General features: G+C 42.4%; 4 protein-coding genes and 1 long non-coding RNA gene across 6 annotated transcripts; 2 read left to right on the top strand and 3 right to left on the bottom strand.

Moving 5' to 3' along the window:
* Nucleotides 1-15,120: 15,120 nt before the first annotated feature.
* LOC142965500 (uncharacterized) lies at nucleotides 15,121-38,367 on the bottom strand. Its single transcript, XR_012957681.1, has 3 exons — nucleotides 38,246-38,367; nucleotides 30,805-30,937; nucleotides 15,121-15,450 (listed from the first exon to the last, which is right to left on the bottom strand). It is a non-coding gene; the product is annotated as an uncharacterized LOC142965500 (long non-coding RNA).
* Nucleotides 38,368-38,431: 64 nt separating this feature from the next.
* cmss1 (cms1 ribosomal small subunit homolog) lies at nucleotides 38,432-66,835 on the top strand. Its single transcript, XM_076106453.1, has 10 exons — nucleotides 38,432-38,543; nucleotides 63,937-64,073; nucleotides 64,440-64,511; nucleotides 64,620-64,752; nucleotides 64,853-64,912; nucleotides 65,002-65,104; nucleotides 65,195-65,255; nucleotides 65,356-65,443; nucleotides 65,529-65,617; nucleotides 66,505-66,835. Exons 1-10 carry the CDS (start codon nucleotides 38,495-38,497, stop codon nucleotides 66,586-66,588), a joined length of 876 nt encoding a protein of 291 aa, XP_075962568.1. The 5' UTR covers nucleotides 38,432-38,494; the 3' UTR covers nucleotides 66,589-66,835.
* On the bottom strand, nucleotides 42,626-47,050 carry LOC142962486 (filamin A-interacting protein 1-like). Its single transcript, XM_076103009.1, has 2 exons — nucleotides 46,908-47,050; nucleotides 42,626-45,500 (listed from the first exon to the last, which is right to left on the bottom strand). The coding sequence occupies exon 2, from the start codon at nucleotides 45,194-45,196 to the stop codon at nucleotides 42,974-42,976; it is 2,223 nt and encodes a 740-aa protein (XP_075959124.1). The 5' UTR covers nucleotides 45,197-45,500; nucleotides 46,908-47,050; the 3' UTR covers nucleotides 42,626-42,973.
* Nucleotides 66,836-67,239: 404 nt separating the features above from the next.
* tmem30c (transmembrane protein 30C) lies at nucleotides 67,240-70,616 on the top strand. The gene is made up of 7 exons (XM_076106441.1): nucleotides 67,240-67,629; nucleotides 67,892-68,008; nucleotides 68,259-68,366; nucleotides 69,020-69,110; nucleotides 69,185-69,331; nucleotides 69,411-69,623; nucleotides 69,813-70,616. The coding sequence occupies exons 1-7, from the start codon at nucleotides 67,432-67,434 to the stop codon at nucleotides 69,998-70,000; spliced, it is 1,062 nt and encodes a 353-aa protein (XP_075962556.1). The 5' UTR covers nucleotides 67,240-67,431; the 3' UTR covers nucleotides 70,001-70,616.
* dcbld2 (discoidin, CUB and LCCL domain containing 2) lies at nucleotides 70,609-85,576 on the bottom strand. Of its 2 annotated transcripts, XM_076106429.1 has the most exons (15): nucleotides 85,224-85,574; nucleotides 82,688-82,912; nucleotides 81,900-82,037; nucleotides 78,311-78,362; nucleotides 78,130-78,202; nucleotides 75,782-75,915; nucleotides 75,538-75,578; nucleotides 75,178-75,393; nucleotides 74,560-74,684; nucleotides 73,380-73,530; nucleotides 73,158-73,295; nucleotides 72,981-73,074; nucleotides 72,839-72,888; nucleotides 72,637-72,771; nucleotides 70,609-72,515 (listed from the first exon to the last, which is right to left on the bottom strand). In XM_076106429.1, exons 1-15 carry the CDS (start codon nucleotides 85,324-85,326, stop codon nucleotides 72,118-72,120), a joined length of 2,073 nt encoding a protein of 690 aa, XP_075962544.1. In that variant the 5' UTR covers nucleotides 85,327-85,574; the 3' UTR covers nucleotides 70,609-72,117. The 2 variants fall into 2 exon arrangements, with proteins under 2 accessions (XP_075962544.1, XP_075962536.1); XM_076106421.1 differs by having other exon boundaries at nucleotides 73,158-73,530; nucleotides 85,224-85,576.
* Nucleotides 85,577-103,666: the final 18,090 nt, after the last annotated feature.

A 103,666-nucleotide genomic window follows, 5' to 3' on the forward strand; every position in this document is an offset into this window, starting at 1 on the left:
TCTTTACTGAAGTAAAAGTAGCGCTACAACAATGTAAAAATACTGCATTCAAAATCCTTCCTCAGTCAAGTACTCGTTATCTGGTTTATGGTCTCTGTCAGTGATGCATTATTACACATTTTACATTATACACAACAGTACAACTACTTATTTTATGGGTGGTTTCATCTATAACTATGCATCATTTTTCACAAGCTATAATAATGTGTTTTGTATGTATTATCTTAATAGGTAAAGTATAGGGCTAAACCTAAAATGTGTGCTATTATTCCTTTTAATTTTGCTTTTATTTTTATTAATTATTTGCTACAAAGAGAAGCACATCCTCACGTCTGAGAAGCTGGATATGTATCTTGTACGCCAACTCTGTGATCTAAAATGAATAAACATGAAAAAATAAAAAACATTTTAAGACGATCGACACGAGGCACACCAAAAGAGAAAACTCCTGTGCTGATTATAAGATAAAGGATAAACAGTTATCAATAGATTTTGCTTTGGTGAAGGAGCACCAGAGTGTGTTTTGTTTTTTGATTAACGCAGTTTGTGCATGGAGGGAGACTGATAATTAAAACTGCTTCTGCATGAGCCTGAGTGATGGAGGTTGGGAAACAGAGAGACAAGGACAGGACATGACACTGCACGTCGGCCCTGGTTAACCCCACAGCCACACAGGTTGTGACGAGAGCGAACATAAAAGGGCCAATAGGAGCCTCCGGTGCATTGTTGTCCAGGTTTCCCGTTCTTCTGTCAGATACTGTATGCTGCACCCGGACTGTTAACTGTTATGTGCTTTGAGGTCTTTGATAAATAACTTCTACAGTACAGAAAGTACAATAAACAGTTTTTAAAGCACATAAAAACGGAATAGAATGGCTTAAGTGGAATAGTTGAATTATTGATAAAGAGAAGAAAAGATAAAGAGGTTTTAAGATGAACAATGTCAGTGCAGATCTGTTTTTCCACGACAGCTCTAAATAACCACACTTATAATATCCACATGAAGTGGTGGAAAATAACTACACACACACGCACACACACACACACAAAAAGGCAAATATTGTACTTTTCACTTCAATACATTTAATTCGACTGCTTAAATTGCTCGTAACTTTGCAGATTCCGATTATTAAGACAAACTATAAGTAGTAAGAAGTAATTTATTAATACTATTATGTGTTATTATTATACTTCAAGTCACCCATCAGTACCTAAAATTAGCCTCACTTTTACCCTCTGCATCATCTTTAAACACTGATGCATCAATATGTGATGTGCAATCAAAACTTTTGGTACTTTCAGTATATTTTGATGATAATACTTATGCACAACTTTCGCTTAAAACATTTGACATTATTCAAAGACATATCTATGGCCGATATCTCCAAAACTCTCACCGAAACAATCTAGATTGATAGTAGCACAACAGGTAAGAGGAAAAAATATGTATATTTGATTTTAGGGTGAACTGTCACTTTAAGTAAAAGGTCTAAGTACTTTATCCACAAGTGGCCAAAGGCAGAAATAAATGGTGTCCTGACCAGGGATAGACAATGCTGTCAATACACTATTGTAATATATTTAATACAAATTTGAGTTTGACTGTGTGAGAACTATACTTTAGTCTTGTATGATTAAGCATTTTCAGAATAATGTAATAAAATTCTAAATAACACTATGAGAGCAGTGAGAACCACAACAGTGAAGTTGCAGCCCAGATAGCAAAACTACGAGCTTAAACGCACTAAAAAGCAATTTAAAACCGATGGCACCTTTCCACATTGTCATTTGATACATTGTTATTATAAAAAATATTGGTCATAGCCGATTTAAGTTCCTGACAAAGACAGAGGGAATCCAGAACTCTCGATGTCAACAACTTGGAAATAGAAACTAGGAGGAAGGGAGAACACAAGTTGAAATATCCTTCAGCAGACCCCTGCACCAGTATTACATCTTACATCTTTCTTTCTCCAAATCCTTTCTTCTTAACGCATCCTTCTTCTTCATTCGACATTCCTCCCTCAGTGTCGCTGCGTCCCTCGCGTTGCAGTCATTTGTTTCTGGCTGTCTTTGATCATGAGCTGAGGAGGGCAGTAATCTACTGGAAGCCAAGTGTTTATATCTAGGACAGCTGAGAATTAGGTCACACGTGATTTCTGCCGCCCCAGGCCCACATGGGCGCTACCTCAAAGTTTCTTCATGATTGTCTCTCTCTACCGCGCCCAAGTTTGTCAACAATGACTCGGCAGAATGGATGCAAAATCCCCGGCCAAGTGTCAAGGTGAGACCATGATAAAAGACAGATGTCCTGCATAATGCTCTTTGCTTTCACGGTATTTAAATCAATAGCGTTGCAGCGAGCCAACTTCAAAGGAGATTACGGTGATTTATAGAGTAACTACACCATCAAATTCTGCAAGAACCCTCTCGCCCAGCATGCTCAAAGATGCAACAGAGTGATGGGGCATGACATTTAGGAGGCACAGCCTTGTGGCTATGTAGTGTGTGATGCTAGAGGTCAGGGGACACGGGGGACACTGACTGAACTTTGGTTCGGACTGAAATATCTTAATAAATATCCGATGGAATGCCATGAAATTCTGCAAAGACATTCACGGTGCCCAGAGGATACATCCTAATGATGTTGCTGGACTCTCTTGCAGGCTCCTTTAGCGGCACAATGAGGTTAGCATTTGTTAGATGGATTGCAGTGATACTTGGTGCCGACAGTCATGTCCCCCTCAGAATTAATTGCAATAACTTTAACCAACTCTTTATGTAGTGCCACCATCAGGTACAAATATGAATTTTTCTCATAGCCTACTTCAGGTCATTTGCATCAGCCTCAATTGTACTTTGTGTTTCGAGCTAATTCGCAAATGTTAGCATGCTAACGCACTCAACTACAATGTTGAACTTGGTAAACATTACTCCTGCTAAACATCAGCATGTTAGCATTGTCACTACAAGCATGGTAGAATGTCACTGTTAGCATTTAGCTCAAAGCACTGCTGTGCCTAAATGTAACCTCACAGAGCTAGCATGGCTGTAGATTTCACTGTCAAACTTAGCATGAAGCAAACTAAATGATGTCTCAACTGGCAAAGACACTAAATAAAGGGCATGAAGTGATGTGTGAGTAACATTTTATTTCATTCATTTATTTTATTATATCATGGGGATGACTTGATGAAAAGTAAGGAGAGCACAAAGCGATTGGCATCTTCAGCGAGCGATTACATTAGGCTCTGCTGTGTCTAGGGAGAAGATGCCAGTGACTATTAGAGGTAGAAACGTTGTCCTAACTTATGTTTTGTTTATCAAATCGCAGAGACTGAAAAAAATCATTGGTCCAATAATTCAGTTGAAATTGAATACCAACCGCTGTTATCAAAACACTCAACTTTGGCAGAAAATAAATCATATTTTCGATGATGGATTATCCAGTGAAGGCCTTTGTTACAAGACTGAAAGCACTTATTTAAAAACTGTACATAAAATTAATGAGTTAATTAGCCAGGAATTATGGAAAGGAAAGGAGCAAACTATGCAACTGGTACAAACTTAATAAAGCGAAGGACTATGAGTGTGATTGTACCCTTCAGACTCGCCATTTTGTTGCTAGATACTTTCCTTGCTCGAGTGGCTGAGGAAGATTTGACAAAGCATATGAAAAGTTGCCTTAAAAAGAGAAATAAACTATTTATTTGAAACCTGGAGGAACTCTTCTGTGCCTTGCTCTAGTGGCTAACAATTTGCCTTTTGAAAGTAACCACCGACTACTCCTAAACATATTAAAATAAAACTACTGCTGAGTCTCATCAAAGAACGCACTGCCATTGCCATTTCTACATGTTTTGTCACATTTATGTATGAAACAGTACGTTAAAATTTGCCTGCAGACACAAACCAGCAGGATGCCTGGTTGACTTTTTTGAAAAGGTAAGACAGGAGACACGGGGAGGCTTAGAAGGAGTGAAATTTAGGGCTTTTTTAAAGCAAAGTTATAATGTCATAATAAAATGTTTCTGCACAGTTACAGATAATGCTGCTGTATCTCCACTCCATCAGGCGGCACACCAATACACTGGCCAGGCAGACTGATGTCAGAGAGGATGGAGGCACGTGCGCTGCCGCAGATGTGCCGGTAATTATGGGGGAATGAATAGTGATGTTTTAAGAGGAGATTAGGGGCAATTAAAGTGATTCAAAGCAATGGAGCCAGGCCCTGAACGCGCACCAACATAATTACCAGGCAAAATCTCACATCTCACAGTGAGCGCGACAGATTTGGCATGTTTGCATATTCAAACAATGGCTTCTGTGTGATGTTTATCTTTCAATATTTAAAGATCTTGATTCTGCTCGTGCTCGATTGTGCATTTGGTCTGTGATGTGTTTGCTTCTGCTGCCGCTGTTGTCGCTGTTAATGACTTTGAAGGAGCTCGGTGATATATTTAGCTGCTAATCAGACAAAATTAATCTACAGTCGTCTGGAAATTTTGTAGCAGTCCAATAACTTGTGGGAATGTGTTGGATAGGAGTGCGTGTGAGGGGGTATCCACAAGAGGCCAAAACAGGGATATCATTTCATTTGATTGCCACACTCATCAAGTCCAAATGAAGATTAATGAACACATGATGGAGGATTGAAAATAATAATATTCCCGTTGTCTTAAAGGCTCTAATTTGTCTGAGAACATGCTGTCATGCTACAGAGAGCTTATTGGCATCTGCTAATGGACTGCTCATTGCAATGGAGACGAGGTGGGGGGGCATCTGTATACACCCGTCAAGCCACAAGCTATAAGTGTGGCAATGTATGGTTTTATAAGTGCTATTTGAGGTGACTGTGATGAAGAGAAACATTGGAGTGTGTGTGAGCAGGAAGGAGTTGGTGTATGAGGAGGGAGCACCAATTCCCTAAATAACTTGTTCATTGATCGCAGCAAGTAGATGCAGTATTGATAGTGTTGTTCGCCCACAGGACTTAGAACCACTAATAATTAATTGCGATAGAATAAGGAGGCAGGGCGTCTATACTGCATTGCAGCTCTATACAGTACACTGGAGATACAGTATATAACAATCCATGTTCAACCAGGTCTCATATATCACACTTCCAGCAACTACATTTTGAGAGAGCAATGCTGCCACAATTTTTATTCTTTTTTTTTTTTTATATCAACAGATTGTTGATAAATTAACTCTATTGGCCAAGTTGAAAAAATATCTTACAAATCATATCTGCAAAACGTTTGACAACATATATGTTTTTTTTGTTTTTTTTTAATGTTTTCTTACAACAGACGCTTGTATCCACATGTAAAGCATGAAAGAACTCTTTATCTCGATATCTAGGCACTCACAACACTTGGTTAAGGTTTCTGGTAATAAGCCATTTAAGTTGTGTAAGTTTAGTTTAGCTTATTCTTTCTTTTTGACACTTTTTATTTGTTAAAATAAAATACAATAACTGTTTTTAAACCCACTCATAGCAGTGACCCAGGCAGCTTGGTGGAAATCCAATCAAATAACTGGAAACCCAACATCTTCACATACAAGAAAATTGTATGTGGCATTGGCAGAGAAGATTTGGCAAATTGTTCATGGGCGCAACCCACATACTCAGCTGTGCTGCTCATCCCAGAAATGCATGATCCTTACTAATGGGGCACCGTTTGAAAGGTAAATAAACAGGCTTTCCAACGGTATAACATTTATTGCCAAGAAGAATTGTTACAACAGAGAAATAATCTACCAAACTTTTTGTTCGATGTTTATTTATGATATGAAGATTCAGTTTCCATAGACTCAAACCTCCCTCCAGACCAGCTCAACAACATTGTGCACAGCTTTGCTTGTTCTCCACCCACACAGAGTGATCTTTATTGTAGATAGAGAGCACACAGGAATAGACCAATCACTTCACCATGACACTCACAAACTGCCCTTTATGTGTATGTGTGTGTGGGGGTTGGTGTGGGGGGGGGGGGGGGGGGGGCACAACACGCACAGACTGAATAAACTTATCAGTAAATGATACTAGAGCAAGTACCTCACAATATTCTATCAACAATGCATGTGTATTCATTAGATGAAAATCTCCATGTGTAATCCCTCATTACACACAAAGTAATGCCCTATTGGAGAGGATCAAACTGAGCCTTACTCAGGGTCATTCACAAAGATACAGTTCTGTATAATGGACCACTATTATTGTCTCTCTCCTCTTATCTGTTAAGAGCAAGTGACATTCAGTGTTTTTAGGCGGCACAGCTCAATAACACCATGCTTGTGCACATGGTAAATGGTGAATGCACTTGTATAGCTCCTTTCTAGTCTTCCGACCACCCAAAGCACTTTACACTACACGCATTCATACCCATTCATACACCGATGCCATAACCTTCGGGAGCAATTTGGGGTTAAGTATCTTGCCCAAGGACACATCAGACATGGACTAGTCGATGTGTCTAGTAGAGGAGCCGGGGAATCAAAACCGCCAATCTTCTGATTGATGGACGAACCGCTCTATCTGATGAATACACGTGCATTGTTGATAGAGTATAGTGAGGTACTTGCTCTAGCTCTACCTTCTGAGCCACATGACTTATTAATAACAGACTGCTCTCGATGCTCAGGCTCTTAGCTTGGCTGACACCGCAGCTGCACGATGTCGTACTCCTTTGCAACATTGTCCAAATTGAAAGCCCGACAATACATGAGGTTTATGAGTTCTGTCGCAGTCAGGGCCAGGAAATCACATGCAACACGCTGCCTAGATGAAATGTGTGATTCGAAAGGAAGGAGATGGCATCCCTATTATTTCCTGAGTCATCAAGCATCTACTCTAATACCTTCCGCCTGCCCTTCATCACATTTCTCCTTTCACTGTCACTGTGCGTTAGAAAATTGTAAGCCTAACATGATTTTATTAACTACTCAGTGTAAAATAAGTTTAGAAATGGAGCGACGGATCGTACTGTGCCAGCATGGACCACACAGAGAGGTTTGCGGTGATGAGAGCGCACAGGAGCTCGAGATAGACGCCAACTAAGTCTTCGCTTCAGCCGGCAGCATTCGCCAGGAGCCATCTTTGCTGACACCGGCTCTTTTTTGCAGTTGATAATGACGACAAAATGTTACTGACAACTTTGCGCCCGTGACTTCCTGCCAGTGATAAGCATTGCGTTCATGTGGACACAGCACTTTGGTGGCTGCACGATCAAGGCATGAGGACCTTCTTTTATCTCGTGGACCTCATCAACATGGCTAGGTTCAGTGAATGGGCTACGTTCCACACAGCCCGGTTGATCTTACAACTAACCAAGTTGGGGGTTCACAATCAACTAGAAGGGGAGCAGCCGCCTGCCACACTGGGGTGTGGCACACAGGTGGAGTTTCTGGGGGTTATGCTCGACACGTGCAGGCTGTGGACCACTCTGTCGGAGAACAGACCGACGGCCCTGCTGCAGGCATTCTGCAACTTCAGCGGGCTGCGACGATTACGGCGTTGACTGTAATGACGTGTTGGTGAGGAACGACTACTACTGCATAATGGTGGGCTACATCAACGGGCAGGGCAGAGTTCAATCCGTTGCCCTCTTGAGGATGGCGAAGAGCCTGTGGTTGTGGGCCTCAGAGCACCAGTTGTCTTTGAAGGCTCTACACATTCCGAGGTTCGGGGAAGCAGAAGTGGATCTGTTCTTTTCGTGTGGGCAATTCCTGATTGGCAGACAACACTTATTAAAAACTTTCAGTGGACAAACCATTGCTTGTAAGTAGAGGAAAGTAATACCCCTAGAGTCCAGTAAAGGGTTTTCAACTGTGCTTATAGAAATAGGGTTACAATATCGTGACCTTCTTTCTGAATCGAGCGTTTAGCACTGTTATTTTCATCCTACATTAAAGCAAAAGTTCGCAGAGGTAGACTTACCCATAAGGTCATTTGCATTAATGCAGCAAATTCTGCTGCTTCCTTACTCATCGCTGGGGGGGGGGGGGGGGGGGGGGTGATAATGTGTGGGTGGACCCTTTGGGCAATTTCTGATTCCTCACACCACCCGAGACAGAAACAGAAGGTAAGAGAAAAAGAAACGAGAGCGTGACAATGAGAAAGATGTGTGTTTGTGTGTGTGTGGAGGAGAAGAAGGATACGTAAGGGATGCAAAAGCAATGTCAGCTGTTGACATCTTGCATGATCTTTTGGAAATGCAGCTCTGTTGTAAAGTAGACTCATTGCCTAGAGAGCAGAATAACAACCGTGTAGAAGTCTATTTTTGAGTTTGAGAATCTAGAGGAGATGGAGAAAGAGTTATCTTAAAGTTGACAGTAAGCATGCCAGCAAACCAGGCATTATGTTTAGCCATGAATTTACAACAGGATTTTAGCAAATTAGATGTGTGTCAAACAAAATTAGTTATTGTTTTAAAAACTGACAGGCAGGTCTAACGTGGTGTTCTAAACATGTTGGCATCACAATAATGCATTAAAGTGTAGGTTGCCGATTCCTCACACACTGCTTAGCACGGCAAAAGACGGGCGTCTTATTTCAGTTGTATCAATCAGCCAACTCACATGAAAACACTTATTATACGAGTAAAAAGTGTGGGCCGGACACAAACTGCTTTATGGCCTCAACAGACAACTAAACAATTGCATTGAATATACTTCCGTTTGCATTCATTTAAAATACAATCCATCTAATATGCAGCAACAAAATGAAACACGACAGCTACTAAATGTTATGGCTTAGAGCAGCCACTCAGGCTAGCACTGATGAGCATTAGTACATGGATTCAAGCTTAATTGTGCAATGAGTGCAGCTGAAATTGCTGAAATGATGAGGAAATTGTAAACCAAAGAATAGCAAAGTTGCTGTCAGTTATTGCTTTGTGTTGAAATACATCAAAGCTCAATATGATGTGTATGTAGAAAATCTAAAGGCAACTACCTGTCCTATGTGTAAAGCCACGCTGATCTCCTGATCAGGCCAAGATGACAGGGGATTAATTATGTGAATGACTTTGTCATTCGACAACAGTCGTGTTTATATCAATGTAATCTCGATAAACAGATTCTGAATTCATATGTAGCCAAAACTTTCAGAAAGAGAAGGTTTCTGTTCTGTAGTATTGACCAATCACGTTTGAGCAGGCTTGGATGAATTCAGGCAAACAGTCTGTGTGGAGAGCAATTGGCCAAAAATGCAATCTCGGAACCCAGCGGCTGTCGTCTAACGACGATTTCACTTTTTAGTGGTTTAACATTGGCTTGTAAACTGGCTACTTGTGAAATAATCCAGTTGTACATATTGTCTTTCAACTCCAACTCCAGTCTGGAATCTTAAATTGCTAATCGGACCGTAAACTTGCAGCTGTAATACTACTAATTTTCCGACTGTGGGAGAGTAATAAAAGGATTATCTTACCTTAAACAATGAGCAGCGTAAGAAAGAAGAAGTCTTGGCCCGGATATCCACTTGCTACACCCGAACCACAGAAATATAGCCCCGGAGGCTTATTGGTCGTTGGACCGATTGCATATGGGTTCCGAGATTGACATCAATCATTTTATTACATTATTTTACAAATTACTCAACAGGAGAAGTTATTAGTTACATTACTTCACGTCATCATACATAACTCAGCCAGGCTCTGTACAGTATCCAACATTTGAAGAAATAGAAAGATATTGTGATTTAACATTGCAGCAGTGGTGACATCACTTCAAAAGCCCTGTCCTTCTCATTGAAGCTGCCAAGTTCACACACCCTACAACTCTGAACAAAAGGCATTCCTGAATGAATTCTTGCCTGTGACTAGCCAGTTAAGAACAAACAACATGTGAACAAGACACCCTTGGAGGAGATAATTGTGATGGGCTTAGAGCGAGAGCTGTGCGGTACAGTAAACTGACGCTGTACTGCTCCGACCGACGTCCATAAGAGCGAACTCTCTTCAGTAACGGGTGGGTGCGGGTTATGATAACCATGTTGTGCTGTTGGTGTAGTGCCGTGGACACTTGCATTGTATGGTTGATGTTAACCGATGTACAATAAATAACAAGGTGTCGTCTGTTGGCTCTAGACATCCTGGGGTATATCTACATGCATGCATGTGGTGTAGCGGTCAGGGTTCCTGGTTTTCACCCAGGCAAGAAAAAAGTTAATTTAATTTAATTAGTAAATCTAATCTAATGCTGTCAGCTGCCTTCCCCAGCCATCTTACAATTGGGGCGAAAAACAGTGTACGACTTGAGTTGTCTTCCCAAAGTAGCTCCCAGGTTTCACTTAGAAAATACATAACATCATCTCCGTTAGATGGAATTTATTTTAATTGCGTAACCTCTGCTTTTATGAGCACTTTCTTTCACACTTCATTACTATATCCTCCTATGCCCTTGGTACTTCTGACACTTATCTGATTACAACTTTGGGTTTTGCATACTTTTAGTGCGGCCCTTGTCATCTCTCGATTGTCTTCACATCTTGCTCCGTTGTGTGGGGAGACTATTTGTACTCCCTGTGAATATCCTCACATCTTTAACACAAGCTGCCCTGTTTTGAACCCAGAGAGGAAATCATGCATGTGTCCTGATTTATAGTCAAAACGCCTTTCAACTATGAGGGGACAGATATGAAAACGTGTGATGAGCCACCGTCAGTGAACCAACACGCTTTCCTAACCACGAGCTACTGCCTCACACCATCACAACTAATGTTTCTGGAGACGCTCACACCTCAGGAGTGATGATGTGTGTGATCAACCTGAGGCAGAACAGCAGCATACATCAAACCTACTAGCTTTGTCAGTAACAAGATATTGATTTGGATCCGTGCCAAATAGAATGATGATATGTGTCTGCTTGGTTTGGCCAGCTGACAAAAGCGATTTCTTTTATTTTTTTTTTTTACTCCTCTCTTGCACTCCCTCTTCAGTCTCAACCATGCCAGATCTCCCGTCTGTCTCGTCTCATCCATTTCAGAGTGCCTCTCCCGGTGTAGAAGGAGACCCGAGAGAGTGGCAGGGGCAACTGGGACGTGACATGGAGATAAGGGTTATAGTGCTCAACAGACAGTGTCTGTCTCCAAACCCCAAGGCCAGATGGCCACTGTCTGCCAGGGAGATGGCCAATCCCCCTGGTTCACAAATCCAAATCCACACTCACATCAACACACATCAACTAAATATACCACTGCAATTTATCATTATCTTGCACAGCAAGTGGATTCTCGCAATGTCGCGAGATCGTGTGAGAACCGCGTGATCAAATATCACCCGAACATCTATCTTGTCAAGCTTGAAGTAATGTGTTCGGCAAACCTACACAGACCAATCAGTGTCCTGTGAGGAGCTACTGGCGGGGCTTAGGTGTGCGCGAGTTGACACGGAGAAATGTCTTTATGTTCTAAATGGCGGCTCCCGAAGAGGTTAGCGTAGATGCTGCAAGAGCATCAGTTGTATCAGAACTGGAGGATATTTCTTCTTTGAAAGAAGAGCAAAAAAAAAAAAAACAGCACTGAAGGATTTTCTCGATGGAAAAAATATTTTCGCTCTTCTCCCGACTGGCTTTGGCAAGAGTTTGAGTGACGGATGGTTAATCCAATCACCTGCCGAGTGTTTTTTGAAAGTGCCTGGCCTTTTTCTAAACAGTTTTCCAATGATGACTTCTCAGATCGTTCTGAGTAACAAACCATCTGGCGGATCAGATTAGCAATATAATGCTACTGTATGTTAACGTAGTCAGACAGAGGTATGCATAATGCATTGTTTCATTATCTGCAGATTAGTGTCTGATACAATACCTTGAAAAATGTAGATACTTGAAACCATTTTCGATACCACAGATAAAAACTGACACGAGGGCATCAAATTTTGGATTTTTAATAAAAGATGAAAAGTGGTGCGTATGAACCTGTTTAAAATATTCAGTATCGATATGTATCAATAGTTCGATAGTTTTGACAGCCCTACTGCAGATTGGAGCTTCCTAAGCTAAAAGTAATGAAAGCTCTACATCAGCAAAAAGCATAAAGATGTTTAAGCCGTACGTGTGTTCTGTGGCACATATACGCGGTTTAGTTGTCCATTCCATCACTTGGAAAACACTGAGTCTAAGTCTGCGTTCGAGGATATCTGCCCAAGACTCCCTAACCTTCTGTAAGCCCCCCAGATCCACACACAGATGGAGAGACTCATCTTTCCTCCTCCCCCTCCTCTCTATTCTCCCAGGCGGAGCCGTTCATCCTGCCCCGGGAACATATGTGCTGCTTCTAGGAGGAAGTGCAGAATCTCATATACGGGCCAAATTTGAGATCTGGCATATTTCCCGAGGGGCTTTTTATTGTTGTGTTGGACCTTCTGTTTTGATGGACAGGGTTGGATTCGGCGCCCCATAACACAGAGCACACTGCGACCTCTTCTGGGGTGCCAGATTTCAAGGGAAAGTATTTGTGAGTACAGTCTTGCGCCGCAAACTGGAGGATTAGTGCGACACAGAGAAAAGGTGGCTATAGGTGCCGTCTGTCAGCATATGAGACAATATTGTTAAACCCGGGTGAGCATCATGCAAGTTGTTGGCCCTTTCGGATTGCTGTTGAAGGCCAATTACCTCATCCAATATTCTTTTCACTTTTAGAATGGCTGAGGATGATTAAATGCAATTTCCATCCAGGTAGTGGGCTATTAAATGGCTCTACCTCTGCCACTCTACAATCAGCTCTTCATTTAACTTTTCCACAGAAGAATAAAGGACTGAACGTGTAAGCTCAATATGTTGTACTTCCGAATGCAATAATGAAGTTAACCTAGCATTGACATTTGGGTATTACAGTTGTCACTGCCTTCTTCTTTCTTTTGGAAATTCCCTAAAATAGATGGCCTTGTGTCATAGAGGCAGCTTTCACATCAGTAAACTATGATGGACTTTTTTTTACCCTTCTCTCTAGCATCAGCAGTGATACTATATTTAATTCACAGTTTGCAAACTTTCTGAAGTCTGCCGTTGCATAGCTTCCTGTTCCAACCAATCAGGGAAACCTGGGAAATTTGAGACATGCGAGTACAACTACAGCTGAACCTTGCTTTCACTTATTTCCTGTAAAGTGCACTGTAGAGCTGCTTGATATGAGCCAACGCATCGAAGTAGCATTTAAGAGGTCTACTGTGGTGTAGGGGGAAAAAAGCAACAACCCAAAACCAAGATTTTTTTTTGTTGCATTTTAACTGCAATGAATTCCACTGTGATGAAGTGCATTAATGTCTTTCAATAGGGCCAATGCAACAGTAATTGTACTGGTCTTCACAAATGTGACATTGAAAAGCATTTTATACAGAACTTCCAGCCACACAAACGTCAATTGTTAACATTTTCATTAAATGTCACGGTAAGACGGTTCCTTGACGTTAATGCATTTGAATGCACTTGCATCAGATAGATAGTTACAGATTATCAAGGTAATATTAAGCATCAGGATGTTAAGAATCCTTTGTGTCCATGCTTCTGATAAATATGGTGGTGCTTTTCATAATTAACATTAACACATACTCTAAATAAATCTACATAAGTGATACCAGAAGAGACTGATACATGAGGCTTATTCAACAATTACAATGCAATATAAAATGCAATTTGCTGGAACACAACATAATGTGATTGCAAATGCAATTCTCATGTATCATATATTTTAAGACATATGTGGATTGTATCTCTATATGTATATGCCACATAACTGTTGATATATAACTATGTTACAAAATTGCCTGCATATTAAGATATATATGCAGTGAGTCATATACAGCAAGTGTGAATGTGAATCTCTAAAGTGTGTGAATCAACAGTGATTTAAAAATCAAACGGAACTAAAGCTGTTCAGAGTAAAGAGAGGCGCCTCTATGTAAATGATGGTTTGAAATATGTGCGAGCAAATAAATACAAATATGTACCCGGTAAACACCTTAATGTGGTGGATGCATCTTCGTCAGGAAAACACATATTCTGAAATGAAGTTGTTTGTACAAAAGCATGATTGAAATGAATGTAATGTAACAAGAGAAGCCCAACATTTGAACTCAGGTGACTGTTGCCAGAATAAAAAATTACCGGAAACCAAGGTAAATAATTAGCTTTCTTTGGCCTACAGTGTTGCTCAAGGGACTGCTTTCTATTGTGTTTATGAAGCAGGTAGAGGATGGGTAGATCAATAACCAGAGAAACATTGAGTCTGATCCAGGGGCTGGCCTGGGGTGAGCACAGATCATACAAGCCATCGTGGTTCATGACTAAGTGTGATACTAAGAGGCAGCATGGAAAATTACCACACAGCAAATTAACTCGGCAGAGTGTGATTAAAAATAATTTTTGTGAAACTAATTTGCACTTGCTGTAGCATAAAATTGAGGTTGCGTTTGAACAGTTGGTTCAATTTTCAGAGGACCATCAGGACTTTTGAAAATTTAATGAGGATCCAAATTGCCTCTTTCTCTCCCGTTCACATCATGTATTTGTGACAACCCAATGCTGTCTCTGTCTGTTAAAGACCAAAAAGCCATACAGCAGAAACATATTAATACTCGCACTCAAACACAGGTGGATCCCGACGGCAGAATTTAGGAAAAACTTTAGGTTTATGGTTGCTTGCTTCATTGGCCCGTATTCTGCACATAAAATCAGGTTTTTATTTGACTGCAGTTGAAGATATGCAGAGATGCTTAGGAGTGCATCTGTTGGAAATAATAATAATTAAAAGAAAGGTGATTGAAAATGCCGCAATGTTACTGTGATCATCAGTCTCGTGATGGCGGCAGAGGTTACAGGTCAGCGAAGGGTTAAATGGATGACCTTTCAACTCTTGACTCCATTTAAAACCACTGAGGACAGCGATAATTTTTATCCTAATAGCAGTTTGTTTAGAAATGAAATCACTGCATCATCCATCCCACTCACTTAATCTTTCCAAATGCTCAGATGGCTTTTCAGGAGAGAAGAGGAGAAATCCATATCAAATAAAAGAATATGATATAATGTTGGCGAATATGCGTGCAAGAGGCCATGAAAAATGGTCCTTGGCAGCACCATTTTCAGCCATCACATTTGAAGTATTTTGGGGCTGAAACACTCTGTAACTTCAGTTTTGGTGATCCACCAGTGAGGCTGGCACTTAGTGTGTGTGTGTGTGCTGTACCTTTCCCTCATGTGGCTGACACAGAGATTGGCCTACTTGAAGGGAAGAGAGTGGATCTTTATGAGCTCTTCACGATAAGGCAGGGAGACATTAGGGTGACGGGTGTTCTAACTGTCCTCCTCGTGGTCATTGTGTGGAAGAGAAATGTTAGAAGATGACAGCAGAGAGAGCAAGCAGATTATAATCATCCTTTACCTCAGCGTGGCCTCCATCCAGCGGAGCGGCTCTCTTGCAGTCCTCTGCAGACATCCATGGTCCGTCTGAAATGACAGAATAAGAGGCCATGACTGACTACCATTTGTTAGAGGTTGACATGTTTGCTAGCCAGAGTACTGTCTCAGTCCATGTATAAACAGAAGAGCAGATAATTCACCAGTGATTATGCCCCATGGTGTTATTAATATAGCCTTGTTCGGACCTCTAAACTACCACCCACATTTCACTTTTGAGCAGCGATTCAAATGGGTCTTGTGTCTGCAGCTGATTGATGCCTGTTCTCGTTGGTTATGATACAATCAGAGCTTAGTTGATGGCAGTAAAAATTGGGACTTCATCTTCCTAATAGTGACATAAACTGGCGACAAACTTGGATGACATTGTAAATCCATATCAGCAACACTTAAAGCAACATATTTCTTTTGTAAATATTAAAAGGTTGTCAAATCTGCAATTACAAACAACTCACATCATATGATATCCTGTTATAATAAAATAAATATATATCATGGCCGCTTGAATTACTCCTAGTAATCGCAACCACAGCAACTGTGTCAATTCAAAATGAAGTGGCGGGACGGATACGTCCCTTGTTACTTATTGGTTAGGGGGAAAAACAAAGTAACATCCTCCCAACGTGAAATCTGCTAACTTGAACACATGCTGACTGAATGAAGTGAAACAAAGTTGCAATTCAGTCTAATCATCCGGCTAGTGTCAATAAAGAATCACTCAGCTAAACAACAAAAGTCAATGCATTAAGATCAAAATGTATGCCACACAAGAACTGATGCAGCTTCTTCATCGATTTAAATTTGTATTTTATTTTTTAAAGCTTTCCAGAATATGTAACGTGCACAGTCGCCCTCTTAGGTGACAGACGTCAAATAGTTCAAGGTTTTGACGAGTGAGTAATGTCTTACCCAGAGCTGAAAATCTTGCAGGTGTATCGGAAAGAGCAGATTCCAGATCTGAGGTTGCGGTTAACCTTGTACCTACAGTGAGTGAGCCACAGGAGGGCATGTTTCTGCCTCGGGCTGGGCACCTGAAGTTGAAAGGGCTGTCATACAGCGATGGATATGAAAGGCCTGAGCTCCGAGGAGAAAGTGTAAAAGCAACTGTGTCAGAAGGAGCAGACTGCAAGCAGGCGAAGTGGCTTCAAAAATAATTTGTGAAGTCGGTGTAGTTCAACTGATACCAGATCAGTTTTGTTAATGCTCTACCATACTTTGGAAATGTTCACGCTCCAACTGGCCTTATTTCTTTAATTTGTCTGATTTTGAAAGATACGCAACCTTTTTCTGACACTTTAAAGTAATATCAAAATATATATACGGCAAATGGTTGTGCATGTACTTTCACGTTTATCGCCTCACATTTCTGCATATTTATGTGAGTGGTACCCTTGTTTCTGACCTCACAAGAGACTTACATCTAGAGGATAATTTTCATCTTCTAATAATGTTTTTTGTCTCTCTTGTCTTGATCCGCTTTGCTTTGGATTCACACATTTCCATAACAGAATCCTTTGTGATGTGTTCAATGGTAATGAGTCTAATTAGTCAGTGCATAGAACGGAACAGAAGGCCACTGGTCACAATAAAAAAAGAATTGTCTAAATGAACGCTGAACAACTGTACTCAGATATACTTTTCTCCAAGGCCGTGAATGTCTTCTCAAGGTACAAAAATAGAAGCTTTTCAGCTTTTGCCGCAACACACTGCAACATAACCCTTCAGTAATATACTGTGTTGGCCAGTCAAATATGTGCAAGTTGTATTCCTTGTAGAATTCTGATTAATTTAAATGAAATTGATTCAATTTCAGGTTCATTTGTAATGTGAACGGACTAAATCTACTCTTTACCTTGTGATTGTGAAGATGTAGTACTAAATGATGGCTGCCAGCAACACATTCTCACTCGCAACTTGTCTAATGCCGCCGCTTGGTCAGTGGCCCGACGCTTCAAACTACGACGCTATATTTACCCCTCTAGCGTCGGTTTTGTACGTGACTGGGAGTTTCCGCACGTTACATGCATTGTGTCTTTTCAAAATAAACCTTCGTGTTCACTGGAAACACAGGTTCCGCTCGTTAAATGCATTCACTTTACTTTTTCTAAAAAAATACTTCCAGTGTAGGTTTAGGATTTCGGTTTACCAACGCAACAAAACAACTTGGGTATAGGTAGTAAGACAAAGGCAGTTAAAATAATTATATTTGTTAGGTAACTGGCGTTAGTCAAGTACAGAAGTTGGGTAACAAAACTACGGTAAAATAAATAAACATTGCCTTGGTTTCACATAGGACACAAACAGTGGTCTCCTGAGTGAATGTCCTGTGTTTGTTTGGCCCATCTACTAGATTGGCCCGCCCTTAGTGGACTTCCTTGTTCTTTATACTATTTCAGTTGCTCTTACAGTCTAATAACGAGTCAGTTAAAAGCCTCATACAGACATCAAAGGGTGCCTCGGTGCGTTGATATCAGCCACCAATGGGCACTGACCACGTGACGGTATTAGACGAGTTGCTGCCAGTTGTAAAATCTTGATAAACCTCAAAACTCATGAATGCATCACTTAAAAGTAGATTTTTTTAAGTTGAAGCTGCTTGAGGTGGAGCTTGTTTTCTACTTTACATTTAGCTGGTTTAGTCCAGTGGTTCCCAACCTAGGGGTCGGGCGCCTCCAAAGGTTCACAAGATAAATCTAAAGGGTCGTTAGATGGTTAACGGAAGAATAAAGAGGAAAGTAATTCTACTACCCAAATTCGATTCGATCATTTATCAAAATAAAACCATGTGAGATGTTGTGGGGTGAATTTCTTTTTGTTGTAACTAACAACAACTTATTAATATCAAAAACTTGACAAGAACACAACTTGACACTGTTATTATAGCCAAAAAGTTTAAATCTTTCTTCATTGTATGTTATTTTTTAATGTAAAATCTTGTGAAGTACAGAGTAACTTAAGCTGACAAATGAATGTAGTGGTGTAAAACATACAATATTTCCCGCTGAGATGTTGTGGAGTAGAAGTAAAACTAGCCTAAAATGGAAATACTAGTAAATGTAGTTTGTTACTTTCCACCACTGTGTGTGTGTGTGTGTGTGTGTGTGTGTGTGTGTGTGTGTGTGTGTGTGTGTGTGTGTGTGTGTGTGTTTCCCTGTTGTTATGCTCTGGCAACATGCACTGTTCATTAAGGTGCATCTCCAGGGTCTGCATGCTGATACCACTACTGATTATTGAGAATGAACTGTTTCAGTAACTAAAATCTAGTACAGTATAATCAAAATATGTCACACAAATGTTTGGTTTATTATTGAACCCCAGAGTAGATAGTATAGTCCATTAAATTGGTTTAGAAAGCCACCACCTTTTGTTCACTGCATCCAGGGTCATCGTGGCCACGAAAGGTCCTGAGAGAGCGCGGGCTTACGGTGTGCCATGAACCCAGAGTTTTGCTCATGCCACAATGTGGTCACTCCCCAGGCCTCAGAGCTACAGGCCTGGCTGATCTCAACTTGTGCTACTTCTCTCCTCTGTGACTAAGACTCTTCCACCCAAAGTTAATTTTTAATGACACACTTTGTTATGTGGGTCCATAGGGAGCCCTTAGTGGCTGTGCTTTAATAAAGAGAGTCTCACTGCTTGCTCCCTTCTGAGAAGGCTTCATTAAATCCGGCGAAGAAAAAAAAAAAAAGGTCTTTGATGTTCCAGATTTGAGCCTATCTAAACTTTATATTTTTCTTTCCATCTGTCTGTCTGGTGCTGTACGAGCTGATTTGAATTTTTACATCAATAGTTGCAATAAACAAATACAATATATATTGAAGGACAGATGATGTGACCCCTGAAGGCTACTTCATAACTGGAGTGGAGCGAGTGTGTGTGTTATGTGGGTCCATGGGGGACGGCGGTTGGGGTAGAGAGAGAAGGTACACAGACACCTTGTGTCTGTGGGGTGACTAGCTCACTGGGCTAAGAGGGTTGTCTGGTAACCGGAAGGTTGACGGTTCAATCCTTCTGTGTCGAAGTGTCTGTCATGGGAAGTGTCTGTCACTGCTCCCTGATACAGGGATGGGTCAAATTGATGACAAATTTCCCCCTTACCGGGATGAATATAGTATAGAAAAAAAGAACATCGATCTTCATCAATAATCCTTCATTGTCATTTTATGTCTCATCAGCACCACTAGTTATATCTCTCAGAGATAAAGCCAGTAGACACATGGCAATGGTTTTGAAGGTGAACTATAAATGGTTTATCATACTGTACTATAATACAAATTCCCCATAATGAACACTTTTGTTATCCGGTGCAGTCAGAGCTGTTTGACCCTTAAACCTTGGTTATACTTTCTGCAGGGACATTCGTTGACCTGGGATCGTGACGAGGAAACATTTTGGTCTTTTTTACTCTGTGCGGGTTTCTCCTCGCGGTAAAACGACATTCTCAAAGCTCCTCAAAGTTCTTCATTTCCTCCGCCCGTCTGCATAGTAAGAAAATATTGGATGTGCACGGACAGGGAAAAAAGCCTAGACCCTCGCGGATGTGGCAAGCATAAATCACGCTTTAGTCTATAAGGAAAGGCCAGATTAAGTTTTGTTAGAGATTCAGATTATTTGCAATGCATGATTTGCTGGAATTTAGTGAGTTAACTCCACGCATGCTCCTTTTCATATTGTTGTGTGAGGTTATTTGATTCCACCATATAGAGGGTATGATAATTGTCTCTAGAGAATTTGACGACTCTATGAAATAGACACTCTACATAGCACATTGTTGGAAAGGTGAATTATTTCAGATGCAGGCTAAGTGAACCCTCCAGAACCTGCAGGAAGTTCATTGTGTGCTGCTATGGAAACAAGTGGGCTTCCGTCTCAGTTAGAGGGGGTGAGGCACCCTCGCTGTGTTACATGAAGTGAATGGGCAGAGTGCCAATTGAAAGACAAACTATAGCCTCAGCATCACGGAGGTGGCCAATCAATCTGAAAGAGCTACAGCACCAAACCTCGTCTGGCATCCTGTACCTCCAAGTCAGTGTAATGTACTATTAAAGTACCAGTACTGAATGTAGCTGGGTCACGTAGACTGTAGATAAAATGAGGTTCAACTCCGGCTGTGTAGCTAACAGTATTAGATACAGGTTGCAGTACCTGTTTTTAATGATGTAGAGAGAACTTTGAAGTTGAGTGGAGCTGCTAGTAATTGTTTTGTATTGCTGTGAAGACTTCTACTTCAGTTCCCTGCCAGAATGAACACCTGCCTCCTGGCTTGTTGCTATAATAATCAAGGAGGAAAAAAAGACTGCAGCTGTGCTATAGTTGTATTTAGCCCGTAAATTAATAAATATTTCTACAGGCCACAACTACCTTTAATTGCTGAAATTGATGAAACGTTTGATCAGATGTGTCTCCTTCCTCCTCTCCCATCTGCGAGAAGATGTAATTGTCTTTTCATACACTTCTCCATCGAGAAAATAATTACAGAACAGAGCGATGAGAAAACAAAATGAATGCTAGCTGTAAACTGGGGGAGAATATGGACAAATTAGTGGTCTAAGTGAACTACAGCACATGGTACTAGTTCATGGTGGTAAGAAGGTGACACTAACAGCACATTGGAGCAAAGTTAGCGTATGACTCTTCATTATAACCTGCCCTTTGAGAGAGTCTTTATAATCTCATCTAAATCTCCTGCATGATATTCAATTACATCATGATTAAGGAAGCAGCAGAAGTTATTTTAGGTGGCAATTACAACCATGTCACATTTCTACGGCGGTTTGGAGACGTAGTGGATAACATTCGAAGGACAATTAGAAAACAAAATATGAATACAAACGAGATACAATGAACTGTATTTGTATGTAAATTACATTTTGTGTGTTTTGTATACATACGTTTGGGCCAGCAGGAAATGAAAACATCCAGCCCATGCTAATGGTGACTGTTATAAAATTATCACAGACAGAAAGATAGAATTTTACCGGTTGAATATTTAATTAACTTCAGAGAGAACAATAAATCCAGTAAACCATGTTCTAGGATTAAAAATGGCAGAAACATTGGCACATTTATGTAAACTATGCTAAAGAATTTCAATTACACTGCAGAACACTTTCATTCTTAATTCTTGATCTTTTATCATCACCCTTCTTCTGCTGCTCTTTGATTAGTAGAAATGAGTATTTTGTAGTAGATAAGACCAGTAGTAGGTAATGATTTAACAGGGGAACATCTAAATGATGCTTCAGGCGTCACGTGTCTCACATGCGGAGGCAGCGTTCTGTGTACTCTCCCTTTATTCCATGTGATTTTGCACTCCTTCCTCACAGGAGGAGAAGAGCTGATTGCAGTGTTCTCCCTGTCTTTATCAATAAGCCTGGCACTGTCGGCCCCTCTTCGACTCAAACTCCTGTGTGGAGTGACTGTCAACCCGCCAAGGCCCATTCACTCCGGCGCACACCCCATCCAAACTCCCTGTGCTCTGTCTGCATCGCAGCTCCTCCCCAGCTCACTCTCGGCTCGCCGTCACGTTCTGTGGCTTTGAACTTGAATTTAGCTCACCTGCAAGTCTCTACCCCACAGCCCCTCTATCCACTTTCCCATCCCCACTCTACTCCCAATCTTATACCCCCTCTTCCCCTCCTCCCCTCCTCCTCCTCCTCTCCTTCCCTCCAGCTCCTCTCTGGGCTACATGATAACACACTTTGGAGGGAACCGCTTTCCCCAGAGCAGCCCAAACTGTGAGCATATTCACTCCATCATAACAGCACTGTAGCAAAACTGCTGTCACGCCGAGTTTGCCATGCTAATGTGGCTCCGGGCGCCACTATAGCCTGCCCTTAAAATACTGTGATGGAGGTGTGTGGAGTGTTTTGTGGGTGATGGAGGGAAGGAGGGGTTGTTTTGGAGAGGCTAAATAGCACAATGCACGCAGGACTTCTGGGCCGAGGCAGTGAATGTAAGGAGGGAGGTTCGGAGGCTGTGAAGATAGTTCACGTCAAGGGAGCAGTTTCTCTTATAGATGAGACTAGTTTAACTCCCAGCAAGGTAAACACTGCTCGATGCACGGCAAAAATGTGAAAACACTCGAGCTAGCTCCTCCTATTCTCCTTCATCTACCCTTTGAGAAGAGTGAGAGAGGAGGCTTCAAAGGGCTCCATTGACACCTGGCAAAGCTTTGAACTATGTCCTTGGACTGTCATGTGGAAAGACAGACACTCCCTTTAATCACCCACTTACAAATGTCATGTAACAGGACAGATGTACTACGATAGTACAGACATCTCAACATTGCCTCATTCTTAGCCTGTCACACATACACCCCCCCCCCCCCCCCCCCCGAGTATTCTCTTCTTCAGCTAAAGTGAGGGACTGATGGCAGTAACACAGATCTTACCTTCCTCCACATGAGCAATTACTTCCCACTGGCAACATATTGCAGATGTCAACAGAATCATTGAGGTACAAAGGAGGGCAATCAGCCAATTACCATTACCACATTTTTCCAGGCTTTATTTTAAGGCACATGTGGGATGCATGGAACTGTTTACCCCCTGTGTCTCTTTGCTTCACCTTTGATGCCTCACACACCTGAGATGGCTCTGTATGTGTCAAATGAAATGGTAGCCGCTCTGCTTCTCATGGAGTTCAGTGATTGTCACCCCTTAATCTGCACTGTGGCCTTAGACAGAGTTTATTCAATCTTTTTTTTTTTTAGAGAGAGGAATAGTATAATACGCTCATTCGCTTACAGCCAATGAGCTTAGCTTAGCAGAAAGACTGGAAATAGGGGGAAACAGCTTGCCTGACTCTGTCCAAAGCTAACAAAATCTGCCAACCAGTACCTTTATGTGTATTTCTTATTATTGTAAATATCAAAAACATTAAACCTTTCAGTCAGTTTTTGTCTACTGAAGCAGCACTAAACCCAATCACATAATTTCATTCAAAAGAGGAGATACTAACTGAAAAAAAAATGTCTTGAAGGGAAATTAAATGCACATATTTAACATGTGCACAGCAGGACAAACTTAACAAATATGTGAGGAGTCTTTGTCAATTTGACTTCATTGTGACATCCTCATTTCACAGGGGTAGCCACGCCATGAAAGATATAGGAATGTCCCCGAATGGAGTCCAGACACGTGTGGTGGGGTGGAGAACGAAAATTTGGATGGATTTCTGATGAGCTCACTGGATGGACCCACCGGACAGCTGGTTCTTATCAAACCTGGAGTTGGGCCGCATAAATGTGGCAGTGAAATGACAGCTGACAGCAGCGGCACAATGACCAGTTTTGAAGTTTGACAGCAACACGGTGACTGGCTGTGGCTCAGCATCAGAGGCCTCAAACTATCTTCAATTTAGTTTGGTAACCTTCATCAACTCTTTGACCCCATTTGACTAACTTTTAGCTAGTGCCAGTGTTCATGCCAATAATTCAATTGTAATCCTTGGTTGGTGTCCTCATGTTGAGTTGTAGATGTAGGTGTAGTGCAAGAGTATTAACGATGCTCAATACAAAATTCAGAGCATATCTAGCGCCTCCACACGGCTCTCAACATGGCGATGGTGGCTAGAAGCTAACGGTGCTAACAGCGCTGGCAGTGCAAACAATGGAAACAGTGCTGACAGAGCTAACAGTGTTGTGAGGGAATCGGAGGGTGGGCGCTGCGCTTTTGCGACAACGCCGCCGGTCAGAGCAGCATTATCAGCTGTAACCTCCATACCAGGGCAATGCAGAGCAGCGGCCATCAGCTAGCCAGCTTGCTCACATGCACATACATGCATTAAAGGCATGCACGGCCGGCCTTTTGTAATGTAAACAGAGCACGCAGAAGCTCAGATAATAACACACACAGGGAGTTCTCCGCTCAGGTAGTCTATATTAATGCTCAGGATATCGTAACATGTTGGCCGCCCAGCTCATTGTGGTGCCTGTTGATAACTTCTTTCTCTGTCTGCATGTTGACATGTTGAGGTTCCAACTTCCCATGGGCCATCTGTGTGTTTGCGTGATGTACAAGTACAACCGGAAGCAGGTCAGCAGTGAAATCAACCATCAGGTTGTTGGCGTGATGGAAAATAGACAATTGTTAATTCATGTTGCTGATGAATAAGTGATTGGCTCCGCCGTTGGGGGCCAGGCTTAAAGGCACGGGGCATATGGGGAATGAGGAGGGGCACAGATGCTCCTCGGGGCCAGAGGGCCGATAGGCAAACTTAAGAGGGACACGGAGAGGGGGAGAGGAGACGCTGGGACGAGAGAGGGAGATGGAATATGATGCAAAGGCAGAGAGAAAAGGCATGCTTAGCCTGCGTCAAAAGCCAACCCTGGTCCCACTGTGCAGAACTAACCCCCTAACTCAGCCCCCGAACCCAGTGTCTGAAGTGCCAGTTCACCACAGGCGCCTGTGGAGACACTGCTTCAAGAAGATTGCCTCTGAGCATTAGGTCCTGTCCTACTCTGACCTTCAACAAAAGTAAACACTCAAAGAGGGAAAACTTCTGCACCCAGGCATGTGAGGCAAGTCTGACCTCATGGGAGTGGACTAGAGCAACTCTACAAAAACATACAGACAGCACACATCCTGTTATCAAAATTTCCATCTACCCTTATAAAACGGCTTCAAATAACATCAATGTTCATAATCACACGCATGCGGCCGACATGCAAACACCCACACAAATGCACACATGATGCAGAGCTACCCCTGGAGCATTGAGAGGATCTCAGCTCCATCTACTGGTGGCATCGTGAATAAGCCGCTCCACTGTGGCTGAGGGGAAATAAACACTCAGTTCCCTCAAATCATTTTCTCCACCGTCTTTGCCAAGCTTCCCTCTTTCCATTTACACCTCCTTCGAGCCAAGAAACTAATCTGACATGATTAGTTACACTTTGCCAGTGCAGCAGTGTGGTATCTTTTATCATCCATAAAGACCTTCTTTTATATCAAAGGAGGAGGAAGATAGTCCAAATTAAATTTGATCCAAAATTTGATATCAGCACAAAATGCCCCCCCAAAACTGAGTCATAATTTATGTGTAAAAGGGTAGAAAACCTAAACCTGCAATAACAGATTTTGTCGGCCACATGTGGGCAGCAGAAGCAAGTTGTGGACACCGTATCGTATCATCACCTGATGGCAAAAAGACATTCTTACACCAAAGCGTCAAATAAGGCGGCTTGGTTAGCGGCAATTAGCCTCAAACTATGACGCTCTTCGTGGCCCTCTAGCATCAGTTTTGCACGTCACAGTCGCGGGGTGTCAATATACCCTTGACAAAATATCAAGGTTTACTTTTAGTTTCACACAATAAACGAACAGCTAGACAGCGGTTGACGAAATGCCTCCTCTCCCTCACACCCTGTTTCAACTATCTCGCTGTTTAAACCACTGTCATTTACTCTGCCCAATGCCGCGGGTAGGTACGTCGCGTATATGTGTGTGTCGGTGTCTAATGCAGAGGAGCACTAACCAAGCTGCATTACTTGATGCCTTCCTTTGAAATGCGAATGGTTTGTTCTGGCTATACCTGGTGAATGTAAGTTCAATATTCACTCTCCTTTAGCTCTGTGTTTGGTCTCCTCCAACTCCTTTAGGAAATATCTTTAGCTGTTAAATGCTCCACTATGTTCACCAGTTAGTCGCTAGTCTGCAGTGTGGTCCTGGGCAGGTAAGTACAGTGGGATATGGGAGTCACAGTAGCACTCTCTGTGACAGAGTAAACAGAATTTGATATTTGAAATTGGCGCATAGCCCCTTTAATACAAATAAACATGCAATCATAAATAAGTAAAAATCACAGTGTTTGCTGTGGGATGAATTCACTCACATCTGCCTTTAGGGAAATTTCGTCATGTTTGCTAACATGACAAATTGACATCATTAGCTTGATCCTGATGGTGGTAGTCTTGAGTTATTAACAGAGATCTTTAAATGCTATCCGAGGACATATGAAGAAATGATTGACTTGTGGGAGATACGTGCTGTAAATGCACATCAGACAAAACAATGCTACAGTCACTGGGGAAAGCTTGAAGCTGGTATTTCTATTGTTTTGGTAACACAATGTAGATGTAGTACTATTCTAGTGAATTCTATTGGCAGTGTGCTTCTCTATTCTTATCACAGTCGACAGCAGAACAGCAAAAATAATAAAATCTATTGTGTAGCTACTTGTAAAATGCTCCTCCCAACAGCAAGAGCTTCTGGGACATTTCCTGAGATTAAGTTTTTAGTTGACGTAGAAAAATATTACATGGCACTCAACGTTTCAATGCCGGGGTTTCAGATAACATTCGCAGAATATATCCACAGGTAAAGTGGGGACTAGATAACTGTCTCTCTGAATCAGCATACAGCATTTATGAGTCTGTGTATGTCTGCATGAGTTAAGGTCCTCCCATCGTCCTACTATTACAGACAAATACATCAATTTGTTATCAATGGAAACAGCTGCTCTAAACTGAGTGTAAAATGGTAATAAGCAACGAGGGGCCTGCAGAGAACAGTGACAAGACAAATCTTCTTCTTAGGAACATCTTTTTAGAAACCCCAGCGTGGTCCCTCACAGTCAATATCTCCACCTAGATCAGAAAATGAATTGCCGCTGTATGCGTAAAGGATTCCCTCCTTTCTCCAACAGTCCTTCAGCAACACACTGGGCTACTTTATCAGAGCAATAACACAACAAGCTCTGTTAAAGTTATTCATGCCAGCATTTTGTTTCAGTCAAGAAAGTTAGTTCATTTGTGAGCATATGAGAGTCAGTCTTTTTCTCTTCTTTTTTTTATGAAGAGAACATGATGTACTGGAGGAGCAGAGATTTCCTTGATATCACACACACACACACCCACACACACACACACACACACACACAGTCACAGAGGGTGGTAGTGAAGGGCTAATAGCTTCTCCAAGGATGAGATCCAACCTAATTTGCACCATGCAAATTCCCCGTGGTGACTGCACCTACAAGATAACCACATTAACGTTCAGCGCGCGTCTGTGGTGTCATGGGAAAATGAATAGTATATGTATGTTGCTTTCAGGGACGGAAAGAGAAGAGAGCGAGAAATAAAAACAATGTTAAGAAAAAGGAGAACAAAGGGAGAGAGATGTGATTCAATGGTACTAATCTCTTTGATATCCACACTGTGACATTCTGTACCAGGCTGAGAATCGCCCAAATTATTCTTTTCGTCTTTTATTCATGACCTGCGGGACATCCTGACTTACCCTCTTACTGCTTTGCTCCGAGTTAAACTCAACCTCCATCCTCTCTTTATCTCTCTCTGCTTCTCTCTTGCATTCTCCTCATTCTTTCATTTCCCATCTTATCATCCCCATGTGCGATATCTCACTAAGCTCATGCATTCATGAGTGATTTACATAAAGTATATAGTGCAGAATTGGGAGTGGGGTACAGAGGAAACCCTAAGAGCATTAGCATCTATGTGTTTCTATGATTATGATTACCGCTTATTATACATTTATGTAAGTAATGTCCCTTGGAGAAATTAAATATGCAGATATTTCAAGTAAATGGGTTGCTTACATTACATAAGGGCATTTTGATCAAACTGTATTATATATTAAGGTTACTGATGAAACATAACACTTTTTAATGTATTCTGTGCATGCTCAATCAGTCAATTAGGCTTTAAAATAGTTTTTATAAAATCATGACATTCTTTACAAACTGATTATCCAAACATGAATTTCCATTTTTTTCAAACGAGTTCTCTATTTCATGTCTGTAGCGTATTGCATAAGTTCTATTCAGGTTATCATGGCTTGGTTAGAGAGAAATAGCTGTCTTCATATCAGATAGAAGAAAAGTATTTGTTTCCTCGTCATAATCTTGCACTACTGAAAGCCTAATGTGATCCTGCTGTTCTCAGTCCAGACTCTGACGTGAAAGAAGGCTTTTAACCACAGCCCAGATCCAGCTTCTGATGAAATTAATGACTTTGAACCACAGCAGCTTTACCACTGTGCACCATGCTACAGATCAGCTTAAGCTCCATCTAGTGGGCTGCGGAGGTACTGTCAAATGTTTTGATTGAAAGGTGCAATATAATATATTCGGAGCAGTAATAAACCATCAAACAACAATTTGCTATGTAAAGATATAGTGGAGCAATGTCTACCTGAGCGAGAGAATTAAGTCACTCTCCCTCCGTGTGTATTGTTATCCGAGCTTCTCCTTGCTTTGTTGACATAGCCGGGCCGGACACGCATGCTTTTAATGTTAGTTCACAGCCGCCGTTCAACAATGCTCTCATACGGTGATTACAAATGACAACGCCGCCCCTACCGAAAGTTGTGAAATTGAGCACCCACTCTCCGGTTCCCCCTCAGGTAAACACTGTTAGCTCTGTCAGCACTTTCGCAGTTGTTGGCGTTGTTTGCGCTGTTAGGGCTGTTAGCGCTGTTATCACCGTTAGTTGAGAGCCGTTGGGAGGGAATAGAAAGGCTGCCAATCTCGTATTAAAAATAACATAAATTACCACAAATTGTAATTTATGAAGCTAGTTATTTTCATATCTAAATGGGCTCAATAACTCGCATAAATAAAAAACAGCTAGCGAGCCAACATACCTTATGATGCAGCAACACAAAATGTATTGTTTTTTTAAACAAAAAAGTGACGTGGGGGACAACCCTGCGCCAGTAAAAAGCATTAACAGTGGCAAAATCCACAGTTCTTTTATTCTGTGTTTTGTTTTATTTATTTGGGAATCATTTATTTTAACATTCAAGTGGTCATTAAGATACAGAAGGTTGAGAAACCCTGCTATAAATGGCTATAAATCTCTTGGCTACGTTCCTTTTGACTAGAAAAAGATGTCAAGTAAAAATGTTCAGCGAGAACATTAATTTAAATGCTAATTATTTCATTTCGCTGCTATAAAATAAATTACTTGTAAGGTGTTCTATTGGGAAATTCAACGTTATTTAAATGTCATGTTGCATCTTATATGTAATTTTCAGCACACACAAAACTAAGGACATTCACATTATAGGTACCCCTCTCGCATCACTTTTGTCCGTGTCAGGGACGGCGTGTAACTTTCCACTGGATACATGCAGAGTGTCTTTTCTAAATAAACTTTCACGGGAAACGTACAGTATCTGCTCGTTATGAAAGTCTCTTTTCAAAGCAAACTTCCGACACAAGTTTACGTATTGTTTTAGGTTTACTCACAATACAAAACTACTTGATTTAGGCAACAAGAGCACTTGGTTAAGCTGAGGAAAAGATTATAGTTTAGCTTAAAATAAGTATGTTATGTTTGTTACGTAAAATAAGTGTACTTGTTCCGTTACCAGCATTAAGTAGGCTACGTGAGTTACAAACAAAACTCCGGTAAAATAAGTCAACCCTGACTTGGTTGCACACAGGACACAAAAGCGTATTCATTGTGATCATTTAACATGAAGGAATTAATTAACTCTGTTGCAATAGCATCAGCCTGCCATTAACAGATACAATCCATCCTGCTACAATTCTGAGCAGTTTCACAACAGAGAACATGAATTCAGAGGTAGACTGTAACCATGGAGTGAATCAGATTTGGGTAAATGTCAACTCTCCATCGTAGACTAGCAATCGATAAAGGCAGACATTTGACCTAACATTTGACATCAAATTCAATAATCTTCACACCAAGTTCCCGAGCAATTGGTACCGATGGCTAGTGATAGCCTGATAACGAGCTCGAACAGTATGTTCTGTAGATTTGCCGCTTATGAAATTTTCAATTTCTATACAGTGTATGATTTGAATGTGGAGGTGATTGTGTGCGTATCAAGTTCCCTCAACTTTTACATAATTTTCACAACAGAAAGAACACACAAAAGCATACTTCTCAAAGAAATAATGAATTGTGATTGATGTTTAATTAATTTGAATCTTTATGAAGGTTATATTGATCAAAGACTCACAAGAGCCAAATAATATTGTGTTTTCAGATTTGAGGGTGAGAGAGTATACACTTGATGTCATGAAATGAGATCCAAATAACGTTACTTTAACCTTTTCTGCAGATACAGAAAATAGCCAATTCATACTCCGCCTGAATGCTAGAAGTCACATCTCATTTAGCCAACAACACAGGTATTTTTTTTCATTCTCCAACTGTGCTGGCCTTGCTCTGCTGGGTCACATAACAGCGCACAGGCAGCAAGGTCCTATCTGACAGGCGCATTACGCAGAAATCCCCTCTCACCTTGTTTTGTGCCACCGTGTCCCTTCGGTGACGTGCGTGTTGAGGCAAAATATGTATGTGTCGCTGAGCTCCCAGCTGTGTGGGTGGACCTCCGCCCTTTAACGCTGTCACTTCTGCAGCTAACAACAATCACTTTCATCACTTACCATAATTAGAGAGGGGGCAAGATGTCATGTCACTCGACCCACACTGCAGAGTCTCTGCTGTCTGCAGCATCAACAAGCTGTGTCCATACATTCAGAGGTCTCACACAGGGGAACTTCTATTCTCTTCCATCTGCTGGAAACAAAAAGGTAGGAGTAAGAACACGAATTTGGCATTCAAATGTGAGATCTCTTGAGGACTAACTCATTTTGATGGCAACAATTGTGCTGAACTGTTGGAAGTTTTAGCAGCACCATTCATTCTCTGAAAAGCTTTTGGGATTACAATTCGGCCCTTTGCTATCACTCACATCAACTGGCACATGTTGGGCCTTTTAAGGCTGACTGATATTATTCTGCATAAATGACAGAGGCAGCGGAGGCTTTGAAATTACTTTACAACACAATTCAGGAAGATACCGTTTACAGAAAATATAAATGAGCTGTTCAATTAATACGTCAATGTAAAATTTGGTGATTTCTTTCAAATACTCAAAAAAGAAAAACTGAATTTTATTGGTGGCTCGTCACAATTTCTTAAAAAAGGTTCTTCTGGGTTACATTGTATAACATGTATTTGTAAAGTACATTAAAATACTTCCCCACTGTCTCAACATGGACAGTTAAAAAAAATAAAATCTGATTTAGTTCCATGGATTATTTTTCATTGCCACCTAGATTACCAACAATGCCGCCAACAATTTGATCAGAGATACAGCTCTCATTCTAAGGTAACAAAAACACAACAACTCTTATCTTCAGGTGATCATACACTAATAAAAACATAGTTATAAATATTATATGACATTTCTGCCAATACATCCCCTTAAATCCTATACTCAGTATTCCTTTCATCAAGATGCAAGAGATCAAGAGAAGATGCTCTGTAGCAGGTTTAGCTAACTACTTAGCATGTGTGGTCCCTGGGCAGTTAAACATGACCTCAGTGTTTCTAAAGTGCTGGCTATAGCTCTGCTTTCGCTAGGTCCCATCAGCAACACCTCCGCTACAGAACCACGAGACAACATTGCATCAGCGGTGGCTTTATACGTTTGAAAAGGAGTAGAACTCAAATAATACCGACCCTATTGTGTTTTGAAAAGCCGGCGCGTAGCTAGAAGATTCGACCGGACAGCGTGTCACGATGTAACTTCCGAGCTGTCGTTTCTTGTCCGGCACACTTGGCAGTGTGTGGCCTTAAAACTTCCATCAGGTGCGGCCAGAGCCATGTGGTTAGACAGTTGGTGAGGTTGACAGTAACTGGGACCTTCGCCATAACGGTGCCCGCTCCGAGATACCGTCTGTCTTACCTATAACCCCCCCCGACACATCTACAGGAAGGCATGTTAATCTCATCTGAGGGCACAGACACATTTTGCCTGCAGTGTACATGTGACAACAAACTGATGCTTGCAGACAAAAGTCTACTATTGTATAGAAATACATCATACTGATGTATATAATGTATGTTCCGATATATCCAGCATATCAAATTTGTGTCAATATGCGTTTATAGCCTTTAAAACAAAACACAAAGAAATAAATGACAGAGAGCAACTGCAACAAATAGATGTTCGTGTTTAGAATGCAGCACATCTCCATGCAGGTCAGGCTCGGCCAGATGCTCATGAATACAGTTGTAAGTTGGAGACCTGCATGGGAAGCTTGTATGTGTGGAGAAGTTTTTGGAAAGCTCAAGGTCACTTCCTGTTTATTTGCACCTGGTCGCATACTTGCTGTCAGCCAGCTGACTACCCTGCTGACCCCCCGTTCTAGCTGTGGCATATCAACATGACAGATACTGTATTTCATTCGATATTCATTTGAATCATCATTTTTGTTTTTCCAACCCTCATTAAAAATGTGAGGGCTATTTCGGTGAATGTAGACACTTTATTCTCCTTGGATGGTTGTCTCCTAATTAGACAAGGTTATACCACGCTTAGGCAGGTAATAAAATAATCTATTGTCATCCAACTCATCATTTGGCCCTTTTAGACTAGAAAAAGCAATATCACGTTGCCCCCGCCCCCTCAAAGATACAAACAAACAAAACTGAATTATATGTTCTTCAATGAGTCAGACAAAGGAGAAGCAATCAAAAGAGTCACTGTAGATAAAGAAGAGAAGGTGTACGTTTGTCCCAGTGGAAATCCATGGCATGAGAATAGGTGGGAAACGGATGCCTTTTTGAGATGTGTGGTAATCAGCACTGAACTTTTTCAAAGCCGTAATTAAACTGTGTCCGTTCTCTCTTACTTTATCGCCCCCTCTCTTTCTCCACATTCAGCAGGAAAAGAAAACACCAAAAAAAAGGAGAATGGAAACCAAAAATAAACATCTTCTTGTGATCGTTAAAAGAAGAAGAAAAAAAAACGAGTGGAAGAACAGCTGCTTACAACAAAACAAACACATTAACACCAATGCTCCACAGTGTGCAATCACAGAGGCCAGAGGAGACAGCTGTCCGCCTGTAATTACAGTGATGCTCATCTTCTCTTTCACTCTTTTTATGCATTCTCACAACTTTCTTCTTTGTCTCACTTTAGATCTCTTTGCATCTTGATTTTTTTTTTTTTTTATTACCCTGTGTTGCTACAGTACTCACACTGTGAAGATCAATACCACTTTTAAAAGCTGTCTGTTGCATTTGAAGCTACAGAGAGCAGCTGGTTGACAGGGGAAATAACTAGCCTATGTCTTAGTCCAAACTATAAAAAAAGAAAGAAAAATTCTTCTACTGGTGCTTTGAAAAGTTACAAATTTACACGTGTTATCCTGTTACTTTAATCCAGCTATTTCCAACCACTGGTGCGGGGCCCACCGGTGGGCCTCAGAGCGCCAACTAGTAGTCCGCAGTAGTCACTGTCAAATGGTTAGATTAAATCAAAAAATATATTTTGGGGTAATTTACAAAGACAGTTGTTAATATACCTCAATGTGCCAAAGAATTCACACAAATAAAAAAAGACAGTATTCCAAACAAAGCATAATCTCAGTGATCAGTTAGTCTGCGTTTGAATACCTCGACACATCATCAGGGAGAGACGAACGTGTTTTGCTACTGTTGGCTAACGGATGTTCCCTCAGATGCAGTGACACAAACAGGCTTCTGTTTGGATTCAAACAGGCAGGCAATGATGGGTGAGGGTAAGCAGAATATGTATTCTGGTCATTACAGCTGACAGAGTAATAACATTTATTTACAACCCAATTTTTACTCAGATATCTGTGGTCTTCTGATCGTATTAAGCAAACATAAGTGGGCCATTAAGTTACAAAAGGTTCAGAACCCCTGAAAAAAACTGATGGGTCAAAGTAACAAGTTGTGGTTTTATGGTGGAATACGTCAGTCAAAGAGTGATACGGATCCTCTCATCTAACTTTTGCAAATGCAAAACTAAAATTTGAAAACATTGATATTTTCCATATCCTATCATTAAATGCTTACCATCACAATCTTTGCCTCCACCTCTTCTGCTACAAGCGCAATTTCCCATTGGATAAATATAAAGTTTGATCTTATCTTATCCAAAGAATAAGGGTCAGTTCCATCTTTATCTTAACATTCACAAATGCTCCTCCGAGATTACTTTACGCGTATTTTATAAGATAGTGAACCTCCTTGTGCAGTTCACCCTTTTTTAAAGTGCTCTTTCTCTTGTTGGCTGATGAACGCAGGGTATGCTGATTTTAAAGTTGCACAAGTTTCCCCTGGGGTCTAGAGAAAAAGGAATGTGCTTTTGCACAGCATATTGTTCCGAGTGAAAATGCAGCCAAACGATGAACAGAGAGAATGGCAAATGAGGAAGAGGCCTGTGTTTTACAGGAATGATGCTTAATTACATACAAAGCTGCCATTTACAATCCATTGTCCTCCCTGAGCGTTGGCAGACCTCGGCACAATGTGTTGACTGCATCCTTCCTTTCTCTCTTTCTTGATTTGTTTTCTTCCCCCGGTTTGAGGGTCATACACCATAACCGTTCTGAACCCTTTATAATTTCCCCAGTAATCAGTCTGTTCTTTTTTTGTGTGGCAAAGCTTTAATCAAACATCTCACAGCCTCCACCAGCCAGAAATGTGATGTTCCGACAGAAACACAAAAAATCATGCAATTACTCCCGGAGGACCTGTCCCTCCTCTCCGCCACAGCTGCAGAGAAGAGGGCACTATTCCAAACACGTCCTCCTCCTCTTTTCTCTTCTCCTTCCTTTCTTCTGTGTGTTGGAAAATAAGACCACCCTGGCCAAGCCATAATGACAGAAGATGTAAAGATGTGTTTTGTAATGTACTCTATGGAGAAACACTCAGTACTCAACACTCTCCTCCTCTATGGAAACGTCTCATGATAAATAATGAGGATTTTATCCTATAATTGCATAATGTCATTTGTGAAAAGGTTAACGTTTGAGTTTTATAGGCTAAATATAATTATAGAGAGCCTATATTTGACATCTAATTAAGTGTCAAGAGACAACAAAAGTAACTGAAACAAAAGGATCTGCCTTTATTCCTCTTTCTTTTGCAGATAATGTTTTATGGTATGGCACTATGTGGTTGAGAGGGGGGCGTTGTATATATGCAAAACTAAAATGATTACCTGGACCTAACGGCAATGATTATGACTCAGCCATCTTAAGACAACTGCTGTAATATATATCTGCCAATTCAAGTATATTTGGCAAAAAGAAAAATCATAGAATGTGTCAAATTGGATGGCACTGAAATAGTCTCTCCATAGAAAGCGCCCTCTCTGAAAATATGTCCTCATTACTTACAACGCCAATACAGTGAGGCTTCCAACTGATCAGGACGGGAAAACAACAAAGAAGTGGAAATTTTGTTTCGGCACAAACACAAATAAAAAAAGCACGCATAGAGCAGACAAACTTATAGAGGCAGGCACGGCATGGCTTAGTGCTCTCAGCCCCTGAGAGGGAACACTGGGCTTAGACATGTCCGACCATCTGTTGGTTATTTTACAGTCACTATACGTTTGTTTATCTTTTGCTTTGTGTAAACTATTGTTGGATTATGCTCTTAAGCCTCAGTAAATCTTTTGAGTTCACATTCAATCACATTCAAATTCATTCTTTATTGTCCGTCTATATGGGGAGTTTGTTTTCATGGTCCGTACACAGAAATAACAGTCAAAAAAAGGTATAAACAAAACCACAACTAAAGTGTGCCCAGGATATTTAAAGCAGACATGGTCGATTGGCACAAAACTCCCCCTAAAGTGTGGTTTTTTTTTTTAGCAGATTGGTTGTCTGTATCTGAGGAGGGTGAAGCATGCAGGGTGGCGGGGGCCATGTGGTGTGGCCTGTGCTCTGCTAGAAAAAAATGACCGTGTCAATGAGCGTTGGCTTGGGATTGGGGAGACCACATATTTTAGAAGATGTGTTTGTGATTTTCAGGAGTTCGGTTGGTGAGGGTGAGCATGGTGACATAGCAGGTGTCAGAGTACAGGATGGGCTCAATAATATTTCAGTATATAGAAGAAGCAGGAGGTGGGGTTTGACTGAGAGAGCCCTGAGTTTGCCGATGACAGTGTTTATGGATGCCTGTGCTATGCTGATCAAAGCTCAGTTTGTTGTCCAGGATGATGCCGAGGTACTTAAAGCTCTCCACCGTCTCCACTGGCTGGCTGTTGATGGAAGTGTGGCACTGAGGGGTGGTGAATTTATTGCTGGTGTCAAAGATTGAGCTCCTTTCGTCTTGGTGACGTTGAGGAGGAGGTGACTGTCGCTGCACCACTGGGTGAAATGGGCAACGCACACATTGTTTGTAGTTTGTGACCGAGTCCCAGTCTGTGAGGAGGGCGAGTATGGCTGTGTCATCACAATATATATATATATATATATATATATATATATATATATATATATATATATATATATATATATATATATATATATATATATATATATTGCCAACCATCCCGATTTTTCCTGGAGAATCTTATTTTCATTGCCCACTCCCGGTTTCCTCCCGAGGGTCACAATTATACCGTATTTCTCCTGATTTTTAATACATTTTAAAACTTTTTCAAACTGTTTCTGGCACCGTACAGCGTGTAAAGAGTGCTACCATCAGATTAACCCAAACCATGTACGGCATACCTAACAGCTAATAGTGCAGTTTAAATTGATGAAAGTACTACTGCCCTAATTTGCCCTGCTTTTTCCTGTTCAGATCATGGTTACTATGGTTGATAAAGTCATAAAGCTCTGGGTATCCAGCAGACGCTGTTTAGGGCGGCCCTGCAAAAATGCAACAGAGCGGAATAACGTGAGACATTCGGCAAGGGAAAAGCAGAACTCAAAATGCTTCACTCTCATTGACAGCAATAACAGAAGGCCTCCACCGGCTGCCATAAGACACGCTCCGTTTTTGGCCGCGATCACACCAAGGCGCGTCTCTCCAGGCACAGCCACTTCAGAACTACATTGGCAAAGCGTGTCTGGCAGTGTGGTGCTCCTGTGGAGCGGGGCTGCTCGTGCAAATAAGAGATCAAATGGGAAAAAAGGAAACAAATGTAAAATTAAATGTATTCTAGCGGTTGTCGAGCTCTTGTCGTTGCTGTGCTATTGAATTATGAAGTTTGTCATTTAAATACCTCTAATATCAACCCTAAATTGTTCCACTGTTTCTGCCACATCTGTTAGCATCAAAACAGGAGGGAAATGGTAAAGTAGTAAAGCCCGCCTCTTGCTTGACGACATTGAGACATTGACGAGATGCGCGATAAGTTAAAACTATTTTAACTTTTATGCATTTCTAAAAAAAAAAAACGCTAGTAAAACATGACACGTGGCGCAATAGACGTGAATAGGGAACATGAGTTTTGCTGGCAATGCATTTCTAACAATGTGTCTCGGTGCGTCTCGAGGCCTTTGCCTGAAGCAGTGAAATGCCGCAGTGGCGCAGTGCAAGCCATTGGAAATAATGAGTTTCACGTTTCAGAGTGCAGTGGTGCCATTGTTGAGTTGTGGTGAGTGTGGTGGTTGGCAAATATAGTCATTGGTGTCATCAATCATGTGTCTGTACCGCAAACAGATAACAGACAGACTATCTTCATTAACCAGACAACATGTTCTATTTTTGCTAAATTGACACGTTTTGTCACAGCAAAGAAGCTAGGAGCCCAATTTGAATTTATTTTGCTTGTTCATCTCATGATGAAGTAAAAAAGAAACTTGCAGTAGCAGCATTTAATATGTGTGGGTCAAAGCCATGTTCTGGTTTTATTTGAACAGTTGTTTTTGGTCAAATGGTTGATAAAGTTCACATTAGATTGATGCCTTCAATGTCATTAGTGCAAAAGTCCAAACTTTCAAAAAAGGACAAGTTAAAAGGAGAGCAAAATAGCACTCACTAGACTCTTGAATTTGGAAATGGAAAACGTTACAGTATAGTGCCATGAAGGTGCAGTGTACTTACCAGACAGTTTGAGTATATTCCTAAAATCTCTGCCAAACCCAACATATGTCTATCTTTTATAATGTAAATTATGTTGTGGGAGAACTTTAGTTTTCATGGTGTCCCGTTGACGCCACTCGCTCCATGTTTTAAACGTGCTGCTTTTGAACACACCCCCAGTGTGCTCTAAAACGTGCTGCTTTTGAACACACCCCCAGCGTGCTCTCTCAGCGGTAGATTCGGATTGGACAGACGACTAGCTGGAGGAAAATGGGAGACGACTTGGGTGACGAGTGGTGGGCACACGAGGGCAACTCAGGTAATCTTGCTTGACTTTAGCATCTTTATTTTGTAGCGTTTCTGAAACGTGTGGTCCGGGAGGTGTTTGGTTTATCCCGATAAGCGAACTCTTAACATTAACTTGTAGCTCTCGCGATAAACGTCGCCTGCTAACGGTAAGCTAACGTTAGCTAGCCAGCAGGTACTGTTAACACGAGCTACACTCTGTGAAAGTTAACGCGTTACCAAAGCCGGCACGTGTTTTTGTACAGCCTACCTGTGATTTGTTCGGACGGGGAAAGTTAGCGTGGGCAGCAGGAGTTGTCGCGAGCAGAAGATGTGTAAACACGTGTGTTAGTGAGGATGTGTAAACACGTGTGTTGGTGAGAGTAAATGATCACGTTGTCTGTCGTACCCTTAAACCTTACAGTTAGCGCTCATCTGTATACATAGCGTTCTTCTATTTATTCTGCTATGCCCATCATCCTCATCCCCATGCAGTAACAGAGGCAGTTCCCTGCGGCTGTTCCTTCCACAGCTTCATGCACTCTGCATACCAACAGAGGGCAGCCCTGTTATATGTGCCCTGGTCTCATTGTTTTGGACAAAGTGTGTACGTTATTGAAATGAAACGTTTATATTTAACAGACTTGCAGATATATATCACTTGCATAAGTTACACAAACCTGTGGTGGATATTTACTAGCATTTACTAAAGCACTGTGGCCTACTTAAGTATAATCTTGATGTACTTTAACTTTACTTGAGTATTTCCATTTTAAACTACTTAACTTTATACTTCACTACATTTCACAGGTTAATGTTGTGTTTCTGGCTGCACTTGATTTTTGGCATGTTTAGTTACACGAGTTTCTAAATCTTGTTAAGGATTTAACTACCAAATAGTAATGTACATAATATATATCTATAAGTAAAAGATTTAAATACTTCTACCACTGCTCTGATAGAAGCACATACAATGACGATACTCACCAAGCATATTACTTTGTTTATTTACATTTATTCAGAGGAGGAAAGCGATTCTGGGAAATACAATATGATTAATAGAATATGTTACAGGTTCTTTATAACAGGGATTCAGAGCGTTTATATAGCAGCTCCGCCATCGCCCTGTTGAGAGCTGTGTGGAGGCAGTGGAAATGATCAGAATTTTGAATTTGGCACATTTGAGTACTCATGGGCATGTATCCTTACGTTCTTCAGTCAAACTGCTCAGAAGAATGTTAGATTATGCCTTAGAAGTGCTCTATTGTAATGATGGTAAGATAAGCTACCGTTTGCCCTATTACCTCGAAAACAAACGGTCTACTAGCTGTTTACCTACACAGGTGAGCAGCAGCATGAAATGAACATTCGGGGCAGTCCTAATTGAACCAGTTGTTTGACTCTGTGTGGCAAATGCTTATGGTGGCTGTATATATTATTCAACTAATCATTTATAGTGCTTGTTTTTGTTTTAATATCCTCCTGATACTCCCTGGCGTGGTTACAATCACAATTCTTGAATTTACTCTGCACATTTTAACATGCAACCTATTATTCTTTTACACGAGACCGCAGTGCTAAACGTGTCTTTCTCAGATCTGTGTTTCCCCTGTATGCACGGAGGGAGTTTTCCCATGTTTCTGTCCTGTATTGAGAGCTCTGTTGCATCTTCTATGAGTTGATCCTTTTAGTCTTGGGAATCCTTGTTGGACCAGGCTTCTTTAGTGACCCACGAAGACATCTGATTAGAGAAAGGAGGCATACGTATCTGTTAGTTGTTCACCTGATATTAGATCTTACACTTTTTTTGTGAAGCATTTGTCTTTGTTTTGTGCAAAGATGTCGTCGTGTTGTACTTTTGAAAGTTGAATATATGACCTTTTATTGCCAGGTTATACACTTTACCCGCACTACAGTGTAATGAGCCGGAATCACATGCATTTACATCATTACCATATAAATCTATGGACTCTATTGAGAGATGTCTAGAGCTCTTTGTCTTTCTAGGTTGGCCCCTTTTTGACTGACTGGCATCCCATCAGTGCGTACATTTGTCTCACAGGACGGCTTGACAGAAAGGCCCGACTGACAATTGACAGGACGGAAAAGGAGAATTGAAGTCTTTTAGTGCGTGGGACTGAGTTTAAAGTCACAAGAGTGAAGAGGAGAATCGTAAGAAGCGGTATGACTTTTATGGTGATGCTTCTTGTGGCTTAATGCTCAGAGTAATGACACCGTTTCTCATGAGGCCTCTTGTCGCGCTCCAGTCTGCCCCTAAACTCTCATCAACTGCCTCATCTGGCTTCTTACCTTGCCAACCGGTGATGTCAGCGCGGTTAATGTTTCTCCCTGTTTGTCGTCATATTCCGGCTCTTCCAGCCTCTCCCACCACAGTAAGCCCCATTGTGTCCCCCAATACTGTCAGCTAGTTTCTTATTTAGACGACACAGCTCATCACAGCTTTTATTAAAGCTCAATAACAGCCCATTTATTTCTGACACTCTACGTAACCATATAGTTAGTGGTTTTGACTTATTTTCAAAAGTTGAACCGTGAATGTTGTGATTTAGGTTTTAGGGTATGAGGTATTCTGGAAGTTGGATACTGTGATAATGTATTTCACAAAAATAAATGCTGCTCCTCATTAGTGTGCTACATATTTTTGCCAAATCCGTCTTACCTCTTTTAATATTCTGGACAGGTCTCCTTCGCCTGCATGCCTTAGTGTGCAGTTTGAGCAATTGAAGCTTTTTTTTTGTGACTCTGGTACTTTCATGTTTCACATGTTTCTTGTTTGTACAATACAAACAGGAAAATCTGATAAAGGACATATTTATAACGTACGCAAATCAACACAAGCATGAAATGAGCTGTATCACTGGTCTGCAGTGGAAGGTTTAGCTGGCAGGAGATGACCAACTGTTGGCAACTTACGTGGCTAACAAAACAACACTGACCAGTATTGGCATGTCAATGGCTGCTCTTGGCTGCTTTATATTTGTTACCGTAAATGAGGAAAAGCTGAGAAAATGTTTTACGGGGTTGTGCAAAAGTTGAAAAAGTATTTAAAAGTATGTTGTTTGTCCGTTGTAAACGTGTTAAGACGTTGGTAATTACAATTGACCATTTATCATTTTTTGCTACAAATAGAAAAAGGCCTTTAATAGTCCGTCCACCATAAAACGTTAACAGACCCTCCACCGCTAGGTGTTCCAAGTTTAATTGTTTCAGAGAAACATGAGCTGAGTTTTCCAGTGCACATTTGAAGGAGGTTTCACACTTACGCACACAGTTGTGAGGAATTTTGCTGTGGTTGAAATAGCTGGTGACTCAACTGTTGAAACAAACACAGCAAACACATAAAAAGTCTTTTAGGGCCGTACAGAATGTAATTTATTTACATTCAAAGCTTGTATTGATTTAGAAACTAGCCTAAAATGACTGTTTTATGACATTATCACCCTAAAAAAAATGGAAAATAAAGATTCTTTGTTAAATAATTTACAGTGCTGGTGCTGTTGATTCCCTTTGTGAGAGCAAACTGGTTTCTGACTGGTTTCACAGTGAAAATGTTTTGAAAGGCTAAACGCCAACAAATATGACAAGCAGAATATTATGTCGGATGAAAAAAATCTATATTTTTTCCAATAAATTTAGTTTTTCTGACTTTACAATGATCTGGAGTTATTGGAAATGTTTCAGTCACATCAGTCGAAAACAATCCTACACAACCTCCACTGAAATCTTATCCTACAAATGATATATTATAATATTAGTGGCATAATCTTAATCTGCAACTGTGCAAAGAGACAGGGTTTAAACAAAATGAACAGACAGTAGATGTCTATGTGATGAATGAAGCTTTAAACCAGTTGGTAGCAGGTACAACCCTACCTGTTCTCCAGTGACTCTTAGTTTTCTCCAGTCACTTCATTTGAAACGTGTCACGTAAACGGGTATGTGCTTGGTGTGTTGTGCTTCGCAGTGTGTAGTTGGCATCAAACCAGGTTTTTGGTCTTTTCTGATTCCATCTGTTTTGCATTTAAATTGTCCGGCAGCCTGATAGCTGCGTTGATGCCAACACACTCAAAAGTATTCAAGGTGAAGAAATAAAGTCAACACAAACACTTTTAATAAACAGAAAATAAACATTGATGATACAATTTTTTTTGAAAAAAGCACATCACACATTTGCTTGCGATGCTGTCTCGCTTAGCTCTCATACAGGTACTAGACACTCATGTCATACAGTCAAGGGTTGTTGAAGTCAGCCAGTCTAAGGACACACTAACTACACCAAATAGGACATACAAAGGCTCTTATAGGACAAATACCACAAAGCATTTATTTCATGAATGTTACAAAATCCTCTGGGTTCTCGTTAGACAAAGTGAATTGTTTGAGTTGTCTGGTCCGGGAACGTGACTGAAAACATAGTACAGTATGCTGAGAATATATTTTCACCTAATCAAAAAGGCCACTTACTGTAATGTTTGAGGAATGTGAAGCTGAAGAGGCAGCGGGGGATATAGTGATGCTGCTCGTAATCGTGCCAACACCTTTGACATGACAGCCATTGGCGAGCACTTGAGTCCTTTGCTCATGTCGGAGATAGTACGGCCCAACGGGCTGTGGCATGCTGTGGGTCATACCATTCAGAGACTGGCTGTAGGGGCTCCCCAGATGGATATGGATTTTGTTCTCCTCCGTGGCGACGATACTGGGACCCGTGTCGGTGCTGCCGGACCTCTGGTTTTGCCAGCCGCTCTGCCGCTCCGGCGTCTTGCAGTAGACCGCCTGATTCGCAGCATCCGGCGGCTCTGGAGAACAGGTCCTGACTGTTACGATCTGAACGGGGGAGCCGCCGTGGTCGGGTGTCACAGAGCGCGACACCCGAGAGATGGGCGTGCCGTCGAGCGGGGACACGGTACGGTCGGGGCTGGAGGGTGGGGTTTTAGTGTTAACCGCAGACAGAGCTGAGTTCTGGATGATCGTAATTCTCTGTTTCGGCGAGGCGCCGCTCGTTGGAATGACGGCCGTGCTGGTGTAGGACGTAGCCGTGTCTCCATTGGGGCTGCTTATCTCGAGCGTGGCCGTGTTGAGTATGTGATGCGGTGTTACTTTGATCTGCAAGGGCTGCCCCGGTGTGTGCGTTAACATCATCACCTCTCCGTTAACCGGTTGGTGCGCATCCGTGCCATTGGCCGAACGGCCGCCGTATTTGCTCACATTGTTATTTGTGCTGTTCAAGCTGTTCAGGTTGTTGACCAGAGAGCTTCTTCTGTTCATGACTTCCGCATCGCGGCTTGGTTCCTCATCCTCGTTTTCTTCGTCTAGTCTCTCGCTGTAGTCGGGCGGCAGGCTCTCTGGGGGCTCGGTCTGAACCTCCTTGGCGGTCTGATGGAGGTCTGTAAAGCGTCGTTTGTTCGCACCGGGTGTAAGATTCTGGATTTGTCCGTGCCTGTCGAGCTCACCGCACAGCTCCTTCATCTCTCTGGCCAGCTCTCTGTTGCTGGCCTCCTGCTGGGTCAGCTTCCTCCGCAGCGTGGAGTGATCCGTCTGAACCCGGCAGATGGACTCCTCGGTGCCCATCAGCTTGTGGAGCTTATGCTTCAGGGTGTCGACCTCTCTGCCCAGCAGCCTGGACTTGACCTGCTCCTTCTGAAGGCGGCAGAGGAGAAGGTGCTCCTGGTTGACCTCCTGCTTCTCTGCCTGCTCGTACCTGGATAGCTCCCTCTTCGCCTCCTCCAGCTCCTCTGTTAGAGCCCGGGACCTCCTCTGTTCCTCCTTGAACCTCTTTTGCAGGGACTCAAAGTCACTTTCCATCTTCATCAGCTCCTCCTCCAACACCTCCTTGTCCCGTAGTCTCCTTTGCAACCTTTCTAACTCCAGGGTCAATTCTTTGACTTTGTTGTCCTCTGTGTGGCAGTGGTGGTCAGCGTTGTTTGGAATAGAGCCGTGTGCGTACTTCTCTTTCTCTTTCCTGTTTTCCAAGATCTGCAACCTTTTCTTCATCATAGTGATTTTACTCTGTAGCTCTCCATTCTTCTCCCCTTCACTTTTTAGTCTGTCTTGGAGCTCATATTTTTCCTTTGCTATGCCCTTAATCCTTTCCTCTAAATCAACCTTAGACCTCAGCGTCTGCTGCCTCTCCTCTCTCAGTCTCTCTGTCGTTGTTGCCAAAGTGCTTTGTTCATTTCTTTTGCCCTCCTTCCTGTTGAGCTTTTCCTCGGCCTGCCGGAGCCTCTCGGCCATGGTCTTCCTGTCCTCCACCAAAGCGACCGTTAGTGACCTGAGCTTGGCCAGGTCCTGTCTAATCACCGCCTCACTCTTCTCCAGGTGGCCTTCGACGGCCTCCAGCTCTCTCACCCTACCTCTCAGAGCGTCGAGCTCGCCCGACAGCACCTCGCTAACCTCCGTCTCTCGCTCCAGGCTGCCCTTCAGAACGCTACAGTCCTGCCTGCTCTTACCTAAAGCCTCCTCTATCCTGTCCAATTCGCTGATCCTGCCGTTGAGTTTATCCACCTCAACCCTCAAGCTACGGCAGCGGCTGGTCTCCCTCGCCAGGCTGCGGTCCAGGTCTCGACACTGGTCCCACATGCGTACCAGCTCCTCGTCCTTTCCCTCCATTTCCACGACCCTTCTCCTCAGCAGCTCGACCTCCGACAGCAGGCTTGGGGCCGTCATGGCGTCTTGGCTTTGGTGGAAGATGGAGGCTTTATTACGGTGCGGGGATTTGAGCTCGTCCCTCTTTGCGCCGGGGTAAGCGGCGCCAACCTCCCGCTCGATGCAGTCAGTGACGGCGGTCAGTTCTTTGCCGTGGCGCCTCTGCTCCTCCAGCAGCTCGCTCAGACACCGTTGCTCCCTCACAACCAGCAGTGCAAAGGCTTTCAGCTTGGTGAGCTCATCCTTTAGAGCCGATAATTCTTTTTCCCTTTTCTTCTCCTTAATCTCCTGGTATTCTCTCTCCTTTACGATGAGGAGCTTGAGTCTGTAGAGAGAGAAACAAACGATGTTGATGTCAAACTGTTTTGGCATGCTTTTATTGTGTAATTGTCTGTGTTTATACTTAACCTCTTGGCCACAAGCAATTTTGTAAATTGTGTATTTCCAACACAAACATTTATTTATAATTTTCAGAAGAATTTGAATCACAGGTTCCTCCTTACTCAAACTTCTACAGAAGCCAGTGATGCTTTCTTTTTTTGTCCCTACTTGTAAACCCTAAAACATGAAGATACGTCCATGTAATTCCACGTCGCTCTGCACTCAGCATGCATTCTGTAGGATGTTTAGACTATTACGGCAGATGGTCCCTTGGCAGGGAGTGTTTGTTAATTAAGAAGTTCCTCTACCCTTGAGTACCCTCGACACTGCACCCAAATCACCCTCCTCCTGTGCCCCTCCAACGCTACCCCATTCCCAGCGAGGAGCGGCAGGAATTCCCCCCCGTTCCATAAGTAATTACAGACCGGCTGCATTTACAAGTGCTGTCACTCTCCACATTTCCCCAGATGCATGCCAGCAAATGTACAAATGCGTTTGATACACACTGTGCATTTTTTTGTCAAGTGTTATTGCAAGTGAGGCGCACTTCAAAGTGATCTCTCGCCAGTCAATTTGAACTATTTTGGAATCAATCTCATGTGAGTGTGTGGACGTTGAGTACTGGAGGCATCCAGAGGGCTGAGAGGTCTGCTCGGCATGCTTCGATGCATGTTTTCCTCTGTGTCCATGTTAGAGAATGTCCTCTCTTAACATTTGATGAGAAGCGTGTGGAGAGCTTTGTGTGTAAGTAATGGTGTGTGGATAAGATCTTTAGAGCAACTAATGTGTAAAAGATGAGTCTGCACATTGTGTTTTAAGGATTTACTGTTACATTTAGAGCATCTGTACTTTTGCTATTAAGATTCATACCATATGTGTGTGGGTGAAAGGGTTAAATATATATTTATCTTATTCCGAATTGGATTTATCGCTGGTCTGAAAGTTGGCGCTCTATCGCTCTAATACATCGATTAATAGGTTACACTACCTAACAAGATTAGTTTTTATTGGTCCCACTTGTAGTTGTGAGTCTTGTCAATAATGCTTCTTTAAATAGCAAAGAGTTGCAAACAGAAATGTAAACTGTAAAAATTGGATTTTCAGTGAAAAGATTTCAGTGATTCTTAATGTATTGTTTTAAATATACAGTTCAGACACCTCTTTGAATTGTTCTCTTGTTATTTGATACCAACATGACATCAAAAGATGTTCTATCGGAACTCTGCGGGACTGGAGAGAACTTCATTTGCCCGTAACTCATCTTGCAGTTAATTCATTTTGTGGGTTAATACATTTTTTAAAGACGCATTCTAACTTTTCCGCTGGTCACAAGTCTCTGGACTGTTCCTACCTGTGCTGTGCCGTTGGCCTCTGTCCTTTTTTAAAAATCCTTAGAGAATAAATCGCCTCCACTCTTCTACCTCTCCCTTTCCCGGAGATCCCAGTGATGTGGACATTCCATCCGGAAAACCAAACATTATGAGAAGTGCGCTGCACACTGAGTCTCACTCGCAGTCCTTGGCGCCCATTACATCATCAGCAAGTCCTTATATGGGACTGTACAGGCTCTACTGATGTGTGTGCGTTCTTGTGTGTGTGTTTTTACTGGAGTTCAGCCCATTCCAGATGAGGTCATTGTGTAGCAATGCCAAAGAGGCTAATGGGAAGGACAGAATGTGTGTGTGTGTATATGTGTGTGTGCGTAGCAAGCTAAAGCTTTAATCACAATTCAAACTAGAACGGCTAACGGTCTGTGTGCAGGGTTAGCCTGAGCAAACATGTTAACTATGCTGCATAAGTGCTGCTAGGCCTGTAGCTCATACACACTGTATTGTGTGTGTGGTGTTCCCATGTGGTTTAAGAAGAGAGACATGTTTTGTTAGTTTTGCTTTGCCTGGGGCCTGATAACCTGACTGAGATGACATCAGCTCATAGGCCCTCAATTACAAACATATGTCTGCCTCTCTCTCCGTCTATTCAAATTTTTCAATTCAATATGCTTCATTGGCATAAATGTAACAAGGACAACATTGCCAAAGCATCAAGTAAATGAGATTCTAAAGAAAAAAGAACACGGTGCCATTAATAAAATCCGTCTCTTTTTCAGTTCAAAAAGGATTCATTGGCATGAACGTTTCAAGAGAATATTGTGATGCCAAAGCATATACAATAACTAATCATCTGTCTCTCGCTCGCGCGCTCATTTTCTTCTCCACCATACCTTCTTGCTTTTAGTTATTAATTGTAACTGCAATTTATGTTGTTCTCTTGCCAGCCTCAGCTTCTAATGAATCCCTCTCTGATGGTATCTGTCAAGTCGAATGCATGAGCTCAGTGGAGTAGGGAGGGATGACAGATTATACTCTCATTATTCCCACTGCTAGTCTTGTCTGTCACAACATGAATACCCAAAACGATAATGGGAAAATAAAGGATATATTATCTCACTGGATGATACTACCGCCAGCGCTGCAGGAGGGAGCACTTACTTGGCTCCCAGTTCTAGCTCTCTGTGGGAAATAAACCTCCGATGGTATTTCTTTCTGTCGAGCAAAAACCCATCTAGTGTCCAATAATTAAAGGAGCGCCATGTTGTCATCACACAAGAATGTACAAAACAGCCTAAAAGATGCACTTCAACTTCAGTTTTCTTTAACATTTTATGTTTTTCAAGCATTTTCACACCAGGCGTGGGACTCTAGATTGCTCGTTTGTTCAGAGAAAACAAGGAAAGCTTGCACAGCAGTGACCAACATTTATGCCGGTCACAGTTCATAAATACGCAAGCGATGTCTTCACGGTTATTGGAGGTTTTTAGCAGCTCTGTGCTAATGTGACACATTTCACAGAATAGTTTCTAAGCATTTGACACATTATGTGTGTGTTTGATTGATTACAACTGTGGCGGCCTGTTTCAAAGCCAGAGATCACTGAGGTTGATCAACCCCGCTGGACTAATTGCTTTGACGCTGAAGTCGTCTCTTGTAAGGAAAGGTCTCGGTAAGATGAGATATCTCTGGTTGTGGAATGTGAGGGAGAAATCCTCCTCATTCCTCACAACTCCGATCCGCTCAGACCAACTCCCAAACCAGAGTTCATGAGGTCCTGTTTTCGCTGAGAGGAGGGGTTGGCAATCTACAGCGCTTTTCCTCAATTACAAGTACGATCCCTCAAAGGCACTTCCAGGAAAAGCCTCAAACATCGCCCCCTTACATGAGAGCAGCACTCTCCGAGCCGTTGTCATAGCTATCCAGGGGGGTGTAATTTGGGAATATTGAGTTTTTGTAGCTGCTGCCTTCTTCTGTATAAGATCACAGAAAAGGCACATTGAAGATAAAAAAAACAGAAGGAAAAGCAGCTGCTTAGGCAGTCTGCTCCGGATTACTTCTCTTCATTTTCCAGCACGCTTAATAACATTGAAGCAGTGACTAAACTGACCTCATATGCTTTGTGTAGCTAATAAAGAGGCCCAACAGCTTGTGATCAGAACAGCGGTTCTGCTCTGAAGTGATGCTCTGCCAGACTATTACGGTGATTTAAGCACTTCTTCTTCTTCTGACATATTATTGGCTGGGCGGATTTTGGATGTGTGTCGAGTGTAAGGGATGGACTGTCTGTTTCCGCTACGACACGGCCAAGTTTACTTTGTCCTTTTTCTTTTTAAGCAATTTTTCTAAAATGTTTCCTCCACCATGTTTAATGTTGAAGCAAGCCAGAGAGCTTTTCCCTTTTCATTGATTGCTTGTTCGCCGTGTTAGTGGCGCGGCTGTAGGGCTCGCAATGCTCGTCTGTCGGCCCACTAGCGCCACCAGCAGGTTGACATTTTAGTGAAACGTCACAACCATTGTTGTATCATTCGCCATGAAGTTATGTAGGCTATTTATTCATGGTCCGAGGATAAATTTGAATGATTTTGGTGGTCCTCTAGCCACACCATGAGGTCGCCATTTGTGGATTTTACGGGAAATATCCATCCAACAACTGGATGGATTGCCATGAAATTTGGCACGGACATTCATGCTCCCCTCAGGATGAACTGTGATAACTTTGTTGATCCACTGGCCTTTCATGCAACATTTTTAATTTGTCCAATACTTTTGTTTATGACTAAATACCATAATTTTCATCAGTCCCAGCTGTACTTTTTGTTTTAAAGCAAATGATCAAGTGTTGGCTTGCTAACACACTAAACCAGTGGTTCTCAAACTGTGGGGCGCGCCCCTCTAGTGGGGCGCGGTGGTATTACAGGTGGGGCGCAGGGGGAAATGCAGAATCTTTTTTTTTTAAGTAATTAATAAATACATGGCAAAATGTATGGAAACCCGTTTCCGCCACTGTGAGGAAAAATTACAGATCCTGTAAGTCATTATAATGAGATACTATCTCAAAATAATGACTTAGCATCTCATAATTATGACTTATCATCTCATATCAGCCAATTGCAATAAGCTATGTTTTGCCAAATTGTAGTTCTTTTTTGCACAGATATAACTTTATTTGCATTGTTCTAACAAAGTGATTGCACATTTTATTTGTTTTTGTCTGATGGAGCAATCTGGTTTACTTAAAAGTGATTGCAATTTTCTTTATTCTATTATTTGAAAAAGCACGGACGGAGGAGTCACAAAATGTTATTTCAATAAAAATGCAACATCGACCATTTTGTTACAATTTTGTTGGGGCGGTGGGGCATGAACATTTTTCTTCCTCCAAAGTGGGGCGCGACAGAAAAAGTTTGAGAACCACTGCACTAAACTAAGAAGGTGAACAGGCTAAACCTTCTACCTATGGGTTAGCATTGTCACTGTGAACATGTCAGCATGCTGACTTTAGCATTCAGCCCAAAGAACTGCCTCAGTACAGCCTCATCGAGCCTCCAGCACGGCCGTAGACTCTTTCTAAGTCATATTTCGAGATCATTCCGTTGTTGCATCTGTAGCACTTACTGGTGATGATGTATTGCTGAGCCGGCCACATCACTTAGGGAGGGAAACTAGTCTAAAAGTAGTTTGTGGCTTCAGGGTAGAGCCTGTAAAAAGTTTTTTAGTTTTTTGATTCAGAACCGGGGTGAACAGATGAGAGCACGGATGTCTTTGGTGTGTTGAACATGTGTGTACGGTTAATGCTGAGATGCTGTCAGCCCATTGACAGCCCATAGGAAACACACACACACAGAGCTTGTTCTGATAGCTGAGGTCGGAACAACCCGATCGCTGCATTGTGATGTGCGCTATGTAATCATCCTCTGACACGCAACGGGGATCATGCTATGGCATAAAGTGATTATATGCCGTGACTGGAGTTTGCCTTATAGTTGACTGCTGAAACGGGTCATCTGCTGAGCACATGGCACCTTGTGGAACTGCTTTTGTAGGGAAATGAAAAAGAGAGGGGGGGCTGATTTTAAGCCCGGCTGAGTGGCTCTCTTAGCTCAGAGCGTATGCTTTGAAAAAGAAACAGGGAGGGAGATTGAAAGATAGTTCAAGTGGATTTGGAGTAGGAGTGGAAATTCTTTCAGTTAAATATTTAGGCTACTGCTGAGCGAAATGTAAGAAAGACAGGATGGAGAGGAGAGATGAAAGGGACCGGCTGTATCGCCATGTGCCGTGTGTTGTTTACCCTGTGGATGAATGCAAGCATTGACTCAGCTCAAATCTTTTTTCTGTGCCAAGCTCAAAGAAGCAGAAAATCAGTTGGGAACACAAAGAAAGGGAATGTAAAGTGTGCCTTAGAACACAAATAAATGTATAACGGCAAAAGAGCTGTGGATTGATTGGGAATTTGCAATGAGGAGTAGCTAATTTATTCTGTTTTCAGGGATGCAACAATTACTTTTATTATCAATTCATCTGCAGGTGATTTACCCAATTAAAATCAAGTAATTGATTGGTCTATACAATGTCAGGAAATGGTGAAAAACGGCCATCAGAGGTGACATCCTCTGATTGTTTTTGGTCTGAGACAAACAAAAATATATAAAGTTCCCACACAGCCCAACCTAACATTGCAACTTCAGATTCTGTGATAAATTCAAGTTTTAGACGATTGTCCTGAAAGGAATCAATAAAGGAGATGAAAAACTCTTGTGTTCAAAGAGCCAGGAATGTTTGAGCCACACAGGGTTCACACTGCACCACAGACATGCTGTCTACTCATGTATTAATCATCATTAGGACGAAATTAACCACAAAGCCTTTATGTGTGCATGTTTTAGGGTTTCCACATTGTATTTGAATAGACAGAATTCTCGTAAACTTAATCACTCTACTGGCATGGCTATTTCTGCTCTTTAAGTGTGTGTGTGTGTGTGTGTGTGTATCAGTAAACCTTTTTCACTTTGGCACTCATATGCAGACAACTAGTCTCCTCCCAAGGCTGCGGGTCCAGTCTAGATTACAGAGTGAACTCTGGCGGTACGTGAGCCGAGACGACCCGAGACTTCAACACAGCGGCCCCCGTCGCGAGGCCTCAAATTGCATAGGAGAGCCAGTGACCTCCTTCATGTCAGACCTAGCTGTACCCATAGCCACATCTGAATGTGCTCTCTATTTCTGAAGGGAACGTTTCTACCCGCAAGCAAACCGTCGGCCCATTTACTCGGTTTAGAAGCGGGCCTTATCCTGTGTTGTGTGGTGTTGTTGAATTAGGGCAGGAGGGTGGCAATTTAGACGGTACACGTAATTGCATGTGAGTGTATGTTTACGTGTTTACAAGGGAGAGTGAACCGAGCCGGGCTGGCCGCAAGGTCCAAAGCAAGTCCAGAACCTAAGGGAACTGTGTCCGAGTGGAGTAGCTCCTAAGTACAGTCTTGAGGTCGCATACACTGGGGGTGGTAGGATCGCAGCAGCCAAGAGAGCCTTTGCTCTCCCACTCAGCCATGAAGAGCATTAGAGACCAACATAGACTAAAAGAGTTTAAGCCTGCACAAGTGTACATCACAGAGCTCAGATCTGGCTTGTTCCAGTGTGCCGAAATACTTTAATCCCTTAGCCTCTTTCTACGCTAGCTGTAAATCCTCATCTCTTTTACATCAGGAGGGATTCGGAAAGGCACGGGGTGTTTTACTACAAGTGTAGCTTCAAGGCGGGCTACCGATACGGCGGGAATATCAATGTTTTGTCTTTTGCTCCGGCGTTCATCTGAACCTCTAGGGTTTCGGTGCACCGACCTCTCTCTGTCCTCCTCCAGTAGCGTGGTGAGGCGGTTGCTCTTATGGATGAAGGCCCCGTGGCTCCTCTCTCGCTCCTCCAGCCTGTGTAGGGCTCCGCTGTGAGAGCGGGACACCTCCTGGAGCTGCTCCCGCATCCGCTCGGATGAGCGCTTCTGGGCCTCCACGAAGTTGTTGAGCTGATGGGGGAGAAAAGGGAAAACAACTCAGAGATCTGCAGAAGTGCCCCACTGTTAACATGCTTTTTTCCACTTATCCTTAGAGGGTGGTGTAGCAATCCAGAAAGATTTTTAGATTTCAGATAAGATTCTTTCTGCGCAGTAATTGAATGTTATTGGAACAATGTACAGGTTACTTTGGATAACCCAAGACTTAACTTTCAAAAGTTTTTATCGGAAACTTGTTCTCCTGTCCTAAAGAATAAAACTGCACAAATCAGAGGAAGACATTTTCTAATTATTGCGGACAAATAGCTCCGACGCCTGTAACACCTGTAGTGCAAAATAACAAATGTGTGCAATTGTGCAACGATGCGGGCGTAATAGATGCTCTTATGTCGGACAGTAATGTATTCTCCTCATTAAATTTGATTAGCCGCTCCATATGGTGTCTGGTTTCTCACTATCGGGCTGTTGGTACCTCAGCAACGGGTTCTTTGTACACATCCTGCAGGTGGTCCTGCTGGGCCCGTAGGGAGTCTCCCCGCAGGGCCCGGAGCACCTTCTCCGGTCCGCTGGAACCATATCGGGCCACCAGTAGAGCCGAATCAGTCTCCTCCATTTTCAACACAGCGATTACTTCGTCTCTGGCCTGGAGTGACAAACATCCCAGTAGAACGCTGACTTTAATCAGTGTCAGTGTCTTACAATGGCTGCAGTCACTCAAACAGTTAATGTGAAGTATGTATGCGGGATGTGAAGAAAAGATCCCACCTGTAGTTCTCCCTCCAGAATACTGAGCAGGAACAACAAGTCATCACGGGACAGGTCTTCTCTTGTGTGTCGGCCCTCCCTCCTCTCCCTCGTTGGCCCTTCGAATAGTGTTTTTTGGGGGCAGCATGGCGTGGAAGGGAGGCTTCTTTTCATCATCTTGATTCCGAGAAACACTTTTGACACTTTTACCAAGTGGGTGCATGGCTTTGAGTCCACCTAGGAGGAACTGGAGAATGATACATTATTGGAGGTGACAGCTGAACATGGACACAAATGGGCGTGTGCTTCAGATCAAAGACTTATTTGATCATCTACTGTCTCTTTATTATACTATTATTGTCTATTTGCCCTTGTTTAAATGGGTTGCATATTTATTTTTTCATTATAAAGCAGTGCGACATTACATCTCGTCTATGAAAAGTCCTGTGGTGTCTTCACAGTACAAGTGGTTATTTTGAAGCTTCCATAAGTGAACGTCTGATGCAGATTACATAAGGCCTTTGTGGATTAAACCAAAATCAGAAGGCGTCTTATCATCACTGTTGGTGTTACTGAACTGGATAGGCCTGCGCCTGGCATTACTTTGTTTGAGGCTTATGTCATCTCATAGTCTTACTCTTAGCACATTTACAACAATCACGGTCCGCTTGGCTGACGTAACGGACTGAAGGTTGCCAGAAGGTCGTGTGTGTGTGTGTGTGTTATATGAAGCAAATCACATGAGCTTAACAGTGTTGGCTAGCCAACTCTCTCTGACTTGGTGTTCTCATCCCATATTTCGAGGCAGAAAGCAAGCAGGTTCTTATTAGTGAAGGATGATGTCATCTCTCTGCTTCTCTGGTCCGAGCTCTCTCTGTGTCCGGGAACACCTCTGACTCCTCAGTTGTTTTGTCTGTTTAGATAAGTTAGCCCCTTGTGTTTCCCACCTTTTTGGACATTGCGGAAAAAGCAATTAGGGGAAGTATATAAAATAACAATGCCTGGAGGCCTGTCATGTCACTGCAGTTGTTTTAAGACCTCCTCGGAGAAATTCTGTTGCTGAACAGGAAAGCACTGAGACTATTTCCTCCTCCTCCCCCCCCCCCCCCTCTCTATTTGTCATTCTCTCTTTTACACCAGGACACGTACGCACAGACAGGCAGCATCTGCTTGTTGTCAACATGGTTCGAGAGCAACCTTGAGCCTCTCTAAACAAGACGGACAGCACTAGTGCATAAGGGAAAAACCCCGAGCAGAGAGCAACCCTTTGAGCCGGTTCAAACTGTAGCCAACACTGTGCCTCAGCCGTTGAATCCCTGCGAGAGTGTTGGCTTACTTAATAGATTGTGTTTGCATAGAAGTATTTTTCTCCTGGCTCTCTTGTGCGGAAGGAGAGCGACGATCTCCGCCTCCCTCCCCTTCCTCTCACCCTCTCGGTATCAATCAGGGAGACGGATGAAGCTGTCTTAGCTGTCCCTGCGTTGCTTTTACTCTACTTGTTTTCAGTGACAGGAAGGGATGATGAAAGCTCTCAACACAATCGCTGAGGAGTTTTCATGAGGTCACTTTTAAACTGTCAAAACTTGCTGCACTAAGGACTTATATTCCCCACACAGCACAGGACCACTCCCTAATACAATCTTTTTATTTGTTGTCGGTACAGATAAAGATGGCGACGTGTGGTGGAGCTGATGTGGGTTGGTGATCTTTGGCGTGTACTCTATTGTCTTTGGTGGCCCCGGGGCCACTTCTGATTATTTTCTCTGCCCATCTGATGGTGCCGTTAATGTGAGCAGTCAAGCCAAGTCGGCTGCCCACGTGTCCTTGCTCTTGGCCTTCAATTGACTAATGGTGATGGTGTCTGAACACCTCACTATGCTCTCTCTCACACACACACACACACACAGATGGCATTAGTCAGACTGTGTTCGTCTTTAGTGTGCTCACAGTGTCTAGACAAGCACGTGCACACACACACACACACACTCGCTCCCACATGATGCCAGGCATGTGTAAATACCTCTAAACCCGAGATCTGGCTCAGAGCCAGAGTCTGCCTCAATAATGGTTGCAAGGGGTCGCCGGCCGGCAGTCGCACATGTGGCCGGCCACCTCTGTTTATTTATCCCAACACCGCCCAAAACTGGTCTACACATGCTACACAGTTTGGTATCTTAACAGAGAAGTGAGCAACACGAGCAAACAACCTGGCCCCACGGCCCCCAGGTAGTTTAGGTTTGAACCCCTCCCCCCTGCTCCAGCAATTCATTCTCCACGAGCAGCTCATATCCACTTTATATCCACCTGTCATGGGATGCTGGCTCGGTCTATGCCCCGGAGTCCTCTTCGGCTTCCCGTTTCCAGGGTCAAGTTGGCGCAGCACTTTGCAATACGCACTCCGTATGGCTGATGTATGCTTTGGCACGAGCACAGGACCGCAGGCATGGCCGGTAAGAGTGTTGTAACAACAATGATGCAGCTAGAGAGAGCGGGAGATGAACTTATTTTGTCACCAGGATTCCTGCTGTTGTACTTTATGATTATGAGTGTGGTTAGGCTGCACGTATTGCTAAACGCTTCATACGCTGATGACTTTAGCATGAAGATGACAATCAACCACCATTCACTGCAACTGTTTTAAGTGTTGCACTAATGGACTTTCATGGTCAGGGAATTTACCATAGTTTTCAGCCAATTAGTTTTGACTCGCGTGTCTTGACTGTTAACGTGCATATTCATCATTGCTACCAGAGAAGGGTTAAGGAACTAAAGAATGCTCTTGGAAATCTGTCAGCTTTTGCAGCAACCGTGCATGTCTTACAAAGCACAAGGATGAGTTATAAACCCAGTTATTTTCTGCCTTAAACATCATTCCCTTTCATTATTTGGGTGTGTTTGTGTTTGATGCGCATGACAGAAGATGTTAAATATTTGAGTATGGCTCCAACTCCCCTTTTATTGCCATCGATAAGTTTAAAGTGCCAGATGTGGCAGTGTTCCTGCCGCCTGTGCTGTTTTAAAGCGCTCGAGGTTTACACGACCACTGAATGTTGATGAAAGAGTACAAACATTTTATAATGATATAGATTCCTGTGATCTGAACGCTTGGAATCAATATGTTCCTACTCACCGTCTGCAAGTGATCTTTGAAGTCTACATAGTGGTGGTGTTGGTTGTTGAACTAAAATAAAAGCAGTTTTAACAGTATAAGGTTAATGCAGTACTGTGCTTTGCACTTTTCTGAAAACAAAGTATAATATTTAAGTTTTATTTATAGTAACTAGACAGTTGAAATTAGATCTCCCGTCTCAATAAATGTAGTTTCTCTTGTTGTCTTCTTTCCAAATTGATGCCTTTGGTCATGTATTTTGAATGATTTGTATGGTGTGTAGGTGGTCTCTCCTAAATTATAGTGACTTAAATCAAATGGTAAGCATAGCTGTGGAAAGCAAAACAGCCTTTTGTACATCAGTGATGCACTGAGATAGGGTCAACACTGTTTTGTAATGCTGTAATGTTTGTCCACTAGAAGCTGTTGAGCAAGAACTTCTTGACAGAAGCTCGCTGAATAATGAAGACGTGAAATTCTACCATTTAAGGTTGATTTTTGTCTGCGCTGGTTTCTGTGCTTTGGGACACAATTATTCACCCCATCCTCACGCCGACGCCAGATGTTAGAAACCACATTTCGGAGGAATGGATGCAAAGATTAGGACAACATTTGACCAACAGCAGTATCCCCGGTACATAAGTTGCAATATGCTGGCAGAGCAACGGGAGAGACGGGTTTCCTCAATTGGTTCTCGGGAAAGCTTAAGAGCTTTGGGTTATTTACATAACCTCATGTCTCTGATTAGCACCTCCTGTGCGACATCATCAGGAGCCCCTATCACACTCCGCCACCTAGGATCGGCTCGAACATGTGAATGTCACCGACCCAATTTATGTTCTTATATTCTTACCATATAAGAACGTTTGTTATGCATAGAACATGAAGGCTCATGCTGAAACAAGTCAATTTAGCATAATTCTTTTTGTGAGGTACCACTCCTCTGAGAGGCAGAGGTCAGATCATAGATCATGTGATCAGACGTGTGCTTCAACTGTAACAGAGAAGAGGACCAGCTGATGTGTGACAACACCCACACGCGTGCAAAGACATCGGATAGATATGCACAAACTCACGGTCTCACTTTACTGTGTACTTTATATTCATGCGAAACAATTGATGGGGAAATTGAGGTGTGTGTGTGTGTGTGTGTGTGTGTGTGTGTGTGTGTGTGTGTGTGTGTGTGTGTGTGTGTGTGTGTGTGTGTGTGTGTGTGTGTGTGTGTGTGTGTGTGTGTGTGTGTGTGTGTGTGTGTGTGTGTGTGTGTGTGTGTGTGTGTGTGTGTGAGAGTGACCACCACCATGCCTGTCACGAGAGTTGTACAGGACGTCCCGCTTTGCACATCCAAAATATGGTTGCAAGAATCCTAAATAGTTAATCACTGTGCATCCAATACTCTCCCTGATGGTGATGCTACCTTCCTGCACTGTGTCATGTTCAAGCTCTGGTTACATGTCCTGACAAACCCTAACAAGGACAGCCAAATAACAATTACTCCCATCTCTCATTGGGCAAGCTTGTAAATTTGGCAAGGCCGTGTGAATTCTCCGCTGAATTATCTTTATTTCAACTTCCCTTATCCGTTATCCCAGGATTAGCAACAATCAACAGGGAAATAAGTCATTTAGTACAAACTCGAAACGACATTGGGCTGAATGGGTCGGACACGTTGGAAGCCGATGAATCTGTAACCAGAACGGGCTTCCAGTCGGCCTCGCTGCCATTCCGCCATAGCCTGCTTTCTCATTTTGTGCATGCCGCCTTAAAGTCCCCATTGATTTAAGAATAACGCATGCTCACGTTGTGGCTTTAGAGAGGAAACTGCAGGCCTGCAAAACCAATAACTGCTACAGCCACTCGCACACACGCACCACTCCCCAAATCAGTCAATACTACATGTCCTGAGATGAGTTTATTGATTGTTTGAACAAGCGCTGAATTGATTTCATGGGAAAGTATCATATTGTTATTATGGAAGCACACAACAGAAACATTGCACAGTGTCTTTGGGGGGCGGTGGGCGTCTCCAATTCCTATAACGTGACGTGTTTTGGCCTGTGTAGAGGGATCAGTGGCCTTTTATCCTCCCGCGACCCAAAGTGGTATCTTTACTCCGACTAATAGTTAACTGTGTCGATGATTAAGAGGTCAGTTGTGTAGGCACAGTGCCAGTTGACACGAGTGAGCACATCACCCTTTAAAAATGTAATAACCAAATCCGAGTGCCGTTTGTCTGAAACTGAAACAATCAACCGTTTCCTGGCACCAGTCGATTGATCCTCCTTTACAATCCAGTCAGTGCCGTTGGACCAGTCGCCTCTATTGATCAACCATTAAAAGATGGCCGAGCCGCCCCATTTCCCTACATCTGAGCTCTCTCCACAGCCGTTTGGCTTTCATTGATCTACGGTTAGCTGAGCTGTAAGCCCCGTCGCCTCGTACGCGACTGAGAGCGCACTCGTCTCTTCCTACTGGCTCCACCAACTGGAGCGAGTCGAGTGTGGCATGGAGGATACCGGGGAGGGGATACGCCTGAGGTTGAAGATATTGACCTCATAGATTATCACTTGAAATGGCCGCCTTTCCCCAGAATTCCGCCGAATCAGTTGCTTTTCACTTCGAGGACAGCAAACTTCCGAGGGAAAATGGGGACCGGAGCACACGGATTGATTTGCAGCTTCTAATAGTGGAGTCGACACATTAGTCTGTTCGTACTGCGTCTTCATCAGAGTCAAAGTGGACAAAGACATAAGTGCAATCAGTGTTCTCTAGTTCTTTTTTTTTTTTTTTTCTTCTACTGCTTTATTTATCAAGTCTGCATTTAGTCAACCGCTGTCATTGTTGCTACAGACTCCATTCATTCACCGTCCTTTTTATTCTTGGCAAATGCGTTCATTTGTTGGTTCTTTTCATACGTCCTAGGTGTAAGGGTTCTTTAAGCCCTTCAATCATCATGTTGTATTGCAATTTAAATGTAGTCTATTGATTTGTATATTGCCCTGGTTATTGCATTGGCATCAGTCTGAATGCAAAATTATGCAGCAAGGATTACAAAGCACAGAAGTTTTTCTCTTCCCTTCTCACTTTACTACTACAATCCTGCACAGTCCAGTGCTATCATCAATATAAAGAGGGAAACATAATAAATATCCTATGCTTTTTCATGCTGAATGACTTATTTCCAAGAAACATATGAGCACATATCTGGTCAACCCCAATATTTAAAGTCAGATGCCCGTGGCAGCCCAACACCTTACTTTTTATTTAGTGTTTCCCTTTAATTTGTTACCCAGTGTGTGTTTTACTCCAGCAGTGATGAATAGAACCTCATTCACTAAGCCCTGTGGGTCTCATTGCAAACCCTTATTATTGATCAGGTAGGCCCACCTTCCTCAGCCCGGTTTGGTTGTCATAAAAAACGTGCACTTTGCGTGTGATTAATCAGTGATATGTGCCTCTCACCATCCATTCTAAGGCTTTATTATCTCAAGTGCTAATTAAACACAGATTGGATGTACAGATTGGATGACTTTAAATGAATTGGGGCCCCCAGGCCCTCATAAATTCAGAATTCTCCAGATAAATGTTGTTTGACAGCATCTAAAAAGATAGAGGAACCCAAAGCTATTTTTCTATCACCCGTAACTTCTTAATGACCTGTAGTGTTCTCTTATCTTGCATACTATAATACAGGAAACTGTCTGGTTTTGGTCAAACTGCAATATCTAATCAGATACTTAATGTGTGTCTGGTTGATTGCATTGTTGGTGAGCATTAGAGATATTTCAGTACTGTCTTACAGGGTGAAAATAATGGCCCCCGTGACGCCTTACAGCCTCTGTGATGTTACATTGTTGACATGTATTGGTACAAAAATATGTGCGTTGTGTCTGTGGTGCTAAATGAGTAGAAGAACCCTATAATTGATGAGTCATCCCCTACACACCAAATTTAATACATGCTGAAACGGCTCATCACCTCTAGAGTGTTGCTGAATGGCTCCTTGACCGGTGTGTTAAGTTTGTCGTAGTGTTAACGGTGAAATTAAAAGTGTGTGTCGGGGCTTAACCTCAGCTTCCACTCATCTGAGGGTTAGGGTTATCTTCTGAACCCCACAGGCTTATTGTATTGATGTGTGCTTCACAGCTCATCGAGTACAAAACAGCCATGCAACCGTGTAGCCCAAAGCCCGATCCTACCCGTAAATACCAGCAGGGAAATATACACTTACCTGCTGCAGGACAGGTGAACCGCTTACTGGTCATATATACTGGACCTTGCTTTGATTGTAATCCATTTAAATATCTAGTATCTTGAAGTCCTCCTGTGTGATTAGTCTTCCTTCTTCCCTTCGTCCTCCGTTTCCTGGTCTTTGGCACCTGTGTGTCCTCACTTTCCTTCAGCATGAGAGGGAGAAGGGGATGAGTTCTAGCACAGCACGCGAGTGGGAAATGATTGCTTTCACCCATCAATAGTGGGAGTGGTCTTTCAGCCGAAGGGAGTGTATGGCTGGACAGATGACAAATGAGGATGAAGGTCTAAGAGTGAGGCTTGATGTGGAGAAGGGGTGTGGTTATTGGATAATGGAATGAAAACGAGTGGAAGAGTGGACTAACATCCCGTATCCATCCTTCACATTGTCCTTTTCTTTTTTATGGTCCTCAACTATAATGCCCCCAAGGAAAAAAAACATCACCAACAACAAAGTGGTGTAAGGATGAAGATTGGATGAATCAATTGTGAGATGGGAAATTATAGGACAAGGCAGAACATCTGGCGTCAGGTGAAAAACACCAAATCAGTATAACACATGCAATAAAAGGTGTTTTGATAAAACGTCAGTCACCACAACCATGAAAGGTCCTTGAGCATGCGGCCATAACTGGACGCCCACAATATCATGCAGTTTGTTGCAGGAGAATGCTAGATTAGTCATGGACAGACACGGAGGTGCACACTCACTCACGGACACACGCGACCGCGTGATCCTCCAGGCGAAGATACATAATTAAATAAAATCATAAAAGATAAGACAGATAGACAACTGCTAGTTATTGGCAATATAGTAGGCAGAGTGTTCCATATTTTTGGGGCGCTGTGAGCAGTTAAGAGCAGCTGTTTTTAAGGTTCTTAGGATCATAAAACGGTAGGGAGATATAAAAAGGTGGCGAGGCCATTTAGTGCCTTAAAAACTAAGAGAAGGACTTTGACATGAATTCTGAAATATAAAGGAGGGAAAGTGTAGTTGACGTAAAACAGGAGTTGTATGATATATTAACCTATTTCAGGTTTTATTTAAACCCTGGCAGCAGCATTGTGAATGGTCTGTAGTTTTGCAATAGCTGCTTTTGGTAGGCCAGTGTACAAAGCTTTACAGCAGTCAAAACAACTAGGAACAAAAGCGTGAACAGGCTTTTCTGCATCGTGATGGCTCAGTAGAGGTTTCACTATCGCTATATTGTGCAAATGATAAAAGGAAGTTTGGGTCAACAATTAAAATGCTGTTTTGTGCTCGTAATTAGAGGTGTACAAATGTATTCATTTCAGAAAACGCTTATCCTGTTTCATCTGTAAGCTATATAGGCATTGAAAAGGTTTATCTTAAATAGTTTATCTTTTGTAATGGCTAAATTAATACAGCCATGTGTGTCCATTTCTTTGCAGCCCTTACTTTTAGATTGTACTCAATCAATGAACGTAGAAAACTCTTGTTGCATCTCTGGCCACGCCCCTATGGCTCAAGATCTTATTACTTCTCTGGCCACGCCTCAATGGGTCAAGCTCTTGTTGCATCTCTGGCCACGCCCCAATGGGTCAAGATCTTGTTGCATCTCTGGCCACGCCCCAATGGGTCAAGATCTTGTTGCATCTCTGGCCACGCCCCAATGGGTCAAGATCTTGTTGCATCTCTGGCTACGCCCCAATGGGTCAAGCTCTTGTTGCATCTCTGGCCACGCCCCAATGGGTCAAGATCTTATTACTTCTCTGGCCACGCCCCAATGGGTCAAGATATTGTTGCATCTCTGGCCACGCCCCAATGGGTCAAGATCTTGTTGCATCTCTGGCCACGCCCCTATGGTTCAAGATCTTGTTGCATCTCTGGCCATGCCCCAATGGGTCAAGATCTTATTACTTCTCTGGCCACGCCCCAATGGGTCAAGATATTGTTGCATCTCTGGCCACGCCCCAATGGGTCAAGATCTTGTTGCATCTCTGGCCACGCCCCAATGGGTCAAGATCTTGTTGCATCTCTGGCTACGCCCCAATGGGTCAAGCTCTTGTTGCATCTCTGGCCACGCCCCTATGGTTCAAGATCTTGTTGCATGTCTGGCCACGCCCCTGTGGTTCAAGTTCTTGTTGCATCTCTGGCCACGCCCCTATCAGTGAGTCCCAGCAGGTGTTTTCCATCAGTAGTTAGTGATATAATACCTTTTTTGGTGCTTCTGATGAGGTTTTGGCTAGCAGTACTACATGCTTTGCTTGAACCATCAACCCATTGCAGACACACATCAGCAGATTCCTCTGAAAATCTCATAGAAGTAGTCCGACATCACCACCACAACTCAAACTTTGGCTCTTACGGTCCACTTAGAGAAGATGGAGGCGATATATTAGACTGGAGGAACTACAAAGAAAAAGTAGGAATTTAAAAAATGCACTCTAAGGAAGTGCACTGCAGCGAAATCCACGCATTTATTGCACAGCTCGCTCTGGCATCTGTTTTTAAGGTATTTTGAGCAAGCCTGAATATACGCCAGAGGGGCTGAGCGTGACCTCATGGCATGAGACGAGAGGTGTGCATAGAGAAGTGGTAGCAACAGAGAAGCTAAATATAACCACATGCTGCGTGATTGTTATCTCGGGGAACGTTTGTTTTCTGTAGTGACTGAAATGTACTGCCTGGAGAACACTTGCACCTGATGAGGAAACCAAACAGCCTAAAAACATGATGTGCAAATGCCAAATCTCTGGTCCACGAGCAAAACTATGGAAACGGATTCTATAACTCCATAAGCCTATAACCATGGGTTATGTCTAACAGCAAAACCTGTAGTGTGTTCTCATCCTAAAAACTTTGCCAATAAAGCTGATTCTGATCTTAATAGTTCATTCATCTTGCACTGCAGTTGCAAGTTAACCCATATATCCAGAAGTGTAATGAGGAAAATTTCTCCCTCTTTTTTTCTTCCAGATGCGTCTGAGGCGGAGGCGGAGACACGACAAGAGAAACTGCCAACAGAAAAAACAAACAAAACGAAAAAACCAGAGAAGAGGAAGAGTGTAACGGAGGAAACGGTGAAGGCCAAGAAGAAGAAAAAGACTCAACAGGTATTCTAGTGTTTTGCACCTTCCTGTGTAAAAGCTGCTAGTTAAAAGTTTTTATTTTTCCAGCACACCTAGCGCGTAAAACAGTTTTCTTCTAAACCACTATGTGAAATTATTCTGTTAGATTGAATAGATATCAGGTAGTGTATCAAATGAATGGCACATAACTTGTATTGGACTGTGATTTAGAGCTGGAACAATTAGGCAATAAATAAGTAAATATGAAGAATATCTTTGAGGTTTGGACTGTTGGGTGGATGGATAATTTAACATATTTGTGTTTTTCTTTGTGTTATAATGAACTCGGATCTTTATTCATGAGCATTATGCAGGATTATCCTCATGAATCTGCGTGTATTGTTTTCACAGAAAGAGTGTATTATTCCGAAAAAGAAAGACTCCGAGGATGAAAAGTCAACAAAACCCAAAAGAAAGAGGAAGGTGAGTGTGGTGACACCTGCTTTTTTTTCTTTTCTTTTTTAATAAAGAGGGACAACAGTCACTGGCCTTTGTGAATATTTCTGTACAATGCTGTGTTTCGTTTACCAGAAGAAGACAATTACGGATGTCTTGTCGTCTTCGGAGCCCAAACCAGGCTCTCCGGCAGACCTGCAGACCCTGGTCACGCAGTATTTCGCAGACAAGCTCTCTGTGATCGAGCAGGAGGAGCTCAAATTGCTCGGTGAGTCGGGGCAAGTCCCCTTTTAAACTGTGAAATTCGGCCAATACCTGCTGATCTGTTGATTCACTGAGGTCACCGTCTGCTCTCCCGCCATCCTCAGACTCCAGCTTCCTGTCCAGCAACGACTTGACGCACACCCTCTCCTCGTATCTGAAACAGGGTGAGTGTTGTTCTAAACTACAAACCTATCAGCTGTTGACTTTTGACACACGCGTCTCACATTTATTTCCCCTTTTTTTTTCCTGTTAGTTTGCCCCAAGTGGTCGAAGATTCAAAAGCAGCACAAGGAGAAGAGTTCTGTGGTTCTGCTAATCGTCTGTAGCTCCGCCCTCCGAGCCATTGAGCTCATCAAGTGAGTGACGCACCAGAGACGCTTGTTCAATTCCTTCTTTTACAACTTTTTAAAATTGTATTCACACGATTTGTTCTGTGTTACTTCCAGGCAGATGACCGCCTTCAAGGGTGAAGCCAAAGCACTAAAACTTTTCGCAAAACACATCAAGGTAGTAGAGACCGACGGGTCATCGCGACGCATGCGCTTTGTGTTCAACGGCGGGTTTTTGTCGGAACAAACTCAACGGGTTCTCTTTATGTCCGTAACAGATGGAGGAGCAGGTGAAGCTGCTGCAAAAGGGCGTCACCCACATAGGAGTAGGGACGCCCGGCAGGATCAGCGCTCTGATTGAGAAAGGTAGGTGTGGCCACAACGGTCCTCCTGTTAAAGACTTCCAGGCGCTTTGAAGTTGATCTGTGCAAACTCTTTGTTTTTGGTCCAGAGGGTTTGAGCTTGCAGGCGCTGAAGTACGTGGTTCTGGACTGGAACTGGAGGGACCAGAAGCTCAGAAGGATGATGGACGTTCCCGAGGTGAGCTACTGCCCCCTGCTGGACTGAGCAGACAATCAGCTTGTTTTGTCTTATCACACAGCACGGCTTTATGAAGTATGAAAAGTAATATGTTTTTCTTAGTTACTTCACTCGGGTGTTAGACCTTCACTCTGCCTGTGCAGAGACACTAGAAGGCTGTTCTTCTATTCATTTGCTGAGGGGAAGAAGTTGTTTTTATCCGTTGTTTTATCAGTTGAATCCGTGGTGGAATGTAACTAAATACATTTACTCAATCACTGAAGTACAATTTTCAGGAACCTGTACTTTACCAATTTACATGTTCAAACATTGTACTTTTTACCTCACTACATTTATTTGACTGCTTAAATGACTAATTAATCTGCAGATTCAGATTGTCAATAACAAATTATAAATCAACTAATAGATCACAATGTGTTATTATAGGTTAAGCCAGCTTTTACCAGCTGCAACATTAATGTGATCTACAAGAAAATAATCCATCACTAATTAAAATCCTGTAGTAGAATTTAAAAATATCTGAAAATTATTTGCATAATGAGGACTTTTTGGTACGTTGATGACATCTTGAGGCTCTGAAGTTATACTTAAGTAAGATTATAAATCAGGACTTTTACTTGTAACTGAGTATTCTCACACACTGTGTGTCATGGTCCAATATGCATGTTGTGTGCGTGATGTGAGAAGTAGGAGACGTCTTCTGTCCAGCTGTGACATTTTTTGATATGAACAATATTTGCATATTTATATAATCTGGATTTGTCAATTAGGGAGGAGCTAAAATGTAATTTACAACTTTTTTTGTCAAACACCTTATTAGACACAAGTCATTGTTCTTTTTTCTGTACATGTCTGTGTTATACATCGTGCGCATGTGTCTATTTCAGGTCAAACTGGACTTCATGAAGCTGCTGCAGGGTGGTATCCTGACCGGTTGCAAAGAAAATAAAGTCAAGATTGGACTATTTTAGCAGCACATTGTTGATGTGCTGATGATCCAAAGGACGCCTTGATGTTTGAAGCTACGGATCGATGTTCCTCCCTCCACGCTGAGGGGCCTCATCCTGTTTGTTCTCCCTTTTGTGTCGGCGTGAAACCTGCGCTGTGCTTTTACTGTTTTCGGAGCCCGTGTCAAATGCAAGGTGGTGTTTGTTTCGCTGCTGTTGTCCAACGCAACGTCCCACTGTGATGGATTGAATAAACAGACTCTGAACGAAACCAGCATCCTCTGTTGTTTGTTTAGTCTGACCGTGGGACGTCCCTCCTACGGAGAGTGTGAGCTCATCAGTTTACTTACCCAGGAGGAAGTCCCATTTCTCATAACATCCTTTGATAAAGCATTTTAAAGCAGCGCGAAGGGGGGGGGCAACAGATTATCTGTGACAGCGAATTAGAATAAAGATATATTGCACAATAAATCCACGCCTGTGGCATTTTGATGTGAACAAACAGGAACCTGTGTTTGTCTTGTCAGAAGGAAGCACAGAGCATCACATCACAAGAGAAAAAAACAGAAGTAAGCGAAAACGGAAAGAGGTAGTTAAGTAAAGGTTTGTGGTTAATAAGTAACAGGCCACAACAGTCACCCCCGCCCTGCAAAGCCTTCTGGGAAATTTTCTTGGCAAGCAGAGTGAGTGAGTGAGTGAGTGTGTGTGTGTGTGTGTGTGTGTGTGTGTGTATATATATGTGCAGGAAGATAACGCTAGAATAAAGAACAGGAAGAGAAGATAGAGCAGCGCCATCTCTGACACACTCTTTCTGGATCTCCAGCTTGTCTCGAGTTCCTCTTCTGTCCATAACCGCCGGCCCCTCTCATGGGCAAAGTGAAGGGCAAGTCTGGGCCCCTGGCTCGGAGGCCGGACAACTCTGCTTTCAAACAGCAGAGGCTGCCTGCCTGGTCCCCCATGCTAACTGCGAACACTGTGCTGCCCTTCTTCTACTTTATGGCTCTGCTGTGCATGCTGCTGGGAGTATGGCTGCTGCTTACGGTGCAGAGCACACAGGAAAGAAAGGTGAGTGTGGGAGTTTCTAAAAAAAAAAAAAAAAAATTCACTTTCTTATTTAGTCGTTCTTTAATATGTAAAAATATGTGTGTTGTAAAATGCATAAAGTAATATGCCTGTGAGAGATACTGAGGGAGACTGAACACCCTCGTGGGCAATAAAACAGGGAGTGACAGAGGAAAGACCCACGGTTATGTTTTGAGTTTCGTGAACAGAAAACAGTTCATTCGCAATTCATTCTACTTTGTAATGAACTCTCTTGTCTTTCCAGCTGGACTACACAAAGGCCGGGACATGTAATACATGTTTTGAACTGCGTAAAAATGTGAGCAACGCAGCACAAACCTGCAGCTGCAAGGTGGAGTTTGAAATTAAAAAGGCATTCAAGGTAAACAATCTCTTTAAGTTTGACAACATGGTGTGACAAAGCAATCTGAACTTTGAGGTTCACTTACAAGCTTTTTTTTTTTTCTAGACACCCAAGTTATTCAACGTGTGGTTGAAAGCTCGTAAGAGAGCCGCAGTTAAGATCGTTCTGTCAAACTGCTATATTCCAATGTCAAGTATATTGCTTTCATTTCTTTTGCGTGCTTTTAATCTGAAAGAAACTATGCTGATGTGTCCTGCTGCTGTTCCAGGGAGACGTCTTTTTCTACTATGGCCTCCAGAACTTCCATCAGAACCTCCGCAGATACATGGACTCCAGAGATGATGGACAGATGGTTGGAAGGAAGACGAACTTAAAGGTGCTCCACAATAACATCGTTAGGACACTTTCTGTACTGTCGGTGTATTATGTTGACATAAAATACTCTCAGATAGCTGGAAGGATGAGGTATGTCACTTTAAACACGATGTATTAACATTTAAGATCGTACTCGAGTAAAAGTATATAAGTACTAACAGTTGAGTGTGGAGGTGACGCTAATCTTAACAACTTTATGTACGAATGGATATTTTTATGAATGAACAAATATTTTGCAAGTAAAACCTGAATCTGGAAAGTCTAGTTTAGTTTATTTATTTTAAACATTTTAAACAAACACAAGAGAGATAAATAATATCACAGAGCAGGAAGAGGCAAAAAGCCAACTGGGTGTATTTGAAGCCTCCACCTCTATCATATTAAAATTGTAGAATATTACAGAGAACATAAAATGAATATGCATGAGATATGACTACGTACAATACTGTTGACAAGATATGAAATATGAAAATATCAATAAATTACAAATGACAATGAAAAGTAATGTTCAGAAAGTAGTAAAAAGTTGTATAAAATGATATGCAAGTATAAAAAATACCCCAAATTGCGCTGCAGTACAGTACTCGATTAAATGTACATAGCACACCACTGCTTTCATACTTCTTTTCACCACTAACGTTGTTTCCTGACTAGAAGCCAAGTACATACTGCATGCCGTTCATAAACGGCCTAAACAGACTCCCCATTGCCCCCTGTGGTGCTGTGGCCAACAGCATCTTCAACGGTAAGCACCCCTCATAACGCACATCACTTATCACATCCACCCTCTGACCTCTGACCTCACATGTGCTCTCCTAGACTCCTTTACTCTGAGCTACCGAGGCTCCAGGGGTGCTGTGGTTCCGGTCCCTCTGATACGGAGAGGCCTCACCTGGTACACGGACAAAAACATCAAGTACCGCAACCCCAAGGACGGCAACATGACACTCGCTCAAGTGTTCGAAGGTAAATAGGGACGAAACACACAGAAAGCGTCCGATTCGTTGGCGTCATTCATCGTGTCTGATTTGTGATTACCACACAGGCACAGCGCAGCCTCTGTACTGGCAGAAGCCTGTGTACGAGCTCGACAAACATGACTCGATCAACAACGGCTTCATCAATGACGACCTGATCGTGTGGATGAGGGAGGCGGCCTTCCCCAACTTCAAGAAGCTCTACGGGATTTTATGCCGAGCCGAAAATCCCTTTACCAAGGGTCTGCCTGCAGGGAATTACAGCATCAACATATCCTACAGTATCCTTTCACTGCTAACTGTAGCGTGGGTTAAAGTATGTCACACATGTCCGATAGTTTCCTTTGTCTTATCTCCTGTTAAACGCAAGCATGTGGACAGGGACTATTTTAGGACTCCAGGGCGGCTGTTCTCCGTTTAGCTTCTCTTCGTGTTCACCTATTTTCAGCCTTGACCTCTCGGCTTTCCAGACTTCCCCGTGCAGTACTTCCGGGGAAGAAAGGAAGTGGTGCTGACCACGCTGACCTGGTTCGGAGGTCAGAACCATTTCCTGCCGGTCGCTTACCTCATAACCAGCTGCCTGATCCTACTGATAGCTGTCGTCCTCACGGTGGCGTGGTGCAAGTTTGGGAAGAACGGGAGGAACATGGAGGAATGAAGGGCAAGGGGTGCACTGGGATGCCGAGTGGAAGAACTCACGAGTGGCTGAAAAGTGTCGTGCTGTAGGAGACGTTTTTAGAGACAACAAATCGGAAATGACAAGAACTTTGATGCATGTGATGGTTTGACAAAACAATGAGGAATTAAGTTTGACATCTGGAAAACTACTTTCCCAGCTATACGAACATATCAGGGCTTTTATTGTGATGTTTCCTTATGTATTGATTTTACTTGAACTTTTGATTCTTTTATTTTTTTAAATACACCGTTTTGTTCATGTACTGTCAATATTTAACAATGTATTTTTTATAATTACATTAACAGTTTACTATCCATTCACTAAGGTGTTAAAAGTTCTAATTTGTCTCAGAAAATGAAGAAACCTACACTGTGATAACATAATACACCTGTCAGAAACCATGTAATGCTCATTTGTAATTTTGTGGATGTTTTTGTAATTACAGCACAATGAAGGTTAGCCGGAGCAAATGCTAAAAATGAACCTTGCTATAAGGTCTGGCTGCTCAACATTCTGATGTTTACCACCAACCATTTGTACGGTCTCTGCTAAGGCCTATGAGAACAGCTGAAGATTGTAATAAAGCATTTCTTTTAAAACTCTTTATTATGTACAGTCAGTGAGAGCCACATAAACACAATCCCTCTGTGACCAGGGAGCACCAAACCATATGTAGATGGCCCTGCTTATTGAGCATAATCAAAGCATGATTGGTGGCACAGCTGTGTGAATATCACCTCCCACCCCTCCGCCTGGTGAGGTTGCTATTCTGTAAAGTTATAAAGCAGCTCGTTCCATTTTTTTTCCTCCATCTGCACTCCTGCCACAGAGTGTTTGGTCAGATTAGTACCACAGGTGGAGAGGAATGCAGTCCAACTGGTGCTACAGACGACGACTCAACACATCCTACAATACAACTATCAGCCGCATCGAAACCGGCTGACCACACATACAGATGATGCACATAGATACAAGGAAAGAACACTCAAATTAAAGGACACCCACTTCAACACAAGACGATCACCACGATGCACAAATAAAATCTAAAAGTTCAGGACAAACACACAGGAAACGATCAGCTGTAACAGATTAACCTAACTCTTCTCTGTACCTTTTCTTTCATCTAACTAGGCCTTTAAAAACGTTTTTCACACATTAAGACTGCTTTATCGTTGGTTTGGCTAAACTTGCGCTTATTGGCACAATCGTAACAGGTGGTTCTGTTGAGAATAACATTGCATATACACAGAAAAAGGCAACATTTGGTCTTTCATATGACAGAGTAGCTTCACTTTGTGAACCTCATTGGATTAATCTTCCCGATTAGCCTTTTCAAGTTAACATACAACATCTCTGACGAGGTTAATTTAATAAAAACCTACTCGGTAACCACAATTCTTGGACGTCTAATCAGTGACGGGCTATTTTTAACAAAGTTTCTCATCAGCAGGATGTGAAATAAAAAATAAATAATCAGTAAATCATCTGAGAGTTTAAACAGGTTTTGCAGTAATGGGATTACTAGAACTATACACAATTTCAAGTCATGCTTTCTAAACAAAAGACGTACCGTGGAAAACTAGGAGGAATTCTTTCACCGTGGATGTGGGACACTTAATGCAACATGCAGTTCATTCACTAAGAGGACCCTTTAGATTTGATGAATGTTACTCATCAGGTACATTCAGTTCAGCATGTAACAGAAGAACAATGGAAATCACAGTTTCACAGAACGCAAGAACTACTACGGATCACAGAACAGGGACAAAGTCTTTAACAGTAGTCGGCTTTCTCCTTTTCATCCACGCCCCTCCCCCATCGACGCCGCTCACACCTGGCACAAACACATTCATCTTTGTGGTTTCAGTGATAGGACTGTAATGGCACCACACGAGCAGATTGTGGCCATGCAGAAACATTTAGGCAATACAGACATCTCCAGATGAATCTGAAGCTAAGGTAGTGTTCATTCAAGACTCGAGCCCAGGCTCCAGGGCTCACTCCTCCGCTAACAACCCTCTATCTCTGTCTGTTGGGTTGGCAGTGAGGTCGGGGGGGGGGGGGGGGCGGATTAAGGCCATGTGCATCCAGACTCTTCAGCTCTTTCCCGTTGGCTTCTGAGTGCTACTCTGAGGTACCTGATAGGTCAGATCCTCGGTGGGCGTGACCTGTCCAGTGGCATTTTTGGGCGTGTCGTAAGCCGACCGTCCCGAGTGGCCGCCGTCTGTCCGTGCACCCATGAAACCACACACTGCGGGGGGCTGGTTGAGAGAGGAGCCCCCCGACGGGTGGCAGCCCATGTCGACCACAATGGGCGTGGCGTATTCGGATCCCGAGGCTGGCAAGGGCTCTGCGTAGGCGTGGTACACGTCTGGCGAGATGGGAGCGTCGTACAGGTCGGGATCGGAGTATCCCGGGTCGGGCCCCTCGTCTGGTTTAAAGGTCGACCGGGCACCTAACGTCGTAACGCCGCTCACCAGGGGCTGAGCATATTCTGAAAATACAGCATGTCATCAGAGTTGTGTTTAAACTGGAGTTTGGTTGTGTTGTCAAAGCCACCATCTCTAAAGACTCAACTTGTCTGCATGCCGGGAATCAGTAAGAACAGCGTTTACCTGCGGGTTCAGCATGCAGTCTGGGTACAGCGCCTCTCCCCGAAAGCCGGCCCACCTCACTGCTGCTGTACCGAACCGAATCCTCCGTCTCCACCATCTTAGAGGGCAGCAGCTGCTTCATGCTCTTCCACCAGTCTGCAGCAAGAAGCACAATGAGATGCACGGCACACTCTCACCAAACACATGCAGCCGGATTACATACCTGTGCGGTCCCAGTGAGGGAGGTCATACGCTCCTTCAGAACTCTTTTTCCTACCAAGAGAGGAAAAATACAGTCAAACTAAAGCTTTCAGAGAGTTATTCTTCTTCTTTGCATGATGATGAGAACACACACACACACACACCTGCTCCTCCAGTGCCAAGCACAAACCACTATTAAGATGAGGGCGGTCAGAACCATGACCAACACGGGCACCAGAACTGCTGCCAGTGCCGCATCTAAAGAGCAAGAACACGACAATAAACATCACCATGTCAAACCAGCTTCTGTCTTTATTTTTAAATCAAAAAATCTGACGCACCTTTGCCAGTGTGCGGAGGCATAGTGGTGTTTCTAATGTCTGGGGTGTGTGTGGTTCCGCCAAGGTGGGGGGGTCGTTTTGTACCGGCTGGAGGTGGAGTACGACGAGAGGGGGGAAACATCCTTGGCCCCGGCCTCACTGTCAAAAACAAGAGAATTTGGAGTTGAGCAGGAGCTTCTAATTCTATTTTCACTGGATCATTTGTTGAGCCACAAAACCAACCTGTATTTGTATTTTGGCAGCCAAGCAGCTCCAACTTGAGCGCGATTCTTTGGTGCCACAGGGTTGGATTTATCCTCACAAACCGGGCCTCAATTGGGGGGATGAAGTTATTCCTCACCTCGTGCAGGTAGTTGGTGTTGCCTTGGAAAATCTACCGTAAAATGAGAACAAACTGTTATTTATGCCAGAGATGTAAACCAAACTGTAGCCCAGTATGAGTAGAACAAATGAACTATAAACCATAAGCTGATTATTTTCCAACTTGGCAAGCTAATAATAACAACTTTCCTCTACACAATGACTTTGATTACATGCGCAGAATATTCAAATTTTGCCCTTATTACAAAAAACACAATATTCCTTCTAAGCTGTTTACATTGCTAATGGAATTCCACTAATATTCCCATTTACATGCAGCCATGCACACGCCTAATAATGCACAATAGCCCCGTGCATGACGTCCTACGGCTGCATATCCAAACAGCTGTTTATCAGTGACGTGGCAGCAGGCAGCCCGCTATCCAAGTCCTTCAGAATGTCTTTCTCCTTCAGCACAGAACTGGGGGCTTTTCTTTTGGGCATGCAACACTTCCCCAGCCTTGGAGCAAGGCAGGCAAGAGACCAAATGTTGCAAACTGTAGTAAAAAAACCCAGTTGAGATGCGTATACTGAATGCACTGTATACATATCCAAAGAATGCTCCTAAAACGTTCATGATTTCGGTATTTCACGCACGTCCTAATCAGAAAACGCAACATGTGGAGGCCTCATTAGGAACATCCATGCAGAATTATGCTGTTTTAACGACCCATATCCAATTCTCACTATTGCTCCGCCCTGAACAATAGTGAGTATTGGTGCATCAGTCACTGAGAGCCTGTGAGAATCCCAGCAGAGAGCAGCTCAGCCACTAAATCCATATCCATTCATTATTAATGCCCAAGTGTCCCGGCTTGTCTATCACAGCACTTAACTCAAACCACCGACCGTCATCATTTCCTGCCATAAACAGCTCTTGGTCAATACCGGTTGCTGTGGAAACGGTGCAAGTGTGTGCCCCTGCAGCCGTCTGAAGGGACATTTTTGTCCATTTGCACTAATTTGAAGGAGAAGGAAAACTAAAAGCCCCATGACGTAATAGTGGAGCACATGGGGTTTATTGATTTGGTGATTGGATTACCTTGTCTTGTGAAGAATCAGCTTCCCCGTAGATGAACCACTGCTGGCCGTCGTTACTGTACAGGAGCCGGTATGCTGAGACGTAGTACTGGTATTCTCTTAGGGTGGAGCCAGTGGTGGTGATACCTAAATGAGACGACGGTAAGAACAACAAGATTGTGGTTGTGTATTGGAGAAATTAGCATGTTTTGACCAGATCATGGTGATGAGAAGTCAGGGGAGTGATTACTATTCATCCTGATCTAATAACCTGCTGGTGCTGGTAGAGGAACAAGTCAGGGGATCACCAAAGTCATAGGGATTTTTCCTCTGGGGACCATGAATGTCTGTACAGAATTCATTGGCAATACGCATGACTACAATTGACCACAGGCACGGTAAAACACTGAGGGATGGTTTTGCTGGGAAGCCTCATTCAAGGCATACAGTCAAATTAACAGATAATGGTTTTAGTGTTTAGTCATTTCAGCACGCGTGTCTGTTTTTATATATATATAGATATATATATATATATATATATATATATATATATATATATATATATATATATAGATATATATATATATATATATATATATATAGATATATATATATATATATAATGTATGTGGTCGTGTACCTGTGATCCTCTTCTCCCTCTTGAGGTCGACCTGCAGCCACTGCTGCTGGTCCATCTGAGAAGATGCCCAGGGCAGCCCCGCCCTTTTAAGCCGCGCCCCCGATGGCGCCCACACGCTGTCCTGACCGAGGATGTTGTTCCACTCCCACACAGACGAGGCAGACAGCTGAGTGTCCGCCACACCGCTGGACTCTAAACCGAGCGTTCCATAGCAGCCTGCGAGCACAGACAGATGTTGTGCAGACTCGTAAAAAAAAAAATGTACGGACATTACAGCAACATTCACACTTTAATAATTTCATTTACAGGACAAAAATACTACAGCTCCTACTGGTGCTTATGAACATAAAGAAAACTCACCGTTGGTCCTGAAGGTGAAGAGGCTGTTGGACAACGTTCCTCTGAGGAGAGAAGTGTACGATTAGAGAATAATCACTGAAAACTGTCTGGATTTTGACTCCTTTAAAGTAATAAAATAAACAAAAAGCAGTTAAAACACCACCTCAAAGTATTTTTTTATTTTTACAATCTGATTTTCATCTGTCTTGCGTTGTTGGTTTTTAAAGCCATTATTAAAAAGTACCCAGGATCCCCCCCGTCTTACCCAGTAGAAGTGACATTGTTAGCCAGTGTGGCCTCGTAGTGAGGGATGCCTTTGCTGCTGACCACGTTGATCCTCCCCCCCGCGGCGTTGGACACCACGCCTGCATGGACGGCTGCCACGCACACAGGAGAGGACTGCGGAGTGAGAGGACAAGACCAGATGAGATTACGGGATGCTGGTTACGCACTATTCCATTTCCGTTACGACAAACGGTAACGAAAGCCAATTTCCAGCACATCTCATTATGTCGTCGAGCTGCTCGTGTTGCTTCCAGCTTGTCCGGCCTCGTGGTTGTGTAGGACGTGCTAGCTTAGACTAGTGAACGTGATGCGTCACTTATTACGGTGTTATTCACCTTCCGGCTCAAGCGTGCCTGGATACTTTGACTCCAAAGACTTCACAAATCCGGGTGAGTCCACCTCTCCACCCCCGTAGTCAAATAACTCCATTAGCTTCACCGTCGTCTCTAAAACATGCAGCGTTGTCTGGTTCCGACTGTGACGGCAATATTTAAACATCACTCGTGCAACAAGTATACATTTTGGGTGGTCAAGCGGATTTTAAAACAGTTATTTGCTAATAGATTATTATTCGACTTTTTAAAACCCCCCAAAAAAGGGCTATATAAAATTTGGGACAGCTTTTAAATCGAGTTTCCTGAAAAAGTATCATATTACACGATATTTAGACTGATTTATATTGCCTATAAAATGACGTACGTCGTGCTGGACGGGTTTTATCTGCAATCTTTCACCACGAAGAAATACCTCTGGACTTTTTTTTTGAGTTAAAATATTTGGCACAAAGAATTTTTTTTGTGGAAGGAATCAAAATTGGTGCCGAGTGTCTGTGGTTCACATGCAGGCAAAGTTCCAGAATTCCTATAAAAAAAAAAAAAAAAAAAAAAAACAGCAGTACTGTCTCACAGTGTGTGAGCTCGGAGAACGAGCTCTTAACCTTCAGACCGGTGCAGATAAAAAGGCTGATGAGTCAGCATGATGTCACTTCTCTGTAGAGAAGATACTGAGGGTCACTGACGGTAATGATTCACTGCTGGCTGCATTCCTGTCCGGACCTGCTGCCACATCACTGAGGACCGGACAGAAACACAGATTCCACTCTGGCCATGAGCTCCTTCTACCGCGAACAACTGCTCGAGTGAGGTGGAATTTTATTCCTGGAAACGACCCACTCTGGAATTCACAGCTGACACAAGATTGTGGGAAAAAATGCTGGTGACCCACTAAGCACATGTAATCTCACTCACTCTCACACGCACACACACGCACAGCAGTCAAATGCTGCCACAAGCAATCAACACTTGCCCTGTGACTCTTAAACTTCCCAAAAGCACACGGCACAACCTAAAGAGCTCCAAACCAAACCACTAACACAAACACAAACACAAAGCTTTGCTCTGAACCGCCGCACCCTGCCTCCAACAGAGGAAACCACACACACACACACACACACACACACACACACACAGACATATGATATGTGGGATGTGGAAATATAAAAACCAGTACATGGATCACAGTAAGACGAAAAAAAAAAGTGAGCTGCAGGGTCTGGTCTGGGTGGGGCAGAATGAAGTATGCCTCCACAGTCTCTATCATATTACACACACACACACACACACTCACACACACCTGAAACACAAGCATGAATGAATCACTTCACCCAGAAAACACACGCATGCAAACACAGAGGTCGTCTCCGGCTTCTCACTCACACCGACTCAACTCTGCAGCTTTCTGTCTCACACACTCAGCACACAGCCGAGCTCAGCGCCCTCTTGCAGCTGGACTGGATTAGAGGCTTATTATATTCAGCCAAACTATTATCTCACCTCCCTTTCACCCGCTGACCCTGCCCCTCCTCTGTTCCTGTGGGGCACCTCACTCCCTGAAGCACCCCCCACCCCCCTCCCTCCCATCAGCCAGCAACACTCCCTTCCTTCTACTAAACCCCCCCAAAGCTCCGAGCATGAAGTCATCAGCCAGAGACTCGGCGCCCATGACCTCACGCGCAGCAGGGGTGCTGTGAGGTCATCAGAACAGGATTCGCATACCGCAGAGCAGAGGCCCGTTTACACAAGAAAGAGAGAGAGGACTCTCACGGAAAGATGTGCAGACTCGCTCAATGGCAATGGGCGTCGTCGGAGAGACAAAAACAATGGGGGCAGAGCCACGAAACCATGAGTAAGCAGATGCTGACGGTCTGGTGGACCCTGTGGGGGTAACGGTGACCAAACGGCACGAGACCACAGGCCACCGTGACTCACCTGGAAATGTGACGCCGAGGACGCCACAAAAAGAAAAGGCATGCCTACTGCAAGTCCTCACCTCTCTGTATCCATTAGGTATCGTTCCAGAAATCTCCTCGGTGGATGTCAAGCAGCCGGCCGGACAGTATTTACTAAGAAGAAGAAGAAGAAGAAGAAGAAGAAGAAAGAGACACACACACAATGAATATTGAACAGCGTGATCACTGCACACATATCCACACAAAGCGAATGTTATTTACCTGAACTCCGCCTCGGGGAAATCAGTCCCTTTGTCCAGGCAGGTGATTAGATCTGCAAAAGGCAAAACAAACAGAAGTGTCATAACTGGTTTCTCTGCGTGCTCTCCGGCTAACCCATCACCCCCTTTTTTCACTTCCTGTTTCTCTCTGAAAAAACAATATTCAAGAGGCCACGCATTCACACTGACCAACAGATCAACGCTCACTGATATCCTTCAGGGCTTTTCATGGCAGAAACGGTTCATTTTAACCCAAAACATGAGCCTAATGATTCCACTCAACCAAGTCGGGTTGTTGCCCTAAACCTCTGGAGATTTCTGGAAAATGTCACCCGGGACTGAGAACAGCAACAAAATATTCACAATCGTCCCGTCGATTTCAGCGCAACTCAACGAACACGTCAAAGTGATGCAGCACAAACATGTCTGAGCATCGTAGCGACGAGGCACACCACATATGCCCGACAGGATGCTGTGGGCTGCTGGGAACTCGATGTAAACCCTCCTCTGTGGTGGTCAGTCAGTCTCGCTGAGTCTCCACCAGATTGTCAAAAAAAAAAAAAAAAAAAAAAAAAAAGAAAAAAAAAAAAAAAAAAAAAAAAAAAAAAAAACTTATCTGGGAAACCAACCAGTGACTCAGACTGACAAATACCCCCCCCAAACCACCGCAAGCCGCCATGATGACTGATTTACTTAGCTGTGCAAACTGTCCTCCCACGCCCGCCCACACAACACGAAAAAACACACACATCGGTTCTTTGAAGGGGAAGTCTAGTCGGGGGTCCATTTGGCGGCCGTGTTTGCCTTTTCAGTGTGATTCGGTTGTACCGGGGCGACCACTCGCAACGATGACGTCACGGCCCTCCCCCCTCTGCTTGTGGCTTCAATTATCCGTTTTATCTGAAGATTTTCCACATGACAGAGCGCGCCCGGCTGGAGTCATGATTACACAGCAACAACATTCTTATTGAGGAGAAAATGCATTTCAGAGTCGGTTTCTGTGTCTCATGGACTTCAGCATTGAGTAGCTACAGTAGTCATTTATCAATTGGATTATGTCCGTTGCATCAATTATCATCAACTATTTTGTTTTTAGCATTTAAACTCACAGGCAGCAAAGAAGTCTTAGGATGCGAATGATGCTCATAGTTCTAAAACTATTAGTGGATTGACAGAAAATGTACCTCCAACTACTTTGATGAGTGATTATCCATTGTTGAATCATTCCAGCTTCTCAAACATCAGTTTGTATATTTATTGTCTTTGGGTTTTGTACAAAATAAGGACTCTGAATAATTAGCAGCAGACCTAGAAAATAGAAAGATCTTTCACCCGATTTGCTGAATCTAACCGACTTCTTGATCCTGAAGCGGTTGGCAGACTGAAATATCCTGAATAGCATATTGTCAGTGCTATTTGTATACTTCAATGGACGTTAAGTTGGGACCCTCATTTAATCCGTGTTAACTCCAATGCTGCATGTCAAGCTAAATATTCATTTCTTAAAAAGTGCTGGTTGCTGCCACGGACGCATAATATGACTTTCTGTATAAAGGATGATAAGTTGAGATAATAAATGCACTGCAGTGATCATAGTAAATGGTGTAAATCTGACGGCATTCAATTGAGACTTGTGTAGCCGTGTTGAAAGAGATACGGAAACGTTACTAGGTTCCGACCTGGAAATGTTGCCATCGTGACTTGACAGCCATGAGACCAGCATGTTAAATTGCCATCAGGTCAACTTAAAAATGACACCACATTAGAGGAAGGTTAAACAGCTTCTAACAGGCAGGCAGTCTTAATATAAAACCACAACATAGTATTCCTCTCAATCACTCTCACCCCTGTTCTCCTAAATGTCCTGCTGTCCACAGTCTCCTCTATGCCTCTTAGCTGTCTTATACCAGCAGCACGCCATTGAATTAAGTCACAACTTAAAAACCACAGATACAGCGATAATAAAACGCTTTATCTTTTGCGCTTAGAGATGGAGGGCTGTAAAACTGCAAAGTGACCAAACGGCTGAGCAGAGGTATTACACACACACACACACACATCTGCTGGAGCCACTCCTCTGTATTCAATACCGTCTGTTCTCACACTAAAGGGGGGAACAAAACACATTGATTTGAGGCGATGCCCACTGGCATGATGACCCTGCCCACATATGTGGCTGATCGGACCAAACGACTCACAGCAGAGCAGCTCTTTATCTGCGTGTGTTTGAATAAACTCTTCAGTGGCGAGCAAACACCACGTCGTAAACGCTCCTCTCATTTAGCCTCGAGCAACGAGACACAGTTCCCCATTCAACCAGAGTCCTCTTTGACTGTTACTGTCTTTTTTTTTTTCTTCCATTCATGAGCTGCACACACTGTTTGCCAACGGGATGATTGGAAATGTTTATCATCTCCAGTAATACAGGTTGACCCTGGCACCACTGGACACAACACATTAAATAGAAAAACAGCATTTTTTAAAACACGTCATGTTGCGTTTCCTGAAATGTGGTCTAGAGATCCTCAGGAGTCTGATCCAAAACAAACCAGGGAACCTATTTTTACCCAAAAATAAATCAGACCTGAACACTAACGCAGGAACAGAACAGTTTACAGTGAACGCTCTCCATAACACCTCAAAAACACTGTTTGTCAGCCACAGCCAACAGCAGCACGGCCCACCAGACTGAATTATTAAAGTCTGCGCAGACATTCATGGTCCCCAGAGGATTACTCCTACTCATTTTGGTGATGATGAACTCTTCCTCTCCACCAGCAGGATTCAAATGTGACTTTAACAAGATGCCTGCAAAAACTAATTACATACCCTTCAACCTCAGCTGTGCTCTGTGCTAATTGGAAAACGTTAGCCCGCTAACAAGTTAAATAAAGACTGTAAACAATACCTGCTCTGTGTCAGCATGTTAGCGTCGTCATTGTGAGCACGTTGGCATGCCTAAATACAGCCTCGCGACCTACAGCCCAGCCTGGTTAAGCGTAGTTCATAGTCGCCGTAGTGAAGCCGACGCGAGGCGCGCACGACCGATAATGACGTAATCACGGCTGGGGCGTGGTGCGCAGTGGTGGAGGCACTTGGTTGTGCACCTCTGAGTATTTGTAACTTGGCGCGCGCGGCGTGATCCCGTGACTGTTGCAAAACGTTCACAGATGAAAAGCACTATTTACATGTCGGGGATTACACAAAGAAGGCCAATTATTTTGCAGATGCTTTATAAAATATGATTATATAATAAAAAGGAGGTCTCAAAAATCTACACTTGAGTAAATACTTTGCCAGCCAAATGAAATGGTTTACACGACAGTCAACCTTCTTTCTTTAGAATGCTTTTAATACTGGACTTCTTTCTTTACAGGGCCTGTAGGGGCCGTAAAGTATTCCATGAATATAAGATACGAGTTTACAGATAATTACAATCCTTCCTCGGCATTGTGGAGGTCGGTTTATGGATTGTGGCCGGTGACACGTACAGTGTACGGGCATATCTCCGGGTTTCACTCGTTCATTTTGTTTGTACGTCCGCTGGCGTTTCGGAGGATAACGCCACAAACACAGCATAAACGCTTTACCTGTTTGTTCGGTGGTGGAGTAGGACAGGTAGAATCCACGGCCGGTGTGATGGGTCCCACTCATGAACTGGACAGTGACCTGGTTTCCAGTGGACTCAATCAGCTCTTTGACCTTCACACGTAACCCGCAGTACTTGACTGTGAAACAGGCGCAGGAGAGAGAAGAGAGTCTGGTCGGTTAAACAGGCTTGTTCAGTTTAACACACAAAACAACAAACATTACGGTAGATATTAGTGCTAATAGAATCCTTGTTTAGTGGTGGGTGTAACTAGCTATATTTATAAATATATAAAATCTATCGATCTACTATTTAGCTTAAATTTCATTACCAGCAACTCTCTTTGGAAGACCTGCAGCACTCTGTTACGAGAACAACCGTTACCGTAGGCTGAATCACGTGGCCGATGTCTTTCACTGAGATTACATGCACTTCAGTAACCGGGCATTGTCGGCGCTCTGCAGCCGCTTGATTTCTTGGTAATTGTGCAAACAAATACTTTTATAGTTGCAGGATCACAGGGTCAACAGTGCAAAGATTCGTCTGTAAGTTCGACTGTGCACGCAAACATAGACAGAGAAGAGGCTAATGAGATGCATACAGGCTATGGGCTAGCTTGTGGCTCCTTTCTTTATTTGACCATCCCATAAGCACATGGCGCCTGAATTTGTGACTAGAAGGACTTCCTCACTGTGTGTTTAACGTCTGATGTATTTCATATGGTAGGAACTAGGGCTCCAATTGTGGTTGCTCCCCCGAATCAGTCGAGTACCCGCATGTCACTCTCACCAATCCCGCTCCTCTCGGTTCCGATGCCGTTGTAGAGGCGGAGGTAGTTGACCTGGCAGTTGCTGTCTTCGATGTCCAGCTCGGCGAAGCGAAAGTGGACCCTGTTGCCGCGGGGCACGCTGATCTCCCACTCGCAGACCGTGTTGTTGGGATATGTCCCCGGGTAACCCAGAGAGGACAGAGTCCCGCTGCTGGGGCCAAGTACACTGGGGCCACAGCCATCACCTGCAGGACAACACAAACACAGGGGTTCAGAGGAGGGGCCAAAGGACGCCACTGAGACAGCACACAAAACAAATGTGGTTGGTCAAGTCTTGCCTTCTGTCGACTGATTGTTGAATCATGTTTTGTTTTTTTTGCTGATCGATTTCCTTTTGTTTGGGATTCTCGATTCTATAGAAAAATGGCAAATCAACTAAATGATTGGCTGAGAGACGCGTGGCTATCGCTTAGCTGCTGTTTCAGGACAGTGACGAACACGGTTATCCTGCTCGCTTGACGTGACCGTAAAGGGAACGTTCAGCCCTCACTCCATTTCCCTCACTGTGGCGATCCACAGACGGTCGACGGGAAACGACAGTCAACGAGAGAGGAAGACAGAGACAGAGTCACATCGAGGGTGCTGCAAGCGGCAAACAGCTGTTTCTGTGCTCCTCCCCCTGCTGACTTTGATGGAGAATCGTTCATAAATTCAAAATACATTTTGCGCTCTTTAAATTAATAATTGCGTTCTTTGATTTTGAAACAAAGGCCTCATGTTGTTATTTAGCCTTTCTGAGGCGATCGCCACGATGCTGCTGATGAGTTGTTCAGCCTGAGAGGATTGATTTAAAGCAGAGGAGTTATTTTAAAATGTGTATTAACAGTTTTATTGATAGACTGATATTTATGCCCAACTGCAACGATTTGACAGTGAGCTTTTTTTACGTTTGGGGATTTGTTTGTGTTTCTTTACACAGGTTAATACAGTACAGTCTAAATGTAGTTGGCCTCCGTCTGTTAAATGTTAAATGTAAGTGATATCTGGAGCGCCTGTAGATGAGGCGATAACAGCGATGCATCTATAAATCATAAGGTTGGTGGATCAACTTCCGTCTACAATTCACAGAGTCCTTAAGCGAGATATAGATTGTGAGTCTGACGTGAGACAACTATAAACTGCTCTGGATCAGAGCTGAAACGATTATAGACGATCCTTCAGTTAGTCGACCGCAACTATTTTGACAATTGATAAATCCTTTGAGTCATCGCTTGAACAAAAATGCAAAAATATTTTCTAAAGGAACTGCCGGTTTACTTTGGCTTGTGAGTAAACTGAATATTTTGGGGGTAAATCTTGACTGTAAGTCAAACAAAAGCAGGACATTTGAAGACATCTGGACGTTTAACTGACTTAACAATCGATGGAGAAAATGGCCGTAGACTTTTTAAGGTTTGTTTTTGAGCTGTCAGAGAGCAGGAGTGTGGATGCTGTGGGCTCTGAGATAACACTCGGTCACGCCTCATGGTGCTCAGTGGATGTTCTGTGAGCCTGGAGTTATGCAAGAGCCTCTCAGTGGACACTATCCAGATGAACAGGACAAAAACAAAAGCCGCTTCCCTCAACTCTGACTCACAAACACTGAACAACTGCATGGCATTCAGCAGGAGTTCAGATTACCTTCCTGAAGTTACCCCTCAATGCTCAAAAACCAATCAGAATACAACTTGAATCCACGCAACTGTTTCATCATCAGACCTACTCAGGAGATTAAGACGATCACACAAAAATACCACGAGACACTTTTTTTTTTAAAGTTCACGTGAAATGTAAAGTTATGACAAACTGTGTCCACGTGTTTACAGAGATACCCCCACTGCTAACGTTACCCCACCCCCAACCTCTGACCACCTGAGGTCGGCTGTGGGCTCTTAAAACTTCCAAATATTCGCATTTGGGTACAACATAGTGAGTGGAGTACACCGAGCACAATCACAACACAGTGTGCCGGCTGTGAATGCAGTGGTAGGTTCGCGGTGTATTGGGGTATAAAGTGGGCCAAGTTACCTGGAACGAGAAACAAGGCCACAAGCTCCCAAATGTGCTGCTGTCTCGTACACACAGTCCTCACACCCAGACTCCATTTAAAAAAGGTAGCTTATCGGGAACAGCAACAAAAAAAATATATTGTGACTTTAAACTTTTAAAAAGCCACACGTTAATTCAGCAAGCAGCTACCACAACAAGCAGTCGTTATTACTTTCTCTATCTTTTTTTTCCCAGAACCAGTTTGCCTGGTTTTACTACACCAGACTTTCAGCGTAACGGGCGGCGGCAAGCGGTGTAAACCCGAGCGGAACTGCACGTACACTCGGCCATGTAAGGTACGTTTTTTTGGAGGACAATAACGACGTCCCGTCGCCCTAAGCACATCTCTAAAACAACCCCCAAAAAGGTCCGCGTTCACACTTTAAGAACCAGCATGGCCGCATGTCGCTGTGCAGTTGTTACACTCTCCACTCCTCCAGTTGTCACCGCAGCTGTGGGGGCACCAACCTTTCTGCGCTCGACAGCCCTCCGCGGTGAGAATGATGAGAATCGACAGGACGAGAACCCCGGCCCCTGTCGGTTCCCTGCCCACCATTACCGCTCTGCCCATAGCAGCCTGCAGTCTGAATGCATGATAAAGCTCGCTCCTGGTCCAGCTGCACCGCTTCAACCTGTCCCGCGGGGTGGTGGTGGTGTTGTGGATACAAAAACTGATCCTCGCGAGCGAATCCGCGTGTTGGTTTCCTCCCGTGGATGTCTTTTGCTTGTCGTTTTAACAATCCAGTGGTTAGCGACACTCTCCCTATGGAGGTAACTGCTCCTCACACACTCACACACATAAAGATACACACACGTCCAAGCTGCGCGAGCTACTTCCTCCACCGAGGCTCCTCCTCCTGATCTGGGACTGGGATACCCGAGTCCCCCAAGTGGTCTGAATGATCCCAGATCCACCAACACTCCCTTTAAAGTCACTCTTTGATAGAGGTGGGAGAAGTCTTCAGGTCTTTTATTTGATGTAAAGTAGAAATACCACAGTGTACAATACAAGTAAAAGTACTGCATTTAAAAGGTGACTTTAGTAAAAGTACAAAAGTGTAAGCATCAAAATGTAGCCTTCTTAAAGTACCAAAAGTAAAAGTAATCATTCTGCAGAATGATCCATTGCAGAATGATTTATTTACATTATTGAATTATAAATATTGGTGTGAAAATTGTGTTATTATATATATATATATATATATATATATTATTTTTCCCTATGTAAACTGCAGGTAGCTTGTGAATGAATCAATGCAGTCTTATCTTTATCCACAATAAATAATACATCATCATTTATTTGTTGATTGTATTTTGTGTTATTAATCAGAATTTGCAAAGTAAGGGAATGTAAAAAATATATTTATTGGAGTAAAAAGTACAATATTTTTCCTCTGAACTGTAGGGAAGTAGCAGGAAATTTAAATACTCATGTAAAGTACCTCAAAATTGTACTTCAGTACAGTAAATGTACTTAGCTACTTTCCACCACTGCTATTAAATACTTGTTACAATGCAAACAAAGATTAGACAACGGACCCCATAATGAAGGATGATTTATTACCCGATAGCGTTCTTTTTCTCAAAAAGACTCCTTTTGAGGACCGGTTTTATCTTTATTTTCATTTTTTTAAGACATTTTGACAAGTCGCAGTAATAAAAGCAACAGGTGTACATTTTATTATTTATTGGCTTCTGCATTGTGTTGCTTGTTATTTAAACTAAAGCATTATATTATATTGAATAACAATCATTGTGCACTATTTTCATAGTCCTTTTAATTTCCTGTGCATGTTGCATATGTCTATGCTTGTATTTTATAAGATAAAAAATAATAAAACCTTATTGATACCCATAGGGGGGATTTACATAACATAGCGACACATTTTCATCTTTCTACACAGTTTATTCTTTGCTAGTATTTGAACCATGTTACCCTCAATACGTTGCACCCTCATTTGTACATAGCATCACTGTCTGAAAGCTTTTCAAAATATCTAATTGAGATTATTTTGACTGATATTGCAATTGAGATATGATCTGCAATGTTAGAAGGAACATCATTACTTTTATTGAAAAATGTTAAAATGATTATGGTGTGATTTTTTTTTGGGGGGGGGGGGGGGTTCTACTAAACTGCCACAACAATATTTAATTAAAAAAGGTTTTTCAACAGACATTTCACCTTGAACAAATATTGCCTCCTTGCCTTTTGAAAATTGCCGTCGGCCATTTTGCAATTTTCATAAAAATGTGAATAGTTGTGCAGCCCTACTTAGTACGTACGTATACTCTGTTTTCCTCCTAGACAATGCACTCAATGCAATATTTTGGTAAACGTACCATTGTTTGTCCGCAAGCAAAACATTTTTACCGGCAGTCCTTCGCTGAGATGTTCTAGAACAATGATATTACACATAGTAAATATGTAATATATACATATATGATAGGCATTGTAAAGATACATAGTATATTTTATTCTCCACAGGTATAATGGGCATCTTAAGCACAAACTTTTCCTTCAAGATTGATTCAATCCTATCTTATCTTATCTTTATGTACTTTGAGCTCCCTACAATAAAACAAAGCAGTATAAAATGCAAAGTACTACTATATACCATCTGATGACTGCAAAGGAGTAAAAGTAATGAAAAGGTTTTTTTTGTTACATTCCCCCCTATAATGTTGACAAATACTTGTAAAATATAACTTAATAAAGCTGTGCTGGATTAGTGAATGACAGCAGTAAAATCAACCTAACCATTGTGTTGTTGGTCATTTACTGGGACTTACGTAATGACTCCAGTGTGTTCCTGGAATTTGATTGTTTTATAAAGGTCTGTATGAGCTAATACATTCATTATCCCATCCGCCCTTTTATTATTCCATTAAAGTGTTGTCCTTTCAGCTGTGAGCCTCCGCCTCAACACCAAAATCTACTAATGCCGGGCTGTGAAAAGGCTATCTAAACACCTAGTTATTTAAGTGAGACTGTAGAGAAATAATTTTGTCTGATTGATGACTGGATGGCACACACCATACGTCCAGGCTTGAGCATAGATTTATGTAAAGACACCTATTATTGTTGTACAATACTCCCTCGCTTGGCAAAGAGCTTGAATGTGATGCAAACACCAAGAGTAACCAATAGTAACATGTAGCAACAAACACAGTTTATGCTGTAGCCTGTGAGTAATATGTCGGATGATCCAGAGGTTTTTTCTTTTATTCTGGATGTGTGTCTGTGACCGTGTTATTACATCTCTGTGTGCAGACTATAGGCAGATGTCCACGAGGGTGTAAGAAAGTGTTCAGAGAAGCAGCCAAATAGTCACTCATGCTGAAATTGTCCACTTCTACATTCTCTCCCATACACGCCCTCGGCCTGTTTTTGCATTCCCTATCTGTATTTCTATGACACATTTGCACAAGGGCTCAAGGGGAACTCCAATATATTCAAGGCAACGGGCTTATCAAGATGCCTCCCTGAGGGACATTCTTACAAATTCTCATAAACGTCCAATATAGATAACACACTATTATGTAGCGTACCATCATTGAATCGAATGGAATATCCCTGCAGCAAATCGTAGATTTCCAAAGATAGTTTTATAACATTTGTGTTTTGTTGACATTTGCTTTACATCCTCATTGATTGAGGTCCCACAGGTGGCAATAATTGTACAAACAAAACAATCAACCTTTATTTTTCTCGTCGAATGTTTTTTTTGTTACTTTATTAAAACCCATAAAAGTGGTGACACAAATACAGAAATGACCATAAAGCATTATTACACCAAATAGGGAAATATTTTATGTTATATGGACTATGCATGAACAAATACACTCAGTCGACTCCTGTTGCCATTTAATGCAACAGCTCTGCCATAAACAAAGTTACAACGTGTTTAATGTTCACTTTGTGTTGACATTGTCAGGAATGTGTAAATCAATTTATATGACGTCATAGTTAAAGGTGTTTTTGTTCTCCCCATACACGAGGGAGGCCGGATATTAGAAACTCCTCTCCACCGCTTACATGACCTCAATGTTAAAACATATAATTGAGTTAACGCCTCTATGTGTCAATGTCAAACAACTGAACATTATAGACATCATACGAGTAGGCTTACTGGCAGACCAGTTTTATTTAATTGCATTCGACTGTAGTGGTGTACCTAATAAAGAGGCCAGTGGGTAAGTGAAAATCCCTTCTATTTAATCATGTTTTCCTCTGAAAGATTTCATCAGTTCATAATCAGGGTTATAAGCAATTCTCTTTAAAAAAAGTCTGAGGCATCAAGCTGATAAATGAATGTTAAGTGTGTTTTTGTTGTGTGTTTGTTGAGCTGCTAAAGTGAGCATAAGAAGTAGAATATTAGGGTTAACACTCCGTGGGAAAGGATGGGTCAGAATTCTACCATTACTTCAGCTGTGCTACGTCTTCTTCACATTCAACATTGTTGTACATTAATCATTTTCACCCCTGGCACTTTTGCCAGAACAAAGACATTTTTTTGTTTCGGGGGTTTTCATGATACTGGCTACAGAATAATAACCAGTTGTCATTATTAAGACTGTGATCAACTGTTACAGTGAGGACCTCTGCTGGAAAGCTTTGTTCCCTGTGAGAAAGGACTGATGAAACTAGATTGTGCCCCTCGGTGGTCACACAGTATTATAACAAGTTGGCAACAGCTGGCCGTTTTTTATGCTAACCTGCTATCACTCCCTCATTGTCTCACACTATAAGCCCATGTTTCATATTACCATGATTATCATGATTAACAAACTGTGTGTGGATTCGATAGTGACGGAGTTTTAACAAGTCTTTTCTTTCGTTTCCCGTGTCAGATGGTTTGATAAAAGCTTGGCACGGCCTTTTGGGAGAAAAAAGTCAGTTAGTGAGAGCTTAGTCATCACATGCCATGGTCATGTCTGTACCTGCTGATCCAGAAACAGGAAACAATAGGCAACACCAGGCTTACCTGCACTGTAAAGGTAGGGCATCACAAAACCATACTTAATACAAGCAAAGGAGAAATGGCAGTGTTACAGCAGCTACTTTTTATAAATCACAAAAAAAGAAAAGAGGAACAGATACAAGTATACTAGACGGTCAAAACTAAAATAGACTAAATGAGATATAGAAATCCAATATAATAAAATAAATATTTTAAATATTTATAAAATAAATAACTATATATTTAGTCTAAATAGACCAAAAACTATAACGGTGACTCTACTGAGTCACTGCTACTGATTATACAGCGTACAGTGACAGTTATTTACTGTAGTATAACGTACATTAGTGCAAGGCAATATTGCTAAAAGCTGTATAGTAACATGCACAATGCTCATATAATAAACAAAATTCAATGTATCGTACAATAACATGATTATTATATTGTAGCATACTGTATATTAACAATAATTTGCATTGTGCATTTACATTATGTATGTACATATAAGTGAGGGTCTGAAGTACAAAAGAAGATCATCTCATTCACTTACAACAGCAGACTGTTTGAGCTTTGCAACATCTTGCTGCACACATTGAAGGATCTGAGCTTCCTCATGAAATAGTCTCTTTCACCTTTCCCGTGGACGGCCTCGGTGTAGCTCAACTAAACTCCCTCGCACTTTGAAACACAGGACAGTTTTTAACGTTAAATTGTATAAATTCTCTGATTGCAACTTTCACTGCGCAACAGAAAAGTAACAAACTTCAGGTGCCCATATGATCGAACAGATCAAGATTTTTGGATTCATCAAGTTTACGCTGTTATCGACTCTCAAAAGAAGCCTTCGTTGTATTGATACTTCAGGTATTGATCAGCCCACCCCTACTACAATGGCCATACTTCAAAATAGAAGAGTGTTCTATTTTTTGACCTTTTGGAGGATATCTCTGTTGCAGTGAATATGTTTCTCTTTGATTGTGTCCATACCGTTTAATCATAACATCATTGCTCACTGGATTAGATTAGATGACACTTGTGTTTGAGCAGCACACAGAAGTCAAACAATGCAATGCTGTAAGAATCAATCATACCTCTATATATAAGTTCCCTCTTTTATATAGAAATGGACACAGCATGGCCACCTTTGAAGGACACAAACCAAAGGCCATGTGGCACAAGGTTATAAAAGATTATTGATCTGTTGTTGAGAGAAATTAATGGACCCTCCGGCAAACATTTGAAGTCTCAGCATGTAGCTGTTTTTGACCGGTCAGCTCGGGAAGGTCAACAGATGCAGGAGAAACCTGATTGGTATTCTAACACACTCAGTTGTAAAGAGAGGATCGGACTTTAAAGAATTCAGGTTGTGACAGTGACCACAGGGTCAAGAGTTTCCATGGTGACTTAAACCGGAGGGGGCTCTGAACGCACGACTCTCTCTGGTTTATTCCCAATAAGTCACCTCTAGAGCAGGTACACATACATCCATCCATCCATCCATTTTCCACCGCTTATCCGGGGTCGGGTCACGGTGGCAACAGGCCAAGCAGGCTGACCCAGACTTCCCTCTCACCGGCAACATGTTCCAGCTCATTCTGGGGGATCCCGAGGCGTTCCCAGGCCAGCTGGGAGATGTAATCCCTCCAGCGTGTTCTGGGTCTTCCCCGGGGTCTCTTCCCAGTTGTACACATACAGTATTGACAAAATCAGTGACGTGACTAGGAATACATTTCATTTAATGTGTTGCTATGGCAGTTATTGTTGTCTTGTAAGTCTTTTTTTTTTAAAGATAATCTATTCTGTTCCTGGGAGTAAAGTGTGTGCACTAACGGCCATCTCCACTGGGAGTCAGTGTGGGGCACAAATAAGTGCAAATGACTCACCTGTAAATCATTGTTTCCCTTCTCCCTGTATTTTGGGGGATTGTAGCTTTGAGTTTAAGGTTTATCACTGATTTGTCGTGGATACTCATGTGTGTTTGTGTTTGTGATCGCGTTTTACCTGTCTTAAATCTGATTACACAGTCACATTGTGGGGACTCACCTTGACAAAATGCACGTCCCCATTACGTAAATAATTACATTTTAGGGTGAAGACTTGGTATCGGGTTAGGTTAGAATTAGGTTATGGTTAGGGTTAGGATTAGGGTTAGGGTTAGGGTGGTAACGGTTATGTTAAAGGTTACTTAGGGTTAGTCTCCAGGAAATACTGTATATGTAAGTCAATGTAATGTCCACAAAGGTCATGAAAACATGACTGTTTGTGTGTTTCCATTTTGTGCACGATTGTATACTATATCTATTTCTACTTCAGATACACTTCTTACTCCATTACATTTATCCAAGGATTGTGTCACTAACACGATGTTACATATAAAAAGTAGGATATTATATGATACATGGACTCATATAAAATGTGGCATTTTTACAGATTTAACTAGCAATTTATAAAGTAGTTGAAATGTGTTCCAATCTTAACACAATGTGTGTGATCCACATGATTATTTTTTCACCTCAGACATGTTCAACATAATCAACGTAGCTTTGGTTATTCAGACAGTAGAAGCTCTCTGTGTGTGTGTGTGTGTGTGTGTGTGTGTGTGTGTGTGTGTGTGTGTGTGTGTTTGTGTGAGTGTGTGTGTGTTTCAGTCAGTGACAGTGACTGAATCAGCAAGTGATTTCCATCCATGTAACTATGTTTGTGTGCATGTGTCTGGGCATATACACGAGAGCATGAGCTATGTGTCATCCTCCACCCATCATCACAGACGTTAGGCAGAGGAGCGGCACAGTTTAAGTCTCTCAGGCTCTGTGGTTTAAGCCATGTGGAAGGAAACGTTCCGTATGTTTTATGCCATTAAATAAACACGTGTGACTTGATAAGTCAGTCTCAATATCCTTCCTGTGGCCTCATGGGAGATCGTGGCTGGTGGTCCTCCGCCTTATACACCATTAACCACACTGCCTGTCCACACCACAGCATCCTCCAGTGGGACAGTCGACGTATGTACATACCTCCTCACACAAATAGACAGTTTATACAAGACATGCGGCAGTAATCAGACCCGCCGCACAGATGGTTGTCTTTTGACTTGGGTAATTTGCAGTAGTTTTCAATGGGAGCTTTTGGAACAAGCTCTTTTTATCTGAAGACTAAATAATCAAAAGCAGACCCTCCGAACTAGGGGTAACTGTAAATGACGGGTGTCATTTTGCCTCAACTGGGATTCATCTTCACTGGAAACACGCACCAATAAACACTGGGACAAGGAGCCCATTCTACATTGTGTGCTCACGCAAACACGTGCAGAAACACAAATAAAACGATACAGAATGATGAAAGTTAAAAGAAAGCCGGTGAGAAAATGATTAAAGCTGAAATATAACAGGTTTAGTGGTCTCCTGCTACACTGTTTGCATTAAATGAATACTTTGACATCTTCCTCCTCTTTCACTTTTTCCTCATTCTTCAAATGTTTTTCCCAGTTTAGAGGAATTGTGTTTGTTCATCAGGGTTATACACACTTGTACCTTTTCAGCAAGGAAACACCAAAGAATGTACATCTGCCATTCAAAACACAAACACACAAATCAGCTGCTCCAACCATAGCACACATAGCAAAAAATGTCACTGTGGATAGCTTTCTGAAAACCTTTTAGAGTTAGAAAATGTATCTTAAAACACCTCGGTTTTAGCAGGTAAAAACACAGACATACACAAGGTCTCTGAAGGAGCAGTTTGTAGGATTGTAGATCATGATAGGGATGCGTTGGTCCAACATGACCTGTGACCTCTTGTCTCGCTCAGTGTTTACTCCGATTGAAGAGGAACGTGTTTCTGTTGTGCATGCTTCTTTTTCTGCGTTGGCAGTGCCACATGTCATACACACACACACACACACACACACACACACACACGTGTGTCACGCACACATGAGCATGCGGCTTTATTTAATCGATCAGTCGTTTGTAAGTGACCAGCAACAGTTCTGACAATTAATCAACACTTCAGTCAATTATCAATCATTTTATTGTTCATGCTTGTCAAATTTGAGGAGTTGCTGCTTTTCTCTGTTGTATATCATTGTTAAATAAATGCTATTGAACTTCATGGACTATATCTTTGGACTGTTGGCTCAAGAAAATTAACAATTTGAAGCTCTTACCTTGGAAACTGTGACAGCCATTTTAAAATATTTTCTGACATTTTATAGACCAAACAATTAATAAATTAATCAAACTAATGAATAGATCAATCAATAATGAAAAACATTGTCAGTTTCAGTCTTAATTTGTACTGCTTATATGCCCCCCAGCCACCAACTACTAATGTGTAAATGCCATTGTATGAATATGGTTTGCTATATCTGTGTTGCTGTCTGTATACCTGCACATTGTTTTTAACTTCAGAGGGAGTTGATGGTAAAATTTGAAGATCAGTATATCTTCAAATCATTTAGTAGCTTAATTTGTTGTGAAATCACTGTTTTGCACTGAGCAGCCAGAAAAATGTAAAAACGTATGAACAAAACAATACATGCTTTGTGAAAGATATCGTTTTTTAATAGTTGTTAGCACAGTGAGATGTGTTGATTCAACTTCATAGTGATCTTTGAAGCTGTCGTTTCTGTTGCTTCGATGGATTACACTACATTGTGCACATCTCTCTGCTCACTCAGAATGTGAATTGAGGTTTAGGATTCACAAATCGTGGTCCTGGTTTGAATATGGGACAGTGAGTTGAGTTTAAAGCTTAAAGTTTAAAGTTTTCTTTTCTACTTTTCTAACTGTTCTGCGATGTCTAGTCTTGGTTCAAGGCCCAGAGCTTTACGGGTGGCTGAGATACTTGAACCTGAGCTGACTGACTTCTTGGCTTTCTGGACACATTCCTTGTCCAGGTGCTGTGTATTTTCTTTTTCATTCTGCATGAGCACCCCATGTAAACTTTTCCAAATTCCCTCATTTTTTAAACACACAATAAAAGGTTTCATCTCCCTGGCGAGCAGCCCGAGACATCTTCATCTTATTCTTCTTCCTCTCCTTTAAAAATATACTCTGGTTCAACCTTCACCCCTCCCCAAGTTATAGCTTCAGAAGAAGAATAGAATAAATCAGTTGAGGGACAATTTTCATTTCTTAACTTAAATAATAAGAAACAGTTTTCCAATGACAGAGGCAGCAGGCCATACCATAGTAGTTATTTGTTCTGGTACCAGTGTGTCATCTTCCAAGTCAGAGCAAATAGACTGCGATATCTATACTTTTCTGAGGTTCAAAGGTCAACTTGTAGGAGGTCCGTCTGTTCACACACACTTGTACTGTATATGGAACATATTTACATGTGTATGTGTGAGTGTGTTACTGTGTGTGTGTGGTCTAATGTTTTAATGTGTTTTACTGAACCTCCACTACACATTGTTTCCCAAGCAGGGTTTATTGTATAGTCACCCACGTAGCAACACCAAGAATACATAAGTGATTAATAGAGAATGACAAAACAGACATCTCAACAGTGGAGGGAAGTCAAACCGTAACCTGTTGCTCCTGGTATAGTAGTATATCTTACATCCAGTATTTCTTTATAACTTACCGTGTCTTTTTTTATGGAAAACTTTTTATATGGAAAACTTGAAATACCTAAATTAAAACCAATTGTTCTAATTTTGGCATGGACAATGTGTTTCCATCTTAAAAACAAAAACAGCCACACGTCTTCACAAACAACTGTCATTTAACATGGCACAGTAAATGTATTCATAAAAAGGAAATACATACTCTGAGATTTTAAAGGAGATCAATCTTGCTCCTTTTCAAGCTCATACTTGTATTTCGGGATTCTACTCATACATGTTGACATGCTTTGATGTTCAAAGACAGTTTTTTAATGTCAATTGGTCTGGCTCATATCCAGATTGGTGCATCCCATTCCAACTTGGTTTCTCAAAGCTTTAAAGGTTTATAGAAAATAAATCAGACCTTATGATCATTTTCTGTGGTAACAACACTGACATCATGTTTCTGTAACTTGAGCAGTATTGTGGTTTACGGCTGTATGAATGCGATGGTTCATCTGTTAATACTTCCACACGAGAAGTGGAGTCAGACTGAATCAGATAGTTTGGTTTTGGTGGTGAGATTGCACTCGAACTGAGAAGAGGACAGTTACAACTGTTTACAGAACCTGAGAACCGGAGAGAAGGGTTTCTGGCATAGACGTCGGCACAGTTGGGCTTGGTTTGGTTTTCCCCCAAACCTCTTTTGTTCAATGTGTTCTGTAAACACATTCTTTCTGCTTAACAACTTACACATCTTAGTAATATTTTGTAAATAGTTCATCACCGTTGCCATCCTGTTTGAGATCTATTGCAATGAAACCAACAAATAGCATCTTCTGCAATGTGTTTAAACTTTGCAGAGGAGTGGTGGGAAGTAACAAAGTACATCTACTCAAGTACTGCACTTAAGCAGAATTTGTATGTACTTGTACTTTACTTGAATATTTTCACTGTACGCTACTTTATTCTTCTGCTCCACTTACTTGGAGGCATATATTGTAATTTTACTCCACAACTCCTAGTTTAGTCACTACTGACTCTGCAGCGGTGTTTCTCGTGTAGATAGATTGAGACTGTTTCATAACCAGTTAAAAGTCCATCACAGTAGCTTTAAGTAAAAGATCTGAATACTTTTTCCACCACTGATGGTTAGTCACTATCATCTTTAAAATCATTGGACGTCCTTTTTCTTCCATCTCTAGGAACTCTGTGTACATGTGTATAGACTGTCATGTATGTAACTACATGTGTAAAGTGTGTGTGCACAGAATACAAACAAACAAATTGGAACAAACAAAAGTCCAAAAACATTTGTTCAATGTCACAGTTTTGAAAATACATTTTGGCACTGCATTTCTTTCATATATAATATACATGGCATGTGTCGCTTGGTTTGACATCAATGATGGCAACAGTGTGTGTGTAGGGTGGAATAAAAGAGGGTAGTGGACTGCTTAATATATGTGCTATGGACTGTACTTTAACTGTTCTCCCCAGCTACGCATGAGCGCCAACATTTACAGTCATTATACAGATTATTTCAATGTGCTTTCGGTCACAAGGCAGACATTAAATAGTGCTTTTGTGTGAGTGCACTAGTTGACATGAACCATAATGGGTGGGTGGGTTTCAGAGCATGAAATGAAGTTTGGCAGACCGTAAATTGTGTGCGGTTTGGTTGTTTTGTCAGCATGTGGCACTCTTTCGGACTCTGTACTTGGGAGAGTAAAAGTCAAACGTGGAATTATTTTCGTTTTTGAAGACAAAACGTGCTTGAGCTGAATTTTACTTCTATCTTTAATCTAGATTCAGTAATTCATCATCATGTTTTCATTACCCATTTTTAGTAAAATCAATGTTAAAGCAGACACACTTCTGTTACTTTGATACATGTATTGTTTTCCATTTGTCACTGACATGATGTTTGTCTCTTGTACCAAATGCATGAATGCATTTTTTTTTCTTTAGGTACCCCCACTCTTTTACAAAGCTGATTGTCTTAAATTTACCGGTGAGTACCACATATGAGGTATGGTGAACTGATGAAGCCAGACCTGTCCTGTCTCCATATGTTGCATCCCAGCATGCTATCTGTTTGTCCCAGGTCAACACCGAGTCCTATGAACATTCCACACATACTAACACCTCACTGCACAATACCCTACCCACAATGCCTTTCACCAAACACCTGTATTTATGGCCCAATGCCTTACCCTTTCACCCAGTGGGGAATATGGCTTTCATTATTGGTTAAAGGACTTTGTTAAAGGGATGAGATAAGGAGCTGGTATTCGGCAAATGTTGTTACCATCAGACAGAGCCAGTCCAGCTGTTAAGCTAAGCTAACCATCAGCTGGCTGTAGCCTTTTATTGAGCAGATCTCTTCAGTGGATTTAAAGTAAAATGCCGGCAGATGACAACGTCGGATCTGTGTGTAGCAACAAGGAGATGATAACATTTCTCAAATTCATTCTTGAAGAAAACAGAAAAGCCAAATTTCAATTTTGTTTTCCTTCATTCAGTCATATTTGACTGGCACTCTCTTAATTACGTCGTCTTGTCATGCCCTCTTCTTCTGTAATGGCCTAAAGACCACCAGCTGTTAATATATGGCATAACAGTTATAGATGGAAATGTTTACATTTTCTGGAAAAACGGTTAAAATGTAAACCTTTGAAGGAAACTTTAGAATGGTTTGAAATGTCCCAATTTGGTCAACCTCCAAAATGCTGGATTTTACATTTCCCATAATGCAACCAATAGCCACATTCTGTTTGACCCTCTCAGCCTGGTCTCTAAACCCAATCCAAGATAATCTAGATGACATCATCAAGATTGTTTTCTCAGGCTAATTTCAATTGGCTATTAAGGGTGGGTCATTCATCATGTAATCCAAGATACAGTTTATTTCTGCTTCCAACTTTGTTTTATAGTGAATATTGTAATAGTGTCTGACTGGAGTTCTGTTTCAACAGAAAAGCAGCTGAAAACAGTACTCGGCCACTGGTCACTAATAAACTGAGGGACGTGTCGCTCCTCATAGAAAATAAATGGGAGATAGCAGCTCCTTTTCGTTCACAGTGTTCACCTTGGCTTTACCGCTGATTTTAGATCAGCACCACAGTTTGGGTTAGGCAGTCTGTGTTAATCCTAATCCTCAACAGAGTGTATAGGTTGTCGGAGCTAAAATCAATACACGCAGTGTGCAAGATGTGGCACAAAGCTATGAAAACTATTAATCACACCAAGGGGAACATAAAAATAATTACTTGTGAGGCCATTTGTGTATGTGTGTGCTCATGCCTTTATGACCCCTGGCTATGAATACTATTAAGTAGATTTAGTCAAAAGAATTGCGGAGTTCTTTACAAGACCAAATCAAAGAAAGCAGATTTATAGTATTTAATGCACTTTTTTTTCTGATGTCAAAGGTCAGGTGAGTGAGGAAACAAACAATGTGTTATTATAAGCAAACACCACAGGAGAGAAGGACCGATGATAAACCAATATCAGAGGACAAGAACATCGTTTAGAAGGTTGGAAAACAGTACATCAAGCGTGACAGGTGTCTGCAGACTGTCTGTCTCCCTCTGACATGTCTCCCAGTATATCAGTCTTATGAGTCTGTTTGCCACGTTGTGGATTCAGATGTATAGGAATGAGGCGGTAGTACCATAGTGTGATGAGGGCGTATGGGGGGTTCTGTACATATGTGTGACTGTAGGGTGTTTTGGATTATCCAGCAGGTGTGACTTTACAGTCATAAAGATTCCCTCCAACGGTAAAAACCTGTGCACAGGGGCCACGGCAGCAGAAACGCATTAAAGAAATATTTCAACATTTTGGGAAACATGCTTAATTACCTTTTCCCATCAATATCAATCAATGGAGGGCAGCGATGAGAAAGTACCCCATGTTTACGACATCATCGGATAACTCAAGACAGTCGTATGGTTGCAGAGTTGGTCCTGTGAGTGTTAAAAACAATGTCCATAGTCTATACAGTATTACTGTGTCCATTAAGTCTGCATTGACTTACCTTGAACACAGACTTTGGCTGATGTGACGCATCTACATCAATATTTTTAGGCACTTCTGTGTTATTCAAGTACCGAAGCATTCAGTAAAAATCCAATTCATAATTACTCCATTGGCTCGAGTCCATTGGCTGGAGTAGATTTTTAACATGACTTGATTATGAGATAAGCAATTCAATAATTAGTAATTATGGTATGACCAGACTAAGCACAAGTATGGAGCTGGAGTCGGGACATGTTTAGCCGAGCTCATTATAAAGACTGGAGGGAGGCGGAAACAGCTACCTGGCTCTGTCCAAAGTAAAAAGTACTGTATGTCTACCGCACCCACAGCTATAATGGTGTCTCAATGGTTTTGATCTCACTACAGACATGATGGTAGAAAACCGGGCAACTTCACTGTGACATGACATGACTTTGAGATGCTGTGTACAGTCAGTGTGGGTAAAGATACAGAGATAAAATGTGATAATAGTCAACCTATAAAGATATTGGTAAGTGTCATCTTTCACTTTGGAGCTCTTTCTCCCTGGCTCCAGTTCTGTTTTTAACACAGACGTGAGATTGGTAGAAATCGTTTCATCTCAATCTTAGAAACTATGACGAGAGCCTTTTTGAATTCCGGCTCGAACAACCGAGCCACCTCATACCTTGTAAACGGTGTGCCCGTCTCTCTCGGTGGTGTGATGTCATCGCTGGACAGCCCCGGGTGAGAGACAGGAATGTTACAGCCTGTTGACTGAGGCAAAGGATTGTAGGCCGGGTGCTGTGTATGTGTGTTTTTTAACGTGTGGAATGAGGACACTATGGAAGAGAGACCGTTTGTGCATGTGCACGCCTATGTGCATGTATGGGGGCTTTGCTGCAACACTGCTGTGTGAAGACTTGTCTCAGTGCAGACCAGCTGTGAGCGGGGGAGTGTGTGTACCAGCCTGTACATTCACAGCAAACTCACAAAGCTAAATAAACCCACGACTCACTTGGAGGCACAGATACATGTACAGTAGGATGAATACACGATTGTAGCCAGAGGGTCTGGACAGATTCCCTGGGTAGACTGAGTGGAGACTGTGGTGTTCGGGGTCATAGCGACTGGTCATGGTGGTTGGGCCTGAACCATGGGAGCCTCCAGTGAGGGATACATCACACATTAAGTTATACTTTGGCCCAAAATATATGATCAGGTATTTTGTGTTGTCCTTAACCCAAATTATGTAGTAGATACAAATACTGTACATGTGACAGACAGACGATTATTTTGAGATATAGTAAAGGTTGTGGGATTTTGACCTCACTGGAACGCCTCGCTTCTGAAACTCCACAGTGTGCATTTGTTTCATGGGGTGGAGGTCTGTGAGCGAGGGAGGGGGTGGTACCAGTCTTGGGAGCCCCACACTCTTGTTTTCTTAAAAAACTGAATAACAACCCTCAGACCTTGTTGGTGGTGAGAGGGGCATTTTTGAAGTGCCACAGGGGACCCTTAAACCCTGTGATTTATTGCTAGGCCCATGGTAAGGGGCAAGGAGCGAGAAGTACCCACCCTGAGTGTAGCAGGTGTGAGCTGAAGGCTGCGACAGCGTGGTCATCATAACCTACGATGAAGAGGGCAGGACTGAACTAAATTTAAGGCAACTGCAGACCTACAGTGAACCTGTTAGCTAGCCAGCGATGTATGAGCATTTGAACCATGCTAATGTTTTCGAATAAGCAAGATGAGGAATTTAAATTAATTCAAAAAACAAAATGTTGACCTGCTGGTGGTGAAAGCATGATTTGTTGTAGTAGAGATATTCTCTTGACGTAGTTTGGAGTTTCTCGGTTTACTGCCCTCCATTGTTCACGTGTGGGGTTAGTTCAGCGGGACCTTTAGGGTCAGCGGAGGAAGGTCAAGGTTCACTGCTCTGGGCAGTGGGGCAAAAGTTCAAAATAGTAAAAGTCTTAAAAGAAAGAAGCTGACTACACACTCTTTGAAAAGCATTGTAGGTAAAACCGTGATTTTCTTGTTGTCTGCTAAAAGAATCCCCCAGCAGCTGGATGACCGTGGGTGACATCATGCAGAGGTAAATATTTACCCGGTGAGAGATCAGAATCTGGCAAGAGGGACACAAATATTTTCTATTATATTAAGGTTTAAAATATATAATGAAAAGAAAGAAAAGAAAGCACCGGTTAAATTGCCAAAAAAAGGGTAGGCAGTATAAAGCATGTCCCATGTTGCTGACACAGGTCATTTAATAGATCACTAGTATTTTTAGGTTCTTTCTGGCAGGTCTAAATTCCACAGCTCTCTGTCCCTCCGGACGAGGTGACACAGACACTTTTTAGATGTTTACTCCTGTTTGCACTGCAAATTCCAAGATTGCCTCATGGTGAAGAGAGGGGCAAGGAATGTGGCCGCCTTACAAACTCGGATGCCGTAAACTCATCTGAATAAGTGACTGGGACTATGGGATGGAAACTCTTAAACTCTTAAATACAGATTCTAAACAGTCAGTTACTGAGGTGATGGGCCGCTTGTCTCTGCTTTATGACTGTAAAATGTAAACACACAGCAGTGCAAATGTTACAAAAAGATGCATCAGTTGCCATGATGCCCTGGAGCAGAGACGGTGAGATGCTGTACGCCTTTTGGACACCGTGTCTCGACGCAGAAGCGCACACAGTGGTGGTCACAGAAAATGATCTGTGAAAGTTGGAGACTAAGAGCCAGAGATAGACAGTGATGAATGACAGAGTGGACACAGATTGCTCTGTAAGTTACAAATACATCTGATAAGCACATTTCCACACACAGACTCGCATACTGCATCACCCGTCTAAATGCCACTCTGTCTGCCATCTACTTGTTCCGACTATTAATAAGCAGTATTTATAGTACCACCAAATGAGTGTTTTCGTTCAGCCTCTAAGTGGTGCTCCACGGGAACCGTAGGGCAAAAACACAAATACCTAGTGTGACTCTCATCGAGGGGCTCTGGACAATGTCGTGTATAATACGCATCATAAACTTTCTCAGGGTACAGAGGAGGCGTGCCAGCTGGTGGGAAAACAAAGACAGTCGTATATACTGCGTGCAATACTGTGTTTGGGTAAGTGCACACAAAATATGCGGGCGATTGTTTATGTGTGTTTGTTGATGGACTCTGGGTTACTTGTGCCCGCTGTATGTCAGGAGAAATGTATATATTTTATTCTCGTATAGCAGTAATGAGCATCGTATGAAAGTAGCACTGCAACTTTACAACTGTGTATCTCTATTCTAGCCATGTATTTTAAAACTGGTAGTTTAGTCTGTTATACTTAAAGATATGTATTATAAATGGTAATTTATGTTGTATGCTGAAATATACAAAACATACTGTATAATGTACAACATCTGTATAAAAGTGGACACAATCATTTGAATTGTCCTGATATAAGAGCTTTATTCCTAAACCAAAGCCAGCCAGTGTTTTCCCTGTGTAACAAGAAATAACTTAACTTAACGGTATAACCTTTCATGATACGGTAAGTTAAATATATTTAAGGTCTAATGTGTAAGATTTGTCGGCCTCTAACGGCAAGGTTGCAACCAACTGAAACTGTGTCCGTGTGCCAAGCGTGTAAGTGGCTGATGCGAAAACACGAAAAACACGAATGGTCCTATCAAAAGCCAGTGTTTGGTTTGTCCTTTCTGGGCTGCTGTAGAAACATGGCGGCCATCTCCGTGAAGAGGACCCGCTCCTTATGTATAAATGGCTCCGTCTAATGTAAAGAAAACACAACGATTCTTGTTTTCAGGTGATTATACTTTAAAGAAAACTGGAAATGGGAGCTGTGAGACTCAGCCAAAACTGTGAAGTTGCAGTGAAATTAAAAGCAATGCCCTGAAAGATGCAGATATGCTCCGTAGAGCTGAAGGGAACTGCTGAGTCAGGTGATAATTCTCTTTAAGTTTGTCACAAAGCGACGCCTTTCACGTTACGCATCGTAAAGTAATGCTGTTGATTAGTGCAGCTTTAAGTTAACTTCGAGTCGTGGACCTCATTTCAGCACAAGAAGAGATTGAATGCTGAGCTGAGGCGAGTCAAAGTAGAGTGTTTTACAGTATACTGAGTGAGCGCACAGGGTCTACTTTCACATGCAGCAGCATACACAGTACAACAGGTGCAGGCCGGATGGCGAGAGGCAGTTGTGAGGCCCATTGAGGCTTCATTAACGGAACAGGAAGAGAATTGAAGCACAAGGGCAAACACACACAGCTCATTACCCCCTGGTTATCGTGTACCTTTCACACCGCAACTCTAAGTGTGTGCATGTGTGTGTGTGTGTGTGTGTGTGTGTGTGTGTGTGTGTGTGTGTGGTGCATTAATTGCA

This window comes from Anarhichas minor, unplaced genomic scaffold (genome assembly GCF_050575085.1).
Source record: "Anarhichas minor isolate MPS153535 unplaced genomic scaffold, ASM5057508v1 ptg000004l, whole genome shotgun sequence".
In the NCBI taxonomy this organism is placed as follows: domain Eukaryota; kingdom Metazoa; phylum Chordata; class Actinopteri; order Perciformes; family Anarhichadidae; genus Anarhichas; species Anarhichas minor.

Bases quoted from the DNA above. Each gene is read 5' to 3' on its own strand.
- cmss1 (XM_076106453.1), top strand. From the start codon at position 38,495: ATGGGAGACGACTTGGGTGACGAGTGGTGGGCACACGAGGGCAACTCA. The intron at 65,444-65,528 runs GTAGGTGTGGCC...TTTTTGGTCCAG, and splicing joins CAGCGCTCTGATTGAGAAAG to AGGGTTTGAGCTTGCAGGCG. The intron at 65,618-66,504 runs GTGAGCTACTGC...TGTCTATTTCAG, and splicing joins GGATGATGGACGTTCCCGAG to GTCAAACTGGACTTCATGAA.
- LOC142962486 (XM_076103009.1), bottom strand. From the start codon at position 45,196: ATGACGGCCCCAAGCCTGCTGTCGGAGGTCGAGCTGCTGAGGAGAAGG.
- tmem30c (XM_076106441.1), top strand. From the start codon at position 67,432: ATGGGCAAAGTGAAGGGCAAGTCTGGGCCCCTGGCTCGGAGGCCGGAC. The intron at 69,332-69,410 runs GTAAATAGGGAC...ATTACCACACAG, and splicing joins ACTCGCTCAAGTGTTCGAAG to GCACAGCGCAGCCTCTGTAC. The intron at 69,624-69,812 runs GTATCCTTTCAC...TCGGCTTTCCAG, and splicing joins CAGCATCAACATATCCTACA to ACTTCCCCGTGCAGTACTTC.
- dcbld2 (XM_076106421.1), bottom strand. From the start codon at position 85,326: ATGGGCAGAGCGGTAATGGTGGGCAGGGAACCGACAGGGGCCGGGGTT. The intron at 73,531-74,559 runs GTAATCCAATCA...ATTTTACGGTAG, and splicing joins CTGATTCTTCACAAGACAAG to ATTTTCCAAGGCAACACCAA. The intron at 72,772-72,838 runs GTATGTAATCCG...TTCTTGCTGCAG, and splicing joins CCCTCACTGGGACCGCACAG to ACTGGTGGAAGAGCATGAAG.